The sequence below is a fragment of the Candoia aspera genome, chromosome 4 (genome assembly GCF_035149785.1).
Source record: "Candoia aspera isolate rCanAsp1 chromosome 4, rCanAsp1.hap2, whole genome shotgun sequence".
NCBI classification, from domain to species: Eukaryota; Metazoa; Chordata; class Lepidosauria; order Squamata; family Boidae; genus Candoia; species Candoia aspera.
In genome coordinates, this window is record NC_086156.1 from 79,926,058 (window position 1) to 80,046,701 (window position 120,644).

General features: G+C 39.6%; 1 protein-coding gene across 3 annotated transcripts; it reads left to right on the forward strand.

The window, feature by feature from the left end:
- The first annotated feature begins 37,677 nt into the window (after positions 1-37,677).
- On the forward strand, positions 37,678-112,145 carry LOC134495355 (signal transducer and activator of transcription 5B). 3 transcript variants are annotated; one of them, XM_063300735.1, is made up of 17 exons: positions 37,678-37,764; positions 89,801-89,941; positions 92,241-92,397; positions 92,544-92,633; positions 92,762-92,936; positions 93,341-93,471; positions 93,568-93,719; positions 95,706-95,861; positions 100,312-100,491; positions 101,291-101,378; positions 102,315-102,737; positions 104,577-104,671; positions 104,769-104,899; positions 106,125-106,280; positions 107,035-107,086; positions 107,647-107,751; positions 111,195-112,145. In XM_063300735.1, the coding sequence occupies exons 2-17, from the start codon at positions 89,814-89,816 to the stop codon at positions 111,319-111,321; spliced, it is 2,346 nt and encodes a 781-aa protein (XP_063156805.1). In that variant the 5' UTR covers positions 37,678-37,764; positions 89,801-89,813; the 3' UTR covers positions 111,322-112,145. The 3 variants fall into 3 exon arrangements, with proteins under 3 accessions (XP_063156805.1, XP_063156804.1, XP_063156803.1); XM_063300734.1 differs by lacking the exon at positions 37,678-37,764 and adding an exon at positions 38,040-38,168; XM_063300733.1 differs by lacking the exon at positions 37,678-37,764 and adding an exon at positions 38,049-38,168 and having other exon boundaries at positions 89,804-89,941.
- The last annotated feature ends 8,499 nt before the right edge of the window (positions 112,146-120,644 follow it).

Genomic DNA, 120,644 nt, shown 5'->3' on the forward strand with positions numbered 1-120,644 from the left:
GAGATGGTGGCAAATGATCTAGAATAAGGGCAGGTGGCTTAGGGATGGGACAGAGAAGCCAAGCAAGAGGTTTCTGTACCTAAAACCAAAAAAAGGATGCTTTTAATTTTTTTCTGGCAGGGATTCTGTAACTTTAAACAGCTGGACAGCCAGAAGTAGCACATACTGTGATCATTGGTGTGGCAATGTAGTTATGAGAGGCTTTACCTAATTTGCCTGTTTTAAAAGCCAACGCACTTATTTTACTGACATATGAGTGAAGTGCTGCCCCTATAATCTGAATGCCAGAGGCACAAGAGCAAATGGGTTGAGGTGAGGGTTCCCTTGAGTAGAATACAACTAGTGATTTCCTGGACACATCCATGTTGTTATCTGGGCAACAGTATGAATTAATTAGCCAGTGCTTTCTCCTGGGTTGGTTTTTCTTTTTGTTTTTTTACTTTCCACTCTAGTATACAGTGCTGGAATTCTTTGGTGGTCTTTCATCCAAATAATAACCAGGCCTAACCCTGCTTAGCTTGTAACATGAGCCAAGGTTGGCAAGTTGGTTATTTCCTGTTTAAAAAGGATAAAAATCTGAGGCCAAGCACCTGTTCCTAGTTACTGGAAATATTTGGCATTTTTAGCAGGTCTTTCCTCCCTCAGATGGAATTGCTAACATTACAACATTTAAAACTGAGTCAATATAACTTTTAAAAAACAAACAGATTTAGCAGCTAATTCTGAGAAAGTGTGACTTTTCTGGGAGAAAGAAATGAAATTAAATAAAAAATGGATTTAGGTAGGCCATGGCTTTAAATAAATTATACTGGAGAGATGTCCTAAGGACTGGAGAACTCAAAAGAGAATCCCTTCACCTTTTTTATTCTATTCTGGGTCAAATTAGAGGAGTCAGAGTTAGCAAGTATGCAAGTATAAAGGCCAAGTCTGGCTGTAGCAGGCTTTCATCCTTGCTGTAACCCTAATCTGGATAAGGGTGACTTGTGAACCTGCTGCTTGCATTGAAAGAAACTCTTGATCAAAAGCAGGCAGAGTCCCGATTTGGGCTCAGTGCAAGGGCATGAGTTTTAAAGCCCGTCTAAGCCAGCCCCAGATATTTTATTGTAAAAAGCCTAAAAGATAAGTGATAATTGGAGAAGGAGTGGCATTGAATTTAGATAGGTCCTATGTGAAAAGGCCAGAGCTGCACAAGGGATTCCTTTCTTTTTTGACCTCAATGAACAAGGTGGATGTGTGCAGGAGGAACTGGTCACTTACTGCCATCCAGAGCTCTTGAACTTTGTTTACTTATGCTGAGAACTAGAATGGCAGGGCATTAAAAATGATCCCAAAGAGCTGACATACAAATTTACAGTGAACAAGTCTGTGTGAATCAGATGAGATTTCCCAGTGCATTTCACATGCAAACCGAGGCATGTGTGAGTGCGGCTACATATGCCTGTTCACGAATCCACCACCTCAAGCCGTCCACTGCCTCCGCAGTACTTCAGGATTCAGGCACTGGGATAAGTTCAGAAGCACCTCCACGTTGCATGCCTGTTTATTTGTGAAGAAAATTGCTGTACGTGGGCTGAATCCTCAGTGGATTTGCTTGTTTCTTCATCAAAGAACATTCTCATCCATTTGGATTAAGTTAAGAGTTTGTTGGCTGCATGTGACTCCAATACTAATATTTATTCTTACGGTGACATTTACCAATCTTTCACTTTAGTCTCCATCCAGTTGAGCATTAAAAATCTCTTTAACCAAGAGAGAACACAGACTAGCATTGGGTCATCTTTCTCTCCATATCATTTCTTATTCTCAAAGAAAAGTACAAACCATAAAATAGTAACAGTAGCTGCTAATATACAATTTAGGTCTCCTGGGTCCCCTCCCCCCCATTTAGCTAATTTATTTACTTCATTTGTTGGTTTGTGTTACAAAATGCTGGGTTTTACACGGAAAAATAATTAGAATTGAACATTAAAACTGTAGTCTTTAAATAGCACGCAGGAATCTTATTACCAAAAATAAAATTAAAAAGTCCCAACAAAGCAAAAATTAATACTGTCTCACTCATTGAATATCCTGTAAACAAAGTGAGATATTTAACAATCTGCAAATGACAGCATGAAGCTGTGACATCAATGACATTAAAATCTTGGAAAAGGGCTAAGGATACAACTAAAAGTTTTCAAATGGCCTCAAAAGTATGTTAAGGAAGAGACCTAACAGGTCTCCCTGGAGAGGGGGACATTTCACTGTTCGGAAGAGGGTTCCTTGTCTTGTAGCAGTTGCCTACAGTATCTTAGGAGACCTCTGAAGAAAGAGCTCTGCTGATTACTTCAAGGTCTCCAATAAGTATTTTTGGAAAGATGCAGTCCTTCACTTAATAGCTTTCCTAAATGTGACATGCAGACCTAGTTGGTAAGGTCTAGGCTCATACAACATGCTATGCCACAGGTTATTTAACCATGTTTTGGTGAGTAAATCATGTATGGTTGGGTTCACACAATATGCTAGCCAAAACCATACATATTACAAGAGTGGCAAACATATGTAACTCATGATTGAATTGTTGAATTTTTGGTGTTCTCTGAGCTTGATTTTCTTCTGACCAATGAAAACCAGGAAAATGTAAGACAGACAATTATTCCTTTGGTTAAAGGGATACAGAAACAGAACCATCTCAAGGCAGAGTAAATTGCAGCCCTAAAAACACACACAAAAAAAGGCCAAACCATTACAATCCCCCCAGCAGACAAAGGACAAACTGCAGGTATCATGGACAGAACATAATACACCCAAAAAGCAAAAGAACTTGTGAATGACAAGGAAAACAACAATAAACACAAACTCAGTACAGGAACTAGATAACTGAATTAAGGAAACTCATCAACCTTACTGAACAGGGCAAATCACAAAAGAATAATAGCACATGAACAGCCATGAACCAGTCCTCCCACATTCTATGGTTGCTTTAAACACACAAACTGGACATACCACTCCATCCAGTTGTATTGCTACCATACGATTTAGCCAAGGAAATTAATTGTGAGTTTAATTACAAGAGAAGAAGAGAAAAGAATACTCTTCCTGGATATACCCATCAGCAGAGAAAACAATAGCCAACTATAAACCCAAGAGTATTGAAAAGGAAACCACATTAATGAAGTGCTCAATTGTTACAGCAACATCCACCAGCACACAAGAACCCTCTTCAGACAAGCAAAAACACCAGAACTCCAAAAAGCAGAAATAAATGATCACGGTCCAGTGCATTGGATGCCCATGCAACCTCATCAAAAAGTGTCTATCCATGTAATCAGTCCCCACACAACCCTTATAACCCATGAAAAGGAAAACTCTGCCATACATCAAAAACTTCCCAGAAATTATCAACAAAATATTACAACCCTTTGGCGTCAAGGGAGCCCATAATCCTACATCTTTCCAAAACATCTGAAGCAATTCCAAGGATCCAACAAGCCAAGGGAGACAAAACAGGAGTCATTTATAACATACAATGCAAGGGCTGTGAAAACCACTCTGTGGGGTAAACAGGAAGAAGATTGGCAGAAAGCATCCATTAACATTAATTGACAGAAGACATCATGAAAACTCCCTAATTTCACAACACTGACAAGTCCAAACACAATTTCAGATAGGAAACTAGAGAAATGCAAGAGAATTCCTGGACACTTGACACTGACAAATCAACTATTAACAGAGTTGAGAAAAGAGTTGAGAAAAGTTCCATCTATAAACTATTAAAAAAAATAACCACGGGTCATGAAAAGGGGCAAACAGTCCTAGGCACATTCTTCAGCATCACCCACCTGTTACTGACATGCAGTCAAACAGGAACAATCAAGGAAGAAACACCCCATTCAAAGAGTAATTTTTAAAAAATCAGGGTTGGTAGGACAAGCTAGCCCATATAAACAGTCAGCAAACTACATTTTGCCATGCACTGATGATATTCGTTAGCTCTCATTATAAGCAAGAACAGCTGCCTTGAACCTGGAGTACACCCAATCCCTTCCCCTAACTTGCAGGATTTTCAATCACTCTGCAATAGATCAGAAATCTGAATCAATAAGGTTCAGGTTAACCACATGGTTGGAGACTACAGGGACTCCCAGGAACCAAGTTAGATGCATAATTCAGAGGCCCTGTTCAAATGGAAGCCTAGAGTGATCATATATGTACTCTAATCACAGAAAACCAAGATTTTCCTGAAATGTGCATATCTATTCATCTGCACCCCCAAATCTCCAAAGTGTAGCCCTTTATCTAAAACTGTTGCTCACCCCTGATTTAAACTGTTGCATCATGGAGGAGAAAACTATCCAATCACCTCTGAGCCAGCTGAATCTGCTGTCCTGGTATTCAGTGTCCCAGTTCTCCTTTCTTCAAGAAGACTTGGACTCAACAATCCGTAAATGCACTAAACAGTATTTTTAACTTGCTGCACTGACTGCCTTTCAATGCTGAATTATATCTAATAGCTTAAACTGTTGTCTTTTGAAATCATTATTCTGTTGCTTTTAATGGTGGGCAAAAGTATTCTATGTAGATCTTGGAAAAGATAGGCAAAACTGTTACATCCCAAGTCCTTTTGGTAAAGGCATATGGTGTGCCCACGTAGACAGCTTGAGCACAATATGTGTATGTGTGTTTGTGAGAGAGATTACTATTAATGTCAGTAAACTTTGCAGAAGAATATAAAGTGCAGAGAGGAACTTCAGTTTTAAGTTCAGTTTAAAGGGCTCTAACATGAAAGCAACCACCAGCACACACAATACACTTGTCTACTTCTATCCTGAGATAAACCTGTGCGTTTCAGATGTGTCATTGTTGCATTCTGTTTGTTTCTAACCCTTTTTTCAAATGCAACCAGTTTGAGGCAGGGAAATTCATGCAAGCAGGTCTGAATTAAATTCCTCAAGTCTGTAAGGAAATGCTCAGGAAATAGAATGTGGAAAACTCCAAGTGGACTGCCAGTTGCCCTTGTGCAGAAAGCAATCCAGGGAGGTGGTTGGCACTGAGCAGGGCAAGACAATGTTTCTCACATTTCTTGGGAAAATTATGCAAGACATAATGTTTCCCACATTTCTTGGGAAAATGATTAGAAGAAGCAGTTCATCTCATCCACCCAAGAGCAATTTGTGTGTGTGTGCGTGCGCATGCACGCATGCGAGCAGGTGCATCTTCAAGTCAGTGTTGACTGTTGGTGATGATGTGGAGAAGTCCCTGTAGTTTTCTTGGCAACATTTTCAGAAGTGGTTTGCCACTGCTTTCTTCCTAGGGCTGAGAGAGAGAGATTGGCCCGAGGTCAACCAGCTGGCTTCGTGCTTAACGCAGGACTAGAACCCATGATCTTCAGGTTTCTAGCTTGGTGGTTTTAACCACTACATCAATCTGGCTTTCTAAGAATGAATTAGTCTAGTATAAATATCTCATTATACCTGTACATATATACGTAAATCTCTTGAGAGCCAGTCTGGTCTAGTGGTTAAGGCACCAAGCTAGAAACCAGGAGATTGTGAGTTCTAGTCCTGCCTTAGGCATGAAAGCTGGCTGGGTGACCTTGGGCCAGTCACTCTCAGCCCACGACATCAGGCTCTGGTGACAAACTGGTTGGTCAATTTCTGTTGCAACCAATGGATCGACATTTGGTTGATCTGAAAAACCAACCCTGTACCCGTGGGGGAAAATGCTAGGAAGAAAGAAAATATCCCTATCTATCTATCTATCTATCTATCATCTATCTATCTATCTATCTATCTATCTATCTATCTATCTATCTATCTATCTATCTATCTATATCTCCCAGTTATACATATGCAAATCCCAACTAGCTGGAATCAGAGCAGTGCCTGAATTATGGCACTGTGTTTGCAGAGGTGGTGTGAATCTTTCATGAAACCTACGGGTCCTCATTCCCTGTCTGTCTCCCTGTTTTAGCATTTCATATCACCCCATAATTTCTAAAAAAAAAATAGCTGGGGAGAGTAGTCATCCAACAATAACAGGACCTAATGACTACCATTGCAGATGGAGCCCTGGATCAAATCTTCGAGCTTCTCTGTTAGCAACCATGCAAACATTTTCTGCTATGCTGTGTTGAATGTTGTCTTTTCTATTTCTGCTAAATCTTGGATGACTCATGGCTGGTGACCACCACCCTCCCTCTTTCTTCCTGTTGGGATAGTATTTACTGGTAGACAGAAAAATGAGCATAGCTTTGCGTGGTGTGGGAAGAGGGATAGCAAAGGTTACCTTGGCAACCATAGAAGCTAGCTGAGGGAGGAACAAACACAATGAATACCTACTGGGCAGCCTGAAGTGAAAAGCCAGAATGAAAAACACACTTCCGTGATTCAGCTTTCCTTGACTTGATATAGCCAACAGCCATGCTGGCTGGGGATGATAGGAGCTGTGACCCCATCCCTTAAGGATGCCAGCTAGGGTGAAGCTGGTAGACCGAGGGCTCATCTGCACATCCTGCTTGCCTCACTAACCATTTCTCAAGCAAAAGCAGCTTCTGGTCATCTTTTCTTACTCCACTTCAACAGGTGTTTTTCAGTCTCTGCCAGAACAAGCCGTGCCAAGCAGTCTGTGGCAAATAGTGCCAAAGTAAGTTTAGGGCATTGGCTTTCAGAGTCATTCACCTTCTGGCAGCAGGAGATCAGGGCTGTCCCACTGAGACAAAAAGTGGTATCTCTAACTTCCTTTGCCAACCATGGATGATGGGAGGAACAGGGTGGGTGGGTAAGAGGAAGTGGGTCTCTTGGCTGCCAGTTCTGTTGCCAGCATCAAACAGCCCACTTGCCCACAGAGTGGCTGAACAGCTGCTGTTCCATTTCCTTTCCACAGGGAACAGTGGGGTAAAAGCACTCCATACAGGAAGACCATAGAGCTTTACCACTGGAATGCCAGCTGTAAGGCCCTCAGGTGTAGTTACCCCCCACCCCACCCCAGCTTCGGTGCCGGAGCACTAAAACCTTAGATGAGCCTCTGAAACATGTGCCCAGGTCTCTTTCAGAGACTGCTGGACATGGGTTGCCACTTGACGTGTTCTCAACAATGAGGAAAGTTTATGTCCATAGCAAGAACTCATTCATTTCCCTGCTTAAACATTGCTTGTCTGTGGTGCAACAAAATGATATTATCAGAGTATAACTTGCTCAATCCCCGCTTCTTACTTTTGGACTAGCAATTGGAAGAGGCTTGGATGGGAGCTGGCACTGATTCAAGAGCCAAATTTGCACCAGATGTTGTCAGTCTCAGATACTTTATAATTTCGTTTTTGCCCAAAGCTTGGCTGCCTTGTTTATTACTGATAGCAGCCAGGAAATTTCTGGGCTAAAAAATAGATCTCATCCCATTGCAAATCTTGAGGTCACGCTATACCTGGAAATGCATCCCTTTTGTGTGTGGATGGTTTTGGTTACATACAGATCTACAACCAGAAAATGAGCTCCAGACAGCCTTCCCCAACTTGGGGTATCTTGAAGGCATTGGCTGATACTGGAGAAGCTTCTCATAAGTTTAGAAAGATTACTGTTGTTGTTGTTTATTCATTCAGTCGCTTCCGACTCTTCGTGACTTCATGGACCAGCCCATGCCAGAGCTTCCTGTCGGTCGTCAACACCCCCAGCTCCCCCAGGGACAAGTCCATCACCTCTAGAATATCATCCATCCACCTTGCCCTTGGTCGGCCCCTCTGCCTTTTGCCCTCCACTCTCCCTAGCATCAGCATCTTCTCCAGGCTGTCCTGTCTTCTCATTATGTGGCCAAAGTATTTCAGTTTTGCCTTTAATATCGTTCCCTCAAGTGAGCAGTCTGGCTTTATTTCCTGGAGGATGGACTGGTTTGATCTTCTGGAAAGATTACTGGAAGACGTTATTTCCAGTAAAGAAATGTACATCTTCTTCAAGGAGATTATTATATGGAGTTTTGTCCCACACTTAAATGGATTAAGATTATAATCTTTTTGTAAGAGTCCTAGGATCTCCAATTATGGCAGCAAAGAGAGGCATCACTTTAATTGGGGGGGGGGGTTGTCCTCTACCAGGTTATCATCCAATACCTTTGGAGAACACTAAGTTATGAAAAGTGCTACAGACCATGGAAGTGCGGTGTTTAGTGTTTCAGCATTAGATAACCAAGGAGTCAGTGAATTTTATCTGAACCAGGTATCCAGGGCCGCAACTAGTGGGGGGACAACCGGGGCATGTGCCCCAGGGACCGCACTGGTGGGGTGCTAAAATGAGTGCTGGGGGGGGTGCCAAAATGGGCACGGAATCCATGTTTGCCCCAGTGACACAGACCCTAGTTGCGGCCCTGCAGGTATCCATGGATTCCTCGCTCCCATATCTAAGAATTTGTCATACTACAGGTTGAACAGCTATAGACTACCTGAACCCATTGCGCTGCTGATTTGTATGTACTGCTACACAGATTGCAGGGGAAGAACTAAAGCTTTCCTGATATCATAAACAGCTTGCCTTTTCCAAAATCTGATTTATGTCTGAATTTTTGTGAAATGAAATTCACTAGTGAGAATCCAGAAAAAAAAAATTAGAACAGCCAGAATGTCTCTTTTGCAATCTGATCTTCAAATAAGGCATCAAAACAAGTCCTAAAAGGTGATGGGGAGGGGAGGATCAGAATAGGAATATGACTGAATTGGCAAAGTTTGGAGTAAATTCTTCTATTCTTTACTGCTTTTTTCTCAGGATAAAATACTGTTTCATAGTAGAACTCTAATTTCCTCTCTCAGTTTAATTTTATTTTAAATTGAAATATGGCTATGCAACTTGCTCATTGCAGCAATAGTGGGACTCTGCATTTAACCCTTTCTGCAACCAAAATTGCAACTCCGAGCTTTGCTATTTGCATCATGAAGGAAAAAATGCATGTATCTTGGGAGGTTTTGACCAGAAAACAGTGCGGGTGAAACTTTCAGCACCTTCTCTGTACATGCATATACATGCTCTCAAACATGAACACAAAGCATCAGCATGTACATCTGTTTACACAAATCCATTTCATTAAAAATAAAATAAAATTAGTACATCTAGAAACACTGAACGTAAGGTGTCATGTGGCCCTCCTTTCTTCTTTTTTGCTTCTATGGAGTTTTAGTAGTATACTTTGGAAGCTCTAGGGGCCACGACTATGGGGATACAGGCTGAATATGACTCATGGATTGCTTAGCCCTAGGATGTTACAAGCCAACATTTTCAAAGCTGTTGCAGGAATGACAAAAACATTGTCCAAATGTGAATATAGACCACTGTGGGATTTTTGCAGATCCTCCTATCCTTTTAATGACATTCACCCCTTGCACTGTGGGGCATATAGAATTTAGCTGTTATTGAGAATTGTGAGAATACAGCTGATGAAAGAACAAAACACAACTGTTTGTCATACTGCTTCCCCACCAAAGATTCCCCTCAGCACTGTGTGGTGTCAAGTGCAAAAGGACTGGGGAAACAAAATGGTAACCAATAGCTGGATCTTCTATATATCAGCTGCTGTATAGTTGGCTTGATGTATTTACAAGCACAGTTGGCAACAGAAGGAGATGGAACTATTTAAGCACCTTCCCTTCCCCAATGTTTCATTTCTTGGCAAAGAGGTCCATATTTTTAAGAGGATAATTGAAGGTGCTATTCAAAAGGAAAAGGTTTCCATGAAAACAGCCTGCTTTTACTTCTGACATTGGACAAAGAAGGACAGTTTTCTTGGAAATCAATTAAAGATCATCATATAACATAGTGGTTGTCATATAGCATAACTGCTCTTCCACATTTCAAGTGCCTTGAAATATTTGCCTTGGTATGGCTGGATTTTAGAGTGACATTCATATATGCATTTTGAAACAGTAGTTTTAAGCACAAAGCCCCGTATGTTGACAGGAACTAAAATGAGCTCTGCCACAAGTACATGAAAAAGTGGTTTGGTAGCAAACATCTGCTTGAGTGATCTGATATAGAGGACTATATTCACAGGTTCTGGAATAGCACATCATGGGAAATACCTATAAAACACATTTGATGCTGATATCTGGTCTGCCATTGCACAGAACCTCAGAACTGTGGCAGCACCTGCCTACAAAGCTTGGGAAGCTACTTCCCAATAAACAATGTATAGATGTTTTGTGGCTTCTTGTCTTTCTCCCAAGCATACTATGGTTTTCCAAATTTCAAAATTCATTTGTGGTTTGTTAGTTCCAACTTCAGATAACATAACACTACCTTTTTGCTCCTCAAACCTTCAGAAACAGTTTTATACCAATCCCATGAATGTCCTTTCTGCTGTTAACCTCAAAAGACAGAGAAAACCACATGAGGCAAGCAATGCTTTCCGCAACTGACCAAAGGAGGAGAAAACGACACCCAACTATCCACATCTGTATGGGTTGTTGTTGTTGTTGTTATTTGGTGTCAAATAACCTGAGCATAAAGAATGGTGGGGGGGGGGAACACTACTCCATTCGTTTTATTAAAATAATAGAAAATTATACTGTGAAATTATAGGGGCTTAACCTCTGCTGGTGAGATGGAGGAGGGAAGAGTTCAAGAGTGCTGGAAGACACAAGCTTCTTCAAATGGAAAATGGCACACTGTCATGTTCACCGTTCCTATGTTGCTGGTACATCGTAACGTTTCGCATGTCATTTCTCTGATACGTGTTTCATCTGGGAAGGGCGGAGGATTCCATCTCGGGGAGTTGTTATCTGTTGGCTGCTGGGTTGGAATGTGTTTGGGTTATCTCATGTGTTCAAGGTTACTTTCCCAGGATGGCAGTTCAAACGGTTACCAGCACCTGGGGGCGGGGAGTTTGCAACGGCAGGGCGAGGGGAGGGATTACGTTTGAAGCGAGGGTTTTTAGTTTGTATTTGGCACACTTTTGTTCATTCTCAGCTTTCTCTGTATTTGCATACTATTCTTTAATAAATCAGATATCATTAAGTACCTGCTTGTGAGTCTGACTCTGTTAGGATAGGCAATCATTACACACACCTCAATATCCAGAATACTCCAGTACTTATACAGTAAACCTAATTCATTGCCTTTTTGGTTGAACCACAGTTGAAATTGCAAATAGATTGGCTCAGCTGTCAAACAAAGATGAACTTGTGGGATTACATGGATATGAACATATATGGGAGCAATACAGACATAGCATGTAGAGGTGTCCTGAAAGTATTCTGCATAACTGGAATTAAGCATATGTCTGTTCATAGAGGTGACCTTTTAACTGTCAGATACTGAAGAAGCTGAATCTGATAAAACAGGGACAGCAATTCTCAAGCAAGGCAGAACTGGAACAGATGCCACCTATTTTCAAGGCCATGAAAAGAATATCCAAAAGTCTGTTCACTGGAAATGCAGGAAGAGAAGCCCTTTTAAACTCTGGGGCTTTATTTCTGTGTTCTGCATTCAGCAGATATTCTGCAGAGATGTAACTCTCTTCTGGTCAGCACTGAAGCAACTTATCTAGCCATGTGGAATTTGAGAAACATCTGCTATTAGTTCCTGAGTGCAGGGGTGGAGTTCCTGGAGAGTAGGAATGTATTGCTGTGGCCAGTATGATAGGTATAAGGCATTGCAGGGTTAACTTGACCTGTACAAAGCCCTCAAAAGAATAAATTCTTTGAACCAGTAATAAGAGCTGGGCTAACTCAGATTTATTCTGAGTATATATCAATCTCAACATTTTTAGAAGAATTTCAGATCTATCAAACCTTAAGATAACCTTTTTACACTGTGACAAACTCCACTGTTGTCAAATGCAGTATTTTACTATTTTATTTAGTCTGAGCTGTGTTAAAAATCTACTGCTGAAGCACTATTCCAAACATCTTCCTCACTGGGTATATTTTATGTATGTCATTTTACAGGAGAGAGTTTTACATAATAGAACTCTCAATCTGGAATACTTTTCCTAAGGAGATATGCTTGGAATCTGCTTTACCCACTTTTAGACTTTGAGTTAAGATGTTATTCATCCAAGCATGTTATGCTATATGTAATTCCTCAATGTTATTTCTGATTTTATTTTGATGATTGGGTTATTATTTTATTGAATCATAATTTGCATATATTGAGCACCATCCAAAAGTCTTATTTGACAAAGGCAGCAATTAATAAAATTGAGAAATAGATTATACTAATGGCTAAAGGATGAAATAAGTACACAGTGGTACCTATCTAATGGAAAACTGCAAATCTAAGGTGGTTAAATAACATTATAAACTACCTTAGTTGACTCAAATGAAGGAAACTAAGTAGACATTTGGTGTGAATATGGCTAAATAAAGGATAATTAGATTTCCTCCAGGTTGTATGGTTGTATAAATAAGCCAGAAACTTTTGAAAATGAATCTAGCAGAACAACATTATTGGGGCGGGGGAGGGGTGCATCCCAAAGAATCTATTTGTCTTTATGATTCAATTGTTGCATATTCATTTTTCCAAACTGAACTGTGGAAAAAAAGTTCAGATGTTATATAGAAATGGGTTTATCAATCTATAGAATGAGTACAAATATTGGTTATACGGTTTATCCTGAGTTATGGGATCATTGTCTTCCCTGCAGTTTGGAAACAAGGTATATTATTTCTAGTTTGTAAAAAAGGTATGCAATGGATCTAGGATATTTATCTTTTTTCTGGGGAGGAGAATCTTTCATCAAAATTCATGCTAAATATGTTTTTGAAGATTATGATAAAATTGGAAGAATAAAGAAAAAACACATGCACTGAAATACATAAACTGCATTTAGGCAACATCAAAATGCAATGAATTATTTTTTAGTCTATTAAGGATCCTATGAAGTACCTGTGGTTTAATGGAAGAATATGATTTGATAGATATATTTGGTGATATTAAAAAATACAAGCATATTTTATATCAGCTTAAAGATCCTCTGTTAAAATCAAAATAAGAATCTTAGGTTCTTTGATAAAATTCCAGTGAATGAATGAACCAAGGTGTTAATTATAGTTTCCTTGTTTTCAGCTGTTTTCTTAATGATTTTTTTTCCTGGCCCAAAATACATTATTGTACACATTGACTTGGCCTCATAAGATTTATTTTCTTTCATATACTGGCAGAATAGTTCTTGTATTATATTATAATACAAGAACTGTAATATGTAATATGTAATATGTAACTGTAATATGTCCTTATGTTTTCAAAAAGGCAGGTTTCCAAGTATTAAGAAAAAAAGGAAAATTATCTGAGTAATTATTTCCTAAAACTCTATAGTCATTGGGAGAAATTATAAAAAATTCAGCAGATGTAATATGTAAGAAACTGGTTAGAGTTGGAAATACAAATATTTAATCATTCATTTAAAAGATACATTTTCCTAGAAACAATATTTTATGGCAGTTGAAGAGTAAATATCAACTTTCTGGACTGTAGGAGAGTAACACAGTTACTTCTTTGAAAATTTTCTTAAAATACTCAAATTGATATAATAAAGCTTTCAAATTCAGAACTTTGGAAGCAATATTAATGTTAGAGGTTTTTCTGATCTATCTTTTTTAAAGCAATGTTTTCATCTACTGTACATTCTCAAACTATGAAACCAGAATCCTCACACAGAATTTTTTACAAAAAGGTGTTAGTGTAGTGAACTCCATTAGTCCTGATTACACAGAAACTGGATTTCATTCTTTGTGGCTGAAGTCAAGAACTCCATAATTATTTTTAGAAATTGGAAAACTATCCTTTTATTCAAAATTATGACAAGACACAAATCTGCAAAAACTGGATGTTATAAGGTATTACAACTTTTTTGTAACTGTGAACATTCTCTGGCTATGACACCAGCAGTAGGTAACTAGTGACTTTCCAGTGTTTCTGAATCAGCATCCTTTAGAAGCATGGATAATGGTGAATCATGCAATTACATTTAGCAACATTTAAAGGGTCTATGTTGCTTACCCCTGTCACTTATGCAGATGTTAAACCCTGAAACAGGAGTTTTTGAACAGATTGTATTGTCAGAAAGAGCAACCATGAAAAATTCCCAGGTGACAGCTGCTCATCAAAATAATTTGAAAAACCTTCTGTTTGGACAATTTGTTGTTACATTAGGCACATCTTTACAATTATTCATTTTCACACCATGTCATCATTCTCTTTTGGCTCATGCAAATTTCTTTATGGAATTTTTGATGAATCTTCCATACTAAATTTTATCTGGACCTTTGTGAATGAAACTTTGTTTTGAATTTTTATATACAAGCTCTCTCTGTTTGCACTGGGGGCTTCATAGATCAATGCCAAATTGTAGCAAATGCCTTGATCTGATAGTGATTTTTATTACATTTCTTTAATTGCTCACATTATTTATTAACTTTGCTTTGTATTTATTCTGTAAATTTACATTTTCAAAACTAAATCAAGCATTTCCTCTCATATTTTTAGTGCAATTTGTAATAGCTTGTATTTCTGAATTTATCTGAATTTTTGCAAAGGTCTTTAGATCAGTGGATGACCTTTCCTAAAAAAAAGATGGAAGTTTTCTAAAAGTCATAAATATTGCAATTTCGTTTTACTAATAGTATCTACGTTATTGCTATACATTAAGTGCAAACAAATTTCCAAATTAAGCTATGGCTCTGGCATTTCTGAGCACTGAACATGGTTTATCTATGTTGACCAAGAAGTAGATAACATACATAAATTAGAAAGAGAATGGCATTTTAAACTTTATTGCAATACGTTCCTTGCAAAATAGAATTATTGGTAATCCACTTCTACTATATAAGTATCAGATCGCTCAAGTATGCTTATTTAGCAGTTATTTCTGTTATTTCCATGTCTTCCTTTGTTTTATTCTTGTTTGTATGGTTATTGCATGCAAAAGAAAAAAAAGGCTCCAGGATTAACATGTAGTGGTGAGAGCAGCAAACCACATTCTAGCAGAATTAGAGTTCTGCAGAGTTAAGCAGAATAAATGGAATGTAATATAATGTAATCAAAGGTTATTGTGGAGAGATAAGTCCTATTTGGCATTTTTCTTTAGCTATGTTCTTTTCAGTATTCAAATTTATTATTGAAGAAACTTGCCTTCTCCAGGAAACACAACATTACTAAATACTTGTGCAGTTGGAGAGGGTATGTTAAGACAGTATTTCTTTCTCCAGGAATCAGGCCAGGCAAACCCAGGCTGTTGGACCAATAAGAAAGGGGATGTGTTTTTGACATGATCCCATCTAGTGACTATATAGGGACAGAATGTACCAAGAGTTTGCTAATTAGAGCTTCCCATTTATTCTGCTTACGCTGCAGAACACTGCAGTTAGCAAACAACAAAGAAGCTTGCAAATATATATATATTTTCCAGCTTATTAACTGGTAGAAATGCCAAGGAGCCAGCCAACTCTCATACTACATCATCCACCCAACCACCCACACATGCACCCATCCATTCTGAATTAACCTTTTCAGAATTTTCTTGATGTATCCAATTCCCATTTGCATATAAAAGCAGCTCCTGCCTCCTGGCTCTTTCTGCGTTCTGAGAGATGGTGGGGAAGAGAAATATAACACTTGGCTCCTAGTGCTGTACTAACACTAGCCATATGAAATGGCATCTTCAGCAAGACATAACGATACAAGATGAAGCTCACAATGCCACCAAGAGATTGCGTTGCTTTTCTTGTTTAATTTTAGCAGGATTGTGAAGGAGTGCTGCAGAGGTAAGCACACAAGAGCTAGAGAAAAATAATAGAAACAGAATTTGTCAGAATCTTGAAAACTATAGAGACTGTAGGAGTGGAGGGAAGAAATTTGCTCCTGCAGCTTGTTACAGGTACCATGATATATTCCTGTTCCTTGCATTTCAGGGTTCAGACAATGATTGTTTATTTCTCCAAAATAGCACCACCAATGTGCAAAGGGGAGGTATCAATGGCTTATGGAAACCCCAAGGTTCGTGGAAGGAAGAAAGAAAGGCCAACAGACTGGCAGACTGAACAAAGAAGGAATCCCCATAACAACCCAATGGCACTTGGTTGTCATGGAAGCTACTCAACTCTTAATTGGAGGAGAGGATGGGATGCATTGAACAAGGATGGTGAATAAGAACACTGTGCAAGGCAACATTTGGTTGCCCATTCCACCGCTCTGTTTGCCTTTGTTCCCTGTATTGATATGCATTCAATGTATTCAGAGGAATAGGAATAAGAATTATACAGAGCCATATTGGGAAAGAATGATTGGCCCTGCGGTCAAGCAGTGGGGGAGCAGAATGGAGATGGCTGCACTAAGTATTTCAAGAAAAGAGATGTTATATTTATACTCAAAGATCTATAGCCACCAATTTCTCTTTGCAAGAGGCAGAGAGCTGCAAACTGGGCAAAGAATGTACTCGCTAACGCCGGTGTAGCACAGGCAGGATCCTTTGCATCAGAGTTAACATCACAATCATTTAAAAAAGACTGGCCCCATCCTTAATATCCTTCCAGAAGTCTCTCAAAACATGGTTGTGTCAGCAGTCTTGGGGAATCTCAAGGAAATGGTGAACTAGTGAGGTGGATGTATTGCCTATAAGATCAAATCTTCTCTCCTAGTCTTTTAATTATAACATTGATTTTTTAAAATTCTGGACTACATGACTTCTGACATACATTTAGAAGATAAGATTAAATGATGGTGTGGTCATCAAATGTCTGAAGGCTATAATGCAAAGGATAGAGCATATCTATTTTTGCATCCAAGGTACTGAGTGGTACGATTTGCAACACTAATCTGTAATACTGATTTCATTTCAAAGTGTGGTTTATATTAACAGTGTCCAAGTTAAACACACTTTCATCAGTATGGAGAGAAAGGAAGGCTGTTTCTTTTTTTTCTCTTTCAGTCACAAGCAAGTTGTATCCCCTTTCCCCCCACTATTCCTATTCTCATTTCAGGTTTCTCTACCTTGCTAAGAGAGATCCAGTAGTTTCTTGTTCTTGGCCTGCTGTGCTTCCATTTGGTAAAGGTAGCACTAGAAAGCATGGCACTTTTATCCTAATGCTCCTCTATTTGACTTCCATTAACCTTAAGCCATATGCCTGGGAAGAATGCAGACACTAATCCTTTAAACTATTATTTCTTCTCTTTCAGATGAAAAGATGGAGCCATGAATCTTCCTTTCTTCTCTAATATTAAGAACATTGCACATTTAGTTTTGATGGCTGAATTCTGTCATTAAACATAGTCTCCAGAGTACGGTTCTAGCTTAGTTTTGCTCTTTTATATTGTTGCTGTTTTACATGTTCCAAACAAACCAGAATTGATTCCTTGCCGTTTCAGTATGAACCCTGGCATAAATTAAAGCCTGGGCGCTTGCTTCTCTGAAAGTGGGAGGGCCCTATCCTTTGGAGCCTCCAAAACAAAGTTCACTGTCCAGCTTGGCACTGCTCTTGCTGAGATTAGGTTAGCAGGAACAGCAAAGGAGACCTTTGGCAGGGTCTAGCCACGTTTGCACAAAATGGTAAAACAAGGAGCTATGGACCATGCTGGCCGAGAGTAAATGAACTGTCTGCAGTGCATGCAGCTTGTTCTCGCTACAAAGGGATTGTTTAACATGTCATCTGGACCGCAGATCCTGACTAGAAGCTCCTTTTATATGCCAAGATCATGGTTGATAGTTTGTACTTTGTTTATTAATCACAGCTTAATGACACACAAAATAAAAATTATTTGTTCAGCAACTTTGCAAAATTGTTCAGCAAGTTTCTAAGAAATGGGGAGTGAACAGATTAGGTTTTCTAACTTGGTCACAATAATCCAGCGTTCTATTCTGGATGAGGGAGGGGCATAACTGAGACCTGGGTGAGCACAGAGGGAGGTGTCCCCCTCTTGGAAATATGCCCACCTAGATTTTGGGTTTTCTTCAGCTAAGACACCACTGGGGAGATGCGATTGTCATCCCCAAGTGGCCAAAGCTCTTAGAGGATTTGATCAGCGGATGTGAGATTCTATGGCTGGAGTTGGGCCTTTGGGAACAGTTGGAATTGCTGCTGCTGTACCGCCTACTGTGCTGCACAGCATCATCCTGCTTAAGGTGCTGGATTCTGTTGCTGGGTTGGCAGTGGAGTCCCTGAGGCTGGTGGTTCTTGGGGACTTTCACCTGCCTCCTGTGGATGCTGAGTATGGGGTGGCTCAGGAGTTCATGGCCTCCATGACAACCATGGACCTATCCCAAGTAATGGAGGACCCAATGCACGCTGGAGGTTGCACGTCAGATCTGGTTTTTGTCTCAGGGCAGTTGCAGGGTGATCTGGTGTTGGAGGACATTACCATCAGTCTGTTGCCATAGGCTGATCACTCTTTGGCCACCCTCTGGCTCAAAAGTGCTGCCCACCCCTGCAGGGAGATAGGGCCTGTTCAGTTGGCCTGTCCCAGGCAATGTTTGATACCATCAACCCAACCATAGTATCCTGGACCGGCTGCAGGTTTTGGAGTGGGGAGTACTGTGTTGCAGTGGTTCATCTCCTTCTTCAGTGGCCACTTCCAGTCAATGGGAAGAGATCACACCCATGGCCCCTCATTTGTGGGGTGCTTCAAGTTTGACACTTTCCCCCTTCCTGCTTAACATCTACATGAAACTTCTGGGTGAGGTCATCCATCAGTTTGAGGTTTGGTATCATCTGCGTGCAGATGATACCCAACTGTATATCTCAACCCTGGCCTATGAAGCTGTTAATGTACTGACCCAGTATCTGGAGGCTGTTTGGGTCTGACGGGGAGGAACAGACTTTGGCTCAATCCTGACAATCCTGTTTGGACTCCCTGGCTTTGGGACGTTTCAGCATCAGTCTTGGATGGGACCGCATTTCCCCATTCAAGACTGGTGTGCAGCCTGGGCTCCTCCTGGACTTGCAGCGGCTGCTCGAAGAGCAGGTGGCAGCTGTGGCCAGAAGAGCCTTTGCACAGATTCATCTTGTGCACCAGTTGCACTCTTTCCTCAACCTGGAGGCCCTTCAGACGGTCATTCATGCCCTCGTCACCTCACAATTGGACTATTGCAATGAGCTCTACGTGGGGCTCTTAAAGTACTTTTAAGTTGAAAGAAGCCAAGTGCATGTTTATATTCATCAAAAGGATCAACATAAACAAAAGGAATGTGTTGGTGAAAGGACAACTTCCCTCTCCTGCTTCTATTATATTATTGCAAAACTTAGTGAAAACATTAGATCACAAGCTTGTATAAATAACAATGGGGAAAAAATACCATTAAAAAACCAGAGTTATAACAAGCATGCATTCCTTTATTAACTGTAGTTGTGTGAAGTAGTTAAAACATTGATAGTCCAAGTATAAAATACTTATGCAAATCTGTCTTGAATAAATTACTACGGTTGTTAGAAATAAGCATAGCGCAAGCATAGTTCCAACAGGAGCTTGCTTAATTCTTGAAAGTGGTTGCGGGGAGTCTGTCGTCTACGACTGAAAGTGAAAGTGCAGGAAACTCCCAAGTGGCCACCTACAGCACTGAAATATTGACAACCACTCTCTGTGTTGCTTCCTGCATCGTGTTTGGTTAGAACACACAAGATTCATGGGAACTGCTTTCCGGAAGATGACTCCCTTGATATACTCTCTCTTTTCAGAGGCAGAAATGCCCCTAAATGTTTTTCTGCTGCTGGAACAGTTTTCTCTGAAAACTCTGAATATTCTAAGCTGCATTCTCTGGATATTCCAAAAGGTTGTCATTTCTGTAGAACCTACCATTTGCTAATCATTTCCATTCAAGGCTTTCAGTTCGAAAAATGATTTCAGTACTTCTTTCTTTCTCTTTTTTTTAATAAGAATTTTATTAAGTTTCAGACAAAGATAAAAGCTACAGAAAAACAAAAAACTACAAAGAAAAAGAAAAAAGAAAAAAAACTAAAGAACTGTGAAAACACAAGAGATTTTTTTTTTTAGAGTTACAAAAAGAGGTGACTTCTGACTTTTAACAGCAAGGATATATAACAATTTTCCATAATCAATCCCTTACTCTATATTAAACCAAAATCACATTATTTCTATAAATCATTCCATTGGCACATTATAAAAATCACTAAATACAGTTGCATCATCCCCTTATATTAAAAAAGAACAGATACACACACACACACACACACACACCCCTCCTAATCAACTACCCTCTCAAGGATAACATTTATTTAATTATTTCCTTCCTACTACTATTCTACACATTCCTGTCTACTATAATAAAGATAAAACTAAAAAGCATAAAATTTGTCTACTATTATACTTGATAATATAACAATTTTAATAATCTTAATCATGTTAAGCCCAAAACCAAATAATATTTTTATACCTTAGTAATCTTAATCCAAATCATTAAAGATAAATGAAATCAGCCAAATCCTAAAAGCAATCCAAATAGATATTCTTAAACCTTTATCCCACTTCAAATAGACCAAAGCATTTACATGTCCCCACAATGTGCACAGAGCTTTTTCTTACAGAAATCAAACAGCCCAACTGCCCCTCTTAAGAACTCCGACTTCTCTTCAGGAAACCTCCTATACATAATAGCCCCTTCTTTTCCATGGCATTCCATCAGAAGATCAATTTCACGCTCCCGGATCAAACGTTCTATAAACATCTGATTGGACTCACATGCATGAATGAAGTTAACACATGTTGGGACTTGCGAGTCAGCAGAATTGGGAGGGGGAACATGCCAGGAGTGTGAAAACATCTTGTCTGGACTGTTGCTGGCATCTAAGGTCAAGCTGCCGAGCCGTTGAAGACATCTAGATGAAGCTGAACTGACTGGCACGAAGAGGGGAGCTGCATGCCTGAGAAGGGAGGGGGTTTGAATTCATTGGGCTGTTTAACTTGGAGAAAACGTGGGAACTTTCATTCGCAACTTTTTCACTGTTCTGCATGCTACACTCCATTGAAGTGATTTCTACTATAATTACGTATGAATCGAATTTGATGGCAGATTGAGTAATACTGTCATTATACTTATGGTTTGTAACTCAATCTCTCTCTTTAATTTCTTCAACTCAGCTATCCTATCTTCCTCCAACATTTCAACAGAGATCAGAAGACATTTCTGCTGCTGTTAAATTCTTCAATTCCATCCACAACATCCCCATCCAAGTCACACATTTTAGACCTCATATTTTCCACAATGTCCTGAATGCCTTGCATAAAAACTTGGTAGGAATCAGAAAGAATCTGTTTGAAGTCTCCGTGGAAGTCAGAGAAAGTTTACTTAAGATCCTCCATGCCTCAAGCAGTAGATTATGGCGCCCCCTTTTTACCAGTGAAAGTTGAGGATATGAAAGAATTACAGAATACATTTACACAAGTTAAAGGGATAAGCAGACAGTTCTCCAGGGAAAGTAGAAGCAGAAAACTGAAAGTTAAAAACAGCTGATTCAATGTGTAGGAAAATGCTAATATCTTCAAATTTAGCACAAAAATAATAACAGGGAGACAATTACTTACTCTCAGTCCTTCTTGATAGTTGGATGGAAAACAAGTCAAAAAAATTTTTTTAAATTTTTTTTTTAAATTAATCCCAAAAATAACAATAAGAACCAAGAAAACTGCTTCTCCTTGCTGTAGAAAGCCTCTCTTTAGGGTGTGTATGTGTGTGTGTATGTATGTGTGTGTGTATATATATATATACACACACACACACATACACATACATACATATATATACATACACACACACACAGAAATGGGGTGGCCAGTCTTAATGTTCCTTTAAGGCTACAGCGCGGCTTGGGAAATGGTGATGTCCCAGCCTCCCAGCTACTCTTACCAGTCGAGCGTGAACTCTGTTTGCAATCTCCTGGCTGCAAGCAGCCGTCCAGAGGACAGATGGGGTGATGCCAAGCATTTTCCTTTCCCAGAAAAACACTCCTGGGCTTTAGGAAAAACCTGCCTGAGCCCCCCATCTTAAAGTCGCCAAGGTTGAGAAACATTGTCCTAAACACTGGCTGCATGGCCAGCAGGGATGGACTAGTTCTGTCAATAACCCTTGAAACTCTCTTCTAGCACGGTGTGAAAAAGCACAAAACAAACTACTGCAAAGTGACTTCCGACTTTCTGTAACAAAGATATACATAAATCAATATCAATCCCTTACTGCGCTTCATATTATAGCAAAACACTGTTTCTATAAAGCATTTAAATTCTCATGATTACATTCCCTTCTAAAACAAAATTACCCTCCCAATTAAAGAAAAACATACAAAACCCTTCAAACATAATTTGGAACCTAATACAGTAACAAACACTACCCTTCTTCACTATAATTTGTCCTCTCTGCCAACTAAACTAACATCAACCAAAAATAGAAAAATTATCCAAACAGCATAAACATTTATCTAAACCCTTAAAAAACCATCCTGATAACCACATTTAAACAATAACCTAGGCATTTACCAAAAATGTGAGAATTTTCAAAACAGCATAACCATTTAACCAAACCTTTAAGAAACCATCCTGATAAACACATTTAGAAAATTATCCCACTTCAAAGTAAAACAAGGCATTTACATGCCTCAGTATTATGTACAGAGCTTTCTTCTTGTCAATTTCAAATTCTACAACCTGCTTTAAAAAGCCCAAATACTTGTCCAAAACCTTCCAGCCTCTAGAGTTTAATTCTCTTTCTTGATCATGGTGTGGTGGCAACACTGTCTTATCTTCTACTTTTGACAACTCAACTTTTCTTTGACTATTTCAATGTAAGTCACCAATTCTCATCTTTTTCTTTGGAGAAACCACTTAAGGTAGTTTTCAGCCTTATGTTTCTCTTGATGCTTGTGACAATTTGGACTCCATCAATTCTGAGAAATGCTCCAAGACTTGAATGACAGCAAATATCAAATTAATTTCCTCCATATTTTTTAACAGTAAGATAGATTATGGCACCCTCTAGTGCCTCAGGAAGGTAAAGTCATTAACGCTGTAACTGAACTCTCTCTCCAGCCTTTTTATCTTCAGTGTGGCCAATCAGGAAAATAAAAAGTAAAACAAACAGCATTCCCATGGGAAAGTGAAAGCAAATAGATCAGAACTCCAATCCACAGATTCAGCGAAGAAGATAGTTTTATATTCCTCAAAAATCATTTTAATAAAAAAGCAATAAAAAAAACAAAATTCTTTAAATCTCAATTTAACAAATTATATGTACAAAGCCAAATTACCAAGTTAATAATTTTCAAAAGTAATGAGAGTAACCAAGAGATTCCACATTTCTTTGTTGTAGAAAGCCTCTCTTTGGTAAAATTCAAACAAAAAAACTTAGTGCTGTAGAAATGGGGTGGGCAGCTTTAAGGTCCATTATGGCTTCAGAGTGGCTTGGGAAGAAGATGATGCCCCGCCTCCCAGCTGATTGCTTACCAGTCAATCGTGAAATGCTGTTTTGCAGTCTTCTGGCTGTGATCAGCCATCTGGAGAACACATGGGGTGATTCCTGGGGTTCTCCTTAATCCGGAGAACACTTCTGGGCTCCAAGGAAGCCTGCCTGAGCCCAAGAAAAAAAACCCACTCTGACAGGTCAGTCCGCAGACAGCGGAAAAAACCAGCTTAAGCCGCCAGTGTCCCCACTGGAAGTCCAAGAATTACATTATTTGAAACACTTATTTATACGTTAAAGGTAATCAAAAGGCAATTTCACTGATACCTTTATCCTTTTAATCTAAAATCTAAGCACTTTATCAAATAATCTTTCAGTTTACCAAGCAACACAGTGGAAAGTTTTTAAATGAGAAATAAATGGGTTACAGGATTTTTAAAGTACTTGAATTATGTAACATTGTTTAATTAACTTTGTGTAATATCAGAAGCTGCAGTGTCAAGTATTGCTAAACCACCTGGGCATTTCTGAAGTTAACTTTAGCCTTTGAGAAAAGTGGGGGAACTGTTCACATTTGAAAGAAATATCTGCTCCTCCTATGTACCTTTCTCCTAGGACATCTGCATGATTTCATTTATAACTTACTTCTTACTACCAGTATTGATTTCCTTATAATATTACATAAAGCAACCAGTCTGCCTGGGGCCCCAAAAGAAACTGCCTGAATGAGTAAAGACTCCCAATTATGATAGTCATCCTTAGATAGACAAGCTAGATGTACAATATTGTATAAAAACTGGAACCAGAGTCCTGGTGTACAGCATCTGCAGTTCATTGAATCCTGATTCAAAATCTTCCCTTTCCGAATACGGTTGATGGGAACTGCCTATAAATACTGGATGGTGAGAGAATGGGACCCACACTGATGGCCTTTAGGAGAGATATTAAGACAGACCTTGTAGGATGGCTTTACATTGTAGATGCCAGAGTGAACTGATAGAGTGCAATTGTTTTTATGTATTTGGTTTTTAAAAAAACTTTTCTTGATTTAATTGAATATTATAAACTGCCAGAAGTTCTGAAGTAGTTAGCAATACAAATATTGTCAATAAAACTAAAAAACATCCTGCAAATATTGAAAAGCATTCCCACAGCTACATCACTTATTCTTGAGCTGTACAACAGCACTAAAAGCAGAAAATGATACCTCAGGAACATAGCCTGAGATTAAATCCTGCAAATATTATCATGGACAGAGGTAAAGCAGGCAACTGATCTCATGGAGACAGGTTAGGTGTGATTTTCATAATCCTGAATCAATTGCACCTAGAAAACATTAAGAATTAGTTTCCATTTCTAATTATTATTATACTGTTTACCACTGGACTAATATCTTAATAGTTCATTGTTATTAATTTTTTGGAGAGCCAGCTTGGTTTCATGGTTAAGGCACTGGGCTAGAAACCAGGAGACTGTGAGTTCCAGTCCCACCTTAGGCACAGAGCCAGCTGGGTGGCCTTGGACCAGTTACTGTCAGCCCTAGGAAGGAGACAATGGCAAACCCCTTCTGAAAATGTTGCTAAGAAAACTTCAGAGACTTGTCCAGGCAGTCTCCAAGAATTGGACATGACTGAACAGATCTAAAATTCTTATTATATTACTAATTTGATTTGCATATTGGTGAACAGTTAATTTTGGTAAATCTTACAGCTGAGAGTTCTGCAGATGAATTCTCTGTTAGCTGCTTCTGCGGTGAGCACTGTATTTCTTGGAAGGACTCCTTGTTCTTGTAAGTTGAAGAGAGAAGGATACAAGTCATCCTACCATAAGTCTTCTTTATTGCAGCTATTTGTGTACCACATTCTCTGACCCTGAAAGAAGGGATCCCAGCCAGAAACTTATTTTAAAGAGAGAGAGAGAGAAAGAAAGAGAGAGAGAGAAGGAAGAAGAAAGAATCTAAAACTTGGCCAGAATATTGAGATATGTAGCTTATCAGCTAATTGTTTATTGTTTGGTTTGCTTTCTCTCCACATTAAAGATTTTGTTATGCACCATGTAGTCATGTTTTTTTGCAGAAAGAAGGATTTGTTTATTTCAACCTTCCCCATCTGGTGCCTCCCAGATGTGTTTGACCTCAACTCTAATCATGACCATGCTGAATCAAGAACAACAGAAGTGGTAGTTCATTGCAGAACATGAAAACCATGGGGGAGGTGCTTTTTGATAACCCATTATTATGAAAAAGTAGCAAGAAAATCAGTATCTCTTCTGCCTCATTGCTCTGTATTGGCAATTAGGGAAAGGAGAAGAGCACACAGGTTACTTAGAGCTGGTTGATAACAACTGTCCTAACAGTCAGAAATCACGCTGAGACGAGGAGTAGGTCTCTAGTGTTTATTACTGCTACATTAAACAGAATCCTGACAAACTGAAGAAGCGTGGGAAAAACCCAGACAGATAAACCCCAAAAGTTAAGGCGGGTCTGATCTGTGTCTCTTTGAATGGCTGCTTAATTCCTCAGTACTACGCATGCGTTTTCCCCCCTGGATAGGGGCCGCCTCCTGCTCGCCATCAGTACTCATGACAATAACTCTTAAAATTGTAGAGTAATGGCTGAAGTGCGATTCATACCAAAGGGTGGAAAATAAAAGGTTTTGGCTGGTTTTATTATTCATTCAGGCTAGAGATCTCCAAAGAAAGGCACATATTTTATTCTCACATCACATCTCGTAAGGTCCATTAAACTGATTTGTTTTGCCAGCATCACTTTAATGTATTAAACAGATCTAGATGTTACTTCAATGGACAAGATTATAAACCCCCAGGTTCCTTGCACTTCCCTTTCTCTTCAAACTAACATCCAAAATGTAGCTTTCCTCTGTGTTTCAGGACTTGATACAAAAGCACTTATAGCCTAATCCTTATATAATGTAACAGCACTACCAGGAGCCAACCCCCCTTTTTTTTTATCTTGCAGATGAAAATAATTATACACTTGGCTATCACTGAATAATAAATAAGAGGGCCGTGCAAAGTATTCAAAAGGATTGCTTCACAACAAGCATTAAAGCAAGCACTTTCTTCTAAGTATTAAAACAGCCACATCTTTGGAAGACTTTGAAAATTTTCCCCAGTTGTCTGTGCATTGGTGTGTGCACAGAAAACCCTTCCTCTGGACTCACCAGTGAAGCGCATAGCTGCGCAAGGACATGCATATGGAGACACCTTTTGAAGCAGCTACCAAAGTTTTGCAAAGAAAGTGATTGCTTTAACACTTCCAACAGAGTTCCGTTGTTCTCACTAACATATTTTACAAAGCATTTCTTTCAAATACTATGACAGCCGTAATAAGAACTTTCCAAGTGCCAGGCAAAAGAGGTTTTACAAAAATTAGCTGAGGAAGTTGTTTTAATTTTAATCATTGGAGTAGAGGTGGGTCAGGAAGACAATGATTTATTTGGACTAGAAATTTGGAGGCTTATTTGTGGTGTAATTTATTCTCATTTTGCAGACAAAGAATTGAAGCCAAGAATAAAGAGATATGAATAAATTGCTTAGAACGCACAGTGTGGTATTCTTTGTAAAAGCTGTAACTTTGGGAGAAGTCCCCAGGAGGAGTTTCAGATCCAAGGCTAATATCAAAGTCTGCTTAACACCTATAAGTTAAAAATAAGTTCTGTGTGGAATAACTGTATTACTTAAAACAACTGTTCAAGGAAAATAAACAGAATGCAAAGCTTTTAATTTACAGAATAGCTAAGCAAATGATCAAGTCTGTGGATGACAGTGTCAGCAGAAAAACTGAAGGAATGATCCTTGTTTTTCAAAGAAAAAATGGAGTATGGACTCATTTTCTCTGTATGCTTTAAATTTTAAAATTACAAAATGAAGAGTTATGCCAACATAACAATAGCAAATCCAAAAAATCTTATACTCTCTCTCCTTCTAGATTTGCTGAAACTTTGATCTGCCCATCAAATAAATCGGTCCATCAAATAAATAAATAACATTTTATTTTATCTGCCGCTAAATCCAATAATATAAAGATCAAATAAAAATCACATATAAACTGGATTGTACTGATAATCTGGAATGAATTCTTACAGAAGCAAACTATATCTCAGTGTAAAGCACAAGGATAAAACAAACAGAATATACATAAAACTGTGAAATCAGAATCAGAGAACCATGATTGTTCTGAAAATGTTGTTGGCAAGGTATAAATACCCTGAATAAGAAATTATGAACAACTCAGGACCGCATAATATCCTTCAACACCTGTATATAACAGAAACAAACATATGCTTTCATAATTAGAAATAAAAAATGTTAACTTAGCAAAAATTGTGAATAAATTTTGGAAGAACATCCCCAAACTCATATACGTATACATAAACACAGTTGTACTTTTCTGTAGGCAGCTCAAAATAGCTTTCCTTACCTCCTTTCTTATTTTAGGAATATAACATGTATTAACTCTCATAAAATCATATTGATTGTTATATTGCATTTTAAAGTATAATTGATTCGTAAGTGGGGTGGTTGGGTAGATAATTTTTCCACAAAATATCAGATTACAGGTAGTCCTTGCTTACTGATTGCCTCATTTAACGACTGTTTGAAGTTACAATGGTGTAAAAAAATAGTTTTGTGAGCAATCCTCGCATTTACGACCATCACAAATGGCTGTCCAGTCTTTTCTTGAAAACCTCCATTGAAGGAGCACCCACAACTTCAGGAGGCAGGCTGTTCCATTGCTGAGTAGCTCTCACAGTCAGGATATTCCTCCTATTCATCTTCCAATGAAAATATTCTTGGCCAAATAAAATAATAGAACCATCATTTGACGAAAGGTTTAATCATTCACATTTCTGAACTCTCTTTAATGATATATAGTTAAACCTAATGCACATCTAATGCAGTAAGGACAAAGCTGTATGAGATTACTGATGCCTTAATAATTCTGAAGGTGAGAAAAAAGTCACAAAGTCTTAAGTGATAATTGAATCTGTGAATACTTTATTGACATGTATAAAAAAGCCTTTAAATTGTTATTGCTGTAAACATCTCAAGATCATAACTCTCCTTGAATTCTCAGAAAGTAATATTGAAATTGGTATCACATACTACATATTAGATAAAAAAGATCAAGAAACATACAAGAGGCACAGTTTCTTATCATGGTTCCTTACCCCTCCTACTATGAGTGGGTCCTATTTTTTCTTAATATATAAATAAGCTTCTGAGCCCCATGTATCCTTAAAATTCATGTATACTGGCCCTACAAATTGCATAAACAAACAAATAAAAGTCCCGATCCCAGGTTTAGGCAGGTGGACAGTTGTTACTAAATGATTAGTTAAATAATGGATTGGATCCAGACTAATTTAGCTCCTATTAAATAAAAGTTTACTAGCACTGCTAATTTGTCCCATGTATTTCTGTGGGAGTTCAATTTCTGTGAAATGCTATTTACTTCCTTTCAGATTTTCTTATCCAATTTTTCTTAATTTTTGCATATCATTATTATTTGCATTGTTATGCAAATTAGCTCATTGAATGATTATCAGAATGTTATGTGGTCTTCTAATAATATATAAAAGGAGTCTGAGCAAATAAAACCAAAGTTTGGTGCTTGTGGCATATATTTCATAAACAAAGCCATCCAGAATGTGATGGTCCGGTGTGAAAAAAATAATCGCCCCTCAGTTCAGTTCAGTTCAGTTCAGTTCAGTTCAATTCAATGAAAGAGATAACTAAGCATTTCATTAAACCGTCAGGGCTAATTTGAGTCAGTGCTGCCTTATTTAAATCTCTGGTTCCCCTCACTGCAGTAAAGTTTCCAGAAGTATACTGTGCCCCTTTGCAAAATAAATTTCTAAAGACCTTTGTAAAAAAACCTATTGATGCCTATCAATCTGGACAAGGTTACAATTCCATTTCTAAAGTTCTGGGATGCTCACAATGCACAGTCAGAGACATAATCTTAAAATGTAGAAGATTCGGAATAACAGTGAATCTTGCCAAGAATGGCCATACTGTCAAAATCACTTCTAAGTCCTCAGCACAAAATTGCCCAGGAAGTCACAAGGAACAACGTCCAACAATGTGCAGGCCCCTCTCATCCTGGGAAATGTCAGTGTTCAAGATTCCACCAGAAAAGCGTTGGGTAAAAATTAAATTCATAGGAGAACAGTCAAGCAGAAGCCATTGCTCACTAAGAAGAATACTGATGTTTACCTCAAGTTTGTCAGAAAGTACCTGGATGGCCTTTGAGATTTCTGGAGAAAAGGTCTACGGATAGATGAGTGAGGAGAGGAACTTTTTATACTATTTGCCTGGTATGTCTGATAGAAACAAAACACTGCATTTCACAATAAGAACATTATACCAACTGGCAAGCATAGCAATGGCAATGTCATGGTCTGGGGATGCTTTGCTGCTTCAGGACACTGACAACTTGCCATTATTGAAAGAAACATGAATTCTGCTCTGTTATCAGAGAATTCTACAGGGGCATGCCAGGCCATCTGTCCATCAGCTGAAGCACAACTAGGGTATGCAGCAAGCCAACAATCTCAAACACATATACTGTAGTAAGCAAATTGAAAAACAATTTACAGTAAATGCTTTGGAATGGCCCAGTCAACCCTTGAGAAAAGTTGTGGCAGGACTCAAAATGAGCAGTTCATGCTAGAAAACTCTCAAATGTTATTGAGTTCACTGTGAGGAATGGGCCAAAATTCCTACACAGTGATGTGAGGGACTGATCACCAATCACAAGAAGGGTTCGATTGCAGACTGCAGCTAAAGGAGATGCAACCAGTTACTAAATCTAAGTGGGGGGTGTGCATGTGGGTGTAATTATTTCATACTGGAACTTTACATGTTGCATGATGTTTTAATGAAGTAAATGAATCAAGGACTCAACTTTGATGTTATTTGTTCACTCAGGCTCCATGTACGTATCCATATGAATAACAAGAAATTCTGGTAATATTTAGTGCTGAAGATATGCTAACTTCTGTAAGGAGGCCAAGACTTTTTCACAGAACTCTAATTTGCAAAACACTATGCATTTCTATTCAGAGATATATCCATTGTTTTCTATGGAGTTTATTTACAATAAGGGAGTATAATGGGGTTTTGCAGTACTGCAAGCTCCTAAAATGATAAATTAATTTATGTGACCATTCCTATAAGAAAAGTAATTGAATCATTGCAGTTAGAATTGGCTAAAAAATAAACACTAACTTTTTATAATTAAGCTATAGATCACAAATTTTGCACTATTATAACTATCGAGTGTAGGCTTGCCCAAATAAAGTGGATAGTGGTTAAAGCATCAGACTAGAAACTGGGAGATGGTGAGTTCTAGTCCCACCTTAGGTACAAAGCCAGCTGGGTGATTTTGGGCCAGCCACTTTCTCTCAGCCCTAAGAAGGAAGCAATGGCAAACCACTTCTGAACAACCTTGCCAAGAAAACTGCAAGGACTTGTCCAGGCAGTCTCCAAGAATTGGACATGATTGAATGGATTAAAAAAAAAAGTGTTGACAGCACTCCTGCTTTTTCTGTGCAAGCCTGATCAGCTTTTAAGAACGGTTGCAACTTCCCTCTAAGGTGCTTGTGACTCCCCCAGGTTAAGAATCTTTTGGGGTATAAGACTGCAGGTCTGACCTAGATCCAATGAATTGTATACAATTTCATTGGCATTTCCAATATTCCATTAATGAGGCCAAGGATTCAACTGTTGTTCCAAGGCTAAACTTTATATTCTATCTGTAACTGTGTCCTGCTTCTCAAGGGTTAGAGTGGGACAATTTTAATGCTATTTGCTGTTTTATTTGTCTGGGACTGTAAATAAAATGAATGGGGGGAAAATGCTATTTGGAAGATTACTGGGAAGTCTCTCTACAGTTTGTGAAACAACACAGAAGGATGATCATGACTCATTCTATCAATAAAATATCAACCATTCCTAATTAGTTTACTAGTGGCATCCTTAGTTTGATAGTACTGCCCAAAATTTGGCAGTTGCAAGAGTCACTTTGGGATCTCTGTCAGACAGCAGAAGCTTAGCATATTCACAATTAAATATGCCTGTTATTGTTTTAATAGAGGCGAGATCAAATCCTGAAGGGACCCTGCATAGAAATTTCAAACCATCTTCCACTGACTTTGCCTCTTCACTGTTGCAAGGACAAAATCTTTGTGCAAAAGAAGATCCTCAAATTTGCCTTTCAACATATGTGATGGTAAGACATTTATGAGGGGCTTTTTTGGCTATATCATTTAATGTAATTAGCTTTGCAATATTTATATTTAGTTCTGTTTCTTGTCGACCTCTTGACTAATAAACTTACAGATAATAAAATGCTGGTTTGAGCAGTGCTGACAGATGACTGATTCCTTGCAAGTTATGTATACCTAAATTCCCTGATGTTGGGTGGGATCTGTTATATTATTTTGTTTTATGACTGATTTCCTATAAGTTAATATATTTTAATTCTATTTTATTTTTGTTGAAGTACAGGTAGCCCTCACTTACTGACCGTAATTGGGACTGGCAATTCGATTGCTAAGTAACACGGTCATAAAGTGAAACGTCACATGACCACACCCGACTTAGGACATATGTGTGTCATTTCCGGCTGTGGTCAATAAGAGAATCACCCCCAATCGTTAAGTGCGATGTCACGTGACCGCAACTTGCAACTTTTTGCTGGCTTCCCCATTGACTTGTTTGTTGGAAGCTGGCAGTGAAGTCCGCAAACGGCGATCATGTGACCGTGGGACACTGCAGCTATCGTAATTGCACACTCATTGCCAAGTGCCCAAATTGCGATCACATTACCGCAGGGATGCTGCGACAGCCACAACTTTGAGGGCCAGTTGTAAATCTCCCCTTTCAGCACTGTCATAACTTCTAACAGTTGCTGAACGAGTGGTCAGTAAGTGAGGACTACCTGTATATTATGCTGTTGAGGGCCTTTGTGTTGAGCAGCCAGTATATATATTTTGAGAAAAAGAAGAGTGGGGGAGGAAACATGCTAATAAAAACAAAAGCAACTCCAAACAAGAATTTTGCATAGGGTCAGGACAAAAGTTTCCCTTGGCTCTTTTGTAATAGCAGCCAGGAACAGTCATGCCTATAGTTAACCCCTGATGATCTTTAGCTGGACAGGTGGAGGCTATGAAACTCGTTGTACCAGTCTGAAAGCCCAGGCTATGCATTCCCCCAAATTCACTTTATCATCATAATGTAGCTTCTGGTTTTATACCCTATCAGTCTAAATACTGAAATAATTACTTCCACTTATTCACTGTGGTATACTGAGATGAACAGCATATAGAGGCATCAGCAACAAAGCTGGTAAAGAGCTAAATCTAACCATGTTGTTTGCATATTGCCAAGAGAAAAAATGCTATGACTCACTGGTATTATTTGACAGAAGCTTTAGGGAATGCTCTGTCCACCTGCTTTCTTCAACTCCATACACACTGTGTGGAGTTAAAATAGCAGGAACTGTATGAGTTTATTTTTATTAGCCTTTCCTTAAAAGTCCAGGATGACTAACCAGTTCAAATTCAATAAATCATCAGAGATCAAAAGCTACAATAACAAGAGGAAGAGACAAAATTAATAAAAATAGAAGGCACAGGCAGAAATAGTTAAGATTGCATAAAATCTTGATCTCAGTGGTTTTCGATATCATTGACCATTATATCCTTCTGGCCCACCTGTGGGAATTAGAAGTGGGAAGCGTGGTATTGAGGTAATTCTCCTCCTCTCTCTGTGGTCAGGATCAGTCATGGTTGGCAGGAGCAGAGTGATCGAGCCTGTGGCCCCTGTCTGTGGGATACTGTAAAGAGTAAGGAAGATGACTTTGACAGATCTGTTACCAATGTGACAAGGGGAAAAAGGTGACTTAAGTCCAAAACAAGAAGAAGGTATATGCAAGTGACCCAGACACCTGTAATGGTATGTGGGAATGACCTTGGAGGACAGGTGGAAGAGCCAGACTAGACAACAGTCAGACAAGTGGCAGCTGAGTCTGCAGAAGGAATATGGGTGTGGTAAATGTCTCAGAAAGGACTGTCAGACTTGCAAGATTGATGTCAGCCTTGTGAGGTAGTCCAGACAAGAAGCACACACAGAAGTACTAGCTATCTCCACCCACTCGCCTTTACAGTCCAAGAAACTAGGGAGGACCCCTTCTGACATGTTTGCCACACCCACATTCCTTCTGCAGACTCAGCTGCCACTTGTCTGACTGTTGTCTAGTCTGTGGCTTTTCCACCTGTCTCCCAAGGTAATTCGCACATATCATTACATCACCTCCCTAATTCACATGAGTATGGGAAGGAGAGCGGAGAATTAAAGCACAGTCAGACTTGCAAGATTCTATTTCTGTTGCCAATATTAATAAAAGTAGTTTGAGCCTTCTTGTGGAGTTGATTTCTTGGCTTGGTCTACATAGTGGGGTTGACAGGTACCTCAGGGCTCCATACTCTTGACCCTTCTGTTTTACATCTCCATGAGGCCGCTGGATTATGTCATCTATCCATTTGGGATCAGATGTCATCAATATGTGGATGATACCCAATTATACCTTTCAACCCCATACCAGTCAGGTCATGCTATCAAGGTCTTGCCTGAGTGTCTGGAGGCTGTGGGGGACTGGATGAGGAGGAATAGGCTTAAATTCAATCCTGACAAGACTGAGTGGCTGCAAGTTTTGGATCCTCTCCCCCCAACAGCCCCAGACCCAAGGATGTTTCATCTGTAGTACTGAATGGGATTATACTTTCCCCTTTGGGACTGGCATGCAATTTCCCCTTCTTGGACTCACCACTCCTACTCAAGGAGGTAGCAGCTGTAGCTAAAAGACCTTCACACAAATACATCTTGTGCACCAATTGCCCCCTTACCTGCACTTGGAAGCTGCAATTTGTCCAGAATGTGGCAGCACGGGCAATTATGAGTGTAACTTGTCAGGCCCACGTAACACCTTTGCTCTGTGAGCTGCACTGGTTACCAGAAGGCTTCTGGGTGCAATTCAAAGTGCTGATTATTAACTATAAAGACCTACATGGCACAGGGCCTAGTATCTAAAGGTCTATCTGTCTTCTATGGCTTCTGCCCAGCCTGTACAATTGGGCAGAGTTGATGTCCTCCAGGCCCCTCCACCAAGCAGTGTCACCTGATGGGACCTAGGAAGTATGCCTTCACAGCGGTAGCAGCTCCCCTCTGGAACACCATCCCCCTGATATATGTCTGGCTCTCACCCTGGCTGTGTTCAAAATCGCTGTGAAAACCTGGCTCTTTCCCAGGCCTTGGGTTAGAGTGGGTGGCAAGTCCTGCATGTTTGATTGTCTTTTAATGGTGGTCTTTCTTCTGGCATTTGGGTTTTTTTTATTGTATTACAGTATATGATTGTTTTCACTTTACCACCCAGAGTTGTTGTAGAGTTGGACAGCCTTATAAATAAATAAAATAAATGGTTCACATCAACAGCTTTTCAAGTAGATGTGTAAACCCTTTACAATATGGGAATAATCCTCAGGACTTCTTGGACAATCAGAAATTCAACAACAGTGGAGAAGGAGGCAAAAGACTACTGTAGACTAAAGAACTCACCATTTTGCTCCTCATAATGAGTGAAAGCCTGTGCTCTAGTTCGCATACTCTTCCTGCAGTAAAGAAAAATGTATTTGCCCCAAACCAGCTTGAAATATATAACTAGGCCTGAGAGGCAAGAACATTAGCTACATTTTGACTAAGAGGAGCAAAGCAGTCTGAATGCTGCGTGTGAAAGTGAAATGAGCGAAGTATGGTGTGGGAGAAACTTTTTTTTAGAATTTTTAAAAACATCTTGGAAGGTACTTTTTCTCTAAAGTTCTAATTTAAAGATCAAGAACCATCAAAAGGGAGCACAGGAACCTTGAAATAGCTGTAGGCTGTCCCTGAATTACATCCTTCCCTAATATAGTGTATATTATTGTATTTCAATTCGGATTGTCGAACAAAAACTTTTTCTTGTCATGTTGCTTCATTCATAAAACATGCCACCAAATCTATTTTGCTCTGGAAAGCTTATTTCCAGAGCTTGTATTTCCCCACTCGTTCTTTATCAAGGGAGCCAAAAGCATTAGGGGAAGGGGTAAGCAGGGAAAAAATTTAATTATACCAGGATAAAACATAAAAAGTTTCCCTGTAGTTATTTGCCAAACTGTACAGGAAAAATGTATTAATACCTGTTGATTGTAAAATTAAATTTTATTCCAAGATTGTTTTTGTTGTTTATTCATTTAGTCGCTTCTGACTCTTTGTGACTTCATGGACCAGCCCACGCCAGAGCTTCCTGTTGATCGTCAACACCCCCAGCTCCCCCAGGGACGAGTCCGTCACCTCTAGAATATCATCCATCCACCTTGCCCTTGGTCGGCCCCTCTTCCTTTTGCCCTCCACTCTCCCTAGCATCAGCATCTTCTCCAGGGTGTCCTGTCTTCTCATTATGTGGCCAAAGTACTTCAGTTTGGCCTTTAATATCATTCCCTCAAGTGAGCAGTCTGGCTTTATTCCCTGGAGGATGGACTGGTTTGATCTTCTTGCAGTCCAAGGCACTCTCAGAATTTTCCTCCAACACCACAGTTCAAAAGCATCGATCTTCCTTCTCTCAGCCTTCCTTATGGTCCAGCTCTCGCAGCCATATGTTACTATGGGGAACACCATTGCTTTAACTATGCGGGCCTTTGTTGTCAGTGTGATGTCTCTGCTCTTAACTATTTTATCGAGATTTGTCATTGCTCTTCTCCCAAGGACTCCAAGATTAGTTATTCTATTATCTCTATTTTAGTTCAGTGGAAACCTAAGAACCCTGAGATTTGGAAGTATGGTTTTCAAACTGATTATTTTGGAAGCTACTTCAGACTCTCTGTTGATGTTCTGAGAACATCAAATCTACAAGCTTCCTACCACCCTTGTTGGTTGCTTTAGCTTTTTAGAAGTGCTTTATGATATGAAATGATGTTCTATATTAACTGCCATATTGTAATTACTTTGTCGTTTATATGGGCATACATGAACAGATAGAAAATGGCTGAGTTAGGGCTGTAATTTAAAAGAAAGACTGAGAGATGTTTCTGGTTACTACTACTGTACTACAGTTTCCTGGTACTACTAAACAGTTCTATCACATTTTGCAAGTACTATAGCCTATTAGTATTATTACTGTGTCATTACTGAGGAACTTCAAGAACTCTGTTTTTGGTTTCAGAGACTTGCGATTTAAAATTTGCCACAGGAGAGACCATCATTATTTCTCACAAGATTTTTTGTCCAATTTTCCTGTTTCACACAAAGGATTTTAATGTGGCTAGGGGACACAAATCTTCCACTTCTAGTTTGCTCATATTTTCAACAGGTTATTCTATTTTAATACAAATAACTTTGCAAACACAGTGGAAAGCTGTTAAAAGGGAAGACCGAATAGCGCTCCAAGTCTTTAGATTCTTAGGAATTATCTACCTACAAGCACCTTTGCATAAAAAAGGCACGTTCATGCCATTACATGTTGTTTCAGTATAAGATTCAAGCTGTCTATACACGGCAAGGTGTTTTGTGCCAAAGATTTCCATGAACCAATTAGCTTTGGGGAGGTCTTTCAAGGGAAAGATGTGGAAGGAGAAAGGCAGAGATTGGAAAACACATTCTGCATTGTTAGAGGTTTGTTTGTTTTTTGTGTCTTAACATGAGACACAGAGAACTCAGTCTTGTACCATGAGATACTGTTCAGTAGGGTACATATGTGAACTCAGAACACTGGGTTGAGTTTAGCAATGGCAATGCTAATCGTGTTGAACAACCAACCAGAAACCAAAATGAGGCCATATTTTTCTTCTTCCCCCACCCCCATAACTTATATATCCCATGAAAAATGTGTGTGTTGGATGAGAAGGATATTCCAAACAGCAGCAGCACCAAGGGAAAAGCAAAAAGAAAAGTGTGAAGATTTTAAGTTCGGGTGATCCAACACTCACTTGTTTATTGAACTGGCCCATTTTCTGGATCGATCGATGCAAACAGGCTGAGCTCCCGCGACACCCTAGCCAGAAAAAAAAACCCAATCCAAGCTGAAAACTAACCACGGTTAGCTTGTCCGAATGCAGCACCTAGCTCTTTAAAATCCTCGCCAGGGTAGGTATATTGCGCCAATTCTGATGACCAAAGAATTTGTGACAATACGGCGGGCTGCAGTCAAGAGACTCCTGAGGCTGAAAGAAAGTACATTCATTGGGTTGGAGGCGGGGCCCTCTCTGGTTGCTACAAAAGTGAATGTGAGAGTGTAAGGTTCCGGACGGGGAAGTGCGCGTGTGCGCGGTCGATGGGACTGTTTATGGGCCGAAGGTACAGTTTGCAAGTTGGGCTGGCGCGCTTTGGAGAGGGCTGATGGGGAAGCTGTGTCCCACGATCGGGGGTGAGGTTGCCACACGCAGCGCTCCTAAGGAAGGGAAAAGGAAAGCGGCCGCCGCCAAATGGCTCTCTCCACTTCGCTATCTGCGTGAAGCACCGCAGAGGCTGTGACTAGGGGAGTTTCGGCTAGTCGAACCGGCCCCCGCTTTCGGGCGGCAACGGAGGCGGGTTTGGTCGTGGGAGAGAGAGGGAGGGAGGGAGGCGGGTCGCGAAGGCAGGAAGGGCTGTGGCTGGAACCGAGGCGGTGACGGGGGCAGGGCTGTGGGACCGAGCGAGGCCCGGAAAGCAAGGAGGACCCTGTCTGCGGAGCCGGGCTGGGCCGTGCCGTGCCGGCCCAGGTAAGAGACCGGAGTTGTAGGTGAAGGAAGTGAAAAGGGCGACGAAAAACATAACCGCGCCGTGGCGGGGGCACCGTGCGGCTTGCTTGTAGTGGGAACCAAATAACCTGCGAAGGAGATATATTTCCTTTTTTTCCTCTCAATAAATTAAAAGGCGTGCACGCGCCTTTATGAGCGGAACCCGAGAAGGCCGTTTAGCGCATTGTTAATATTTTAGTTCAGGCACGTGCAAAGCGCTTTATGTTTACCTGGGTACAGTTAACCCGCGCGCGCGCGGCGAACCCATGTTTCCCTGAACGTGTGTGTCACTGAGGTAGGTATGGCTGTAATCTTAACGTGATTGGCTCCCTGTGTGTATACGCAAATGGTGGTAAATATTTGCCACTGAGTGACACGTGCAGGGGTTGAATCCCTTGCGTGTGTTATGAACGAGATAAGGGTTGCCCTGTTTTGTTACAGAAGTTTTTTTGGGACGGCAGAATTAACGGGGTGCAGTTTTCACAAAGGAGTTGCATATCTCTGACCCTACACGTGAAGGTCTAACCTGCCACCAACACAAGAGGAAAAGTGTTGCTTATCAATTCCATGAATTAATTTCTAAAGAAGTGGTGCTAGCCTGGGGCGATTTGGGGCAAGGTGCTTTCTGGGGTTCACCCACAAACAGGCACTCAGCACCACCTTTCCGAAGAGAGAAAGAAAAAGCTAGTCAGCCCCTAATTGCTGGTAGTGACAAATTCCCCTGGTGTTTTTTTAAAATATAAGAGGTGCATAGTGCTGGATTTGGAGGCCTTCTGGGCTGTGTTGCCACGCATCTTCTGGTCCATCCCTAGAGGCAACTCTATCAGAGCTAAACTGCATGTGCTCAGAAATACTGTTTTGTTTTTGCGCTGAAAAGAGGTCCCTGTATAACCCTTGACCCAGGTAAATTCTTGGATCAATGAGCTTTTTAAATCTTAGGTTGGGATCAAGATTACAGGGTTTGTTAGTTTAGCTGGCTTTTACTTTTTGTTGTTGTCAGTTTTCCCTGTTGAGCTGTAAACAGAATATGCATGCTGGAGGAGAGGAGTGTTTACCTTCCAGCTCCAGAAGCAATAAATCTACACGCAGATTCCCTTCTCTCCCTCTGCCCAAAGTTGTTATGGTCAGTTTCAATTTCAAAGCGGTGTCATTTGTGCAAGGGTTAAGGGGTGTGAGTTCTCTCTGTCTGTGTAGGACTTAGTGTTTGCCTCTTCCTGTTGCTTTTGATAGTCAAGGTGCTAACTCAAGAAGCATGAATTCTTTCTGTAACTCTGCTGCTGGTTAAGTTGGAATAGCTGCACTTAGGTGTTGATACTACTGTAATATATATTTCTTTTTTACTGTAATTGTGAGATGATGTGGCCTCTACTGAGCAATGTACAACTTTCTTTATACTTCTTTTTTTTAAAAGTCTGTTTTTAAAACCTGAACTGAATTTTTCTGTAAAATTAATAACTTTCCCAATGTTCTTACAATATTTATTTTCACAGGGCCACATGTGACCATGATTTAATTTGCAGTTTTTGTCTATTTTTTCTCATATAGCTTGTTTAAAAAGATTTATATACTGCTTTTCAAACAGTATTTTCAGGTAGTTTATGAAGACTACTAATTTTTTTTAAAATGTCTAAATAATTACTTTGAAAGCCTGAACAAATAAAAATGTATTGTCTGAATCAAAAAGTTCACAGTACTGACTTCTCTGGAAAGGGAATTTCATAAATAGAGTGCCACATTTGAAAAGGTAATCTGCATGGCAGAAAGAGTTCAAATATGACCCAAGGAAGTGGGAATATACAGGAATCAGGATTCTTTACATATGTAGGTCTGAAGCTGTGTAAAGATTTATTGGAAGCCCTTACATTTTGTACAGAAGAATAGGAACCAGTGAAGGACACAGTCATAATCTATTTAATACACTTTTCTTTATTCAAGCCTTAGGTCAAATCTGTTGATGCTGTGTTTCTGTTGTTTTTTATTTTCACACTGTAAAATCTGTGTTTTAATTTCTGTAATTTCATATGGTTATTTTGCTTTTTGTTTATCCCACTTTGGGATGATTTTTAATTATGAAAAGTAAATAGCATTTTTTTGTAACAAAACAATTGGTCACATTTAGTAAATTTGTAGCAGTATTCTAAAACAGCCATCTCTCTCTCTCTCTCTCTCTCTCTCTCGTATTCATTTTTAAAGGCCACTAAGGTATTGTAGGAAAACATCCATTGTTAATTTGACTAATTCAGGTTTTAGTTAATTATTGTTTTATTTTTAGCAGTCTTCAAATTATATTTGGCATTACAGCAGTGCCTTGAGGTAGGCAGTCTCTGGCAGGGATAGGCAAACTTTTTGGGCCCGGGTCATATTTGGAATTATAACAGCATGTGGGTGCATTCACAAAATGGCTACCATGGAATACTTGCCTATTTACAAAATGGCTGCCACTCTGAGTATAGTTAGTCACAAATTGACAATTTATTGAAAGTCCAACTAGCCTCCCAGGATAGTTTCTACCATCCCATTGGAACCTTTGTGGGGCCCAAAGGCATTGCTGCAAATAAATAAAATACTGGAGGCTGATGATTCCTTTACAATATGCCAGCTTCTTGTTTATGTTTTTTTAATAATTTTTTAAATGCAACTGAACAATCAGAATGAAATAAAAAATGTTCAAGCTTTCAAATTCTCCACAATCTTTATCAGACCAATTGTAGGGGGGAAAAGAAAGTCTAGAAAATTATACCAGAGGTTTAAGCTATGAAGTGTAAAATTTAAAGTTATTCCCAAAATGAAGGCTATGGACTGAATATAGGTATAGATTTAGTATCAGATTACACTTAGCACCGAGGTAAAAGAAATAGGTGTTCCTCTCAGCACTGAAAATACAAATACTTTCATCACCGGTCTATCTCCTGAAATAGCTGATGCACACAAACATCTGCCTCGTGTCCCAGATACCAGGACATGTAAAACAATACAGTTCTTATGCTTCTTCCTTCCTCTCTTCTGCCTATCATTATAGTGGGCATTTTAGTAGTATATCAGTGCTCTGGCTGAAGATTTTGCGTGCAAGTATTGAATGAAAAATAGATTTTCTGTTCCCTTATATTGACAATTCTTGAGGCATATTTCCATCTATAGCAAGATTCAAGCAGCTGTTCTTGGGTAATATAGATATTTCTACCAGGTGGTAATATAAGTTGATTCTGCCTGCTGTTAAGTGAATAGTTTACAAATATTGTTCCCTAACTTCTTATGGAGTATGAGTGTGCGCAATTTCCTTCTTGTTTCTTTTGCAAAGTCTCCTTTAGGTTTCTAACTGTATTGTTTTTATAAGCAGAGGTAGTGGGCTTTCAGCAGCTGTATAACTAATTCAATATCAGTCAGTGCAGCATTTGTCACCACTGTATCTTTATGCTGTATCTTTCAGTAATAATCAGTGTAAAATCCTTAAAAAAGAGAGAGACTCCAATATTTATTTTGTCAAGAAAATAGAGTCATAAAATTACTTATTCTTTAACATAGGATATTTTGTGTTGTAGGATTATGTTGTTGTTTTTTTCCTAGAGAATAATTCAAAAAGTACTAGAAAAATAATCAAGTTTACCCCATATATTTACTATACATATGGGGCAGTTGCATGTCAGTTACCTTATGTCTTACGTAAAGTAAAACTATTTTTGAGTACTTTTATAATTAGATTTATTATAGGAATCCAGGGAGAGAGGTATAATTCAACCTTGAGAAAGAGCTAAACAGGGTTGCTTTGTCTTGTCCTAGGTGTAGAGAGAGGGAGTTTAACTCACAGTAGGGCAACTTCTATCATATTTTGAACACACGTTAAGACGTAGCTCTCTTGAGAATTCTGTAATGCTTGGAAACCTGGAAAGAAAGGGGAAAAAAAAGATGATCAGCAGCAAGTGGATAGACTCATTTACAGTGGCAATGGGTGCACGTTTGGGACCAGGTTGGGGACTGGAGAAAATCTATGTGTATGACTGCTAAAAACTGACACCGACTTGATGGCACATAAACAGTCAGTCAATCAATCAATCAATCAATCAGGATAACTTCATAAGGCCAGGAGTAGGAAGTAGGAGTAGGAGTAGAAAAAAATTGATTCTGCAATGGAAAAACGAAAACCAAGAACTTCAGTCATGTTTGGAACCTGGCTTCCTTTGGAGTATATTGTGTACTTATAGACTTTCAGAGCTTTCATGTTTTATTAAGTGTGTGTATATCTTAATGTTCTACAGTGTTGCCCAAGCACTCTAATCAAGAGTAAGAAACCTTGGAGGATAAAGGAAATAAAACTTTTCTTTGATGCTGTATCAAAGCACCAAGGCCTAAAGCATAGGGCATGGCAGCAAACATAGAAATTATAACCTTGGAATTGTTTGGAAATTGCTTGCCCTAAGTTGCTTTTTGCCATGTTATAAAATTGGCAAAGTATAAGATGGAAAGAAAGTAGAAGTTGGAGATGAGTCAGCCTTTTGTAACTATTTTAATCAAGCTTTTGGAACAAGGTATACTGTAAAATTACTCCTATTTGTATGGTTATAGACACTTTCAAAATAAAAATTATGTAATTAAAATCTTTCAGTAGACCTCAACCCCTGATGGCAGTGTAGGCATGTCCACACAGTGCTTTTGGCAATCATGTAGAAGTGGCTTGCCATTGGCTCTTTCAGGAGCTTTTTCCTCCAGTCTGTTACCCTGGGATTCTCAGTCCCTCATTCTCTTAGCAGCCTTTTGTTTTCCTGACCTTGAAAGTTCAAACTGATCTTGAAAGTTCGATATTACCTCTCAATTCTCTCTCTCTCTCTCTCTCTTTTCTTTTTAACCAAAACTATCCAGGTTCTCCTCCCTCTAGGTCTTTGCATTCTTTTTCTGTGGGTGTCAGTCTCCTCCTCCAGTTATCCTTCAACACAGTTCCACGGAACCTGGGTTGAGAAACCCTGCTCTGGAGTGTGAAAGAATCCCATGAAAAGAACCAAATGCAGTTTGCACGGGGTAGTATTAATCCATTAAAAGTCTTGAAGGACAATACTTATACTGATCTTTACATCCTTACTGTGTACTTGGAAGGAACTACGAAGAAAAATCTATAATGAAGGAAACATTGCTGGAAAGCTATGTGAGAAGAGAGCCCAAGTGGCAGATAATTGAATGGATAAATACAACATTATTTGAATTATTTCAAATTTGGGCAACTTCACATTAAAGAGGTAAGTTTCATTCTTTATTTTTAGTTCAAGAACACTGTTAATGCATATATACAGGCCTACACATGAAACACATTTAATAATTTTCTAACTTCTGGCCTAGATTTGAGCCTGAGTGTGCAGGGGTTCCCCAAGGCCTGAAAAAAATTTCAAGGGTTCCTCCAGGGTCAAAAAGTTGAGAAAGGCTGATACAGAGTGTTTACAGCCATCTTACATCACTGTACATTCTTGGAGAAATCCTTTGCTTCATGCATATTTCTCTCTCTCTTTATTATGTATATTTTCCAATGTAGCCTTTTAAAGCATAAAATTAAGGGTCCAACAGTTCCGCAGCCTTTTGAGGGTGATCCTTGGTCATCTTCATCAACTTCGTGTCTCTCCTAAAGAGAAACACAGAATTCACAAAACTTCAGTAATCAACATTTGAAGATACTCCCCTTGCCTTTAAAAATGGCTCCTTGTTTTTTTTAAATGTAGTTGTTCCATTTGGTGAGAACTTTAAAAAAAATACACTGTTGCTTTTCTGGCAGATTTTTGTCTAGTGATAAAAACATGTTAGTGGGTTGTTCTGTGCTCCTGTTTTGCTCCGGTGAAGCCCATTTTAGAGTATCAAACAAATCTGCTTCCATGAAATTTTGTAGCAGATTTTTTTTTTATATCCCCAGTCCTCAGTGGGTTTCAGTTTTGGCCACATTTCTTGGACACACTTTCACGCATTTCCTGATCCTGCGTCAATAGAATGGATGAAGAGGAGAAATAACTTAGTAAGTAATAACTGGAGAAATCCAGCAATACAGGGAAGTGTGGCTGGTTTTGTATTATTTTGTGATTACTACTGCTGTGCCTCTAGCTACTGTTTGAGTAATACCCATTGGAGCAGCCTTTCTCAATCTTTTGACCCTGCAGGAACCCTTGAAATACTTTTCAGGCCTCAGGGAACCCCTGCACATTCAGGCTCAAATACAGGCCAAAAGTTAACAAAATTACTATATTTGTTCCATGTGTAAGCCTGTATATACGCATTAATAGTGTTCGTAAACTAAAAATAAAGAATGAAACTTACCTCTTTAATGTGAAGTTGCCCAAATTTGAAATAATTTTTTAGATAGATCATGATCTCCCAGGGAACCCCTAGGGACCTCTCGCGGAACCCCAGGGTGCCACAGAACTCTGGTTGAGAAACTGTGCATTGGAGGAAGCCATAATGTAGTTTATTTTGGTTGAGTGTGATGTGTGAAATTGGCTACTGATTGACTCTGTTTTGATGGAACAGACTCACCCCTCCAAAAGTGATGTAGGATTTTGCCATTTCTTGTTGATCCTTTGTTAAGAAAATAGATGGATTCTACCTACAGTGAAAAATTGGATTATAAAATTAACTGAACTTGCAGAAATGGTGAAGCTGACCAGTTTGGTCAGAGAAAAAGATGATAAAGAGCCTTATATGGACTTTTTGTTGAAAGAAGAAAAAAGAATTGATGATTTGGGGATTAAAAAGGAACGAAGAGGTTGGGGAAAGTTTAAGATGATAATTACTCAACAGAAAGATGGGCGGAAGGCATAATTGTATTTTTTTTTCTTTTTTCTTTTAATTTCTCTCTCTTTTTCTATATTTCTCATTTTCTATCTGTGTTCTTGTTTGTTTTGTATATTTTACCCCATTGAAAATTCAGGTATATGTGTGTGTGTACACACACACACATACATGAGAAAATAGATGGATTCTTAATTAAAAATTCAAATTGATAGTGATATATATATAATTTATTTATCCTATTAAATTACATTTTATAAATATATAAGAAATCTATATTATACACTAATGTGATTCCTACAAAATACAAAATGTGCTCTGGAGTGTGTGAAGATGCACATGCAACATCTGCTTGCAGCTCCTCATAGCAGCTGTGTCTTTTCCTGGGAACATGTGGCTGCTTTAAAGGATTGCAGACAGGTACTGTGTTAGCAGTCCTACACAGTCAAAAGCATCTTTTTGAAATTGAACCTGAAGTGCTGCACAGCCCTGCTATCTAATATAATTGATAAAGGCAAATATACATTATAGAATCAAACATGAAAAGGGGAGTAGAAGAAGAGAACATGCAGTGTAATATGTGTAAATTATAAATATATAAGTTTTAGCATCTATTAGGCTATTCTGTATGTACTTACTGAGAATGAACTGCTTTTTTTCCATTCTGTTTAGTTTTTGTGCAATAAACTAAATATTCAATCCAACAAATATTCCAATCATTAAACAGTGATTTGTACTTTTAGTTATATACAGATAATCCTTGACTTACAACCATTCTTTCAGCGACCATTCGAAGTTATGAGGTGCTGAATGAAGGGAACTATGACCAGTCCCCAAAGTTACAGCCTTTGCAGCGGTCACGTGATCAAAATTTGGGCTCTTGGCAGCTCACCCACATTTATGACTGCAGGGGTGCTTCAACTCCCCCCACCCACCTATCCCTCCATCTATCCCTTTTGGCCCCCTGCACTCTGCAGCCCCTGCCACCCTACCTGATCTTTGCCATCTTCTTGCTCCTGCAGCTGACCAAGCATGCCCGGCTTGGCCCTTTGCGAGGCTGCTGCTGGCCATATAAGGCTTTCTTCCCAAGTTCATGCATGGCGGTTTCCTCACAAGACTTGGTGGAGATGGCCTCATGTGGCCAGCAGCTGCCTTGTGAAGGGCCAGGGTGGGGATGCCTTGTCAGCAGCAGGAGCAAGAAGATGGCAAAGGTCAGCTGGGGCGTCAGAGTGCAGGGCGGCAGGAGCCATGGAGTGCAGGGTGGCAAGGGCGATTGTGGGCTGGGATGGATGGGGTTTCCCAGGGTACAGTGGCTTTGCGCTGCTGGGCTGGGGCTGGGCTTCGTGTGGCGGAAAGGGACTTCCTGGTGCAGTGTGGCTCTGGGGCTGCAAAAAGCTTGCAGTTCCAGAGCTGAGGTACGCCAAGAAGCTCCTGAGCCACAACGTATTCTTTCCCCAGCCTTCCTGAGCTCACACTGCACTATAGCACCCTCCTCGCCGAACCTGTGTATGGCCTGCACTGGCCCTCCCAAGCCTTCCCCACCCTCCCGCAGCACCCCTGTGCTTCTTACCTGGGACTCCCACCTCTTCCTGCTTAATGACCCATGCATCTTGGGGTTATGCTGGCAACCGGGACTGCCAGGATTGCCATTGCTAAGGGATGAGGTCATGTGATGTCGCGCTTTATAACCACATCACTTAGTGACAGAAATTCTGGTCCCAGTTGTGATTGTGAGTTGAGGTCTACCTGTATTAAAAAAGAAGTCTAAGTATTAGGGAAATTATAACAATGTATTGTTATAGGCAATGGCAAACTATATATGTACTTTTTTCAGTCCTTTTCCCCAGTGCTATAGTCCTGACAACGTTTACATACAAGCACCCAGGAGAGAAACTAGTGTCAATACGATGATTTTCATCAGAATAAGAGCATGGGATGAAAAAATAAACCTTATGTGTTATGTTTCTGAGTTATATGATCTCTATGATCATGGCTGTTATTTACAATTTAAACAGCTGTACGCAGTGCCATAGTATGAAGTTGATGGCAGGAGGAAGTTTGGTTCTTAAAACTAATTATAAAACATTGGAAATAAATGAGGAAGGCAGTCTATTCTTAAAAGGTGGTATCTCCTGTGAGATTCCAAGATGCTTCTGTGTGAGATTTCTACTGTGCAATGTCCCTACCCCCTTCACCATATTTTACCCATGGTTCAGACAATGTTGCTTCTGCTGCTAAGCTTCCTATGTTATTTTACACAAAACAAAACAATCTCATAAGGAAGAAAAGATAAATCAGACTACATTTATTAATCACAAATGAGTAACAAATATGAGGATACCTCACCATTTGATAAGGTCCCAGCCTTTATGGTATATTAGCACGAAGTACTAGAAAGGCATCAGACTGTATTTCATTTATACCAACAACTATGAGAAATGGTTGTCTATCTGTATTGGGTAAATGTGACCATTACTCCATTGTGCAACAGTTCAAGTGATTGTGTAACTTGTGGGTTTGCAGGCTGGAAAAAAGTACATTTTCATTTTCTCCCTTTTTATTGAATGCAATATTAAACTAGCAGCCAAACATGCAAATTAAAAGGAAAATAAAAGAAGAAACCATGAAAATACATACATAAGCATAAGTTTGTGCATGATTGGTGAAACAGTTTTCTCTTTTAAAAGGCATTTTGATTATTATTCTTCAGCAAGGAATGTTCATCCTCTTGTGCAGTATTTCTGTCTTTTAAAACAATTTCTGCCAATTATGAGATGGTGGTATTATAAGTGAATATGTCAATTAAGAATGATTGTCAGGATGTGCAAATTTGCCTGCTATTATACATAGGATGGTAATAAAAGGTAAAGCACTACAAAATCCAGCTTTCTTTTTTTGGAAAAGTAAAGGCCTCACTTTGCTAAGTTCTCCAACTCCCTTTAACATTTAAACAATATTCTCCTAGTTGTTCTTTTTTAAATAGGAAATTGAAAATCCAGGCTTCCACAATAGTTTCGTTGGAAGTACTAACCAGTTTTATGTGCACAGCCAGCTAGATCATTAAATTTGAGAGGTTTTATTGATTAGGTAAGTTATTGGTACAGGGAGAGGCATTTGAAACTGGAGTGCCAAAGCTTAATGACAGCTAGGTAGCAGAGCAGTTTTTAAGCTGACTCTGGGGAAAAGCTTGAAGCAGTGGGGGAATGTCGAGTTCAGGGTGAATCATCCTTAGGATAAGGATGAAAACAGTTTTCATTGTTCAAAGGACAAAGGGTAGAAATAGACCGTGGGTATATTGTAGAACATACTGCAGTAGCCACAAAGACATAAGGGCAAGTCGTGCTGGAGGTAAATCTATATGGCTCCTACAAGCTAAATCCTGTCTCTTAAACTTGTTTGAATGCTAAAAAGTGTGGATAGCACTGATTTGCTATGCTCTGTTTGCTTTGATTTTTAAAAAGCTTTTGATAATTTCCTTCAACAAATACTTCTAAGTAAAAGTAACTATCATGGGATAAGAAAAGTTCTCTTATGGATATATAACTGCTTAAGCCAAGGAATAGGATTGTTTAAAAAAAACCAAAAGATGGTCCTCTAACATTCTGTATTAACAGCAGTGCTTTTTTGTCTGTAAATGATTTCAAGAGGTGGATGGACTTGATTGCAGCAATGATAGATATACCACTGAAAGTCCAAAATGGCCAGGTTGGAGAAGCTCGATTTATGTGGTTGCTAAGAGTCAACACTGACTTGATAGCACATATGTAAGCAAGCAGTATACATCAAATGATTTAAGATGGTTAAAACAAACAACAACAAGGGTTCTAAAAGGATTCCAACATCCATACAGGGGAAATAGGGACTAAAGGGGCAAGTATAGTTTAATATAAACAAATTTATAGTATTAGATAGGAGGCCTCCAAAATTCTAACCTTCCTTATATGTTATGTGCTGCTGGATTATAAGTGGTGGTGATCAAGCAAGAAAGGGATCTACTTGTAGCTGTTTTGAAAATAAAAGGGCCTATGTTTGGGATCATTTGAGTTTAGGATTGTGTAGTAGAAAATTCAGGATGGAAAAAGACATTTTCTTACACAGCATAATTAAACTTGATTTCACTACCTCAAAATATAGTCATGATCATCAGTTTAGATCAGTGGTTCTTAATCTGTTTGATCCAATTACCCCTTTTTCCAAATAAAGTCATTACACCCTCCCCTCACAAAAACAGACTGTTGTTTTATGCAAACATCTTGGCAGCATTGGTCCCAAACTGGGTCCTTGACTCACAAACAAGCAATTACAAATTGCTCCATTACCCCCAGGATATGCCCAAATTACCCCTTGGGGGTAATTTCGCCCAGTATAAAAACCACTGATTTAGACAGCTTTAATAATTATGGAACATAGGTCTCTCATTGGCTAAGAGTCATTATCTTTTTCTTTCTCCATTAATGGAGGCAGCATGCCTCAGTATTACTTGGTAACAATCTGCAAAATTAGATCCATATTTAATTTTTTTCACTATACATCATTATCCTTTGACATTACTTTGGAATTTGTATTAGCGTTTGTGGTTTTCAGTCATGGATTTGATATCTTTGCAGCCCTTTCCCTTGTTCTTCATGATACCTGAAGCTCTTGCACATTTCTAAAAACTTAAACTTGTTTGATGATTGTTGATGGGTTCTATCGTTCTTGAAAGTATGAGCTGTTTCTATTCCATGAGCCATCTAGCTATTTTAATGCAACAGCTAATTCATTAAGGGCAAAACGATAGTACACTTTTTCAGAAAGTGACAGTTTTATACCATTTCTAGGTTAATGCATAATGAACATGTTTTTAGAGACAGAGCCATATGATAATACATACATATAAGCACACTATAACATACACACAATTATAGTGAGTCCTATTCCACTTCTTTCTGGGCAATCATCCAGTCATTTGATGAGGCAGATAGGGTGCTGGTTATCACAAAAAGGAGTATTTGGTATACCACCACAGTATGACTCTCATGATTTTCTTCATATAGCCACGAAGAAGCCAAGATTCCTTAAGTCACTGCATGTACAGAATACAACCATCACCAAATAATCACAAATATTTATGATACTGATGGGATATTGTGTTCCTGCTGCTGCTGAACTGTGATTGCCTTCAGGTGGTAGAAAAATTTCGGTAGCCTGTCCATTTATGAAATTGATTCTGGCCTTATGCTTGAGAAATCATGTGCTCTTCCAATTTTCCGTGCATTTCGGGGATGTGATATTGTATCCTCATTGCTGGACATATAGAGAGAACTGGCCTTGAGGAATTCTTTGCCAGAACTTATTGATGCTCCACCAAGGTTGGCATATGCCCCATATAACATTTCAGGATAAATTATGATTACTATTGGACTAGTTGTCATGTTATTGTGTAATATATTATGGTACCACTAGAAAGAAATTGATGGCAAAATATATTCTACTGGAATGATTATAGTAGGTCTGCTCCCAAGTCCTTTTGTTTCTAAGAAGCTGGAGTTTGATTCAGAGGGATGATATGAGCTCTTCTGGATGATGTACCCTTCAGCTTTCTGGACATGCTATGTTCTGCACTCTTATGGCAACAGATAGATACCAGAAGGAATGCAATTGCAAAAGGGCTAAACTTGCATGCATTGTGCTTTATTCTTGCAGAAGAGAATTGTTCCAACAAGTACCTGAAGCTGTCTAGGTTAGCCGTGTTATTTGTTTTAAAAACTAACATAACTCTTAGCATATGTCCTAATTTCTGCTTGATTTCTGGGAATGTGTGCAGTATTATACTCAGCTAACAGGAATTTTATTTGAAATGTTTATAAATATACATATGTGCGATTTGTAACTGTCTGTGTACCACTCTCAAATAGAATCTTTTTAATCTGCTACAGACATACATATTGTATATATGCAGTACTGTGAGAAAGCGGGAAAAATGGGTAATTTGTCTTAGTCAGCAATAGTGTATGTATACAGGTGCAATTTTTAATTCCCCAATATTGGAAAAATAGTTAATTCTTTGTAGATTACAGTGTGCTGCTACTATTTCAGATTTGTCTGTTGCAGGGAATAGCCGCTGTGCTGTTCATCTTGAGTATCCCATAATGAGAGAATAGTTTTGGCTTATTAAAATTCAGGATTGTCAGTAGAACAAGCTTTTAGATAATTATGCTACAATCTGAGGCCCAATTTGACTTGGCAATCAAGATACATTTTTATTTATAATTGCATGTTCCTTAAATAATGTTAATTTTCTTTTAGAATACAGAAGCACTGCAAAGATAGTAATTTTTAAAATGGTTTTGTAGCTTGCCTCCAAATTTATCATAACAAAAGTAACCAATTTTAAGGACTTCAAAGGTTTGGCTGGCTTGTTCAATTCAACATTTGACATTCAGCTCTGACCTTGTATTTTTTATCTCTTCCACTATCCCCTGGTCTAAACATTGTTTTGCTGGCATACTTTAAAACCTCTCTTGAGTTGAGCTCACCTCCCGGTGACTTCATTGACATGGCTGTGTCATTTCTTTGGCAACAATATGGAAGTGCTTTGCATTGCCTTCTTCCAGGACGTTCTTTTGTCTGAATAGTCTAGTCTAATAGTGTAGCCTCCTAGCCTAGGGGTCCTAGGACTCCATGATGGTCTCCCATTAAAGTACTAACTACCCCAACTCTGGTTAGCTTCTGAGCCAAGATAAGATGAGTTAGGTGCTGCCACCTACTTTTTTTAAACTTTTCATAATGGCTTGGAGCTGCTGTTATGTTTAGGCTGCTGTGTAAGTTATTTCACCCCAGTGTGCTCTCTCCTTAATTCCTCCTTTTCTCATACTTTACTTGTTTTTTTCTCCCAGAAACTATAAAGGAGAAAAATAAATGATACACATACATAAAGAAGAAAGTTCACATAATAAATTTTAGGATTCACTAAGTAAAGTGATTTATTACAGTAGGATATTCCAACTCTTATACTGCAAGTTTTCAGTATCTTAGTAATATTTTTCAGCTGTCTATTAAAAAAAACCCTGTACATTAAGAATCTTTCAAAGTATTCTCCAATAAAATAAGTAATTTGCAGGGTTCAGTAGTTGCTAAGGCATCAGGTCTGAGCTGGTTAAAATACGTTTTAAATGAACATATTTATTGTAAACTGCCCAGAGTTGCTGTTTGAGTGAGATGGGCAGTGATTAAATTTGAAATATAAATAAATAAATAAACAAACAAACATAATGTCATGTTAATATAGCCAAAATTTTACAATGCATTCTTGTAAAATTCTTGCAGTTGCAATAATTCTTCAAAGAATTATTAACTGCAAGCTGCTTTAAGGTGTTAATTCTCCTTTCCTCCCAGGTTCTTTGAAATGATTATGATACACAACATACACACCTGCACTTCAAATTGGACTTATCCCAAGTTTTGATTTTTCATGTGACTTCCATCCTCAAATCTTCCAGCCTTTAAAACTGGAAAAACAACGACATGTCAAGTAAATGAGGAACCACGTCCTTGCCACAGATATGAATGGGGCCAAATAATAACTTTTCAGTTGTATCATAATGCTTTTTAAAAAGCATAACTTGAATGAAAAAAAGAAACTAAAGTCAAAATATAGGGCCAATGATATAATTGAAAATCTGGAAATTAAACCCCATTCTTCATATAGAAGTCACAGGTTAAATAAAGAAAATTGGCGGATTTACCAGTCCCGTTAAAAACTTAATACCTTGTTCATTGCTTAAAACAGAACTAACAGGGATTCCTCTCTCTCTCTCTCTCTCTCAATATAAATGTTATCATTATCTTAACATTTATTCTTCCCCATAAAGCCGTTAACAGTTTTCAGGCATCTATTTATATCAGTATGAATCTGAGTTTAACAATTTATATTGTTAAACAATAAAGAAGTTTACTTACAACGAGATTGTTAGACTTGCTTGTTGAAGAACCTGATAAACTGCTGAACTATATCCACAAATTTATCAGTAAGATCCAAAATCTCAACAGCACATAATAACACTTTATGTTCCATTTCAGCCATATTTGTACTACGGATTTCCTTTGATTGTTTAATAGCTCAAGCCAATGATTCCAGTACCAAATCATTATGAGAGGAGACAAAGGACGTTCCTGTTAAGGCATGAAATTTGTAAATAACAACATAGGCAAAATGTCATATCTGATTCATAGAAGCAGAGATCTGCGGAAGCAGTTCATATAGGGTGCAAAAGGGATGGTTGGAGAAGACAGAATATTGAACAAATGGGAACTCAAAAGAAAGAGAAACTAATTTCTAGAACAGGCATAGGCAGATGTTAAACCCCAGATCCAATCAGCCCTCACCAGCAGGAGCTGTGAGGAGAGATGGAATTGCAGTTCAGCTGCATCTAAAGGGCCACATTTTGCTTACACTGCACTTCAGATGGAAATATCTAATACTTGACATTCAGTAGTGTGACAAAGGATTTGGGGGGAAAAGGGTATCTCAGTAAGTGACAGATGGGGTTGAATTCAGTTGGTGCAGAGTTCAGAATAAAGCACTAGGAATTCAACTGCTTGCCATCTTTGCTAAAGTATATACACATAATTTTAGAATTGTAATGGAAATTTTTATTGTTTTCAAATAAGATGTTCATGTCATATGACAATTTTTCTTCATTTTTGAATAATATTTAACCAATATATTGAAGTTAAACTTTAGCATTATATTTGCATTATCTATCTTATCCCATTTATTTTTCTAGAAAACATGTAATCATGCAGCTTTAAGAAAGTACATATTTTAAATAAGTTTTATTTTTGTTTAATGTACCCTCTAGAACATGATTCCATGCCCAAGGTATAATTCTCCAGTGTTAGATGGTCTTAATAGTGTGCTCTCCCTCCCTCCTCTGGAGCAGAAATTACATTAAAAGATATTTTGTGTGTAATTGTGGTGGCAGGATTTGTTCTTGTAATTGCTGCTCAGTGGGATATGGCAGTGAGTAGAGCACAGTGTGTTTGTTACAATGATAAGATGAGGAACATACTAATGTGTAGCATTCTAAATTGGGAGAAGTGGTGTGTTAAAGGTCATGTGTATTTTGCAACCTATGTCAATCTGGGCTCCAATTACTAACCTGTCACTTTTCTGTATCTGTTAGTGGTATATGTACTTCTGCAGACACATATTCACCCCAGGCATTTATGGATTATCTTCACAAGATCATTGCTATGCATTGAGAAATGGCAGTTTTCAAGAACACAAACACTCCACCCTCATCATTTTCCTACATATAAACCCTTTCCTATAGGACAGTTCAGAATCCAGTGACTTCCTAGTAAGTGTGTACAGTAGTTTGAATTCAGAAGAGAAAAGGTGCTTTGGAGCAAACTGGTGCTAACATCACCTGTCAGCAACTCCTGAAAGCAGCTATGCCCACTTGTGAAGCACCATTTTCCCTTCAAGTCTGAAGTGCAGCACAGGGCTACTTTCTAATACCAAAATTTCCAAGAAGGCACCTGAGGTTAATATTGTGCCCAGTGACACATTCTCTTTCCTTGGTACATGCCAATTCCTGCTCTATTTTTTTTAAGATTCCATTAAAAAGGGGGGGGTATTGTAAAGCAGAACCCCGGTCTCAAACATAATATGCATTTTAACTATGTTTCTGGGCATCACATAGATTCCAGAACCATTCTTAGAAAATAAAACAGTGGACAACTGCAACTCAGCAGTTTGCTTGTGTTCTGGTACTGTATAGGGATGTTTTGTGAATGGCAACACTGACCACAGCAACTGTGTTGCAAGAATACCTTTATCATCTGCTCTCAGATTTTCAGATATGCCTACTGATCCCGAACAATTTTGAAGCCATATTTTGACTTGTCTTCATCAAAAATTCATCTGATTCAAACCCTGACCATGCCGAGTCAAGGAAGTTATTTCTTCTTTTTGCTGCCCTCTCTCAGTTGCACCCCATCCTTCTCTGATACGTGAATGAACCTTACTTGCAAACAGGCAAACCCATCTCCAGTCTGAAACCACTTATACAAGTACTGTATACACTACAGTACTGCAACTTTGAAACAATTTTTTTAAAAAACATAAAGCATGGACCCTGTGATTCAAAAGACATGTTTTGTTGTTGTTTATTCGTTTAGTCGCTTCCGACTCTTCGTGACTTCATGGACCAGCCCACGCCAGAGCTTCCTGTCGGTAGTCAACGCCCCCAGCTCCCCCAGGGACGAGTCCGTCACCTCTAGAATATCATCCATCCATCTTGCCCTTGGTCGGCCCCTCTTCCTTTTGCCTTCCACTCTCCCTAGCATCAGCATCTTCTCCAGGGTGTCCTGTCTTCTCATTATGTGGCCAAAGTATTTCAGTTTTGCCTTTAATATCATTCCCTCAAGTGAGCAGTCTGGCTTTATTTCCTGGAGTATGGACTGGTTAGATCTTCTTGCAGTCCAAGGCACTCTCAGAATTTTCCTCCAACACCACAGTTCAAAAGCATCGATCTTCCTTCGCTCAGCCTTCCTTATGGTCCAGCTCTCACAGCCATATGTTACTACAGGGAACACCATTGCTTTAACTATGCGGGCCTTTGTTGTCAGTGTGATGTCTCTGCTCTTAACTATTTTATCGAGATTTGTCATTGCTCTTCTTCCAAGGATTAAGCGTCTTCTGATTTCCTGACTGCAGTCAGCATCTGCAGTAATCTTTGCACCTAGGAATACAAAGTCTTTCACTGCTTCTACATTTTCTCCCTCTGTTTGCCAGTTATCAATCAAGCTGGTTGCCATAATCTTGGTTTTTTTAAGGTTTAGCTGCAAACCAGCTTTTGCACTTTCTTCTTTCACCTTCATCATAAGGCTCCTCAGTTCCTCTTCACTTTCAGCCATCAAAGTGGTATCATCTGCATATCTGAGATTGTTAATGTTTCTTCCAGAGATTTTAACTCCAGCCTTGGATTCCTCAAGGCCAGCTTGTCACATGATGTGTTCTGCATACAAGTTGAATAGGTAGGGTGAGAGTATACAGCCCTGCCGTACTCCTTTCCCAATCTTAAACCAGTCTGTTGTTCCGTGGTCTGTTCTTACTGTTGCTACTTGGTCATTATACAGATTCTTCAGGAGGCATACAAGATGACTTGGTATCCCCATACCACTAAGAACTTGCCACAATTTGTTATGGTCCACACAGTCAAAAGCTTTAGAATAGTCAATAAAACAGAAATAGATGTTTTTCTGAAACTCCCTGGCTTTTTCCATTATCCAGCGGATATTGGCAATTTGGTCTCTAGTTCCTCTGCCTTTTCTAAACCCAGCTTGTACATCTGGCAATTCTCTCTCCATGAACTGCTGAAATCTACCTTGCAGGATCTTGAGCATTACCTTACTGGCATGTGAAATGAGTGCCACTGTTCGATAGTTTGAACATTCTTTAGTGTTTCCCTTTTTTGGTATGGGGATATAAGTTGATGTTTTCCAGTCTGATGGCCATTCTTGTGTTTTCCAAATTTGCTGGCATATAGCATGCATTACCTTGACAGCATCATCTTGCAAGATTTTGAACAGTTCAGCTGGGATGCCGTTGTCTCCTGTTGCCTTGTTATTAGCAATGATTCTTAAGGCCCATTCAACCTCACTCTTCAGGATGTCTGGCTCTAGCTCACCGACCACACTGTCAAAGCTATCCCTGATATTGTTATCCTTCCTATACAGGTCTTCTGTATATTCTTGCCACCTTTTCTTGATCTCTTCTTCTTCTGTTAGGTCCTTGCCATCTTTGTTTTTGATCATACCCATTTTTGCCTGGAATTTACCTCCAATGTTTCTAATTTTCTGGAAGAGGTCTCTTGTCCTTCCTATTCTATTGTCTTCTTCCACTTCCGCGCATTGCTTGTTTAAAAATAATTCCTTATCTCTTCTGGCTAACCTCTGAAATTTTGCATTTAATTGGGCATATTTCCCCCTATCACTGTTGCCTTTTGCTTTCCTTCTTTCTTGGGCTACTTCTAGTGTCTCAGCAGACAGCCATTTTGCCTTCTTGGTTTTCTCTTTCTTTGAGATGTATTTTGTTGCCGCCTCCTGAACAATGCTGCCAACGTCTGTCCAGAGTTCTTCCGGGACCCTATCTACTAAGTCCAGTCTCTTAAATCTATTCTTCACCTCCACTGCATATTCCTTAGGAATATTAGTGAGCTCATATCTAGCTGATCTGTGGGTCTTCCCTAATCTCTTTAGTCTGATCCTAAATTGTGCAAGAAGAAGTTCGTGATCTGAACTACAGTCAGCTCCAGGCCTTGTTTTTACTGACTGTACAGATGTCCGCCACCTTTGGCTGCAAAGGATGTAGTCAATCTGATTTCGCTGTTGTCCATCTGGTGAAGTCCATGTATAAAGCCGTCTCTTAGGTTGTTGGAAGAGAGTGTTTGTTATGCAGAGTGAATTGTCTTGGCAAAATTCTATCAGCCTATGTCCTGCTTCATTTTGTTCTCCCAGGCCATACTTACCTGTAATTCGAGCTGTCATTTGACTGCCCACCTTAGCATTCCAGTCTCCTGTGATGAAAACGACATCTCTTTTAGGCGTGTTGTCCAGTAGGTGCTGCAGATCCTCATAGAACTGCTCTACTTCAGCTTCTTCAGCATTTGTGGTTGGGGCGTATATTTGGATCACTGTGATGTTAGATGGCTTGCCCTGAATTCGAATTGAGATCATTCTGTCGTTTTTTGGGTTGTATCCAAGCACTGCTTTAGCCACTTTACTATTAATTATGAAGGCTACTCCATTTCTTCTGTGGTCCTCTTGTCCACAGTAGTAGATCTGGTGGTCATTTGATGTGAAGTGGCCCATTCCAGTCCATCTCAGTTCACTGATGCCCAAAATGTCTATCTTTAATCTTGACATCTCACCAATAACCACATCCAATTTGCCCTGGCTCATAGATCTTACATTCCAGGTTCCAGTGGTGTGTTGATCTTTAGAACATCGGATTCGCCATTCACCACCAGCACCATCGGCCGCTAGCCGTCCTTTCGGCTTTGAGCTAGCTGCGTCATCACGTCTGAGGCTAGTTGAGCTCATCCTCTGTTCCTCCCCAGTAGCATTTTGACCATCTTCCGACCTGGGGGTCTCATCTTCCGATGGTATACCGACATATCTCTGGTTGTACTGATCCATTTAGTTTTCACGGCAAGAATACTGGGGTGGGTTGCCATTACCTTCCCCAGGGATCACATTTAGTCTGATCTCTCTGTCATGACCTTCCCGTCTTGGGTGGCCCTTCACGGTTTAGCTCATGGCATCATTGAGGTGCTCAAGCTCCAGCACCACGACAAGGTAACGATCCTTTGCTGAAGTCAAAAGACATAAAATCAGTAAAAAATAAAAATAAAAATGACATTTTAATATAGAAAGGCATTGGGAGAAGGTGTTGTGTGTTTTATGAGTCCAGTGGATGTTGCAATGACTGGACAAACTGCCTACATAGGTTTGCCCAAGGTTAATATATTAATTGTTTGTAAATGGCTCACTGCTGAGGAAATATGAAGTATTGGGATCTCTATGATTTCTGCACATATACCTGTGGGTATCAGTTCATTGAATTTCAGTCGTAAGTGTTCTAAACGTACAACACAGAGACATTCAGTAATTGGAAGAGAAGTAGTTTAGAGGATGCTCCCTTTTTGCCTAGTGCTGTTGCATTGGAAGAATCTAGATTATTAATCTTGAAATTTCAAAATACACTGGACTGGTATGAATATGAACACTATATTTTTGCACAATTTTTTTAAAGTGCTGGTTTGGGCCTTTGTCTTGCTTCTGGCCTGTGGTAAATCATGCGTACTCAGATAAATTTCTGTGGAGTTCAGGGCAAGCCCTTTTATTCAAAATTGTTTTATAGAAAGACTTCCCTCTGTGGCTACTTTCTTTTGCTCCTGTTTCTGTCAATTTTAGGTTTTGGTGCCTCAAGGCAAATCACCCTCATGTTCCAAGTACACCAAAGATTCCTTCACAGGTACTTAGTCTGGTTGGGGTTTCTAGTTCAGAGACTGAGTGGCTTGATGGAACATGTTCATCCATATCTTCATCATACTATTCTTTGACAAAAGATTTTGGGTGTACGTAATATATATTTTATCCTTAGCAATTCTTGAGTAATAATTCTCTTGCTCAGATAGCAGTATAACATTAATGTATGTATGGGTTTTCATACCTGTGGGTGTGTTATAAGAAAAAGAAAGCATTTTATCAGAAAAAATCATTTTTGTGTCTGGGGCTTGGTAGTAAACATTATCGTGATGTATGTGGGAAGGAAAATGTTTCTGGTAACTGGGTAAAGAAATTCATTTGAGGTAGTGATTTCTGAGCAAGATGGCAGTTCCTTGAATCCTGACTTGTGATTTTCATGTGTTCCCAAAAGTTGTGCAGTTTGTTGAGCGGAGGGAGTGAGGGAGGGAGAGAAGGAAATATGGACATTTGGGCATTTGAATTTTTTGCTCTACAATTATCCAACCAGGCTGTATTTGTGAGTAGGACAAAACGCAGTACTGGGTGATTTCTTCTGTGTTTTCCAAATTTCTTTCTTAATACTAGTTTCTGTTGTATATAGCACATTGATTTTTAATTCCTCTTCAGATTTTGAAATTTAGAAATGCTGTGCTTTTGCTTTTCCAACTCCAGCATTTTCCACTTTTTTTTCTAGCCTTTGTTGTGGGACAGAAATAGGCTGGCCTATTTTGGAAGGGGTCAGAGAAATGCAACTTGGTAAGAGAAGAGGCTTTAATAAATGCTTGCTTGTTTGTGCCAGGACAGCTATAAGCATCTGTCAGTTGGCAGAAGGTGTGTCACCTTTTAACTGTTTCTCCCTGCAAGGGAAGTGTTGGTGGAGGCTCTTTGCAGGCACCATTTCCTGGATGATACGGCTGGACTCAGACTGCTGATAAAACAGGGTTCTCCCATCTGACTGACCCAGACAGTAGAACAGCAAGTGCCCTACATTCACTGGCAAAAGCAAACAAAGAAGAAAAAACCACACCACAGCTTAATCTCCTGTGCTTATTCCCTGTTTGTTTCAGCCTACTGTTTGATGTTTGTGCCTTTAGCAAAGTAGGTTGGCTTCTCAGTTCTTTTTCCCATGCTACAGTGTGGTAAGAGATTAAGGCACCAGGTAGGAACTGAGAGTTCTAGTCCCTCCTTAGGCATGAAAACTGGCTGAGTGACTTTGGGCCAGTCACTCTCTCTCAGCCCAACTCACCTTACAGGGTTGCTGTTGTTGTGGAGAAAACAGGAGAAGGAAGAAGGAGTATTAAGTATGTTTGCCACCTTGAGTTATTTATAAAAATGTAATAAAAGCGGGATAAAAGAATCTTTAAAAAATATGGCTTAAGCGTGGTCTTGGCCTATGTAGTTGCTGTTAAATTTGGCAAAATGACCCTTCTCCTTTTAATTGCATGCATGCATGCAGTATATTGAATCTTGTCTGAAGCAAAACTGCTTCAGTAAACTCTTTCATCATCTTTGCTGCAGCGAGTATTTGTTTTTATTTTAAAAATTATGTGTTGGGAACAGTATTTTCATGTTTCCTTTCCCTTTGTTGATTCAGGGATATAAACATTTTGCTTGTTTCCCCAGTAAATATCTGTTGGATTAGATAGGGAAAGCCAATGAATTGTTTGCCTATTTTTACATCTTAACAGATAGCGTGGTTTAAAGCAATTCAGAATAGCTATCCTGTTTTGAAAATTAAATAAAGCTGTGACCTTCCTTGACTGCCAAACATGCTTGCTTATGACGTCTCTGACTGCAAGCTCTGTGCTCATTATGTCCTCTTTTCACATCCTTTCATCTTCAACACTTATTCTATGCCTGTAGAAGTATTAAGGAGGGCTTTTAAAGGGCAGGACGTTTTGTTTGGGGTGGGATGCGGGTGGTGCATTCTGATAGCCTTACATCCCCAACTCTCTTTTCCCCTTATATAAGAAGTTGAAGGGGTTTGAAGGAGGGCAACAGCCATGGGATTTTTTTTAAATAACTTTGGCTGCTGTTTCTTCCATTGCAGAACTTGCCCAAATTAAATGTTCTTTGATCTGAAAATAGACGCAGGGGAGTCTCTTCTCACATTATTTGTACCCCACAACTATGAGGATGAGCAAAGTCTGATGCCTTTCTGCTGTCTCACTTTTCTCTCTTGTTTTCTCCACCCTGTATGTTTCCATACTGAAAGCAGGATGCTGTTCTGCAGAGTGCATAAGACACATACTGATTGTGCAATTATTGCAGTCAGATGTGGGGTGGTGGTGGAGCAAAATGGGCTGAAGCATTTGCCTGTATGGCATTGTTGGGATCTGACACACAGAGCAGCTATTAAAAAGTTGCAAATTCCCTTGGGTCTATAACTAGAACTGCTGGATCTTAAACTTACTTGCAATGCACACCAATTTTACGAATGTTTTTAAAGTGGAAAATTATGCAGAAGAATGTGGAAATGAGACTATCTCTGTATACGCTCACATATTTTAATACACATATAATATGCATATATGCTAGGATCTTATTTTAAGTTTGGTTGGGGTGGACCCTAAGATCTAGTATTTGCATGCTATACTTACAAGTTCCTTTTTAATGACAGTGTGTTTACTCTTCAGTGTTTTCCCTATGTCAAAAAAGAAGTAGTTAAATTTATTAGCATGGTGAAATGATTATTAAAGAAAAGGTATAGAGATAATGATGCTTTCCTCCCCATCTCCCACTTCATATTTTCTTTCTATTTATTAGATTTCTAACTTGGCTAGCCATGAGAATTTATCAGATTGAATTCTTAAAAGTTCTTCCAGATTGGAGATACCTACCTATCTATCTGTCTACCTGGCTGTGAAGGTGTTTTGGCATATATAGTGTGATATATATATATATTCATATACACCTGCTGCAGTTCTTTAAAGAAGCCACATTGTTTCCCAGGGTTTCACGGCTGACCTCTCCAACTGCTAAATGTCCTTGGAAAAGGCTGCTTTAATGAGTTGCGGACAGTTGTTATGTTCACACTCCGTGTGTCCCGAGATCATTTTTTGGAATTGAATCTGAAAATTGCAAAGTTCTAATTGCAATCCTTTTTTTTTTTCCTCCTCTCTCACCGCAGCAGTCCTGTGGAAGGTGGAAAAATAACGCTTGACCAGCTTCCATGTGGATGGTGAGCTTGAACCTGAAATGTTCCTGAATAACAATGTATACTGATTGGTTGAAATAATGGTTAAAACATACTGTTTTGAGGGCCAAGTACATAGGACAGCATTAAAGCATATTATTAGTTCATGCATCTGTCACATTCTCACTTAGAAGGCTGGGACAGATGTAGGAATTATTTTAATATGAAATAAATTGCTTGGGAGAAAAGAAGTAAACTGTTCTTACCTAAGACTTTATTTTATTGCACTCAGCTGCATCTACCAGTTTTTACCAGAACTGCTAGTCCAACTCTGAGCTCGGTTCGAGAGAATTTTGCATAAAGGAGAAGAGTGCCATGACATAAGGCGGAAAAGTGGTAGCTTCTTTTTATTAACATGTTTTCATGCTTTATCTGTGAATATGCTAATTGTGTGACCAAAATATGTGTCATATTAATTTGGCCTTATATAAAGCATAGAAGTATTATCCAAGCCTGTAGCACTACTATAACTTGCCTGATTTTTTTGTGTTGCATGCTTACAGGAGATGCAACAGTTGTACAACTCATCAGTTTCTGTTTGGTTTTCATTTCATCTGCAAGAACACTATAATGAGATTTCCTACTTGAGGAAAAAAGCATAGCCTAAAATGTGTTTGGGTTCTAGCTGCCACATTTTAAAAAATAAATTTATTCTTTAGTGTGCACTTTTAAATGTAGTGATGACCGCTAGCTTGGATAGTTTTGAAAGAGGATTAGACTTCTAATCTAAAAGGATTATCTTCATAAATTCATGAAGAATAATGTCTCTAAACAATATATACTCATCTTGCTACCTGCAGGCAACCTCTGTTTTGAGAGGCAGCAAAATTATGCTCTGAATATGAGCTGTTGAGAAGTAGCAACAGACGGGTATCTTTATGACTGTACTTGAAAATTTTCTAGATGCACTTTGATGATCTCTGTTGTATTAGGTGGATGTTTGGCTCTTGTCATGATGGTAATAATTATTGAACAAAAGCTGTGTTTTCCAGTGAGATAAGAAGCAGTACATGCCTTTTCTGTCTAATTATCTGTTAACAATAATTTTCAGGAATAACAAATATAGTTTACAGGCAATCCTTGACTTACGATCACAATTGGAACAAGAATTTCCATTGTAAGTCGTTGCAGTCGTAAGTCAAGTCACCATGTGACCAGACCCAATTTTATAAACATTTTACGGTGGCTGTTAAGCAAATCCAGCTTCCCCAGTGGGCGTTTTTGCTGGAAAACGGCAAAAAACGTTGCAAAACTCAATCACATGACCATGGGACACTGCGATTGGTCATAAATGCGAGCTGGTTGCCAAGCACTCAAAATGTGATCATTCGACCGGGGAGGTTGCGATGTTTTGCAACACTCAGAAATGCTTTACAGGCCATAAAGCGCCCATTCCAAGGCCATCATAACTTCAGAATGTCATTAAACGAATGGCTGTAAGTTGAGGACTACCTGTACAGCACATTATATCAGAACAGGAGTAGTGGAACCATTTTGGTTCTTGTTGATCTCTCAGCAGCTTTCAGTATCATCAACTATGGTCTCCTTCTGGCCTGCCTGTGGGAATTAGGGGTAGGAGGCATGGCATTAAAGTAGTTCTCCTCCTTTCTTTGTGGTCAGGTCCAGTAAGTGTTGACCGAGGTGGGGGGGAGAACATGTCTGAGGCCCCTGATGTGTGTGGTGCCTCAGGGCTTACAACTCTTGCCCCTTCCATTTAACATTTAAATGAGGCTGCAAGATGAAGCCACCCCTCATTTTGGGACCAGATATCAATATATAAACCAATTGTACATCTCAACCCCAAACCGATCAGGCAGTGCTGTCAAGGCCTTGTCCCAGTGTTTAGAGGCTGTGAGGCCTTGGATGGGGAGGAATAGCCTCAAGCTGAATCCTAACAAGATCAAATGGCTGTGGGCTTGGATCGCTGGGACTTGAGGATGTTCCATCTTTAGCCCTGAATGCAGTTGTACTTCCTCTTTTGGTGACAAGTGCACAATTTGAGGATCTTCTTGGGCTCACAGCTCCTGCTTGAGGAGCAGATGGCATCGGTGGCTAAGGTGCTTGCACAAATCCATCTTGTGTGCCAGTTGTACCCATACTTGGACCAGGGGGCCTTTCATTCATGCTTTGGTCATCTCATACATGGACTATTGCAATGCACTCTATATAGTGCTGTCCTTGGAAGCTGCAACTGGTCCAGAATGCAGTGGCCTGGGCAATTGTGGGCATGCCATGTCATACCCATATAACATCTTTGGTTTGTGAGTTGCACCAGTTACAAATAGACTTATGGGTGCAATTCATGGTGCTAGTTATCATCTATAAAGCCCTTCATGGCATACAGACTAGATATCTAAGGGGCTGTATGTCTTCTGTGGTTTCTGCCCGTCTTTTTTGATCAGACAGAGGTGGCATGCCGCAGGTTTCATCCATTAAGTAGTGTCATCTGATGGGATCTAGGAAATGTGCCTTCTGTATCTTGCGCCTACCCTCTGGAACAAAATTCTCCCTGAGATCCATCTGGCCCCCATCCTGACTGTGTTTAAAAGAACCCTTAAAATCTGGTCTTCCCCCAGGTCTAGGATTAGACTCAGTGATGTATCCTGTGTGTTGTATTTTTTTTTTAGAACGAATAGTATTTTTTCTTCCAGATGCTTGTAGTTTTTAATTTGTATCTTCTTAGTAATTATTTTATTATTGTATGCCATTCAGAGTCATCATGAGGTTAGGTGGCCTAATAACATATATGTGTGCATCTGGGATGGATGGATGGCTTTAAATTTTTCATAGATTATGAATTTTGTTTTAAGAGATATAAAAATAAAACTAATCCAAATTATAATTTATATATATTTTAATCTAACGTTTTATCCAATGAGGTCCTGAGTAAGATTGCTACTTGAATAATGGCTAGAACTAAAACTGTTGGTCTGATTCATATAGAACTCCTAGACAAATAGAATCTTCAATTTACTAGGATGTGAAAAACTTTTAAAGGAACAGGAAAAAGTGGGGAGGTTTTGAAGTAATTCTGGGAAAAATATTTAAGTGGTCTGAAAGTTGGTGTTCATTTCTAAAGGAACTAGCATTATATTTTCAGTTGCCAGTTACACAGAGGGTGGAGAGACCTTACGCATTCCTAGTTGCATTTTCAAAGCAACCAGATGCCTGGGAATTTCCTAATTTACGGCAAGCTTTCTAGGCCTCCCACACAAAAACGAATCACCCATAAACTTCTAGTTGCTCATTATAATTAACCCATTGGCTTAAATTGTCCACAATGTTTTATTTTTTGGTGGTTTTATAGACTGTTCAGATTACATATAACACTAAATTGTCTTGCAGGCATGTAATAGCATACATAGCAACTGCCACAATTTCCTGGGGTTTCACATTTTACTCAGGTAGAATTCCAAGTCCTAAGTAGCTAGCCTAAATAGTTGTTCTTTAAACAGATTGATGCTTTTCCTCCTTGCTTTTGCTTTAAGTCCCCATTCCCATCCTGCACCCCAAATTCTTCTTGAGCATTCCCATTTTATCAAAAGAGAATTTATCTTCTGCCAGTTGCTGGAAATATAATTGTTTTGCAAGTGTAAAGACAACATTGTAATGCTAAAAATAATAAATCAGTGTTTTAATATACCTTAGCCTGATGCTTCTTCTCAGCATTTTAGGGTTGTCTGTTCCCTTTGCGTCTAGAATCTTTGAAGTTTATTATTTATTTATTCAAGTAAAACTCCTTGAGGACTAGGAGTGGATTTATGAGGGAGTCCAGCTGTATTTGGTAAAGTTAGGTTATATACATCATGCATACATTATAAGTACATTTTCCTGATCACATTTTGTTTCTGTATTATAAGCCAGTGGTCAGAAGGGGAAGGTGGAAAAGTAGGATTTTTGTCTTTTTTTTTCAGAAGCTGTTGCAAATGCAACAAGGACTGTCTTGATGCTACTTTTGTTTAATTAAATTTAAGATGGCAACAACCTATTACCATCCTATCATCTTACCACATATCCGTAGATAGATTTGTATTGGTTATTAAAAATAAAAATTGGAGTAGAAGAATCTGCTGTTGTATTAATTTGTATTATATGCTTATTGTTTACTTTTCAGTTAGAAGGTGAAATGTTACGGAATTTCCATAAAAGGTTTTCCACTGCTGGTGTAAACACAACAAAGTAAACATAAATAAATTATTATTTGGATATCTTGTTTCATATCTTGATCTAAATGAAGGCTATCTTGATGGCCTGAGGGACAGAATATATTCCTAAGGATGGGGAGGGAGGAGCAAAAATATTTTGCGCATTGTATTATGTGAGGCACACTGACATAACCATATCTGTTTTTGATTCTGAAATGTTGGCAGGCATGTGCAACTAAAGAGATTTTTTAAAAATGCTTTTTTCCCCAAGGTGGTTCCTAGAATAGTTTTTGCCTTTAATTATTTGAAACTTTGGGTTTTGTGAAATGATAAATTTTAAAGTTATGTGCAGATGCTGCTTAATCTAGTGTGATTAGTTACTATGTTGGGATTAAGGAGTTTTAATGGGGAATTTCCCAGTTGGATTAGAATTTTACTGGCTTCTTTCTTCATTGAAAAACAAAGAAGTATTTTATCCCAGCTGAGTCCTGGGATTTAGTGAACCAGCCCTTCAGGTCTCTAGCATTTGAAACCAAGTTTTCATTTGATGTTGCTTTGTCCAAGAGCATTTATACAACTGACTCCTTATTAACAGTTTGTGAGACAGTTTTTCTTTTTTTCTTCCCTTTTTCTTTAATAGAGAAGAGATTTGTGCGTGTGTAAATTATACACCACCCACACCCATCCACCCCCCCCCCTAGGAAGTATAGTGGTTCTATGCTAAGAGTGGGGAAACCCAGGTTGTAATCTTTCCATAGGCATGGAAGGCAGCTGGGTGGCCTTGTGTCAGTCATTCTCTTTCTGCCCTAATCATCATGCTCTGCAACAAGACGCCTGAAAAACAGAATCTCTCATTGCATCCTGCGTTGACAGCTTTGCTGTATGAAGGAAGCAAGCACAGTACAAAAACAAGCAGATCCTGCAAACATGAGGGCTAAGTGCTGAATGTACTGTATGTATGTATCTAAAAAGGAGTGTTAGGAAGGGTAAAATTGTTTAGATGTTTAATGCCGATATTTCATATGATAACCTATCGCAAAAAGAAATCCTTCTGACTACAATAAAACCTTAATGTAAGAGACCATTTGGAGGGAGGGAGGTATCCATTATTCCCAAATATCCATTAAATCAGAAAGTACATTAGTTGCAGTAATGCATGTCATTTGAGTAACTATGTCACTATGCAAATGATGCAAATTAATGTGCAAATGATATAAATATAATTTAACATGAATGTAAGTACCTTGTTTGGACCACTTTGAATACAATGGTTATGTCTGTTATTTCATCAGGGGGATATAGTATCAATTTTGACTGTCACAGCCAAAACCTGTAAAACTAGGTTTTCATTGAACATTACTTGTTTCTCACTGATTGGAGATTATCTTGTGGTCATACTTTTATGGAACAGAAAGGTTTTTCAAGTTTTTGAAAGTGCAGTGTTTTGTTGCTGAGAGACTGCAGTTTCCCCCTTAGCTGAAGTTGACCCTGCAGTTGTTCATGCAGTTTGCACAATAGTTATTTAAGAGATTTGGGCATCTGTTAGATTGCACTTACACCTTCTCCATGTTCACTGGCATGGCATATCAGTTTTAATCTTTTAAATTTATTTATTTATTTGTCAGCACTGTTCCTTTTTTATTTCACTCAGGCATGATAACTGCTCACCAGGTATTAAAATATTAAAGTGGTAAAGGTCAGCGAAATTACTACTTCACTGGCAAGAAAAAGATTGATACTTAGTTTTATAGCCACTGCTTTGTATACAGTACATCCCAAAATCTATTTCTAGCTTTTAGGGCATTACAGTCTAGATTGCATAGATCAGTTTTTGGAGCTTGATGAAATGCTAGATGAAATTTGGATCCTGTTAGATGAAATTTGGATCCCGTTCATCTAACTTTGTTAATCCTCATGTTGCACAGATTTTAAAGGTCACTTCTTGTATTTCATTTTCCTAGCCACTTGTAAAAGATTTAGTTAGTTAGTTACATAATTCACCCAGTCCTGAAGGACTGGGTATAGAAAAACAAAGATAGAATAATAAAACAATACGCATTTTCAAGTTTTGGAAAGGTAGACATTACAGTAAAATCAGATATAGTTTGCATTTGCCTTTGCCTTTCAGTTTAAGAGAAGGTTATTGAATGTCTGCATGAGAAACTATCAGTGACTAGAAGCAAAATTTGATGTCTAATGGCTGCTTCTCTATACACACATCTCTTTACAAATCTATACACACTTTACAAATCACAATTGTTTGTAAAGAAATAGTGGCCTGACAAATTATGTTGATTTCTATGAACTCCCAGCTCTTTCATTTACCATATTTCTCTGAAAATATTTCTTCAGTTAATTGAAATAATTGATGTTTCTTGTTCTACAATCTTTCATTCAACTGTAAATTTGAATGTCTCCAATGTAAAGCTTGGAGACTGACAGCTTTACTTTCCAGAAACTTTCTCCTCTCCTGTTCCACCTGCTTTTCTGTATTGTGTATCTTTTCATAGAGAAAAGAATGGCTAAACCTGCAGAGCATGCAAAGAGCATTAAAACCTCAGTGGAGAACATGTCCATCACTAAAACTCACACTTATATAAGGGAGTAGACCTGGTATAGATTTCTGATTCCTTCTCTACAAAAACCTGGGGAGACATGGCAGTATGCAATCTTTCAACAGCGTTTTTCAATAATGAGCTCTTTCCTGTTATGTATATTTACATGCCCCCAAGTTTTCTTGCTGATAGTTGGCGTATTATTGTTCATTAACCTGGTTTGGTAGTTCAGTTCCTGAAATCTTTTTCTTTCTCAGTGTGATAATATAGAAAGAAAAAATATTTTCCCCAGAAGCTCTTGGAATAAGTCCCTTTTGAATGTTCCACTTCCCTTCTGCCTGACCTAAACGTGTAGCATACAATTTTCTGTTTCCTAGTGGAGCTTGGTTTTCTGTTTCTTTAGTACAATGGAATACATATTGGCTACTAGCCCCTCATGTTATGAACTATACGAACTACCTTATTTTTGGACATAGTGTAAGATGTGGCTAACAATAGGGTCAGGACAGCTGGTGAGATCTGTGTAGTCTGAGTCACTGCTAAAGGGAAAAATACATCTCTGCTAAATAAAATTGAATGCATCTTGATATAGATGAACCTTTCAGCACTATCTTTATTTTCAAGAATACATTTAGGTTCCATATTGAATCCATGATGATTTTAAGAAAATAATACAGGTAGTCCTCACTTACCAACCACAATTGCGACCAGCAACTCCATTGCTAACTGCCGCAGTCGCTAAGCAAAAAATCATGCAACCGCTCCAGACTTACAACGTCACTTCTGTTTCCATCATTAAGCAAATCACCGCAGTTGTTAAACAAGACAACTTGCAATTTTACTTCTGTGTTCTCCATTCTTCTTCTTGGAAGTCAGTTCTGAAGCTCACAAATGGCAATCATGCGGGACAGTTGTAAATGCATGCTGGTTGTGAAGCGCCCAAATGGCAGTCATGTGACTGCGAAACACTGCAATGGCTGTAAATGCAAGGATTGGTTGCAAAGCTGTTTTTTTCCAACCGTCATAACTTCAAACGGTTGCTAAACAAGGCACTTGGTAAGCAAGGACTTACCAATAGTTCCTACTATAGGTATATGATGTGTCCGAAAGAATTTGTAACTGCTTGGTGGGGGGGAGGTAAGATGGGAGTAAGAGTTGGAATCTTGGGGGACCCTCTTGATGTTTTGTAGGTGGCGATCCCCAACATGATGGGTGTTTTATGAATGGCAAGCCTTCTTCCCTTTAGGACACATTTTTATACAGATGTCCACAGTATATTTTCAGAATTCTAAATGTATGCGTAATGGTATGTGGAGATCACCTTGGGAGACAGGAGGAAGAGCCTACGGTCTGATAAATGAAATCCGAGGCCAAAGGAGGGGTAGGGGTGGATTAAGCTTTTGAGAAGGGACCCTCCCTAGTTTTCAGGGGAATAAAAGCAAGGGAGGGAAAAAGTACTTTCAGACCTGCAAATTTCTATTACTTGTTCTATTTACAGTAAAGGTGGTGTTAATACTCATGGTTGGTGCTTCTTGTCTGGACTGCCTCAAAGGGCTGATATTATGCCCCAGCCCAAAAGGGTTTGACAACTTGTTTAGTCAATCTGGGAATATAAAGAGGGCTATAACAGTTGTAATAACTCCTGAGCTCCCTCTCCTGCAACACAGATCTGATCATGTATGCACACACACACACGCATGTCTATATACATCTCTTTACCAGTGAGATGGAGCGAAGAAGCAGGAAATAAGGCAGCTACGGTGTAAGTGCCATAGAACTAGACTTCCCAACCATTTTGAATATGGGGCCCTTTTTTAACATTAAAGAAAATTGCAGATAGCTCTTCTCCCCCCCACCCCCACCCCACAGTGCTGCAGTTGTACTTTTAGTATCTGATGACTGGAATAAAACATAATGACCAAAAGCTATTACAAATTCAGTAACACTTTAATTTGTATTTTATTAATCACAATAGCAATTGAATCATGTACAGGAGAATATTTTTTCAGTCTAGAAAAATGTATTTTCTTATTTATTATACCACAATATTTAGTTAGAACATTTTGTTCATGCTGTTCTTTTCAGTGTGCTGAAATTTTAAAAAAATAATTGAATGGGTGTACATGAGACACACAGTTTTTATTTATATCTCTTACTGAAGTCATAAAAAACAAAATTTGCTAACAAAACTTTGTTATCAAGGCCACAGATAGGCCAGCTTTTCTTTCTTCATCAGCCTTAAGGAAAATGCCTCCTCTGATGATGGTGTTTGCCTTGAAAAATAATGACTGGCTGGATCTGGTGTATATGCTTGCATCAGGATCACAGCAGCAGTGGAACTGATTACAGATAGTCCTCATTTAGCGACCACCTCGTTTAGTGACTGTTCACAGTTACAACAGTGATGAAAAAGTAACTTCACAACTAATCCTCACATTTACGACCTTTGCAGGTCTGTAAAGCAAAGAAAAGATGAGGTAAGATAAACAGAGTCACGGTTTCACTTAGTGTCTGCTTCACTTAACAACTGAGTTTCTGGTCCCAGTTGTGGTTGCTAAACAAGAACTACTTGTAAATTATTGCTTGGCTCTGTAGAATGATCATCCCCCCCTTTCTCCCTGCACAGAAGCCTGTGAGCAAACAAATGGGACCTCAGAGAGTAGGGCTGTGCTGAGCAGAGTGACAGAGGGGCTTACAGGATGCACTCTGGCAAGGAAGGTGGTGGTTGGGCTAGCAAGGAGTAACTAACCCCTTGCTGTTGACAAGCTGTGTGCCAGTAAATAATGTATGCTACAGCCCATGCGTGCAGCCTAAAGGGAGTATGGGCTGATACTGTTCCTTCCGGTCTCTCTCCAGTGCTCTCCTAGGCAGTATTTCCCTCCTTTTCATCTCATTCCAGGCAGTGGTCATGGACCTCTTACAGTAACTCTGCAGCTCCTCTGGCTCATGACCCACAGTTTGGGAAGCAGTGGCATAAAAGTTAATGTGCATATAACTAAACCCACATAAAATACATTATCATGCCCACTCTGTATTATAGCAGTAAAGAAAGATTGTTTTGTCACTACTGTACCCTTGGGATATTACCCAGACAAGCTTTTCCTAGTAATTCAGAATCTGTCTTAGCTCTACAGGAATCCTTGAAAATACATTGTGATACATTTGCAAAAATACTGCTCTTTTGAGGGACAGATTTCAGTTATTGAAGCCTAAGGGAACTAGGTGCTTGGTTAGGTGCATCAGTCTACCGCCTGTTTGCTCAATCTTTGCCCATTTTGGCTGATAAGAAGCAAAGAGGAATGGTCTTACTCTTCCAAATTAATGCTTTCCTATGATATTGGCCTGGTCTTTTAGAACAAAACCTCTGGAACTCCAAAAATGGTAGCAATGATTGCTGCTGAGTGAGTGATAATTGGTCAACTTCAAGAGCTTCTGAGCAGGAGAGGGGTTACCAATATGTAGATAACATTCGACTCCTTGTTTCTCATTTATATAAAGATAAGCATTCAAATGTTTTTCAGATTGCACTGTATTCTTACTAAAAGAATATCTTTGCGATCTTGGTATATTCCTGGTAGAACTTTTTAATTAGGGACATAATTGATTGCTAGAGTACAGAGCATCTTTCATTAAATGTAATTAGTGTGCCAGTTGCAATCCTGCCTGGATTATTTAAAGCAAGATGCAATTAAAAAAATATTGAGTTGACTATAAGGATATGTTTATGCAGTTATCTTGGCAACAATTCAGTATTGGTTTGCCATTGTATTCTTCCTAGACATTTTTCGATTTCCCTGACTACCGTACAGCCCTAGAAGAATCCTATTCAAGTACTTACCAGGCCCAATCCTGCTTAGCTTCTAGCCCAGATAAGGTGAACTAGGTGCTGCCCTCTAAGTTTACAAGATGCTATACAAAAAGTCATGCTTCAGAACTACCTGGAAATTTTAGTTATTTCAGAATATAAAGTAATGTTAAAACAGAATATAATTAATGCTAATGTCCAGGAAAGTGTTTAAAAAACTGTCCTTTTGCTATCCTTTTGTAAGCACTAATGGTAGTCAAAGTCAATATTAAATTAGGTCTGAGTGCATCTTAAAGTGCTTTATACGGTTAGGACAGCTACCATAGAGATTAGATACCTTGGTGTGTTTCTTGCGAAGTGCTTTGCTCATGTTTTCATGTCCGAATTACTTTTGGCAAAATGATTTCTGTTTTGAATATTTGTCAGGATGCTAGCTTATAAGGTGATCCTTTCACGTGCCTCTTTCATGTTTGGGACCCTAGAATGTGGTCTGATAAATTGAACGTCCCACTGGTAGACTGTGGAACCCTTCCCCCTGCATGAGATGCTGTTCTGCCTCACTGAGGGGCTGATTTTCTCAAGAGTGCTGAATTTTGCATCTTTACCTAATTCTGTTCTTCTATTCAGAATCTGCAGAACCACAGAATTTATGTAACACTGACCTCTATTTCTGAATTAATTTAAACTATTTATATACCACTTCTTATTATTCTTATAATTACAATATTTCAGCAATCATGAAATATTTCAGTATAAAAAACAGAATAAAAATACTCAATTATACTGCAGTCAAGCCCATCTTTTTAAATAAACGGGTGGTAGTACTAACCCTGTGCCCCTGGAAATCTATATGGTATTTAATATTTTTTTGTTTTTTACAGGAATTGCTTTTTTAAAAGCTGCAGACGTTCCAGCTTGTGGTCAGTCAGTTCAGTTTAAGGTATTTTCATCCTTGAGTTTTTTTCAGATAGACATCTCTAGAACTCTTTGTCCTTTCTTTGTTAATGCATTTTTTTAAAATTTTGTGCCTTCTAGTCAATGTTGACTTCTGGCGACTGCCTAGACAAATCTCTGCAGTTTTCTTAGCAACATTTTCAGAATTGGTTTGCCATTGCCTCCTTCCTAGGGCTGAGAGAGAGTGACTGGTTCAAAGTCACCCAGTTGGCTTTGTGCCTAAGATGGGACTAGAACTTAAAGTCTCCTGGTTTCTAGCCTGGTGCCTTAATCACTACACCAAACTGGCTCTCTTTGTTAATGCGTACCTTTGTGAAAAGAAAAGAAAAAAGAAATATGGAATGACATCTGAACTTTTTGAATGAGTCAAGTGATTTCAATAAAAGCCTCATTAAAAGAACCCCAGAATATTATTTGCTTATTTATAAAACATTCATACAACACTGCCATTGCCATCCTATATTTTCCCAGTGGTTGTTAAAACCCCCTTTCTGATGTCCAAAATGGCAGTAACAGACCAAAGAGAAGTATGGTGCTGTGACAACTTAATGCTTTAATATTTTTTCTGTTATGTACCAACATGCTGTAGCACAATGATAGAATGCTGATTTTTAAAAGAGTAGATATTTCTTAGTCACTTTTGGTTTAACACTGTATTTGTTAAAAAAAATACTAATCTTAGCTAGAAGTCTTTTACTGATACTTAAAATACTGACTTTAAAAAATGAGATCATAAAATGGTGTCTGCCTGTGCAATGATGATAATGAAGTTTGTTTATTTATTTATCCATTTTTTGTCACCGCCCATCTCCCCCAGGAAGTTGCACTGAGATTCAAATTGCCCCACTCATATTGACTTGTTATTCACACACTGGGGTGGAAAAAATATATTGGGGTCATCATGTATCACAGCACAACTCTCCCAATGCCATGGGAAGTCAACTGCAGTACTACTTACATTTTACAGTGGAAGAAAAATGATTGAATAGGATTGGGAAGAGCTCTTTAGATGATGGCTGTGTTTTAGTTAGACATAAATAATTTTGGTCATAAACCAGAAAAACCATAAACCATAAAAAAATGTAACATTTACAGCCCGTCATTTAGATACCCATATTCTAGTGTCCTGTTTTTTTACATCAGCCTCTAGACATTAGCCAGCATTTGTGATACAGTGTGAGACCTGGAAGGTCAATCTTAAACATAGGTACACTCCAACAGGCCAAAATCAGGGTATGGATCCATTTGTGCATCACAGAACATCTGTTTTTTCTTTAAATAGGGGGAAGCAGCATATAACCACCACCTTTTGTTCACAAATATTTAAGGATTGCAAGTGCACTCCTTTAAGTACTTTGGTCATGTAGTACACAGCATGTTTTAGCTAAATTACCCCATCCAAAGCCCAGTGGATTAAGTCTTTGTTTACAAATGAACTTGCTAATAAGAAAAACAAACACACACTCTGGGATACAAAATAGTGTTCTCCAACTTTGTTGGAACTGGGCCCAGTGTTTAGGAACTGGATTTTGAAAAACTCTTCCTCTGCTTTGCTTTTGGAAAAAATCTTGTAGGATATGCTGTTCCCTTTATTTTTCTCCTGTCCTCCCCACCCCCAAAAAGCTTTGTTGTTGTTGTTCAGTCATTAAGTCGTGTCTGACTCTTCGTGACCCCTGGGACCATAGCATGCCAGGCCTTCCTGTCCTCCACTGTCTCCCAGAGTTTACTCAGATTCATGTTCATTGCATGGGTGATGCTCTCTAACCATCTCATCCTCTGCCGTCCCCTTCTCCTTTTGCCTTCAGTCTTTCCCAGCATCAGGGTCTTTTCCAGTGAGTCCTCTCTTTGCATTAGGTGGCCAAAGTATTTGAGCTTCAGCTTCAGTATCTGTCCTTCCAATGAACAGTCATGGTTGATTTCCTTTAGGATCAACTGATTTGACCTTCTTGCAGTCCAAGGGACTCTCAAGAGTCTTCTCCAGCACCACAGTTTGAAAGCATCAATTCTTTGGCGCTCAGCCTTCCTTATGGTCCAACTCTCTACTGGGAAAACCATAGCTTTGATTATACGGACCTTTGTCAGCAAGGTGATGTCTCTGCTTTTTAATATGCTGTCTAGGTTTGCCGTAGCTTTCCTCTGAGGGAGCAGGCACCTTTTAATTTCATGGCAGCAGTCACCGTCTGCAGTGATCTTGGAGCCCTAGAAAATAAAATCTGTCACTGCTTCCATTTCTTCCCGTTCTATTTGCCAGGAAGTGATGGGACCAGATGCCATGATCTTAGTTTTTTTTAATGTTGAGTTTCAAGCCAGCTTTTGCAGTCTCCTCTTTCACCCTCATCAAGAGGCTCTTTAGTTCCTCTTCACTTTCTGCCATTAGGGTGGTATCATCTGCATATCTGAGGTTGTTGATATTTCTCCCGGCAATCTTAATTCCAGCTTGTGATTCATCCAGCCTGGCATTTCTTATGATGTACTCTGCATGTAAGTTAAATAAGCAGGGTGACAATATACAGCCTTGTCATACTCCATTCCCAATTTTGAACCAATCGGTTGTTCCATGTCTGGTTCTAACTGTTGCTTCTTGACCCGCATACAGGTTTCTCAGGAGACAGGTAAGGTGGTCTGGTACTCCCATCTCTTTAGGAATTTGCCACAGTTTGTTGTGATCCACACAATCAAAGACTTTAGCGTAGTCAATGAAGCAGAAGTAGATGTTTTTCTGGAACTCTATTGCTTTCTCCATGATCCAGTGAATGTTGGCAATTTGATCTCTAGTTCCTCTGCCTCTTCAAAACCCAGCTTGTAGTTCTGGTAGTTCTCGGTTCACATACTGCTGAAGCCTAGCTTGTAGGATTTTGAGCATAACCTTGCTAGCATGTGAAATGAGCGCAATTGTATGGTAGTTTGAACAGTCTTTGGCATTGTCCTTCTTTGGAATTGGAAAATAAACTGACCTCTTCTAATCCTGTGGGCCACTGCTGAGTTTTCCAAATTTGTTGGCATATTGAGTGCAGCACTTTAACAGCATCATCTTTTAGGCTTTTAAATAGCTCAGCTGGAATACTGTCATCTCTGCTAGCTTTGTTGTTAGTAATGCTTCCTAAGGCCCACTTGACTTCACTCTCTAGGATGTCCAGCTCAAGGTCAGTGACCACACATTTGTGGTTATCAGGGACATTAGGATCTTTCTTGTATAGTTCTTCTGTGTATTCTTGCCACCTCTTCTTAATCTTTTCTGCTTCTGTTAGGTCCCTGCCTTTTTTGTCCTTTATCATGCCCATCTTTGCACAAAACGCTCCCTTGATATCTCCAATTTTCTTGAGGAGATCTCTAGTCTTCCCCATTCCATTGTTTTCCTTGATTTCTTTGCATTGTTCATTTAAGAAGGCCTTCTTATTTCTCCTTGCTGTTCTCTGGAAATCTGCGTTCAGTTGGTTATATCTTTCCCTTTCTCCCTTGCTTTTCGCTTTCCTTCTTTCCTCAGCTATTTGTAAAGCCTCATCAGGCAGCCACTTTGCTTTCCTGCATTTCTTTTTCTTTGGGATGGTTTTAGTTGCTGCCTTCTGTACAGTGTTACGAACCTCCATCTGTAGTTCTTCAGGCACTCTGTCTACCAGATCTAATCCCTTAAATCTATTCATCACCTCCACTGTATATTCATGAGGGATATGATTGAGGTCATACCTGAATGGTCTAGTGGTTTTCCCTACATTCTTCAATTTAAACCTAAATTTTGCAATTAGAAGCTCATGATCTGAGCCACAGTCAGCTCCAGGTCTTGTTCTTACTGACTGTATAGAGCTTCTACATCTTTGGCTGCAAAGTACATAATCAGTCTGATTTCAGTATTGACCATCTGGTGATGTCCATGTGTAGAGTCGTCTCTTGTGTTAGAAAAAAGTGTTTGCTATGACCAGCATGTTCTCTTGACAAAACTCTATTAGCCTTTGCCCTGCTTCATTTTGTACTCCAAGGCCAAACTTGCCTGTTATTCTGGTTATTTCTTGACTTCCTGCTTTAGTATTCCAATCCCCTGTGATGAAAGGGACATCTTTTTTGGTGTTAGTTCTAGAAGGTGTTGTAGATCTTCATAGAACTGGTCAACTTCAGCTTCTTTGGCATTAGTGTTTGGGGCATAGACTTGGATTACTGTGATGTTGAATGGTTTGCCTTGGATTCAAACTGAGATCATTCTGTTGTTTTTGAGGTTGTACCCCAGTACTGCTCTTCCCACTCTTTTATTGACTATGAGGGCTGCTCCATTTCTTCTAATGGATTTTTGCCTGCAGTAGTAGATATAACGGTCACCTGAATTAAATTCGCCCATACCCATCCATTGTAGTTCGTTGATTCCCAAGATGTCGATGTTCAATCTTGCCATCTCATGCTTGACCAAATCCAGCTTACCTTGATTCATAGATCTTACATTCCAAGTTCCTATGCAATATTGTTCTTTACAGCATCGGACTTTCACTTCCAGACACATGCACAACTGAGCGTCCCTTCAGCTTTGGCCCAGCCACTTCACTTTTTCTGGAGGTACTTGTAATTGCCCTCCACTCTTCCCCAGTAGCATATTGGACACCTTCCAATCTGAGGGGCTCATCTTCTGGCATCATATCTTTTAGTCTTTTGATACCGTCCATGGGGTTTTCTTGGCAAAGTGCTGGAGCAGGTTGCTGTTTCCTTCTCCAGTGGACCATGTTTTCTCAGAACTCTCTGCCATGACCTGTCCGTCTTGGGTGGCCCTGCACAGCATAGTTCATGGCTTCATTGAGTTACACAAGCCCCTTTGCCACAACAAGGCAGTGATCCATGAAGGGGTTAGGGTTAACCTGAACATTATGGCTTAACATTATGGGTTAGGATCTATTCCAGTTTTTCTCCCCTCAGGTGGAGCTTTGCAGAACTCTTTTTGGGGGGGTACTTAGGATCTACCCTGGGGAGGAGGTGGAAAGTTGAGAAACTCAACTTTCTTCAAAGTCCTTTCATCAGCACTACTCTGAATCCAAGCTACTGTCTGGAATCAAAGGACAATGGAAGCTCTCTTGATTAAATTGTAATACCTGGTTATTGGGATAACTCTGTGAAATAAATGATTTTTTTGTTGGACCAAGTTCTTTTATGTTTTTTTTTCAATACAAGAAGCATAATAAACAACACTAGATGACAGTAACATGTTAATTAGGTATTTTAAGAAGTGTAAGTTTGCAAGAAATTTAGAAAGTGGACTGGCCTTAAAATTACCTAGAGTTTTAAATATAAATATATTCAAAACTTGAGACAATTTGGGGAGGTTGTCTCCTTTTCTATCAGATGTACTTTACTTATTCCTGGGTTTCTTGCCTTTACAATAAGCATCGAGTGATTTTCTTTCTTCAGCTAATTGTTCCTGTAATACATTGCAACAGTTTCTAGTACTCACTATTTGTCTGCTAGACACACACAATCACGTGGGTGGATGTTGCTGTTGAACAACTGGGGGAGAAAGGCTGCTGGAGACAGCTGATGTTCTGGAAGGAAACTGTTCCTTCCTGTGAGGGCAGCTGGGAAAAAGCCACAAGAGCTGTAGGCCCAAGTTGCTGTTGTAGAAGTATGACTGCTTGTGGGCAACGGCTTGTATTAGGCCTTGTGACTCACTAAAGTAATGCACCGGTCTATCTGGGGTTTGATGAAACCTCTGTTAGACAGGTACCAAATCCAGAAAAAACATCAAACATAGCATCATAGATGAATGATAGGTATAAGACCTTGCCCAGATCACCCCCGGTGCATGTGATATAAGGGTGCAGCTGGAATGTTGCCAATTTCACATGCACTTCTAATCCCACATCAGATAATCTCTTGGGATTCTGGGATTCTGGGCTCTATACCTTACGGTACACTTACGTGCTTAGTTCAAGGTCTTTGTACAGTTTTCTTCTCACTCCAAGTCATCACAGCACATAGTTTCTGTATATATGTAGCGCAGGACTGTTTATCATGCCATCTCATGTCCATTCCTCTCTGATTAAATGAGCTGTTCCTTTGTACAGAGGTGAGTATATGTGGTCCTGACAATATTATTGTGTCTCTTTTTTGTAATTTAAATGTATGCAGTACGGATCTTTGAATTGACTAATATACCAGAGGCAGAAAAATGTTGAAAACTACAGTGACACAGAAAAGAAGATATGTAGAGGAATGAACAAAATGGATGTGAATAAGAAACCTAAGGATTTGTTCTTTTTCCACTGAAGTTCAAACACTTCAAGCTAATTACTTTTGGAGATCTTTTAGAGCAGAGCTCTTTTTTCCTTTCTGATTAGTGCTAGAAGATTCTGTCAGAAATATCCATCATTAACCTTCAGGCTCTAGTAATTTCTTTCTTAAACTTCAATTAGCAGACCACCAGTATTCCTCAAACAATTTGAAGATGTTTTGTAAATTGGTCTCAATGGGCAGCTCTTACTCTGCACCATCTGAGAAAGCCAGCAGAATGAGTGTACTTGGTGTCTGCAGCCAACTGTTTGTGCTGGGTCATTTTTTAAAATCCATATTTCCAGTGTGCTATGACTAATGGAACTTATGAACAAGGCAAAGGCTCTAATGCTGGGAAAGGTGGGAGGAAAGGAAAGAAGAGGATGTCCAGCAACAAAGTGGATGGACTCAGTTACAATGGCGATGAGTACACCATTGAGAGACATGAAAGAACAGGTTAGGGATAGATTGTCTTGGAGAAAATCTATCTATGTGGTCTCTAGGAGTTGAAAATAACTTGATGGCACATAATCAATAACCACAAGGGGAAAATTACATTTTTTTCAATTTAAATGGATTATTGTTAATAATTTGAAAAAGATACTCCAATTCAGTTGGTATTTTCCTTCAAATCAAGATCCAAGAGAAGTCCCACCCCCCCTGGTTTTCAGATCTATTCCATTTCGCTACTTCAACAAGTTCTTTATCCAAATTGCTTCTAGTGGTCACATGTTGGTAAATCCCTCTTTGGATATCACATTGAAACAATTGAAAAAGTAAATCTCTAAAAGATTTTTGAATAAAAGTTCACAGAGAATATGTATGTGCTTTTAACTGAAAAGGTTTGAAGGTACTGCTGTTTTTTCCTTCAACATTCACAAGTCCAGTTACAGAGGGGATTTGCAGCATTCACCCCCAACCTATACTGAAAGTTATACCGACGCTAAAATGTTCATTAATGTCTAGATGAGATTTGTTAAAAATATGTGAGTTCATATATCAAAGATTTATAATGTGTGTATTACATTTAAGGAAAAGTTGAAAATGCTACTAAAACATGTTTTATTTCAGCCGGGGGTTTGGTGTTCTGCAGTCCTGTGAAGTATAGAAAACACTGTAATAGAGAGGCTAAAACACATTTAAACTCTGCTACTTCTTCATAATGGCAATTTGTCTTTTATTTGGTGTGCATATGCACACACACGCGCTTATTTATTTCCATATTGGGGCAATTAGGCAAAACATAATTAAAGACATTTGGTCCTTTTATATGCCTGGTCAAGTGAGCGCTCTTATTTATGGCCTCTAGGAATGCTAATCAAACAGTGATTCTAAGAATACAGAATTATAGTTGCACAAATAGCATATCTAGTTCATCGTTTTGTTTTGTTTTTTACTCCATCCTAATGAAATGTTTCTCCTCTGCAAAAGTTCCTTTGCTTTAAATTTTTTAAAAAACAATGTGCTGGTCTCATTCAAATTTTTAAACATTGACATTTTTATTTCAAAGTTGTCACATCCTTTCCCATACCCAGAACATTTAGGACTTTCCTCTGGCCTAGGGTTTTTTTCTTCAATATTTGTTTCATTTTCTTCCTTCAATATTTGTTTCGTTTTCCTGTTGTTGCAGTGTGAAGTCATTCTGTGGCTTATGATTCAAGAGTCCCACATTTTACTTTTAGTGTACAAAGCTGTACTGATAAAAAGCTTGGCAAGTTTTGTTCTTCATGCAGCTTCACTGAAGTAAACTAACACTTTTTTTTAATACCATGGAATATGTGGGCTTCCCCTATGACAAATCCAAATTAGAGAACTAATGGTTACATTGGATGGGTGAAAAGAGATAACCTGATAAAGGCTGATGTCCTATTCCAGTGCCTGGAGGCTGTGGGAGTCTGGATGGGGAACAACAGACTTCAATTGAACCCTGGCAAGACTGAGTGGTTTTGGGTTTTAGGGCTTCCCAAATCTGGGACTTTACCATCTTTGGTATTGGACAGGGTGCCATTGCCCCAAACAGACCCGGTGTGCAACTTGGGGAGCCTTCTGGACTCACAACTTCTGCTGAAGGAGCAGGTGGCAGTTGTGGCCAGAAGAGCCTTTGCGCAACTTCATGTTGTGTGCCACTTACACTCATTCCTGGATCATGAGGCTCTGCTCACAGTTACTCACACCCTGGTCATCTCCCGAATGGACTACTGTAACACGCTCTACATGGGACTGCCCTTGAAGAGTATCCAGAAGCTTCAGCTGGTGCAAAATGCAACAGCACAGGAAGTTATGTATGCCCCTAGAAGGACACACGTTATGCTTCTGCTCTGTGAGCTGCATTGGTTACCAGTTTGCTTCCAGGTCCAATTCAAGGTGCTGGCTTTGACCTTTAAAGCCCTACATGGCATGGGGCCGGGTTATCTGAGGAACTGCCTCTCCCCAATTATATCTACCCGTCCCATCAGGTCTGGCAGGAAAGGCATGTTCCAGGTCCCGTCTGCTAAGGAATTCCATCTGACGGGACACAGGAGACTAGCCTTTTCTGCCACAGCACCCACCCTTTGGAACATCATCCCCCCTGAGGTGGGGTTGGCCCCAACCCTGATGGCCTTCTGGAAAGCTCTCAAAACATGGTTTTTTGTCAGGCCTGGGGATCCCCTGACAGCAGGGAGCATGCACGGTGGCTACATCACACATAACATTCTGATTTTAACCTCGTGATCTTAGATTTAATTATTTAATTATTTCAACTGATTTTATAATATGTGTAAATTGTTGGTTTTATTGTATGCTGCCCAGAGCCACCTTTTGTGAGATGGACAGCCATATTAATTTGATAAATAAATGCTAAAAGTCAGGTGAGCTACATTTGTGACCACTTGTTGAGCACAGTGGTGATTGCTTTGTTTAATTTTATTTCATTAATCAAGTTAATTGACAGAAATAAAGGTATACATACATGTAAAAGAATTAACAACATAATGTAGCCACAGAATTAATAATCATGACAATGAAAGGAAAAGGAAAAATATAGAGCATTAAGAAAGCTTCAGTTGCCAGCTGAAATGGTTATAAAGAGAACATAATTATCATATTGCTTGAAAGTCTTTTTCCTTGTCCCTTTCTCAACATTTCCTACATGACCTTATCCCAGAAAAAAAGTCTGGGAAAAGTCATGCACGTAAATATCTAAAATTAGCTAATGAAGTGGTTGGAATGATTAGTGCATAGACCAAAAGTGCTCTTCTGTATTTGCCTTACTTAACTCATGTCCCAGATTCACCAATGCATCCTCCAATCCACTGCATTGTTCTCAACATTTACTGTCTATTAGATAAGTTTATTTAGGAAAGCCTTTTGCAGATATATTGGAATGCTCATCTTCACTTCATATTCCTTCAGGATATGAAGAACATAATAACAAAGACCAGGTCAGAAATTCAGGAACAGTTTAATTGCTTGGGAGGTTTCTCTTTTTGCAAGATGAAGCTGTAATATTTGGAGAAAGAGTGGAGTGATTCTACCTAACGGTGTTGGCAAACTCATCCATTGTTCTGTTAGCTTATCTACATATAGAGATTTGCTGGCAACTGAAGCTTTCTTAATGCTCTATATTTACCCATAGTACTCTTTAAAGGCAACTGGTTGGCACATTCTCTATTTCTACAGGAGTATTAATTTCAATTACCTATTTTATTTATCTATTTATTTTCTATAGATGCTCATCTCAGCAAGTGACTCTGGACAACTTAATCAAAAAGCTATAAAATAGTTAACATAATTAAAAACAGTTAAACAGTACAAAATAAATATATATGGTCACCAAGTAAACAATGCATAGATGTTAGTATAGCCAAGAAATGGGGCCCTTAACATATTTGGGGCTCCAGGCCCAGGCACATAACCAGCTCTTCATGGCCTTACAGACGGCTAGCAGGGTCAGGGACATCCTGATCTCTGAAGGGAGAATATTCCAGAGGGCAGGCGCTATGGCAGAGAAGCACACCTTCTAGTCCCTGCCAACCAACATTCCTTGGCTGATGGAACCCGTAGCATGCCCAACCAGCCAGACTGAATTGGACGGGTAGAGGCAACTGGGAGAAGATGGTCCCTTAGATAACCCATCCCCAAGCCATGGAGGGCTTTAAAGGTGACAACCAGCACCTTGAATTGTACCCAGAAGCACACCGGCAACCAATGCAGCTCACTTAGTAGTGGTGTTACATGTGTCGAATATCCGGCAACATTTTGCTGGTGTAGTGCTGCTTAAACAGGACTGAGCACTAAGGAACAGGTTCTTCCCCTTCTGTACCCTCCAACTCAAATAATTTTTTACTTTGCAGTGGTATAACTGGCCTACCATACCCATTTATACCACTTCAAAGAGGTGGGTATCATGCTTGCAAAAGTCATCCTGTTCTAAAAAGATGTAAAAGATTCAGATTATTGTTAGTTAGTGGGACATTCAAGTCTCACTTTGGATTTTTGTCCCAAGTAAATTTGTGTAATGTCTGTCTTGCTCCATGTGAAATTGGCCTATTTTTTGAAGTACTAAATCTGATCTGAATGGAATCTCCTGGCCAGAATAATCCTCATATATAATTAAACTCATTCCAGTCATATGAAATAAGCTTGACCCTGTTTAGATTCGTCCACAGTACTAAGCTAGGCTTGTATATCATAGAGTTTTTCAATACTTCAGGTTTGATTCTAAAAAGGTGCTTTGAAGAATGTAGGGGTGTGAATATAGCATCTGTCTAACTCTTTTAAGTAGCCTATCTTGTCCCAGGATTTCATGGGAGTTTTAGAGAGCAGCCATGTGATCCCTGGAAAAAATGCATCCGCTTTGTAGAGTTGCAGAAAAGTTCTGCATTTGCTCTTTGATGTACTCCAAAGCTCTTCTTCAGAATTATTTCTGAAATATTATGCAGCCTGGTTTCAGAGGTACGTATTAAGACTAATAGGTGCTTTTGAACCTGGGCAGGTAACTATCAGTCAACACTTTTATAGGCAAGAATCATAAAATAGTATGCAAGCATTTGAGCTCTTCAGAATGTCATATATGAATGTCATATATTAGCAAAAACAAAAGGGAGAACGAGTAATGTTCAAACCTGGAGTCTACATTTAGTGTTAAGATGTAGTGTAGAGAAAGATCTTTTGTTAGCTTTGTTATATAGAAATGAATTTGATTATTTCTCATTTCTACCTTACTGCTATGATTGGGAGCAAAGATAGTACACACTAATAGTCTTAGGCCATACTTTCATTTTGTCTTTACACCTTGGTTTTTCTCAACTGTGTTTTTGGCATGGAAAATGTTTGCATTTATTTCAGAATTAACATGTCCAGCTTTCTTACATACGCATCTATATATCTAAGCATGCATGGACTGCCTTCACTTTTTTCATCATTACATCATCTCTTAAGATTCTAGCAATGGAATCTGGTCTGTCAGACTTCAGATATGAACATGACAAGACAGTGATTTGCTTTTTATAATCCTGTTGTCCTCATCTGACCTTCCTAGTTTCATTTGTTATGCTTGCTATGGTGCATACCAGTTTAAATATTCAGTGCCCAAAATAAACTGGGAAATTTGTGTGTTGCCCAGATCAAAAATAGAAGTTGAACTCTAATAATAATAATAATAATAGTAATTTATATGCTGCCCAACTCCCAGTGACTCTGGGCGGTTTACAAATTGTTAAAAACATTTAAAACCAGAAAACAACAGAAAACAAAAAAGAACAAAGATGGCAGAGATAAAAACCCAGATGGGACATAGGAAAAGAAGAAAAGGGGGCTTCAGTCATGCTTGCCAAAAGCCTGGGTGAAGCACCATGTCTTTGAAACACCAGTAGGGTAGGGGCTATTCAAATCTTGGGAGGAACCTCATTCCAGAAGGCAGGTGCTGCTACAGAGAAGGCACACTTCCAGGGTCCAATAGCTAGCATTGTTTAATTGAAGGGACCCACAGCACGCCAACCCTGCCAGACAAATTGACCAGGCAGATACTATGGGAGATAGGTGGTCCCTCAAGTAACCAGGCCCTATGCCATGTAGGACTTTATAGGTAGCAACCAGCACCTTGTGAAAACTGGCAACCAGTGCAAGTTGCAAAGCAGAGGTGTTAACATGGGCATACTGAGGCATGCCTATTACTGACCATGTTTCTGCATTTGGGACCCGTTGAAGTTTTTGAGTGGTCTTCAAGGCATAGAGCACACTGCAGTGGTCAAGCCGTGAGGTTACTAGGGCATGAGTGTCTGTCTGAAGGCCCCCCCTCCATCTGGGAAAGGGTGCAACTGGTGTACCAGATGAAGCTGTGTGAAGGCCTTCCTGGCTCCAGCTGCCACCTGCTCATCAAACAGGAGCTGTGAGTACAGAAAGACCCCCTAATTGTGCACCATCCTTGAATGGGGAAGTGCCATTTCATCCAAGGTCAAATATAGAATATCCCCAGATTTGGTTAGTCTGGGCAGTCCAAATATCCCCGATCTTGGTAGGATTAAGTTGGAGACATTTCCTCCCCATCCAGCCCCGCACAGCCTCCAATCACTGGGACAGAACCTTGACAGCTTCACTTGGCTGACCCAGAGTCAAAAGATATAATTGGGTATAATCAGCATACTGATGATACTGAACCCCAATCCAGTGGATGACCTCCCCAGGAATTTCATGTTGAAAAGGAGGGAAGGGAGAAGTCGCCAGCTCAGACTCATCCCAAATCACACGCCCAGACTGTGCCCCAGGCACCTTGGCCTGCTGTGCCTAGTTGGAGTCCAAGGCGGTGCGAATCTGAGTGATTTTATCTGCTAGATAGTTTGAAAAATCCTCATAGCAGCCCAAAAGATATTCCAAGGGCCCCTCCCTACCCAATAGGGACTGGGTCACACTAAACAGGGCTGCTGGATGGCTATCAGATGCAATAAGGGCAGAAAAATACTGACGTTTCTCTGTGGAGAAAGGGGTGGCACCAATGAAACAAAAGGCAAGGAGTGATCTGTCCACTCTTGCTAATGTTAGGAAGCCTCATTGGTCTCAAATAGCACCCATGGAATCCAGTGGTAGAACTCAGGCTATCATCACATTCCTGTTGTTGAATGCTAGATGTCTTGCTACATATAGGCTCTACAAATCCACATAGGATTGGCCATGTTCAGTCAGACCAAAGACCCTTTGTAGTCTACCTAGGAGTAGTCATGTTTACTGGTTGGAAGTATTTCTCCAAGATTTCGGCAAGAGTTTTCTCAGCCCCATCTGGATTTTGGATGCTGGAGCTTTTCAATATAAGCATATTTTCTGCTACTGAATGATAGTCTTTCCTCGAGCTATGGTGCTATGTTTAATGTGAATTATGTGAAGAATACTTTTGTCAGCTGCATGGATCATACCAAATTCTAGTGGTATGAAAGGAGAAGAAAGATTTCCTTCAAATAATTGTATTAACACACTGTCTATACTTTACAAATCTATGTCATATCTTCACCTTAGGAAGAAACTACACTGGTATTAAATCATAAAGATAGAAATGATACCAGAAATTACATAATCCAACCCTCTATTGACGTAAGAAATTTTACTTGTGTTGGAGCTGCTACATTGCCTCAGCCGCTGGTGATTTTATTCTATCCCTTTATATGTTTTATAGCATTTTATAATGTGTATTAAGGCATTTCAGTATTCTATACTTCTTGAAGAAGCTTTGCATGATACTATATAACTATTTCAGATTATTGGAGAAGATAATAGGAATTGTTTTGCCTTTTCCTTCTTTCTACAGTTTTGTCTATCAAAGTGGCAGTTCCCCTTCCTTTCCTCTGTTGATGTGCTTTTGTTTGTTTCATGATGGAATACAACAAACATCTCTGTGTGCTCACGAACATGTATTTCATACTTAACCATATAAACAGGCTCTCCACTCATGACTGCATTTAATAAAAAATACATGGATTCTCCCATGGAGTGTCTATCGTGTATTTTGGTTCTTAGTTCCTCTAATTTTGCTAAACTGTAAGTCCGGTTTAACCCTTGTTTCCTAGAAGTTTATCTCATCAGCATTAAAATTTTAGATTATCAGTGGAGAAGCGGGAGGGGTGCTTTTTAGTAAAGTATTATTGATGAGGGCTGGGCAACCATCCAGATTCAGAGGGGAAAGAGTGATTTGGAGTGTGCATGTGACAACTCTAGGAAAAAGCTTAAAAGAATTGCAAGCAGGTGCTGTGTAGACACCTATGTGTGCTCCAGAATAGCTTTTCTTTTTTGAATGTGGATGCTTGCACAACTCTGTTATTGATGTGTGTTCAAATGTGTACATAACAGGTTCCTCATTTGCCCAGTTGTCAGTTTTCTTAATTTCCCAATCATTTGTGCAGTAAGTCCTCCAGTTTGTCCAACTGTTACTGCTCTTGATAGAAATTCCTTAGCACAGTTCAAGGTAAATGCAATTGATAGCTTTAACTGTGTTTAGCCTTGAATTTCAGCCCTGGAATATCTACACTTGTAATACCTATAGTGTCTTTATTAACATAAAAATTCATTCATCGTCTGTCTCCTATAGAGACACAATGTCAGGGCAGCCTTGCTTCAAATAAAACGCGGACTGACTTAAAGGGTTTAAGGATTTCTGGGTTTATTGAAACAGAATGCATGCAGAGGAAAAAGACGGGAATGCGGGTGTGGTATCAGGGTCTCCTGTTTATACCCCGGTGGCGGACCTTGTCCCCCTCCATCCCCTATTGTCCCCCAAGCCAGGTCCGGATGGGTGATTAGCGTTGGTATGGGTCCGACGATGGGCGATTTGGGCGATCTCCGACGTTCCCCTTTGTCTCCTTGTCTTCGTCCGGTGCAGGTGCATCCCCCGGGGTAATGGGTGGGAGTTCTTCCGATCTGTTAATGGTTTCCAGATCCTGTCCTAGGTGCAGTTCATTTGTCCTGTTGATTTATTTATGGGTTTGGGTGCTTAAGGGATGATGTGTGTGTTTAAAGGATAATGGTTATCCCTTCCTCTTTCCTGATGTGCATGTTTCCCGTTGTGATGCACTTATGCCTTGCAACGGGGAACATGACACACAATTATCCACCACAGAATTCAAGGTTAGAAAGAAGCTCTTAGAGGTCAGATATCATAGTTTCAAGGAAGGCATTGCATTTTAACGAGTTTGACTGAGTTGATTCATTTCTGAAGAAGTTTGTTCACACCATCTAGTTTCTCTCTTCAGCTTTCTCCAAACTTGTGGGCTGCAGGCAAATCCAACTTTCCTCCCACCTACTTTTGATGACAGTAGAATTTTCCCAGCTACAGCTGTTGATAAGCCAATAATTATGTTTCATAGTTACTCTACTCAGTGTAGGAGCAGGTAGAGTAATAATAAAGGAGACTGCACTTGGTCATATGGAATATGTTAAGTATAGTAGATTGTGCTGAGCCCCCTCCCTCTAAAATTTCCCATTTATGGCAGAGCTAGGATTGTTGCAATTTACCTGGGAAAGGTGCTATTGATAAATCTGCCCATTCTGTTGTGGAAGGAATAAATCTGGAGTTGTACACTTAATCTATGTCAAATTTTCCAACACAATAGAATGTTTGAAAGAAATTATGTAAAAGGGTTCAGGACTGCCTGTCCATCAGCTGGGTGATTCTCCAAAAGCAGAACAGAACTGGACCAGATTTTGTGTTAGGCAAAATAAAGGTGGCAAAATAAAGATTGAATTTGAAAATGGACAGGGCCAGACCTGAGACTGTGGAAAAATAAGTTGTTTTTTTTAATCCCTGTGAATCTCTCTGGAGATGCAGTTGGGCAGCTGCTCAGAATGCTATTGACTCTCCATTCTGAGGAATCCTTCTTCCTCCCTCCTAGTCATATGACCCAGGGCAGCGTTATTATTAAGGGATTGGAAAGAATTCCAGAAGCAATGATTTTATGCTTTTTCTGCCTTGTTTTCATTAGCAGGTCCTGAATCATGGCTGTGTGGATTCAAGCTCAGCAGCTCCAAGGGGATGCTCTGCGACAGATGCAAGCCCTGTATGGACAGCATTTCCCTATAGAGGTCCGCCATTACCTCTCACAGTGGATTGAGGGACAGCCATGGTAGGTGAGCGTGAGACCTGGCTGTCCGGGACCATCTTCAGCCTTGTAGAGGGATGATGTGGGGTGGGATATTTACCCCTTGTGGCTGAAACAAATCCTTTGTTCTGCATTATTTGGGAAGCATATTATTTTAGCTGTATAGTTCTGGTCCTGAGTAGTTTTCCCCCCCACCAGATTACCAGTTCAGGGTCTCAAATTTTCAGTGCTTTGCTCCTCATTACAGGCCAAGTTGAGCTTCTTATATCTTCAGTTTGCATTCCTGAAAAAAATTTATAGTGAGACAACTAAGATAATTTTTGGCAATGGAAATTTCAGCTGAAGACTTTCAATTCTTGTTTCAGTTTACACACACAATCTATAAAGTCCTTGTTTGTTTTGATTGTTAATGCCCTTAAAATAGAGAAGGGATTTTTTTCAAGATTTTTAAAAGACGCTTATTGGATATAATGCCAGGATAACAAACATGACCAGTGCTATAAGTCAAATACAACTGCAGAAGGTGTTTGAAGTACTTCAAGTCATACTGTGTTTGTATCCAAAATGATGGTGGCCATTTGAAAGTTAACATTCCTAGAAATAAATATGCTTAATCTTAAATACATTATCTCTCTGTTGCATTTTACAGAATATTTAAATCTTATATAGAAGTGCAGTTAAAATTTCACAAGGACTTTTTAAACATCCTGTATATCTATAGAAACACCCCCATTAAATACACATATGCATTCACACACATTTATATACCAGCCTACTTCAGAGTCAGAACTGTTTGCAGTTATCATCAAACCAGATCAGAACTTCAACCCCAACAAAATAATCCAGTAAAAACATTTTTTTTTAAAAAGCAATAACTAGGACCATAATGGAGGTCAAAAGTTAAAGCCTTCCAAATATTCCGTTGGTGTCTGAGTTCAGATTGTGAGGCAGATAGGCTGGCCTAATGGGAAAGGGAGATCATTTATTAAAGCCTCTTTACCAGGGCCTTGAGCTAACCCAGTTTTTTAAAGCTATGCTAGAGCATATACTCCCATCTGCTCCTGCTTCACTTTTCCCACTCTCATGAATGGGTAAATCATGCTGAAATGATCCACAAATCTTGGGTATTACTCTCAAACAAAGCTTCCTTTTTCCTTGGCTTATTTATCAGATATCACATAAAGCAGGTGATTTCTACTTTGTTGGCCTGCATGCAGACAAGTAGGGAAAATCAAGTGTAAGAAAACAAGCTCCATTACTAACAGATAGGACATTCATAGAAAGCCAGGATTCATGAGTGCTCTTGGCCAGCGTTTCCCAGTTTTTGTTTCTTTCACCTAGAATGTGAACAGATATAACATTATTTGACTGATTGGACTGATCTGGAAATGAACTTGCTACAATTAAACAGATTTTCTGTCCAGGATTGCAGTTCTTTAGAGGAAAAAAAATGTTCTGTAGATTTGCAGCAGAATTCAATTACGTGCAACATAGTTGATGCTTGTGCAATCACAAACGCATTTCCCCCATCTCTGGAATAGTTTTGCAATTTTCTTAAAATGGACAATGTTTTACAAAAAATATGATGAATGTTTAAATGGATAATGTTTTGCAGTAATAATTAAACAAGCAAACAAAAATAGATACAACCTAATTGAAATAGGCAAGAAGGACAAACAAATCAGAATCAAAATTCAGTTTAATTATATGTATATTTGTTGCTTATACTGGTGGGGGGATACTAAGGATGCCTTTATACATATTGAATTGACCCTTTTCTTAGGGTGGCAAGTAGACAAACTTTCAGTTTCAGCTTACAAATGATGTAGCAATTCTAAACCCAGCTAGGTGAGCTTAAACTAAGGATTGGAAGATGTGAGTTAACTAAAACCATATAAGGGCCCAGACTAGTTATATATATGGTAGAATTTCTGCCCATTATATGAACATTCAGAAATTGCAACTTGTGCTGCCTTTGCCTTCTCATTTTGACCCCAGGTACATGAAAAAGACAGCCAGTTTGGTGTAGTAGTTAAGACACCAGACTAGAAACCAGGAGACCATGAGTTCTAGTCCTGCCTTAGGCACAAAGCCAGCTGGGTGACTTTGGGCCAGTCAGTTTCTCCCAGCCCTAGGAAGGAGGCAATGGCAAACCACTTCTGAAAAACCTTGCCAAGAAAACTGCAGGGACTTGTCCAGGCAGTCTCCAAGAATCAGACACAATTGAACAGATTAAAAAAAAGAAAGAAAGAACCCTTTGTTGTCCTCAAGAGGGTACCCACTGTTGTGCACACAACCCTCTGCTTTGTGATCCAATTTTCAGGGACTCCATTGATCTTGACAATCCTCAGGAGGGTGCCAAAGCCACACAGTTGTTAGAGGGACTGATCCAGGAACTACAAAAAAAGGCAGACCACCAGGTGGGCGAGGATGGCTTCCTTCTAAAAATCAAACTGGGTCATTATGCCACTCAGCTACAGGTGAGTTACAGGGTCTGGGAGTTTGGAAGGTTTGGGGGCAGCTAAGAGATGGTGTTCTCAAGCTTTCCCATGAGTGAAAGGCTGATGGAGTTACTAATTTCCCACTCTTTTTACCCATTCTCGGGCTGTTCTCTCTTTCTGTACAGAATACATATAAACACTGCCCTCTGGAGTTAGTACGCTGCATTCGACACATCCTATACCATGAGCAACGCCTGGTGCGAGAAGCCACAGATGTGAGTGTGATTTATTTCCTTTTGCATAAATGTTTCTCTTTCGTATATACCTACTAGGGTATGGCCAAATATATTTCCTTGGCAATAGTATCCATATTTTTTCTGTTCTTAAATTTCCATATTTACAGAGCCCTTCACCAGCTAGCAGCCTGGCTGATGCCCTGTCCCAGAAGCACCTTCAGATCAACCAGGCCTTTGAGGAATTACGCCTGGTCACCCAAGACACTGAGAACCAGCTGAAAAAGCTTCAGCAGACTCAGGAATATTTCATTATCCAGTACCAAGAGAGCCTTCGTCTACAAGGTATATCTGTGGGAATGGAGGAGGAATAGTACATAATTCCCAAGATTGGTGCAATAGTAGTAGTACTGCTATAGTCTTCATAATACTAATAGTAACATGTAATGATAGAGTAATAGAACATTCTGATTTGCATGTGAAACATTTCATGGTCAACCCTGGCATCTCCAGGTAGGGCTAGAACAGACCTCTGTTGAAAATCCTGAAGGACCAGTCTAAAGTGAACAGTATTGAGCTGGATGGACTAATAGTAAAGCCTTCCTGTGTTCCTCAACTGGATTTTTAAAGAAAATAGTAAAGCAACCAAACAGATAGGTTTGAATGCAAGGAACTCTCTTCTGGTATGTGGGAGTCATGAGGTGATCGAGGTAATTCAGGTCAAGGACTAATTAATGCTTCCTTTCCAGCCCAGTTTACTCAGCTTTCTCAGCTAAACCCCCAGGAACGTATGGCCCGTGAGCCTAGTTTGCAGCAAAAAAAGACATCACTGGAAGCTTGGCTGCATCGGGAGGCTCAGACATTACAACAGTACCGTGTAGTAAGTACCACCCTCCCAAGTCCTGATTCTTATTTTTTCTTTCCCATTGTGTTTTTTGTTAACACCATATTCAGAACGCCTTTTTCTACTCCTTAGGAACTGGCTGAAAAGCACCAACAGACACTGGCTTTGCTCCGCAAGCAGCAGACTATAATCTTGGATGATGAGTTGATCCAGTGGAAGAGGAGGCAGCAACTAGCAGGAAATGGTGGCCCTCCTGAGGGGCCTTTAGATGGCCTGCAAGCATGGTAGATAGCATGAGAGGGAAAAGGGGTGAGAGAGTAAAGAGGGCCTCCCAATTCATTGAACTCCTAGTGACTGAAGCTGAATAAAGGAGTAATTCAGAGTTCACTGGATTCAGATTTAAATACCAATGGTTAAGTGTTGGGAATATGCAATACGGCTGTGTTTCCTTGATTGTGTGCATAGCGTCTTGCTGACTCTTTTCACATATTTCAAGAGGGTCTATGGAATCATGCTTTTTTAAAAATGAAAACATAGCAAGTTTTAGCAGTTTGAATTCTGTAGCTGATTTGCAAAATCACAACATAACACTGATCATGTCTTAAACTGCTCACTTCATGGGTTCAGAGCTACTGATTACAGGTTATGCAGAGGAAGCGTTTCAGACAGTTTCAGGCTTAAGATCTAAGACTGCTGTTTTAGAAACAAAGTTCTGGATCTAGAATGTAGGGTCTGGCCTAAATCAATCTGTAGATTTAAAAGACCTGGTAGGGTTTCTGGACACAGAGAAAGGCAGATGCTGGATTACTTCTTGCCTTTTCTCCCCCAATATTGATAGCAGAGCCAAAGATTTGGAGCTGGACAGAAGTCCAAATGATAAACTGTTTATAGCTTGGAAATTACCTGAAGTAACCACAACTAACAAATTGTTTAGATCTTTTTTTAAAAAAACATTGTAATAGTGGTGCTGGGAACAAATAATAATACAGGTAGTCCTCGCTTAACGACCCTAATTGGGACTGGAATTTCCATTGCTAAGTGAAGCGGTCATTAGGCGAAATATCACAGGACTCCACTGCTTAGCAACGGCAGTTCCAGTAGTCCCGGTTGCGGTCGTTAGGCAAGGGCCTTATGCTTCTCCTGCCCTGCCACGCTCACCTCCACTTCAGCTCCCCCCACCCATCTATCTCTGCCCTATCTCTGCCCTTTTGGCTGCCCTGCAGTCCACCGCCCCCAGCTCACCTTTGCCATCTTCCTGCTACTGATGAGGCACGCCTGGCCAAAGCAGCTACTGGCCCTCTGTCTCATGGCAGCAGAGTGCAAAGCAGCCAAAAGGGCAGAGATGGGGGAGAGAGAGGTGGGTGGGGTGGGGGGAATTGAAGTGCATGTTGCAGTTGTAAATGTGGGCAGGCTGCCAAGTGCCCAAATTTGGATCACGTGACTGCAGTGGTGCTGCAGTGGGCTTAACTGCGAGGACCAGTCGTAACTACCATTCATTCAGTGCTGTTGTAAGTTCGCTGAACAAATGGTCATTAAGTGAGGTCTACCTGTAAGTTGTGTCTGTAAAATGCTTTCTACCAATTCCGTTCTATGTAAGCTGAATCTTTTGCAGTCTTCTCTGTGACATACTGCCTATAGTATGTCATGAGAGTGCTTGTACTCAGCTTAACATAGTGACTGCTACATCTAGTCCCTACTTCCTGATATATTTTCTATAGAATTTTCAGGGTTACATCCTGGTCCCTAGATAGATAGAAAGGTAGAAAAGGAGATGACTATAAATCTGAATTGGGAGCCCAATTAATCCCTGCCTCCTCTTTGTGTCTTCAGTCTCAGTGCTAGTTCAAATTAAATGTATGGTTGATCCAACAATTAGGCTGTGCAGCATATTCATAACATTAAAAAATCCACAAGCAAAATCAAATAATCAGATTAATCTTACTTAACCATATATGGCTACTACACAACATAATTTGACAGGGCCATTTATTTTTACATGATTATCTCCTGAAATGCAAAATAGCATGTCTTGGCATCATTAGGAAGTATGGTGTTGGGACCATTTTATCTAGGGCTTTTTGTGCTCCCCATCACATACTTCCTTCCTTAGACCTCACTCTCCCTTGTATACTACACATACTCCCTCTTCTTTTCCTAATTCTAAATTTGTTAGTCTTTTAAGGTCTTAAAATTAGTATGTTAGTCTTTCAGATGCCACAGAATTCTTCATTGTTTTTGACAAAGTAGAATACAATGAGTTCTTTCCCTAGGTGTGAGAAACTGGCTGAGATCATTTGTCAGAACCGTCAACAAGTACGCCGTGCTGAACACCTGTGCCAGCAGCTGCCTATCCCTGGACCCATTGAAGAGATGCTAGCAGATCTTAACACCACCGTCACAGATATAATTTCTGCACTAGTCACTAGGTAGGGTTGTGTTGTTAGATCATGCTTGCTTTCTACAGAGAGCCTTTATTATTAGAGTGGGTAGTGTTCAAAGAAACAAAAGCTTTGCTTACTGAAATTAGTGGAAGTTGCTGCATACATTCTATATCATGGGTTCAACAGTTATTTGCAAAAATACTATGTTCACCATGGGTGAACTCTTGGATTATATTACAGGGTTTTCTTTACTTTCTGCATATGTTGAAATTCAGTAGAGTCTTGATGGAGAGAGTGTATTGTTGGGTTCTTAGTGTTCTCTAAGCCTTTTTTTTTTTCCTTGAAGGCATTTTATTTCCAGGCTAGGTAACATCTTCAGTGCATAGGGAAATGATGTTTGCTAACTATTTATATATGGTAGCTAGTCCTACCAGCCTTGATTAGGCTGTTACTTCTTCCTTGATTGTTTCTGTTGTTCTGGGTGTTAGTTAATAGGCCTTTGCTGAGGGAGGCCATTTGGCCCTTTCACTGACCTTCGATTACTTCCTTTTTTGAATGGTTTATAGATGGAGCTTATCTCCTGGGTCTGTTAATGGCTGATTTGCCAAGCCTCTAGAATTTTGCTTGCATTTTTGAATCTGGCTTTGTCTAAAATATCTATACTTTCCCTATTGAAAATGTGTTTGAATTTGTCAAAGAAATTGTCTTCTGACTGTCAGTTAATGTTTATTGATGCTTACTGCCGATCTTCTACCTGTTTGCCCTACATAGAATTCACAATCCTTGCATTATGTATTATAAATGATCCCTGTTTTGTATTTCTTGGCTGTTGGGTCATTGGATTTTCTTAGGATACTTTGGATAGATTTTGTTGGATCATAGGCTCCCGTGATGCCAAGGGGTTCTAGTAATCTGTTGGTAGTTTCTGAGATGTTTTTGTTGTATGGAAGAGTTTTCCTTTTCATGGGATGGGTTGGTTGGTTGATTGAACGCTTTTTGATGAAGTTTCCTAGGTATCCATTGTGCTGAAATATGTTATATGTTGTTTATTCGTTTAGTTGCTTCCGACTCTTCGTGACTTCATGGACCAGCCCACGCCAGAGCTTCCTGTCGGTCAACACCCCCAGCTCCCCCAGGGACAAGTCCGTCACCTCTAGAATATCATCCATCCATCTTGCCCTTGGTCGGCCCCTCTTCCTTTTGCCTTCCACTCTCCCTAGCATCAGCATCTTCTCCAGGGTGTCCTGTCTTCTCATTATGTGGCCAAAGTATTTCAGTTTTGCCTTTAATATCGTTCCCTCAAGTGAGCAGTCTGGCTTTATTCCCTGGAGGATGGACTGGTTTGATCTTCTTGCAGTCCAAGGCACTCTCAGAATTTTCCTCCAACACCACAGTTCAAAAGCATCGATCTTCCTTCTCTCAGCCTTCCTTATGGTCCAGCTCTCGCAGCCATATGTTACTACTGGGAAAACCATTGCTTTAACTATGTGGACTTTTGTTGTCATTGTGATGTCTCTGCTCTTAACTATTTTATCGAGATTTGTCATTGCTCTTCTCCCAAGGATTAAGCGTCTTCTGATTTCCTGACTGCAGTCAGCATCTGCAGTAATCTTTGCACCTAGAAATACAAAGTCTTTCACTGCTTCTACATTTTCTCCCTCTATTTGCCAGTTATCAAACAAGCTGGTTGCCATAATCTTGGTTTTTTTCAGGTTTAGCTGCAAGCCAGCTTTTGCACTTTCTTCTTTCACCTTCATCATAAGGCTCCTCAGTTCCTCTTCGCTTTCAGCCATCAAAGTGGTATCACCTGCATATCTGAGATTGTTAATGTTCCTGCCAGCGATTTTAACTCCAGCCTTGGATTCCTCAAGCCCAGCATGTCGCATGATGTGTTCTGCGTACAAGTTGAATAGTTAGGGTGAGAGTATACAGCCGTGCCGTACTCCTTTCCCAATCTTAAACCAGTCCGTTGTTCCATGGTCTGTTTTTACTGTTGCTACTTGGTCGTTATACAGATTCTTCAGGAGGCAGACAAGATGACTTGGGTATCCCCATACCACTAAGAATTTGCCACAATTGGTTATGGTCCACACAGTCAAAGGCTTTAGAATAGTCAATAAAACAGAAATAGATGTTTTTCTGAAACTCCCTGGCTTTTTCCATTATCCAGCGGATATTGGCCATTTGGTCCCTAATTCCTCTGCCTTTTCTAAACCCAGCTTGTACATCTGGCAATTCTCACTCCATGAATTGCTGAAGTCTACCTTGCAGGATCTTGAGCATTACCTTACTAGCATGTGAAATGAGTGCCACTGCTTGATAGTTTGGACCTTCTTTAGTGTTTCCCTTTTTTGGTATGGGGATATAAGTTGATGTTTTCCAATCTGATGGCCATTCTTGTGTTTTCCAAATTTGCTGGCATATAGCATGCATTACCTTGACAGCATCATCTTGCAAGATTTTGAACAGTTCAGCTGGGATGCCATCGTCTCCTGCTGCCTTGTTATTAGCAATGCTTCTTAAGGCCTGTTCAACCTCACTCTTCAGGATGCCTGGCTCTAGCTCACTGACCACACCGTCAAAGCTATCCCTGATATTGTTATCCTTCCTATACAGGTCTTCTGTATATTCTTGCCACCTTTTCTTGATCTCTTCTTCTTCTGTTAGGTCCTTGCCATCTTTGTTTTTGATCATACCCATTTTTGCCTGGAATTTACCTCCGATGTTTCTAATTTTCTGGAAGAGGTCTCTTGTCCTTCCTATTCTATTGTCTTCTTCCACTTCCGCACATTGCTTGTTTAAAAATAATTCCATATCTCTTCTGGCTAACCTCTGGAATTTTGCATTTAATTGGGCATATCTCCCCCTATCACTGTTGCCTTTTGATTTCCTTCTTTCTTGGGCTACTTCTAGTGTCTCAGCAGACAGCCATTTTGCCTTCTTGGTTTTCTCTTTCTTTGAGATGTATTTTGTTGCCGCCTCCTGAACAATGCTGCCAACGTCTGTCCAGAGTTCTTCCAGGACCCTATCTACTAAGTCCAGTCCCTTAAATCTATTCTTCACCTCCACTGCATATTCCTTAGGAATATTAGTGAGCTCATATCTAGCTGATCTGTGGGTCTTCCCTAATCTCTTTAGTCTGATCCTAAATTGTGCAAGAAGAAGTTCGTGATCTGAACTACAGTCAGCTCCAGGCCTTGTTTTTACTGACTGTACAGATGTCCGCCACCTTTGGCTGCAAAGGATGTAATCAATCTGATTTCGGTGTTGTCCATCTGGTGAAGTCCATGTATAAATTCTATCAGCCTATGTCCTGCTTCGTTTTGTTCTCCCAGGCCATGCTTACCTGTAATTCCAGGTGTCATTTGACTGCCCACCTTAGGATTCCAGTCTCCTGTGATGAAAACGACATCTCTTTTAGGCGTGTTGTCCAGTAGGTGCTGCAGATCCTCATAGAACTGCTCTACTTCAGTTTCTTCAGCATCTGTGGTTGGGGCGTATCTTTGGATCACTGTGATGTTAGATGGCTTGCCCTGAATTCGAATTGAGATCATTCTTTCGTTTTTTGGGTTGTATCCAAGCACTGCTTTAGCCACTTTACTATTAATTATGAAGGCTACTCCATTTCTTCTGTGGTCCTCTTGTCCACAGTAGTAGATCTGGTGGTCATTTGATGTGAAGTGGCCCATTCCAGTCCATTTCAGTTCACTGACGCCCAACATGTCTATCTTTAATCTTGGCATCTCACCAATAACCACATCCAATTTGCCCTGGCTCACAGATCTTACATTCCAGGTTCCAATGGCGTGTTGATCCTTAGAACATCGGATTCGCCGTTCACCACCAGCACCGTCGGCCGCTAGCCATCCTTTTGGCTTTGAGCTAGCTGCGTCATCACATCTGGGGCTAGTTGAACTCATCCTCTGTTCCTCCCCAGTAGCATTTTGACCATCTTCCGACCTGGGGGTCTCATCTTCCAATGGTATACCGACATATCTCTGGTTGTACTGATCCATTGAGTTTTCACGGCAAGAATACTGGGGTGGGTTGCCATTACCTTCCCCAGGGATCGCATTTAGTCTGACCTCTCTGTCATGACCTTCCCGTCTTGGGTGGCCCTTCACGGTTTAGCTCATGGCATCATTGAGGTGCTCAAGCTCCAGCACCACGACAAGGTAACGATCCTTTGCTGAAGAATATGTTATATAAATAGTCTATTTCTGGGGTTTTTGGAGTTCTAGTTATTGTGGTGTCTTTTTGCTTGTCTGATGAGGGTTATTACACAACTTCTTTTGTGTGTTGTGGGTTTTTGAAGTAATATTCGAGTATTTGATTGGTGTGGGTTGCTTTTCAATACACTTGGGTTTGTAGTTTGCCATTGTTTTCTCTGCTAATGAGGCGTATATACTGAGTTACAAAAGCTAGGACTCCGCTTGCAGCTTTTTACCTTCTGTAAGTAATGACTTGGTCTTTTTTTCCCCTTCTCTCCTTATAGCACGTTCATAATAGAAAAGCAGCCTCCGCAGGTGCTGAAGACTCAGACCAAGTTTGCGGCAACAGTACGACTACTGGTTGGAGGAAAGTTAAATGTTCACATGAACCCCCCACAAGTAAAGGCCACCATCATCAGTGAGCAGCAAGCCAAAGCCCTACTAAAGAACGAGAGTACCCGCAAGTATGTATGTTTCTTACATGCTAAGGAAGCAAAGGGAGGGAGGACAGACATCCATTTCTCCTGAACCAGCTTCCCCACCACTTAGGATCCTCGAGATGTGTGGGTGTGCAACCCCATCACATCTGCAGGGTGCCGTGCTAAGAAAGGCTATCGAAAGATGTGAAGAGTAGAAATTAATACATGGAAATATGCCATTAATCTTCTTAAATAAGAACATAGTCATTGTAACTTGAAAGGAAAATTGACAAGATATCTACATAAGTGGATGTTTTCACTGTTTATCTAAGGTGCTAAAATATTAAGCTCAAGAAAGCTTTCCGTCAGTGTCTGGATTTCAGCCTAACCCTCAGGACCTGAAGCTTTAAGCCTTCTTATTTGACTGCGCCTTTGCTGCTCTCACAACCTGGGTGACAAAGCAAACTTTCATTACCTATGTCATTATTACAGTTTGTCAGTGTTTTGTTGGAGAAAACTTTCTCCTGAGAAGATAGAAATTTGGTAAACATTATACGACATGTTATTACCATTAAGCTTACCTAAAAGATTAGCAAGAGGGCAACAAAGCAAAAAGTGACAGCCTGATTTTAGGTAATTCATTGTACATTATGCATGCATTTGCTTGTAGTAGATATCTCATGATTTAAAAAAAGCATGATAAACAATCTAGAGTCTCCACTGGGTGGAGCCACATCATCAATATCCCCATGGTGCAGAATTAACACTGCCAGTGGGCTGATAGTAAATCACCAGGGGTGTGCTGGCGTGCATTCAACTAGCTGCCATTGCTTTCTTTTGGCAGTGAGAGCAGCGGTGATATCTTGAACAATTCCTGTGTTATGGAATATCATCAGGCAACTGGAACACTGAGCGCTCATTTCCGCAACATGGTGAGAGAGATGTCTTGACTGATTCCCACTGCGTACCTCCATCTTCACATCCCACTGTTGCTTTTCCTATTGAAAACGTAACTAAGGGGGAAAGCCTCGACGTCTATTGTTGCCACAAAGTATCTGCTGAAGGCTAACCCTAGATTGAGCTTTTAATAACTTGGTGTGGATGGAGGTGGAGTGTGTGTGTGTGTGTTTGCCAATCCCTTGTTTATATAAATGTAAGTATTTACAGTGTACCATTCAAAGTTAGAATGACTAACAATAAATAGTCCAATCATAAAATTCCATAGAATTCCAGTGGGAGCAGGGAGTATTATGAAAACAGGCAGATGCAGCAGATAAAATAGACGTATTGGTTAAAATTATATCTCTCGTTAAACAGAGAATGTTTTATCACACAGCAAAACGATGTAATAAGATGGAATGCCACTTCTCAAGACTTCTCACTGACACTTTAAATTCTGCCAGAAAGAAATAGATAACTAATGCAGCATTGCAGCATATATATTTACCCTACAACAGTGCACTAGTTATCAGTTTGTTTAATCCTGTAAAGAAGCAACTAACAGTGTGGCTTTTGTTACATTCTGGACCAGTTGCTGTTTTCGAAGACTCTTCAAAAGCAGCATCAACATAGAGTGTTTTGCAGTAATTCAATTTTAAATGCAGCTAAGTTATATTTAAATCATTATGGCTAGGACAGTCACAATTGATGTCCTGGTTTAAGCAGAGCAAAGTACTCCTGCCTATAGCACCAAAAGAGTTACTGGACAGAAAAATTATACAAAGTAAGTTTCCCCTGGAAGATCTGCCTGAGTCTGTAATTGAGTTCACATCTAAGGTTCTTAGACCTGAGTGTTATGTAGGCTCTTGACAGTCTGTGCTCTGTTTTCTATTTCCTGTGTCTACCTCTGTCATCTCATCCATCCACAGTCCTTGAAGCGGATCAAGCGTTCGGATCGACGTGGTGCTGAGTCAGTGACTGAGGAGAAATTCACCATTCTTTTTGAGTCTCAGTTCAGTGTTGGTGGCAATGAGCTAGTCTTCCAGGTGAAGACATTATCTCTGCCTGTGGTGGTAATTGTGCATGGCAGCCAGGATAATAATGCCACTGCCACAGTGCTATGGGACAATGCTTTTGCGGAGCCAGGACGTGTGCCGTTTGCTGTGCCGGACAAGGTGATGTGGTCACAGTTGTGTGAGGCTCTCAACATGAAGTTCAAGTCTGAAGTCCAGAGCAGTCGAGGACTCACAAAGGAGAATCTTCTCTTCCTAGCCCAAAAGCTCTTCAATAGCAGCATCAACCATCTGGAAGATTATAATAGTATGGCTGTCTCCTGGGCTCAGTTCAACAGGGTAAATAAGGAACTGATTAACAACTAGATTTGCCAGAAAACCACTTTGTGGGAAGTACTTTGGCCTGCAGGCCTTCTCCATCACCATGACTTTTTCCCCAGCTTTTTTTCATTTTGTATCTGCATTACTGTCGTGTGTTCTCTTTTCCTCCCGGCTCAGCTGCATTTGAGATAGAAAAGAGACAATTCAGTTTGCAAATGTAACCCTGAACTGTTTTGGAGCCACACGTGCATAGCTAGTCATGTGAATGCGAAGATTTATTTCATGCTGTTTTCAAAAGAACACCTCTGTGTACAAAACCACTAGACCATCAGCTGATTAAAAGAACCTTGGCCTGTTGACGGTCTTACCAAGAACCTTTTAAACAGGAAAAGCACTGACCTTATAGGTGGAGCACAAATCTGAACCTAATTACTGGGATTCGTATTCCTGTTTTCTCTTAGGTTCTGTAGTAATCTCTGCTTCTCATTCCTTGATCTGTAAAAGGGAATAATGTTGATTTACCTCACAGAAGGGATGAGAACCGTAAAGCTGTTTTACTGTGAAAGTTAGCCATAATCCTAAGTATGCTACAAGAGTTCATTCATATAACCCATGAGATGGGAGCAAATCTGCTTTGACGAGATAAAAACCAAATGAATAAATTCATATATATTACCTTGGCAACAGCTCGGGAACGCTGAGCTATTGCTTTCGTAATATAGACTAAAGATGTATTGGAAGTAGTCCCTCACACAGTGAGTTTTGAAATCTGAATTTATTATCTCAGAGCTCATTCTTAACATTAAACAGGCTCTCATTAAACTTGGAGAGGGTTTGTTGTCAAGCCAGACTCAGAATTAGTTAATTAAAACTATAAATGACTCTGAAGAATGTACAAATTAAAAACCAAAGTCCAATTTATTCATTTATTATTAATCAGATTTATATAGCCGCCCATCTCTCAAGAAGTGACTCTGGGTGGCGTACAATAATCAAAGTCCAATGTGTTGCATCAGCAAATAACCAAATAAAAGATGCCCACAATCGGGTGAAAACAAAACATACAGTGATGCTTAAAAGCTTGTGAATCCTTTTGAGCTTTGAATATTTCTGCATAAATATGACCTAAAATGTGATCTGTTCTCCACACAAGTCCTAAAACTAGGTAAAGAAAATCCAATTAAACAAGTCAAAACATTATATTTATTCGTTTATGTATTTATTGAGAAAAATAATCCAAAGGTACATATTTGTGTGGCAAAAGTATGTGAATCTTTGTTTTCAGTAACTGGGATGCCCCCTTGGGCAGCAATAACTGCAGCTAAATGTTTCCAATAACTGTTGTTCAGTCCCACACATAGGCTTGAAGGAATGTTAGCCCATTCCTCCCTACAGAACAACTTCAACTCATTAGTTCATTTGACATACATCAAAATCCTTCTTGAAATAGTTTAAATGCTGGCTTGTAATATCACCATCTGAGCTATCTTAACTTCTTGCACCAGCACAAATGTATTAGGGTCTGTGTATAAAACATATAGTTCATTACAGACATTAACTTTGTATAACTTAGTCTTAACTGTACAGGCAACTAATTGAATTCCTTTTAAAATCTCCATTAATCATTCAAATCCTCGGAGGCCCCAAAGTTATTCCAGCTGTTGTTCCCACCAGTTTGGAGTCACTTAAGCTTAAGAGGATGCATTTTGTGTTTCTGATTAATATGTTTGCCTGTGTACTTTGCTATTAGTCCATGCTTTCCCTAACCTATTAGTGTAGGATCAGAGAAAATACACAGTCCTCCAACCACTGCTGAAGAATTCCACAGATAGTTTTTCTTTCTTTCCATTTAACCAGGAAAATCTTCCAGGGCGAAATTATACATTCTGGCAGTGGTTTGATGGGGTGATGGAAGTCCTGAAGAAACACTTGAAGCCTCACTGGAATGATGGGTAAGATTCCTATTCCCCGTTCCCCCTTAGCTTAGTTTTCCCTGTCTAGATCCTTTGCAGGCTGATTTCTCTCTCTCTATCATTTCTACTTCTCCAGGGCTATTCTAGGTTTTGTCAACAAGCAGCAGGCACATGACTTGCTAATCAATAAACCAGATGGAACCTTCCTCCTGAGGTTCAGTGACTCTGAAATTGGAGGTATCACAATTGCCTGGAAGTTTGATAATAGTAAGTTCTTTTTCAATGACACAAATGCCTATTTTGTCCACTATGAGAACATTTGGATCAGAACCCGTCTAAACAGATGTTTATGTGTTGTTGCATAAACACTGCACAGCTGTTACCCAGTTGCTGCTGGAATTCTAGGTGTCTCCTGCTTTATCTGTTGTAAGAATATCCTGTATTTCCTGCAATCAACAGTAATATTTTTAAAGCCTGCAGGGTAGTTTCTTCATATTGAACGTATATTCCCCAGTTCAGTTTTTAAAAAAGGGAGACTTCAGCTGCAAAACGGTGCTATAGGAGAGAGGAAGGTGAATTCATGGCGTCACATGCAACATCCAGACAGTTAATAGCACAATAGACTAGTGCTGCTGCTGCAGAAAGATGGATCTTGTTTTCTGGAATCTCATTCTTGAAAAGAATTAAGTACTTCAGTGCATCATGTGATAAGTGTGCTATCACATACTGGTTGTATTCACACATAATGCCAATCCATGGACTCCTTTAACTACAGTTTATTGAAGAAGCCACAAGTTTAAATTTGCACATCATACTAAGCCATAAAGTATCCTTGACAAAGTACAGTGGCTAGGTTCACTCAGCATGCTATGCCAAACAAAAGAAGCCACTTTATAACTTAACAAAACATGTGAGACAGAACCCTAACTACTTGATCTTTAATTTAAAAAAAAATAAATCTCTCTCACTGTCTGCCCTAGGCATTGGGGTTTTTTTTCCCCTACCTCTTAGGCAATGGACCTCATGAATGAAAGAAGTAAGAACTGCCATATTTTCTGATAGCTAGGTGGCAAGAGTGGGCCAAAACAGGTGCCCCAATTCACCACCCCACTCACATTTGCTGAATTTTGGATAGTTGCTATGACCATGTTTAAGAGGATCACAATTTGAATTCACTCAAAATTCAGGTATTTGGAGCAGAGGAAGAAAATGGCTTGCAACTTTCACCAGGGTGAATGAGCTTTTTACATTGTCTTTCTTTTCAGTTTTTAAATGCATCTATTTTCTCTGTCCCTTGTGCGTATTTCCATTTATGGGTTTCAACATGACTACATCATGTAGCATCATATTATAATTGTACCGCATCAGTGATGTTCATAGTTGTTGCAGGTTTCTTATCCTTCTTAGGGAGTGTGTATCTTCTTCTGGTTGGATTATAGAGATACTAGTTTTTTTCCCACTTTTATCTAATTAAGCTTTGGGTTTTTTGCAGCTGACAGAATGTTCTGGAACTTAATGCCCTTCACCACCCGTGACTTCTCCATCCGCTCCCTGGCAGACCGCCTTGGTGACCTCCCGTACCTCCTTTATGTGTACCCTGACAGGCCCAAGGAAGAGGTTTTCTCCAAATATTATATGCCAGTCCTTGGTAAGATTGCAGGAAACTGCCTGATTTTTTTTCTGACCATCGTCCTTTCCTATGGATACATATATATATATATATATAATTCTTTCATTTCCAGCAAAGGAACCTAGGCAATTCCAAATCCATTTTTTCCTTTGGACATTTAAACTGTATTATAATGGTATACATAATTTTAGATACATAGACATATGCCTAGTATTACAGGAAACCACAAGAAAACATTAAAATGTACTCTTAGGAGAGGTAAATGCTAAAGCAAAGGGAGAAGGGAGTGGTACAACTTGATTTGAACTGTGTATATCTGCGTATGTCAGTGGTAAAGATAATTAGTTGAAGTAAGGCAGACATTTTTCATGACCAGTTGTTTTGTTTGTGGTGAGACAAGAAAGGTTCTCTTTAATTACCAGGTCAGTGATTGTTTTTACAGTTGAATAGTTGAGAAGAATAAAATGTGTTTTTAATTTACTTTGAGCAGTTTCAAAAAATACTTATATGCAAATATTATGCATGGATTTTTCAAGGAAAGATTTGCAGATCAACAAGGAAAGGGAATGTAGTAGCCTTCTGAATGAATATGGTACATGCAAAACAGACATAAACCAAAAATAAAGAGATTCATCCATTCCAACTTGGGAAAGGTTTCAGCATGGATACAATGAGATCAGAAAGAATGCCAGACTACTACTACTTCCATTAGGGATTCCTGTGTAAAGCTTGTCTTGTACAGTAACCGTTACCCCACCTCCTTGTTTTGCAGCAAAGGCTGTGGATGGATATGTAAAGCCACAGATCAAGCAAGTTGTGCCAGAGTAAGTATTGTGGGTTGAGAAGGTGCATGTTGGTTTTTTAAAGCAGGGAGGCACACAGAAATAAGGAAGGAGTGACAGGTATTTACTTTCAGTTGGAGTTCCTTTTTTCCCCAGCTCTTTTCAGAGTTCTACTCAGCTAGGAGTGGAATAATGGTGCTGGCACCCCCATCTTCAGCTTTAGATGTTGCACCTCCCAACAGGATTTACAGCTTCAAAAACTTGAAGCAAGCAACATGAATCAGGTTTCCATTTTGCTAGCTTCAGTGCAAAGAAAAGAGATGGGAATGAGAAAGCGTAAAAGTTGATAAGGTTAAGGTTAGAGGGTGATGATTGCCCCCTCTAACAAAAAAGAGTCTGGGTTCTCTGTGCACTTATGTCTCTGCTTTCTGATCCTTTTCAGATCAGGAAGAATGTGGATGTTTCTATCTTGGAAGGAATCTTAAATGTGTATTCCTGCCTTCCACAAAATCATCCCCAAACAGTTAATGTTCTTCTTACCACTGAGGAGTCCACTGGTGTCAGGCAAAAATCCATCTCTATTTATGCCCCATCTGTTGCAGGTTTGCTGCCCCATCAGGAGACTCTGCCGGTGGAGGGACTACCTACATGGAACAAGCATCATCACCAGCTGTTTGCCCTCCTCCTCACTACATGTACACACAGAAGTAAGTGAGAGAAGACCTTTGCTACTGAAAGCTCTCTGCTGTGTATTAGGTTCGGTAGCTGAAAGAGTACTTATCTCTCACCATAAATAAATGTTTGTGTGTTCCTCATCTACTTTAAGGCAGGGGTTGCCTTCATACCACTGCCCAGTTAATTGGTGTTGGAAGAGGCTAAGTAGTTCATCAGTCACCTGGATGGGGGATGGAGGGTGCATAATCGAATGAGAAGAATGTTATTTGAGAAAAGCCAGTGGTGGTCTTGCTGCTCTCATCAGAATAATGAAAGCAGTCTCACAGCATTGTGCTGAGGGCCACACCTTTCTTGATGCATTCAGAAAAGGGATAGGGCTTGCATTGCAATGCTCCTTGCATAACTCTGACAAGCCACTTGCTCCCTCCAGGGACACCACTGTGGAGAGTTCTTCTAAGCCTCCTCATTTAAATCAAGTCCCACCAACCCACTAAACAACAGTTTGGGAAACTGTGTGATTTATGAGGACATAGCATGGGAAATGTTCCTACACATTACAGTGGCAAACATTGCAAAGCTAGTTCTGCCAAGTCCTCAGATCCCTAATTGGTTACTACCACTCATGGAGAGAAGTGAAGTTGTATAGTCTTGTAGTGGCTGTTCTATTTTTGAATGCTGTCCCTGTAAAGCAGAGTTTCTCAACCTTGGCAACTTTAAGATGTGTGGACTTCAACTCCCAGAATTCCCCAGTTGCCAAGGTTGAGAAACGCTGCTGTAAACAGGAAAAATAAAAAACCGTTTTTTATATAAAGAATTTTATTAAGTTTGAAACAAAGATAAAAACTACAAAACTAAAAACTATGAAAAAAAAAAACTAAAAAAGTGTGAAACACAAGAAAAAAGAGTTTTGAAGATTACATAAAGAAGTGACTTCCAACTTTCAACAAGAATATACAGCAATTTCCATAATCAATCCCTTACTCTGTATCAAACCAAGATCACATTATTTCTATAAATCCTTCCATTAGCACATACACAAATCACTAATGTAATTTCTCCTTCCCCTTATATAAAAAACGAAAAAAAAGATAAATTTCTAAATCAACTTCCCTCAAAACCAACATTTATTTAATTATTTCCTTCCTACCACTATTCTATATATTTCTATCCACTATAATAAAAATCAAATTATAAAAATATATAAATTGTCTGCTTTTATAATAATAGTATTACAACAATCTTAACCCTATTAAACCTAAAAGCCAAGCAATTTATTATTATACCTTATAGATACCTTATAAATCTTGCAAACCTTAAAAGAAGTCCAGTAACTCTTAATCCAAATCATTGAAGAGAAATGAAATCATAATAACCTCATTATCAATCCAATTACACATTCTTAATTTTTTACCCCACTTCAAAGCATAACAAGGCATTTCCATATCTCCCAATTATACATAAGGCATTTTTCTTGCAAAAATCAAACAGCCCAACTGCCCCCCTTAAAAACTCAGACTTCTCAGCAAAAAAACTCCCACGAAACAAATTCTCTTCTCTCCCATAACATTTCCTCAGAAAGCCATAACATTCCCCCCCAAAAAACAACTCTCTATGTAATCTGCAGCTCAGACTGTCGCTTTAACCCCTTCAGCACCAAAATGTAGTCTTCTCCTGGCATTACTTCAGCCTTGCTGTCGGTAAAAAGATCTCCAGCCTTGTCCAAATCTTCATCTTCCTCCATAACATCTTCAGCCAGATGACACACTTTAGAGATAATATCTTCCCCAGTGTCCCGAATATTCTGCAGAATAGCTTGACAGCACTCTGAAAAGATCTCTTTGAAGGCCTGCTTAAGCTCACAACGGAACTCTGAACAATCCTCTTTGAAATCCTCCATGTTTCAGGCAGTAGATTATGGCGCCCCCTAGATACTTGACTCATGCAAATAGGAGTTAATGAGTTAATAGAGGAGTTTGGAATGAAATTGGCACAAGAGAAAATGTGCTAACAAGCAGGTCCCATAGAAAGTGAACAGAAAGCTGAAGATTCAAAACGGCAAATCCAACGTGTAGGAAAATATTCAGTCCTTCAAATTCAGTACAAAAATGATAGCAGGAAGGCAGTTATTTATTCTCAGTCCTCCTTCATCTTTAAATGGGAAGACAAGCCAAAACTTTTTTAAAATTTAGAAATTTAATCCAGAAATAAGGATAAGCACCAAGAGAGTCCGCTTCTTCTTACTGTAGAAAGCCTTTCTTGGGGTACATCAACTTAAAAAAAATGTAAATTGGTTGGTTCAGAAATGGGGTGGCTCGACCTAATGTCCCTTTTAAGGCTACAAATGCAGCTAGGAAATGGTGACGTCCCTGCCTCCCGTCATCTCTTCCCGGATCGTCGCAAACTGTTTGCGATTCTCTGGCTGCAAGACGGCATTCGGGAGAGCAGATGGGGTGATTCCAAGCTTTTTCTTTATTCATGAAAAAGCTCTGGGCTCCAGGAAAAAACCTGCCCGAGCAAAAAAAAAGCGTGCGTTGTCAGTTCCACCCACGGAGCCCATGGACACAGCTGCTCAGTTGGCCATATTCCCACTGGAAGTGTTGAAAAATAAGAAACTTGAGGGAGAAGGTGAAGAGGTACAAAAATAGTGGCCCACCAACATCTCCTTTATGATCCCCAGAGCCTCCCCAGAATGTGTGGAGCTAAAATGTGAGTACTTTGTAGGGGGCATTCTGCCACTTTGGGGATGGTTTTAAAGGCTAAATATGTACCTTAAGCCTTGCAGGTTCTTAAAACACCCATTTAACTCCTGCAGAGTCCTCTCCAAAGGTGTCCTGACTCAGTACACTTTTGGAGTGTGCCCCTCACCATTGTACACAAATCCTTCTGCAGTTGCTGAACCAACAAAGGTTCTGCACCTTTGCACTATACCTTTCCACTTCCTACTGAAATAGTTTTTAGTTTACATAGAGAGTTTTTTTAATGCAAGGATCGTCTTTTTCAGGTGATCCGATACCCACTTACCGCAGTCTAAAATAGTCAATCCATTCAATTCAGACCTTTCCCATCTGCTTATGCTGCACATATACAATGTAACCTTAACTCTATGGGCAATATTTTGACAGAGTTAAATTTCCCCTTATCTATGGAGCAGGGTGCCCCATTTCTCAGTATCTCCCCACTAAACAAAGGTGAAAACATAAAAAGTCATGTCTATGAAGACTGAAAGATTTAAAGAATTAGGAAAATATATTTTTCCCCAGTTTAGAGAGAGAGAGACGAAATTGACTGCATTTGAGAGGAACTGCATTGCATATTTTTCTGATAAGACCAAATTAACTCTTAGAGCTTCTTCCAAACAGCCCCAAGGACTGTAAGTTTTGAGAAAGCTGAGAACAGTTAGAGAGCCACAGTCCGTTCAAAAATAGCTTTCTGGAATTCAGAGCTTTTTCATGGTGCTCCTTTCTCTCTGTCTCAGTCCTGACTCAGTGCTGGATCCAGAAGGAGACTTCGACTTGGATGATTCAATGGATGTGGCACGACACGTGGAGGAACTGCTGAGGCGCCCCATAGACAGCCAGTGGATCTCCCATGCTCAGTCTTGACCCTGCCCCTTCCCTGGAGAGACCACGAGGAGACTGTGAAACCTTGGAAGCACTGCCCTGAGGGAGGGTGCAGCTGCTGTAGGGATAGGTTTCCCCACCCTGTGGGGAGGCCTCTGGCTGAGAGGGTGAGGTACCCGAGAGACAGTGGGTGCTGTTTCTCTCCTTGCCCATGTAGAAAAGGCAGTGGAGTGTATTGCTTGGTTTTCCACCCGCTGTTCTGAGAGGCTTGCCTCAGACCTTTCGCTTCTGCACACCGTCTCCTCCTGCCATGCTACCATTTCATTCATGCTGGGAACCCTTCTCTCTCCTCCCTGCAGAATACAACACACTGCCATTCTTGTCTAGAAGCCTTTTGGTGTCTGGGACAAGAGGGGACTGAGCTGTGGAGGAGAGTAAGCCTTATTCAAAGCCTTGTCGTTTGATGTCTGATTTCTTTCTTTTCTTAGCTGCTTCCAGGATAACCAGTGTGCGTGTGCCTGCATTTGGCCTATGTTTCCAGCGCGCATGCCTGTGTGCAGCATTCTGTGTACAAGAGGCATTCACCCTGGGAGCATTGCTTCTCTTTGGGCCTCCACTGCAATGCAGCCTGCCCCTGCCAGGTTCCCCCAAGCCCTCTGGAGCCTTTTTTGTATGTCTGCAACCCACTTCCAGCTCTTTCAGTTTGCCTTGTTGCAAGACACTTGCTTACCTCCAAGCGCCTGCATTTAGTGCTGTTGGGTTTTGACATGTCAGATGCTTTTTTCCTATGAATCACAAATTCAGCAGATTGTGGAGGATGCTTTCATTAAAATACATGGCAAAATACAGAATTACAATTGGAATAATGGTTCCCCCCTTTTTGAACTGGGGATTGGGGAGCAGGTCCAAGGATTTGACTGCTAAGTACAGAGGAAGAAGGATATTCTGAGTTCTAAATGCACCAACAAAGTCTTCTATTTCTCTTCTCTCCCCCCACTCCTGCCTTCTCATTAGGCTGAACAACTGGGAAGAATAGATTCATATATGCACTATTTTTATACCTACTATTCAATAAAGCTCAGATTATTTTAACAGTTACAGATTTCTCACATATGTCTGTGGGCCGGGTGCTATATTTAGAAAAATGGTCCAGTTTCCAGTCCAGCCACAATTACATTTTTGTTGGGATTGACAAATCACCCATAGGATAAGTCATGGGGTTGGCAGGGGATGGCCCTTGGGTTGTGCTGAAACATGCATAAGAATTGGGTCCCGGTTTTGCTGCCCCCCCCCCCCGGTTCATTGAAAACAAGCAAGCAGAAGTATTTTTCAGGGAGCTTATTCAAAAATGTAGACATTAGATAGTGGTATCTAAGCCAAATCTTTGCCACAGAGGGGCTTGCCTGCTCTTTACTCCTCAGGGAGTCCCCCAACTGCTGATTGAGCTAGGAAAAGGCATGTTATATGCACTTTGCCCTGGCAGTAACTCCTATAACAACCCCTTGAAGGTTAGAAAATAGATGTCTTTAGGGTAAACAAAGTCTAGTCCCTTTGAGGTCATCCTTAAAGGCCAGCTGTGGTTGAACCAATTTTTTGCTTTCTGCTAGTACTCCATTCTCAGGTCATTCCCGGGAATAACTCTGTGATATTCTTTGGGAAAGCATATTGGTTATAATGGAATCATCATCCAATGCACCAGTAACTATTGTCTTTGGAAAAGAGATCCCCCCCCACACACACACAGTGTTTCTGTTGCAGATATTTTGGTGGTGGGTTAGTTACTTCACTACTGTAACTTGCCTCTTGGTTAATACCTGTGATGCAAGGAGGCGGCATACCACCATTTGCTCTCCCGGCTCCCTGTATTAATTTGAAAAACCGTTAGTTTAAAAACACAAGTTCTCTTTTTCTTCTGAGGTCAAGTACTCACCTTGGCCAGTGCACAAGCACGTACCATGTGCAATTTTTAAAGATCCCTCTCACCGTAATAAGTCTATCCCCATCTTTCACTGCACAGAGATACAGACATTGCTGCAGAGTCAGCAGTAGTGGAGCACTTACAGTATCTTCAGAATAGTCACAACTTCGGAGTGTCCTGAAGAAATGTGAATAGGACTGTAAAGATGTTATTCTGCAGTAGTAATTTAGCCTCTGGCACAAATTAAATCTCTGAACCTTATTTACATTAATTTCAAATTTTTCATTCATAGTTTTCAAATCCTTCTCTTGATACTTGACTTTTTTCTCTCATTTCAGATTGGCCTTTTCATTGCCTCCACTTTTTATTCAGTCTTACTTCCTACCAGGTCCTGTCATTTTCTGTTCACCAGAGTTGTTATTCGAATGACTATGGGCAACAGTGCTTCTCAAATACCACTTTCTAAACTGGGGTACAATGTTAGTGGGAAGTATCATTTATACCGAGTTCAAAAACCTCTCAGATTGTAAGCCAAGCTGGAGCTCTCCAGATGTATTGGACACTAATACTTATCACTCCAACTAGCGATTTATAGGGAAGGCTGATCTAGCCTCAACTTCCTTATTTTATCATCCTTATATGTTAGCTAATTTTCTTTCAAACTGGTTTCCTGTCTTAAGATTTTTTTGAGGTTGCACACAACCAATCCCACTGTCCTTAAAGAAAACATTAATGAATAACTATACATAGTTATTGTATCAGCACAATCTTACATGAGTCTATTCTTAAGTATCAATGGGCTTCATTTCCAAGTAAAAATGCAGAGTGGAGGTGGCAAATCTGTAGCCTCGCAGATTTTCTGGACTGCAGTTTCCACCATCCTGAACCAGCATAATCAGTGGCAAGGGAAGGCTGAGACTTGTAGCTTTCAACATCTAGAGGGTCTTAAATTCCCATCTGTGGTATATAAATTAAAGGCAGAGATTTAGTATCCTAATGGCTAAGTTGGATACTTTAAGACCTGGAACATAATGGCACAATATGTTTGGGGTCTTAAATCTGATGTTTAAATGTTGAAAAGGTGGGCTGGGTTGAACTATTGAAAAAAAAATCCATTGAAATGGGGGAAAAAAAAAAAGGATGCCTGATCAAGTGGAATTATTTGGCTGTGCAGCATAGCGTTCCTCAGTCTGACTCCTAGATACATTGGGGTGGCAACATCCAGGACGTGCTATCCAAGGAAGGGCTGATTTAACTCAGTATTAGCTGGGTTCACAAATTGTGCAGACTAGAGTTTATTTTAGTCATAAGCCATAGTCGCCTGGTTCACATTGTTAAGCCATAAACTATTGCTTACAAACCATAGTGTGAGGTTTACACTTGTCTAAAGCCAAAACCAGATTATGATTTAGCACAATGTGTGAACCCAGCCTTTATCTGCTGGTTCTGCTGTGTCTCTAGCAGAGGAGCCTCCATTTCAGAGATTTAAATTTGGAACTTCTACACCAAAAGCATACATTCTACTCCTGACCTAAGGCCTTTCCTGATCATAGGGGCATTTTCCAGATATTTTAATCTACATTGTCTGGAAACTAGTGATTTAGTATCTGTAGCTACCAATGTGCTTGTCAATCTCTCCCCTGGTGACTTAAACTTACTGTGCCATCTGATGTTTAATTTTTTTTAAAAAAGAGAATAAGACACTAGAGTTCTGCAAAGTGTCTTCATCTAGCATTATCTTTATTGCTGGAAGTAATTCTGGGCTTACATGGCCCAGAGACATTCTTAAATACGATGAGTGGCTGGCCCCAGTGCTTTGGAAATATGTACATCTCCCCAGAAAAAGCAAACAGCTAAATTAGGCTGCTAGACTATCAGCACAATCACCACTTAGCCTTGTATAGATGAGTATTTGTGAGAGGCCACCATGGCAGCTGTACATGAGCAAGTCTACTTTGCATCTACTTTACTGAGCCTGCTCACAATAGGCTTCAAAATCTCACACATCTGCAGAGGTTCTCTGCTGCCCCTGTGACAGTCCCCACCTTGAGCAAGTTGTCTTTGAATGCCGTTGGTCGCTATTCAAGAGCAGCAGATAGAACCGACCCATCGGGATGCTTTCTGCTAAGTAGTTCGGTAAGCCCACTTGAAATGACAAAAGATCTGCAACAAGAGCATGCTGTTGACTTGCAGAGGAAATGTTTTCAATGGGTGGCGTTTCTATTACTAAGTCTGAGTAATGAAATGCTATTGGGTTTTTCACCTGGAAAATTAAAATGTCTTCAGTCTAGCTCCTTTCAGTTACAAGGAAAAAGAACCACTATTTCCAGATGCAGATTTCAGTTTCTTCCAGCATGGCTCAGAAAGTCTACTCTCTTGAAAGCCCAGAGCAACGTTTCTCAACTGTGGCAACTTTAAGAGATGTGGACTTCAACTTTGCCGGCTGGGTAATTCTGGGAGTTTAAGTCCACACCTCTTAAAGTTCCCACGGTTGAGAAACACTGGCCTAGAGGGTATTAGTAGAGAGAACTAAAACCTGAACTATAGACCAATGGTCTGATTCAGTTTGTTTTTGACTAGGGAGGAGCACAGTGACCAAAGTTCTAGTCCTGCCTTAGACCCAGAAACTAGAGCAGGTGTAACCAATGAAACAAGAACATATACTTAACACACATTGCAACAGGCTGAAATTGGGCAAATTATGAGGTATTTTATATTTAGTTAGGAAACAAGCATAGATTGACATCTTTGGACAGCAGGACACAGTGGCCTTTTTCTCTTTTGCATGAAATAGCCTTTCTTAACCTGGAATTCCCTCAGATTTGTTGGCCTAAAACCTCTATCATCCCAAGACAATGGCCATAATGTGTGGGAATGATAGAACTATAATCCAACTTATTTTATGGGCAGCAGGCTTGAGAAGACTGGCACAAATGCTATAATCTCCTAGAACAGTGTTTCTCAACCTTGGGAACTTTAAGATGTGTGGACTTCAACTCCCAGAATTCTCCAGCCAGCATGTCTGGCTGGAGAATTCTGGGAGTTGAAGTCTGCACATCTTAAAGTTCCCAAGGTTGAGAAACACTGGCCTAGAAATATGTCCTTTGACCATGAATAGGCTTGTTTAATGTATGGTGCTTCTGTTTAATTCAGTGAAAATTGCACACATTCTTGGTGGACTGTGCCTGCTTCATTTTCACTAGTCCAAATGGGTCCGTCCAAGCAACTTAAAAATGTGGCCTATCATTTCAGAGTGTAGAGAGTAGAGATATCCATATGAGACATACCATACAAACATTGCACTATTTTAAGGAATTATTTTGCCAAATGTTTAAATGGTATACAAAGTAAAATTTTCTGCTAAATATATTGTTTGTGTTTGGAAAAAAAAACCTTATGAAGCTAATGTGTTAATTTTTGTTTTAAACTGTAAAAGGAAGAACAACCTCAAGGTATATAGCTTAAAATGCCTTTAAGTTTTTATTTGACACAAAAGCCATTTATGTGAAAAGAACTTATTTTGATGAAATATCCATGTTTTGGAAAATGTTGTAACCTCGTGCTACAATAAAGTGTTGTCTGCAGTTTGCAGGTTAGTAATGGTTAATGTGGTTTTTAGCTTAAAGGTGTCCAGCATACTCAGAGGGGAAAGCATGTGCCTGTAACTGAATAGATGCAATAACAATTTTGTTGAAATACTCTCAACAAGAAACACAAGCTACACAGTTTACATGCTAATAAATATCTACAAAGGGAGCCTTTCGGGCAAATGGGAGACACGATGTGGCAGATCTGTATAGGCGTTACATCATATCTGTGTGCTGGCTGCTTCGCTCATAGAACATGTGATACATTTCAAGCTGTCTTAATGCAATTTTTATTTTTTTCTCCCTGAGTAATTTTAATACCGGCCTTTTTGGCAATTCTGACTTTTGTGTAGTGTAAAGTACAGTGTATTTCAAAGTTGTACCACTATTAGTCTTGTTTGTGGAATACTACTTAAAGAACCATAGGTAGCTATGGGAAACACGATAGTGTGGACTAATCTGCATTTAGTTGCCAGGCTGATGTCCTTGCTTTTCCATACTTGATTCATGCTCATCATTGCTGTGTGACCCAGTACAATTCAACACTTTATTTATGGATTGCATTTACTGCTTTGATCAATCTGCGATCCTAGGAAAGTAAATTCTTGCATGCATTCAATCTCTTCGCCGTCAATTGTTATTTTGACATTTCCATTCCTCGCAGTGGTCATGGGCTTCGTCTTTTTGATGTTCAGGAAGAGGCTAAATTCCTTGCTTTCTTCTTTAATCCTTTTGATCAGATGTTTCAGGCCTTCTTTGGTTTCTGAGAGGAGAGTTGTGTCATCGGCGTATCAAAGACTGGTGGTGATCCTTCCTCCAATCTTTACTCCAATTTTTGATTCTTCAGTTCCAGCATCCTCATGATCACTTTGGCATACAGGTTGAATAAGAAAGGTGAAAGAATGCAACCCTGCCGCACCCCTTTCTCTATCTTGAACCAATCAGTGTCTCCATATGGTGTTGGCACAGTGGCTTCCTGATTGGGTACAGCAACTGCACCAACTTGACCAGATGTGTTGGCACCCCTAGGTCTTCGAGGGCTTTCCACAACTTGTCATGATCGACACAATCGAAGGCTTTCTTGTAGTCAATAAAGCAGATGTAGATGTTCTTTTGATATTCTTGAGATTTTTTCCCATGATCCAGTGTAGATTTGCAATATGGTCACAAGTGCCATGATCCATTCTGAAGCCAGCTTGAACATCTGGTAATTCCTTTCGATGGTTGGTGCCAGACGTTGTTGTATGATCTTAAGGAGAATCTTTCTGGTGTGAGGGATGAGGGCAATTGTGCAGTAATTGGAGCAATCCTTGGAGTCGCCCTTTTTTGGCAATGGAATGAACACTGATTGTTTCCAATCCTGTGGCCGTGTGTGTTTCCCAAATTTTCTGGTACAAGGCTGTGATGGTTGTGGGTGGTACAGGCCTCAGCAATTCTGCGGGGATCGTATGGACACTTGGGGCCTTGTTGTTTGGCAGTTGGCTCATTGCTCACACAACTTCTTCCTGAAGGATGGCTGGTTCTGTTTCTGCTACGCTCTCCTCCTCATCCTGAGAAGGCTGGTCCTCTTTGTTACAGCTCTTCTGTATATTCTTGCCATCTGTTCCTGGCACCTTGTTGGTCAGACAGTTCTTTCCCTTGTTTGCCTTTGATGATGCTTCATGAGCAGTAAATGGTGTTTGAATCCTTTTGACTTGTGCAAATGCATTCCTGGTGTGGCCCTTCATGCGGTCCTCTTCTAGCTGCTTGCGACACTGGTCCCAGTAAACTTTGTTGTTTCTCCTTGCTGCTCTTTGGAAATTTTTTGCAACCTATGGTTGTGAATATTGGACCATTAAAAAACCTAGACAGAAGGAAAATAGACTCATTCGAGCTGTGGTGTTAGAGAAGGCTCCTGCACATTCCTTGGTCAGCAAAGGTAACAAACAAGCAATACTGGAGCGTATAAAACCAGACATATAGCTGGTGGGCAAAATCATAAAATTCTGCCTTACTTATTTTGGCCATGTCGTGATGAAACTCACTGGAAAAGGCAGTTATGCTCTGAATTGTCAGCGGTAAAAGGAAACGAGGCCCCGCCAAAAAACACGGTGGCTAGACACCATCAAAACTGACACCAGCCAGAGAATAAAACAGCTAAAAGAAGCTGTACAAGATCGGAAAATGTGGGGAGAGCTGGTACATAGCATTGCCAAGAATCAGACATGATTGAATGGATAGCATCATCATCATCACTTAAAAAAACAACCAACCAATATGGCACTGTTTTCCCAAACAGTAACTGCGGGTTTTTGTTTTTGTTTTGCTGTTTTTCCCAAGCGGCAACATTTTTTGAAAATGAGCACCATGGTGCCTTGGATATGAAAGATGCACTAATACATATTGTGCCACACAGAAGGCATTTAAGGAACTTCTACTAAAACTATTACTTTTTAATATAGTTTTGTTTTTTAGCAGTTCAGTCAGTTACATATATACTGAAAAGTCAGTTACATTGAGTTCAGAAAAACTGATGCCTATGCACATTATAGGATTGTGATTTAAGGCAATAATTCACATAATTTTGTAATGCTATTACTTTTGAATAGCCATGCATAGATTTGCGCAGCGTATTAAACCTGTGTGACCCCTTCTGTGCTTGCTGTGTAATCTTCTACTTCCCTTTTCCATTGTCACCAATTTTCAGTAAGTTAAATCTAAAGTAGGTAAGGGAGAGGAAAACATTCAGCTTAATAAAAAATGAATGAGGTTTTATAAATGGGGATTTATTTATTTATGAATGGATGGATGGATGGATGGATGGATGGATGAGGCATTTATATTGAACATGTCCTGGATCACACCCATTTTCCTCTTGTTCCACCCATATAGCCCACACATTCTACAAGATTCATCTGTGGTCCTTGGCTCACGTACTGTACTTCTGCTTTACAACATCACTGTAACTTTCTATCAGAGTGACTATATCAGCTCTTAAATGGATCATTTTGTAATTTAAAATGATGGGAGAAGCAGTGATGGTTAAAAATGGAAGACTATAACCTTTGGACTCTTCACACACACAGACATGTTTGTGCGTGTGTTCTCTCTCTCATTTGCTTACAACAAAGATGGACAACCTTGGCCTAATTTTATGCAGTCCTGGGCCTAGTTTCATAATTTTTGCAGATAAATTCAGACTTCTAGTTATAGTGTGGGAGAGAGAGAATACAGAATGTCAGATAAGGAAAAGAAAAGGTGTTGCTCCCCCCACCCACCCACCCACCCAGAAAAAAGGGGAGGAGGAAGAGAAAATGAATTTTCCCATCCACTTTGTTTAATTGATAATCTTTATCATTTTAACAAAACAATCTTTAATCTTAAAGAAGAAAATACATTTGAAATAAAAGTACAAACTAATACAAACTAAGATGGAAAAAAAGGAAAAAAATAATTTATAATTTATACTTATTAATAGTAACTGGTTTATCAGTGAATTCACCACTATAATATGAACAATACAAGATACTATAGTAAGATATTACAGAACCGCTGCAATAGTAACACATACTGCTGCATCCTTTGATTAGTAGAGAATATTGCCTCTTCCAAGGTGGATAAATCACACATTTCCGACAACCATTCCTGGACATCTGGAATACTGCTGCTAAATTTCCTCATCCACAATATTATCTGATTCTTTGGACATGCTGCCCAGCTACTCACTCTGCCTGTAGCCACTCCTTGTAGTCATCCACTCTCTGAGCATACAAGTAGGAACAAGAGTGAAAAACAGGCTAGCATTGTTCACTTGATTTGTAAAATGCCTCTAAGCATTTTGCCTGAGAACACTAGCCAGCACTAACATACACTGAGAATAA

Excerpts from the sequence above, each read along its gene's own strand:
- LOC134495355 (XM_063300735.1), top strand. The coding sequence starts at position 89,814 with ATGGCTGTGTGGATTCAAGCTCAGCAGCTCCAAGGGGATGCTCTGCGA. Across the intron at positions 104,900-106,124 it reads TGCCTGGAAGTTTGATAATA|CTGACAGAATGTTCTGGAAC; the intron begins GTAAGTTCTTTT and ends GGTTTTTTGCAG. Across the intron at positions 107,087-107,646 it reads ATCAAGCAAGTTGTGCCAGA|GTTTGCTGCCCCATCAGGAG; the intron begins GTAAGTATTGTG and ends CATCTGTTGCAG.